This window comes from Xenopus laevis, chromosome 1L (assembly GCF_017654675.1).
Source record: "Xenopus laevis strain J_2021 chromosome 1L, Xenopus_laevis_v10.1, whole genome shotgun sequence".
Classification (NCBI taxonomy): Eukaryota; Metazoa; Chordata; class Amphibia; order Anura; family Pipidae; genus Xenopus; species Xenopus laevis.
In genome coordinates this window covers 120,352,923-120,475,119 of record NC_054371.1, presented here as the reverse complement: position 1 = coordinate 120,475,119, position 122,197 = coordinate 120,352,923, and the positions used below count along the sequence as shown (strand labels likewise).

The 122,197-nt window shown below is 39.2% G+C and overlaps 3 protein-coding genes across 7 annotated transcripts; 2 read left to right on the top strand and 1 right to left on the bottom strand.

The window, feature by feature from the left end:
* Positions 1 to 15,222: 15,222 nt before the first annotated feature.
* LOC108695294 (polycomb group RING finger protein 3) lies at positions 15,223 to 50,891 on the bottom strand. Of its 2 annotated transcripts, none has more exons than XM_041562780.1 (9): positions 50,486 to 50,891; positions 33,183 to 33,300; positions 28,390 to 28,486; positions 26,353 to 26,408; positions 24,832 to 24,942; positions 24,218 to 24,306; positions 20,653 to 20,790; positions 18,440 to 18,520; positions 15,223 to 17,108 (listed from the first exon to the last, which is right to left on the bottom strand). In XM_041562780.1, the coding sequence occupies exons 2-9, from the start codon at positions 33,289 to 33,291 to the stop codon at positions 17,061 to 17,063; spliced, it is 729 nt and encodes a 242-aa protein (XP_041418714.1). In that variant the 5' UTR covers positions 33,292 to 33,300; positions 50,486 to 50,891; the 3' UTR covers positions 15,223 to 17,060. The 2 variants fall into 2 exon arrangements, with proteins under 2 accessions (XP_041418714.1, XP_018079200.2); XM_018223711.2 differs by lacking the exon at positions 50,486 to 50,891 and adding an exon at positions 34,685 to 34,706.
* A 15,519-nt stretch (positions 50,892 to 66,410) lies between these two features.
* Positions 66,411 to 98,387, top strand: LOC108713395 (survival motor neuron protein). 4 transcript variants are annotated; one of them, XM_018256589.2, is made up of 11 exons: positions 66,411 to 66,583; positions 75,732 to 75,824; positions 86,363 to 86,434; positions 86,510 to 86,728; positions 88,143 to 88,337; positions 90,525 to 90,755; positions 91,352 to 91,531; positions 92,659 to 92,727; positions 92,854 to 93,000; positions 98,051 to 98,130; positions 98,223 to 98,387. In XM_018256589.2, exons 1-10 carry the CDS (start codon positions 66,533 to 66,535, stop codon positions 98,114 to 98,116), a joined length of 1,323 nt encoding a protein of 440 aa, XP_018112078.1. In that variant the 5' UTR covers positions 66,411 to 66,532; the 3' UTR covers positions 98,117 to 98,130; positions 98,223 to 98,387. The 4 variants fall into 4 exon arrangements, with proteins under 4 accessions (XP_018112078.1, XP_041418700.1, XP_018112089.1 ...); XM_041562766.1 differs by having other exon boundaries at positions 66,414 to 66,583; positions 90,525 to 90,719; XM_018256600.2 differs by lacking the exon at positions 90,525 to 90,755 and having other exon boundaries at positions 66,414 to 66,583.
* Positions 98,388 to 103,711: 5,324 nt separating this feature from the next.
* Positions 103,712 to 108,182, top strand: LOC108696803 (cocaine- and amphetamine-regulated transcript protein). The gene is made up of 3 exons (XM_018226454.2): positions 103,712 to 104,342; positions 105,005 to 105,088; positions 106,948 to 108,182. The coding sequence occupies exons 1-3, from the start codon at positions 104,214 to 104,216 to the stop codon at positions 107,053 to 107,055; spliced, it is 321 nt and encodes a 106-aa protein (XP_018081943.1). The 5' UTR covers positions 103,712 to 104,213; the 3' UTR covers positions 107,056 to 108,182.
* The last annotated feature ends 14,015 nt before the right edge of the window (positions 108,183 to 122,197 follow it).

Below are 122,197 nucleotides of genomic sequence, written 5' to 3'. Positions count from 1 at the left end.
ATATTGCCCCTGCATAACTAGACTAAAAGCTAATTGGTGCAAGATTACGGTTTGGAGGAGACATTGGAGTCTAACAATCATATAAGCTTATTACTGACTCTGAGAGTTTCTCAGACATTAGTGAGGGGATATTAGGCCTATTATAATGATGGGTTAGGCTGCAAGATAAGTGTGATAAACTGCATGGCTGGTAGTAGATTAAATAAATCTGCTGTGTTAGTTCAGGCAAAGCAGCCAGACAAGCACAGGAACTTCTGGTACATGTATTACAACATGGCAGGAAGAGGGAAACAGGAACAGGTGGGAATCATAAGACAATGGCAAAACAGCAGGAATGCCCTTAACCAAAATGGCCACACAAGCAGGTTCCTACAATAACCATATCCATATAGCCATATCACCTAAAATGATCATATTTATGTTTTGCATACTTTTCTTTCTCTACAATCATTATAAGTGCAGCATTATATTTCTCAGCCATTTGTAAGAACTTCCAATTATGAACTTGTAGTGTTTAACAGCAGCCCTTTTAGGAAATGTTTGTTCATGTTTATTACTATGCAGCACAGGGGACATTAGAGGGCGCCCTCTGTAGCAGGTCAGATAGTATCGTATGCATTAGGGATGATTCAGCCATGTGGAACAGAGCTGGCAACTTGTTCTCAAATCTAACTCATCTTGTTTGTTCTTATTAGTTCAGAGTGGATAGTTTATCTGTTTTGTGAAACTGAGCTTTCATTTTGGTTAAAAAAATCTTGCTTTCTGACACAAATATATTTTGTCATTAAAATCTATCTTGGCATACACTAGTTACTAGATACACCATTATATATTCTGCCTAAGTTTTTTTCATAACCTGACTACCCTTAAAGTAAATAGACCCCTCCTTACTAGAGGCTTGACATATGTCAACAAGCTGAATATGTGAAGTCCAAGGAATTAGGCACCACTGCAAACCAAATGTCAGAAACTGCCCAACTTACCTGAAGCCCAACCAATTTTTTTGAAGCATCGACCAATTTGCACCCTGTGAAATGTCTTGTTGAGACCATTGGGGGATATGCCAGAGATGATAAGTTTCTGATCTGGAATATGCCAAACTGAGAAACACACTTTTGGCACCATGCCCCCTTTCTCTGTCATCATAGGGGGACACAGGGACGATGGGGTTAAGCTCCACCCTCCAGGACACATACTATTAAATTTGTGGGCGTGCCTAACCGGCTTAACCCCCACACTCTAACTTATCCAATCAGTTTTTTAAGTGTCCTGCTACCCGGCCTCCAGTTCCAGCATGGGATTTAAACATTGTTCTCGAGGCTCTTCTTGACCCACCATTCGAACCGCTGGGATCTATTTCAGACACATGGCTCACCTGGAAGGTAGTGTTCCTATTGGCAATTACATCCACTAGAAGAGTGTCAGAACTAAGTGCACTATCGGCAGATCCTTCTTTTCTAGTATTTCACAAGGATAAGGCAGTCCTACGCACAGTTCCATCTTTCCTTCCTAAGGTGGTATCGTCATTTCACATCAACCAAGACATTGTTGTTCCTTCTCTCTGTCCAGAACCGAAGAATGATAAAGAACGTCGGCTACACAACATAGATGTAGTTAGAGCTTTACGATGGTATATTGAAAAATCAAAGTCTTTTCGACGATCTCAAGCTCTTTTCGTGTTGCCATCAGGGACCAGAAAAGGTCATCCTGCATCTAAAGCTACCATTTCTAGATGGATCAAGGAGACCATCAGACAAGCATACCTGTCTCCACTGGGGGGAATTCGAGCTCATTCCACAAGAGCAATTGGAGCTTCCTGGGCTTGGCGCAATTCGGCCTCATTGGACCAGATCTGCAGAGCGGCTACATGGTCTTCTGTACATACATTTACAAAATTCTATAGAGTTGATATTTTTTCTTCAGCTGAAGCATCCTTTGGGCGCAAGGCCCTTCATTCCGTGCTGAAGTAATGGTCAATTCTACTATCATTCCCTCCCTGCTGTTTTGGGGCTGCTTTGTTAAGTCCCCATCGTCCCTGTGTCCCCCTATGATGACAGAGAAAACAGGATTTTTTATACTTACCGTTAAATCTGTTTCTCTGTGATCAATAGGGGGACACAGGGCTTCCCGCCCTGATGTTATGTTGACCATTTGGTCACTACGGGATAATTCCCTGATTTACCTTCTACGTGGTTTTGTTGTTCTTGATTATTACTTTTTCATGTTGCAGCATTCTTTGTGACAAACTGATTGGATAAGTTAGAGTGTGGGGGTTAAGCCGGTTAGGCACGCCCACAAATTTAATAGTAAGTGTCCTGCCTCCTGGAGGGTGGAGCTTAACCCCATCGTCCCTGTGTCCCCCTATTGATCACAGAGAAACAGATTTAACGGTAAGTATAAAAAATCCTGTTTTTTTAAACTTGTTTTTTCCTTCCTTTCAGGTCCGGACTGGCAATCTGTGGGTTCTGGCAAATGCCAGAGGGGCTGCTATAAGGTCCCATAGAAAGTGACTATTTAGTGGGCTGGTGGTGGCTGTTTGGGCCTCTGTGTGGGCTGAGTGGGCCTCTGTGTACCTGAAATGCCAGGGCCTATTTTAATTCTCAGTCCGGACCTGCTTCCGTTTCTTTATTTTAGGACTCAAATGTAAATTACACACATAACCATTCCTTCCAACCAATAGATAAACACCTACTAACACTTGGAATTGCTGTACATTAACTTTAATAAAAATTCTGAAAACAAAATTACCCATTACATCTAAAGGTGGCCATACACGGGCCGATAAAAGCTGCAGACAGACCGAGTCGGCAGCTTATTGGCCCATGTATGGGGCCCCCCGACGGGCTTCACCGATCGAGATCTGGCCGAAAGTCGGCCAGATCTCTATCGGATGGGACAAAAAATCCCGTTGGATCGTGGCCGCATCTATTCGTTGATGCGGTCCGACCACCCGTTTAGGCATCGTTAGGATCGTTGGGCCCACGATCGGATAAGCCCGATATTGCCCACCTCAAGGTGGGCATATCGGAGGGAGATCCGCTCGTTTGGCGACATTGACAAACGAGCGGATCTCTCAGTGTATGGGCACCTTAAGTGGTTGTCTGACCAGTAACATAAAGTACACCTCAAATAAGTGATGCTGTGCCTAATCTTATAGGGCATTATGTATGTAACAGAAATAGCTAGAGTTTGATCCAGGTCCCTAAATAACTACTTTTGCTATTCCGTCTGCATATAGGTTCACCTGTCTTTGACAGAGCTAACTGGAGCACTATACTCAGTATCACTGGCTTTTCATGTGATTCACACAAAAGCAACTATGTTTAACATTGCTTACAATATAAACAGTATTGGAAGTTGTACAATAAATCAGATGAGTTTTTAGAGCATTCTTTCACATAAAGAGATACAGTAAAGGAGTACAATTACCAAGAATCCTTTAATGTACAGGATACACGTAGCTTGAGAATCTGTGTATGAAGGCAGGCAAAGTACTTCTACGTGTCTCCTTTTTTTCAAAAGCCTATACCAGGTGCATGTACACTTTTCTGGTTGTGCCTAATATAGCAAAAGGCAAAGTATTTAAAAAATCCTAAAAGTAAGGTAAACCCAATGAGGGGGACTAAAGGACAGAATGTAGGATTACTGCTAATGTGCAAATTAATCCACACAACATGTTTTGGGCATCATAGGCCCTTTTTCAAGTATACATATACAGGACATATTATATACTGACTTTGAGTGTATAACTACTGTGAGTAAGGTAAACCCACAATACCCACTGATACAAGTGACACTGAAACCTGGATTCATTTGTTTTAAAAGTCTCTTACACTAATTTAACCTCACAAAACTATATAATATAACAATTTAATATAACAATATTATCTTTTCTAAATAAAAGGAGAACTAAACCCTAAATATATGCCATGTTTTATATACTGAGCTATCCAGCATCTCTAGTAGTAATGATCCAGTCCTTCAAAGCTGTCACAGAAGTTTCTTATCTTGGATTTTCTCAGTGTTTGAGAAGCTTAGCTTAGGGGTTGTCACAAATCATCAAGCAGAAAATGAGGTTTGCCTGTCATATAAGTTGATAGTATTATTCAATTCTGATGCTAATTGTGCTGTTTTTTTGAGCTGTCATGTACCAATGGATTGAATAAGAATTAATCAACCTTATATTGTGACATTTATATAATATATATTCAGTATAATGTGTGTCGGCCCCTAAGCTCAAAAACTGACAGCAGCAAAGAGCATGTGCAGTGAATCAGCAGAAAAGAAGATGGTTAACTTCAGGGTCATCGTTGGAGACACAGATCTTTACTGCTAAAGGGCTGTATTTGTCTTGGGCTGATATAAAAGCCCCAGGCATAATGTACAACATTTCTGCAATACTTCATTAATGAAGTTTTAGTTCTCCTTTAAGTTTTTAAAGATTTCCAAAAAGCCACTTAAAAGTTGCATTTTGCGGCATGTTATCTCCCACATTTGCATACGTACTATTATAATATCTCAAAAATTACAAATGCCATGGATCTTGTGTGCCACATATGTGTATGATTACTTAATATGAAACAATATGGTAATATATAATATTGGAAAACTAAAATGAAATCCTAAGTGTTAACTCGGGCAAATGCCCCTAACGTTTTACTTACCCCTCGGTACGGATTCAGGCATCGGAGTTCACAGGCACCATCTTCTTCTTTTCGGAAATCTTCAGAATGATGCATGCACAGTTGGAGCAATTTTCTGTTTCGCGACAACTGCGCATGCACCGAAACTTACGAAAATTGCAGAAGCGTCAGTCTCATTTCGAAGATTACCGAAGTGGGTGAAGATGGCGCCCATGAACTCTGATACTTGAATCTGCACTGAGTGGTAAGTAAAACGTTAGGGGCATTTGCCCGGGGTAACACTTAGGCTGGGGGGAGGGGGGGTCTATGTAGGGTAGGGGGGAAGGGGTTTTTTAACGTTAGGGTTGAATTGTCCTTTAAGTGCAGTAAAAGGACAACGGTATTTGCATGACTGTTGGAACCGATCATTTCATCTTAGAAACCTCTATTCCGACAAATGACTTTTGTGAAAAGCTTTTGTCCTGCAGCCTGAGAGACATCACTTCATGGGTTTTGGACAGGGACTGAGAAATCTTTGTGGGAAGGAAGGATGTCTTATTGTTCAACTTTCCGGAAATTGACAAAATGCCTTTTTCACAATAAGTGGCATAGTCACAGCTCTTAGCTCTCACAGAGTCTGAGAATAAATGTTCTGTAAGGGAAGTCCACTGTGGCCACACAATTTAGATGAAGTTTGTAGCTTTTTTTCCTAATTTCTTTATAATGGTTTGTTTTTCTCATTTTCGAGTTGAAGTTTTAGATTGCATATTTTGATGAACAGGAATCCTTGAAAAGTGCCTCTCCAGAAACATTAATTTACCTCTTCATTAAACCCAACTTTCACATTGTGTCATGATTGAGTCGCCTTGATACACAGGGACTCATTCACTAACACAAATCAGTCAAAGTATTGCTTTCATTAATTCTACTTGCAGCAGTCTAACCAACATTCTATGTGGTACCTGAAGTTCAGAATATACAACAGGCACCTATAGAGAACTCCCATGATTCTCATCCCTAAACTGTCCCCATGTATTCATGAATCAGTTCCAGGGTTTTAACTTTTTTTAATGTCCCTTTTGTTTGTCCCCACTATGAATTGTGTGTGCTTCTGTGCCCATCTCAAGGAGTCTTGTCACAAATATATTCTCAATTAAATCACCATTGGCCTCTGCTAACAAGAAGAACAGGGGGTTCATTTAGAAGCCAAAACAAACACATTGTGCAGTGTGCAAAGTGTAAATTTGCCAAGTTTTTTTGCCACAATGCAGAGTTTCCCCCATAATTCCAGCATTATAGCATTCGCAAGGTGTTGTTGCAACTGGCACTATAACAACAATGCATAAAAATGCCTGCAACTGTGTGCGCACTTCAACAGGACAGTTCTTTCAATCGCATGGGGTGCCGTTTGTCCCAAATACATTCTGTATACAAAACTATCACAAGTACACAGAATGAATGTCTCTCATGGTATATAAGTATTTGCGACCATATACACAAATAAAAAAAAAAAAGGTAAAAAAGAATGAGAACAAAATCTGGGTAGCGCACAAAAGTATTAAATTACAAACTCCATTCTGAACATTTTAACAAGCAATCTGTCTCACAAATGTATAACATTCATGTAAAAGTCACACTTATGTGCAAAGTTACTTACAGAATGAATTATGTAAAAAAAAAACTTGGACATAATATATAATAGTGTAACTAACTAGTGCTTGTCAAGCTAGATTTGAATGACAAAATAGATATTTGTGACAGAAAGCAAGATTTTATAGTACAGGATTCATTCTTTCCACAAAATGAAAGCTCAGTTTCACAAAACAGATAAAATATGTCAGACTGTGGTGCCAGGGGCCCACCAGAAATCCTTAGGCTGAGGGCCCACTTTCCAAACTATTATTCCTCCTCTCCTCGCTCAACCTCTTTATTCTCCTAGTCTCTTTTCTCTACACACTATACTCTATTCTTCTAGTATTAAGCCTCTTTGTTCCCATAAAGAAATAGGGAATGACCATGAAATAGGACAAATGATTAGAAGCAGGAGGCCACTGACTCCTGGGCCCACCAGGAGTTTTCCTGGTATCCTGGTGGGCCAGTCCGACACTGATCCACTCTGTGAAGCAATACTGTCAGTCACATTACTGAACCAATAAGAACAAAGCTTACTGCCATATAACAAACAAGATAAAAATGTACTTTTGCTCCACATGGCTGAATCATCGATAATGCATAGGATACTATCTGGCCTGCTATAGAAGAAGAAGGCACCCTCTAATGGCCCCTCTGCTGCATAGTAATAAACATTAACAAACATCTCCTAAAATGGCTGCTGTTAAAGGGCATGTAAAGTCTTTTATAGAATAAGGCTACAAATGCTGTATTTTGTCTACTAAATATAAACATAAACTTACTGCACCACAAGCCTAATCAAACAAATAATTTATGCTTTCAAAGTTGGCTACAGGGGATCACCGTCTTGTAACTTTGTTAAACATCTTTGCAAGACTAAGACTGTGCACATGCTCAGTGTGGTCTGGGCTGCTTATGGATCGTCATAAACAAAGCTGCTTGAGTTCTGCATGGCTGGTAAGTAAGGTGGGGGCACCCCCTGCTGTTCATAAGTATAATTGTTTCCCTGCTCAGCAGTTAGGGACCATCTGACAATTCCTATCCACAGCAGTAAATGAAGGGAGAATTTCACTGCATACAGTCAGGTTTGTTATAAAACCGGTACACATTTTTTAATTAAAGATAGGTTTCTTTTTCATTACGAAAGTAAAAATGGGATTTTATTTTTTTGCCTTTACATGCCCAAACAAAGCTGCTTGAGTTCTGCATGGCTGGGAAGTAAGGCGGGGGCTCCCCCTGCTGTTCATAAGTATGATTGTTTCCCTGCTCAGCAGTTAAGGACCATCTGACAATTCCTATCCACAGCAGTAAATGAAGGGGGAATTTCACTGCATACAGTCAGGTTTCTTATAAAACCGGTACACATTTTTTAATTAAAGATAGGTTTCTTTTTCTTTAAAGAAAGTAAAAATGGGATTTTATTTTTTTGCCTTTACATGCCCTTTAAACACTACAGGTTCTTAATTGGAAGTTCTTACAAATAGCTGAGAAATATAATGGTGCACTTATAATGATTGTAGCGAAATAAAAGTATTCAAAACATAAATATGATAGTTTTAGGTGATATGGCAATATATATTTTATTGTAGAAATCTGCTTGTGTGGGCATTTTGGTTAAGGGTATTCCTGCTGTTTTGTCATTGTCATTAGGATTTATATTCCTGTTCCTGTTTTCCTCTTCCTGTCTAAGCTTGCTTGCCACCTGTTTGGTTTAGACCTGAACAGTTTGGTTTTTCTAAGGCCTGTTCGTGTCTCAACTTTCTGTTTAGTTTTCAGCCTTGTGAAACCCCGAACAATAATCTCACCAATCAGGTCTAGGATTCACAATAGACGATGGCATTCCAAGTACACAGAGGCCCAAGCAGACCCCCACCAGCCCACTGAATAATGACTGTCTTACAGCAGCCCCTCTTGCATTTGCCAGAACTAGTGATGGGTGAACTTGTGCAGTTAAAAAAATTCAAAAAATCAGGTCAATTTGAATTTTTTGGGTAAATGTGCAAATTTCTCAGCGAAAAATTTGCGAAACGCATTGAAGTCAATAGGCGTCAAAATGATTTTTACGTGCGACAATTTTGATGCAAACGTCAATTTTTTTTTATATGCGTGACTATTTTGTCCAAATGCAAAAAAAATAAACAAATTGGCTGTCAAAGTTGCCAGAGACCCCTCTGTCCTGACTGATCAGGATGTGCCATTACTGCATGAACAGAAGGGCTACTATAGGGGTTGTTCATCGTTGAGTTAACTTTTAGTATGATATAGAGAGCGATATTCTGAGACAAATTGTTTTTTTATTATCTGTGGTTTTTGAGTTACTTAGCTTTTTAATCATCAGCTCTCAAGTTTTTATTTTAAGCAATCTGGTTGCTAGGGTCCAAATTACCCTAGCAACCATGTATTGATTTGAATAAGAGACTGGAATATGAATAGGAGAGGCCTGAAAAGAAAGACGAGGAATAAAAAACAGCAATAACTATAAATTTGTAGCCTTACAGATCATTTGTTTTTGAGATGGTTTCAGCGACCCCAATTTGAAAGCTGGAATGGGTCAGACAAAGAAGAAGGCAAATAATTTAAAAAACTATAAATAAAAAAGACCAATTGAAAGGTTGCTTAGAATTGGCCTTTCTATAACATACTAAACATTAAATAAGGTTTGTTTATTTTGGATGTGATGGCTTAGCAAAAAGGATGTAGAAACCTCACAACTTATTAGCCAACTACACCTTTTCCAGTGATAACCAGTCATTGCATTAGACAATGTGGCGTTTGGAATCTCCATTATAAATGAATAAATGCTCAGAACAAAAATAAAAAATATTCCAAGGAAATACTTTTTTATTTCTTTCATAGAGCTGTTCCTAAAATCACAAGATAAATGAATTTGCATCAGTTCTGCATCTCCTATTAAACATGCAATGCTGTGTTTATCTAAATGGTAATATTCAAAAGAGAGGTACGTAGTAATAAATATTAATCAGCCAGGGTGCATATGTTTTCTGAAGCTGATGTTAGAACAGGATGCTGCCAGGGTGAGCATTTACAAATTAGTGTTTAATGAATATAAATCATTAAAAAAAAAGAATTTAATGAAGTCAGAATTATCAGGTGTACAGAAAAGCATTGGCCTTGCGCATCATTTTACATTGGAATAAAGACAACATAAGACACCTGGGGGCATATTTATCAAGGATCAAATTTCAAAGTAAAAAAACTTCGAAATTCGACCATCGTATTTGAGTACTTCGATAGTCGAAGTATTTTTTCCAGCTCCCCTCTTTTTCTATTTTTCTTTCTTCTTCTTTTCTTTTTGGCTAACTGCTGTTTTGGGGTTTACTGGTGTTTATATTTATTGTAAATGACTTTGGATAGCATTCTATTTGACAAAGTGCCTGAACTAATGTACAAAAGATGAGGACGTTTTTGATCTGAACTGTGTTCTGCTTGGGTTTCTAGCTAACTGTATATGAATGTACCAATTATCCTAAGTCAATAGAAATTGTTGAATGATAAAACATCCAGCCCTCTGTACCACAGAAGTTGGACAGCACTGATCTAGAATATCTTGGCTTTAAACATAACTGTATTAATTGTATCCATGAAATTGTAAACTTCAGAGGTTCACTGAATGGAAAGCTTTTTTCCCATTTTTACATGGTTTGGGTTTACTTAACTGGCCCAAGCAAACAATGGCCCTGTTTCATGTGCTATTATTATTATGCTGGGAGGCTAAACATACCACATTTTTACTTGACACAAAAAAAAAAATCACAATTGCTGCATCTTTACCCTTTTTTATGTCTAGTTCACCCAGGGCTACACCTTGCGATCATCAAGTCACTAATTATGTGATAATAAGATCACAAGCTCGGCACAGGTTACAGGTCTATTCAACCTATACAGAAGTAATAAATCTGACAGATGTCTACAGAATATGTACTGATAATAAACCACATTAATGACAAAGGACACAGGACTACACAATTTAAATAGAAACAAAAAAACAGAAGGCCTTACATAGTAACAATGTCCTAGATACATGGGGCTTTGCTGCTAAATCCCTATTTGTCTAGGCAGTTACGGCATGGTCACCAGACCTTCTATTTTTGTATGATTTACAAATCTACTTAGTTTCCTGTTAAAGGGCAGTATAGCCCTAAGCTTGTGCATACTTTTTGCCTATTGTTTTTTTTGCCACAAAAAAAATGAATGGATTTTGTTATTTCTTGAGCTACACAGGACAAACAAGGGCAGAGGAGTAGCATCAAAGAGAGGACCATCTTAACCCTAGTATTGGTCATTATTTGTAAATAATCTCAATGCTTTATGTATAAGATGTTGAACAGAATGCTCAGGACCTGGGGTTTTCTAGATAAGGGGTATTTCCATAATTTGGATCACCATACTTTTTAGTCAATAAAAAATAATTTATGCTTACAAAGATAAAGGAAAACCATTTATAAAAACTTGAACTATGTCATTAAAATGAAGTCCATGGGAGACGGCCTTCCCTAATTTGGATAATGGATCACATTCTCCTCTGCTCGGCGGAACAGGATGTGACAGGAAGTGCTAAAGTGGAACTGGTTTCATTTTTGTTTAGTGCAAGAAATGACTAAAATCTTGGATTTTTTTGTAAATTAAAACAATAGGCAAAACGTATGCTCAACACACGTATGTTTCATTGAACTCATGTGTACATATGGCAGAAATAAAACTCTTAGGATGCTACATTCATGTATATTGGGCATAGATGTTATTTGCACATACATTAGTTATGCCTTAGGTCTGATCCAGCATACAGTGGGGGTTCAAATCCTTGACCCAGAATTGCAGTGCTAATTCAATGAAAGCATCAATGCACCTTTCAGTGGAAAACCACTAAACAGAAGAATCACAAGATACAATTTACAGTTTGTTTTGTTGTATTACAAGCATATAATATTAATTGGCAAAACATAGAATACAAGCTTCACTGTATTAAAATCAAACAATTCAAACCATTAAGCAAGAGAACTTCACCCGAAGGCTTTTAGACAACTTTTTTTCACATGAACACAAATTGGAAAATTGTAAATGTTTAAGGGTAGGACTACATGGGGGTTTTCTGTGCGATTTGACGCGCTGCCCAAAAACACAGGCGTCAAATCGCATGCGACGGAAATAAGGTAAGTGAATGCATTGTCGGATGGCGTTGAAGCGTTAATCCGACGCAACAGAACTGTCGGATGCAGAGGCAGTCGCGTCGGATCAACGCTGCAACACCATCCAACAATGCATTCACTTACCTTATTTCGGTCGCATGTGATTTGACGCTTGCTTTTTTACGCAGCGCGTCGGATCGCAAGAAAACGCCTGTGTAGTCCTACCCTTAACTGTAAATGTTCCGATTTGGATTTCAGGGGAAGGGTCTGTATAATTTCTCATGCTGTATAGATCTTTCTGAAATAAATGGCTTTTTTATTATTATAGAGCTTTAATGCACTTACTGAATTGTCCTCTGTTCAACAAATGCTGTTCCGGATTTGACAACTTTGCTTAATTAAAGGTATTCCTTTCTTTACATTTTTGTTTTCTTTAAAATAAAAAAAGCTAAAAAATACAGAACAAAAGAAAAAAGAAAACAAAGCAAAATAATGCAGTGTGAGCAATGTTTTCATTTTGTATTATGTAATAAAAGCAAAAGTATTACTAATAACAAAGCCTTTTGTCACATTATGAATTTACTGCTAAATGTATCCATTGGCAAAAAAATACCTACAAAATTCAGCATTTCCCCAGCCATTGTATCACTAAGGGATTTACTGCTTAATAGAGGTCATGTCCATATTGGCATTTGTAGAAACCAACAATGAAACGACTACCTCCTCCTCCATGATAACTAAAGGGGTTGAATTAACTTTAATTATGATGTAGAAAGTAATATTCTGATATTTCGCTTTTTATTCATCAGCTCTCATGTTTTTATTTTAAGCAATCTGGTTGCTAGGGTCCAATTTACCTTAGCAAACATGCACTGATTTGAATGAGAGACTGGAATATGAATAGGAGAGGGCCTGAAAAGAAAGATGAGTAATAAAAAGTAGCAATAACAATAAATGTGTAGCCTTATAGAGTTGATGTTTTAAGATTGGGTCGGTGACCCCCATTTGAAAGCTGAAAAGATTTAAAAGAAGGCAAATCATTAGAAATGACCATTCTATAACATACTTAGGGGCCGATTCATCAAGGGTCGAATATCGAGGGTTAATTAACCCTCGATATTCGACTAGGAACTAAAATCCTTCGACTTTGAATATCGAAGTCGAAGGATTTAGCGCAAATGCTACGATCGAACGATCGAAGGATTATTCCTTCGATCGAACGATTAAATCCTTCGAATCGAACGATTCGAAGGATTTAAATCCAACGATCGAAGGAATATCCTTCGATCAAAAAAACTTAGGCAAGCCTATGGGGACCTTCCCCATAGGCTAACATTGACTTCGGTAGCTTTTAGCTGCCGAAGTAGGGGGTCGAAGTTTTTTTTAAAGAGGCAGTACTTCGACTATCGAATGGTCGAACGATTTTTAGTTTGAATCCTTCGATTCGAAGTCGTAGTCGAAGTAGCCCATTCGATGGTCGAAGTAGCCCAAAAAACAGTTCGAAATTCGAAGTTTTTTTACTTCGAATCCTTCACTCGAGCTTGATGAATCGGCCCCTTAAAGTTAACTCAAAGGTGAACAACCCCTTTAATGGTAACTATGGGGTGTTTTTCCCCACTGCAACTATGCAGCACAATATTTACACTTGTTTAAGGAGACAAAAGATGAAAAACCACCCAGAATGTGCTTCAACTTAAAGGCAACCATCATAGAATACAATTTTCAGAGTTTTAGCACCACTTGTTTGGGTTACTAAATATTGCAGTCAGCTCAATACCCAAATCACCTGGTTTGCCTGAATAACCTTTCAATTTTAGCAAAATATAGAATTGTAGTAATATAATTTTTTAAAGACACTTTTTTCTGCTTCCACCAAAATGCTTATTTCTAATCATCTGACGGATTATGTCATTTTAGATTTTATAACACATTGGGAAACTACACAGCAGTTTGTTTTTTCCAGACCACTGTAACATGGAAAGGGGTTAACATTTTTGTGTGCAAAGAAGTATTAAGTAAAAGATAAAATATTTAGCAATTTTTTTTGCAGGGGATTGAAGAGAAACTGGGCAACGAGAATGGTCTGTCGTGGAAACTCCAGGTTTGCAGTCACAAGCTGAACACCAAAATAGTTTAGAATAAACTTGATGGACTTAAGCTGGCCATAGATGTTGAGATTTTTAAAAGATCCAATCGTCACCGTGAGACCATGATTATCTCGGAACGATCGTACGAATTTACCATCAACTAAAAAGACCAATTTGCCAGGAAAACAAAGGGGAGCTGCCTGCTTGGCCCTGCAAACATAGATAGATTGCACTGGGACCGACAAAGATATTTTAACCTGGCCAATCAATTTCCTGACAGATTTCGGCCGAAAAATCGAAAGATGTACGATTGTTCGAATCCCACTAACCGCACGATAATTTCGAAGGATTGGTTGGACTTCGCTAAAATCGGTCATTCGGCAAGAGAAATCTTTGCATCTATGGGGAGCTTAAGACATACAGTATGATTGATTGACGGTGGTGTGTATGCAAGTGTGTATGCCCTTTGCATAAGAAGTTTCAGGTTAAGGGCTCAAGTAATAGCTTGACCACAGGGTTTAATCTACATCACATAGAGTGGCAACATTACATTGTCCCCCCCTCACAAACTTCAATGAGAACGGTCAAAGCTTTCTGTCCCCTTTCATTGCTGAAAATGCAAAGCTGCAAACCATTTGGGAAGCTGCCATCTTGGACAAGATCACTTGTGCTCCCTGTGATTGGAGCTTTGGAAGATGATGATGATGGTTGTGGGCCAGTTCATGGGCACCCAACTGCATGTATAGAACTAGATTTTTCTCAGCAATATAGGGACACAGTAATCTTCTGGCAGTGCCCAATTGTTAAAGTAGGGAAGCTTTAACTGAAGCTTAAATAGGAATATAACAAATACTGTATTTTATATTTTGAGCTTTCATATTATTGGACCAGCCCAGATGTTTAGCAGCCCTGTAACATTAATGATTCATGGTTTTAAAGTTGTCCATTGCAGCTCCCCATCTTCTGATCTAGTTAGGCCATCCTTTGTATGCCAGTAGCACTGCACATGCTCCTTGTGTTGAGAAGCTGAGCTTAAGGGTCATCAGGCAGACCAACTAGAATTTGGATTTGATTCAAGACAGGCCTGTTGTCTTAAACAGAATTCCAATTACCTGTACAGGTACAGGATCTATTATCCGGAATTCTTGAGACCTGGGGTATTCTGTATAAGGGATCTTGCCATAACTTGGATCACCATATCTTAAGACCGCTAAAAAAATGATTGAATGTTAAATAAACCCAATAGGATTTTTCTGCCACCAATATGTAGTCATGCAGCTTTGTTTTATTAATACAGAGAAAAAGGAAATCATTTGTATAAATTAGAATTCTTTGCCTAAAATGGACTCCGAGACATATAGATCCCGTAATTTGGATCTTTTTGGATAATGGGCTGCTGGATAAAGGGACCCATACCAGTACTAGCAGAAAAAAAATGAGCAGTTATTAGCCATTGCTACAAACAGTATTTTATCACATAGCACAGAGGTATTTTGACCAGTTCCAAATGCTTTCTAAATATTAAAAACATGAAGATAAAAATGAGAGAAAGAGAAAGAAGCTTGCTGAACATCTTACAATTTTATTTTATATGCCTGTAAATAAAGCTGGCCACGTCAACTTTTTATTTTAATGGTAAAATAATATAGACAGCTTAAAATAGAATAAATAATTTCATAAAGTTATTTTAAACCCCCCCGATCCTATTAAATTTATCATATATTCTGTCAGAAGTTTCTATTTTCCATAAGAACTATATTAACTGAAACTGCATACCTGGCTAACTGGTCTCCCTGCTGCGGGTTACAACAAAGACACAAAATATCATTTTCTGTAGAGACTTGACAGTGAATGCAGTTCTACAAACCTCACAACTGCAAACAGAAATCATCACCTCCAATATACATCTCAGACAAAATAGGGGGTTCGAACAGCACCAGAATATCAAATAAACTCTGACCAAAAGTGCATTCGTACCCATTTCCCCATTGTAACAATTCCTCTGAATTGATGGATGATTTTTTTTTTACTCTATGCCTCACAGAGGCTTCTTTACATCCAATTGTATCTCCTTCATATACTGAATCTGCAGAAAGTTGGTGCAGTGCAAAACACCATCTTAGATAGTGAAGATAAAGGAAATTCAGACATGGAATTCGGAGTTTTGTTTTACTGCTGAGGTTGTTGTGTTAATACACTGTAAAAAAAGAAAAAAAAGGCAGAAAAATACAGTTCTCCAATGAAGTTAAAGAGAACCAGCTGTTATTTGTGAATCCCAGCTTCTAATAGGAATGCTCATCTATGGCTGCGCAGATAAGCAGGGATATACAGTGAAACCTGTTTGAAGCCGCTTAGCCCGGATATAGATAGTAGGTCAGGTCCTCCTACAAGCAACAAAAAGGTCAATGTAGCACCATAGCAAGTTCAAGTAATCCTAAAGATAGTTGTGAAAAATTGTCTGAGGCCTGCAAGTATTCATTTGAATCATGTTCCTTTCTTTGCCTTGCACCCAACCGGTTTCAGAACACCACAATTCATTTCTGGACCCACAGTGAATAATAATTTGGCTCAGACATTAACTGTAATACAGAAGCGAATCTATCTTTGTAAATACAACCTGCCAGAGTCCAATTTTTTGTAAGATAACCTTAGCACCAAGAACAATTAATGTCTCAAACTCTTGCACAAGGAATTGGGTTCATTAATAAAGAGTATATCAGGGGGAAATTAATGTCAGAGCATTAAAACAAAAATCATTAAATGACTTGTGCTGACATGAAAGTAATCTTACTTTTGTAAAATATTATACAGTAACTGGTCCTCATCTGGTCTGCCTTAATAAACACACACAGTAATTCTAATTTTGCAGGTTAAGTTCAAAAGTGCACAGTGACAACATAAATACAACCACGGGGCGCTGAACTGACTTTGAAAAAAATGTAAAAAGTCATATTTTCTTCCATGTTTGAATGTTTGGGTAAGTTATATTCCTTCTCTTCACCTCATCCTCCCCTATGTATTGCTAAAACAAATATAACGGACTGTTATATCTTTAACAGATTGGCTCAAAAATATTAATTGGCTAAAACCCATAAACTGAATATTTAGATGATAGGTCCTTGGTAGATTTTTTTTAATGAAAAAAAAAAAAAAAGAATCTCAACGTAATTTGGTGTCAACCTATGACTTTCAATCTTTCAAATATATATATATATATTTTACACTCAATATATTTGAAACCCAAGTTGGAACTAAATTGCAGCAAAGACAAATTTATGAAAAGTGTTTTTGTATCTGTAAACGCCATGCTGGTAGTGTCTTGTGAAAAAATTAGCTCTTATTTTCTTTCTTTTTTTTGTACAAAAGTATAAATATTTTCCTGTCCTGAACTCTAGAATCCATGTTGTGTAAGAGAAATGTCTAGAAGCAGAGGTTCTTCTCTGAATGCGCTACAATCTTCTGGCCTTGAATCCGCTGGTTCAGGTCCCATGTCGTACGTGATGTGGTGCACTCAGCCCGTGCCCATGATAGTCTCTGCAAAACATCAGTCCTTACAGGACAATCAAGTTCTTTTACAGCAAGTCCATTTTTGGTCTGTAATGCAGGAGAAGCGGTGCTTTCTGTAATCAAATAAATGGTATATATATTAACAAGACGTGTGTTATCATTATACATATAAGAAGCACATGCCTGTTGCGCATTGGTGCCACATTTATTGCAGAAATTTGTTCCAAGATCATGATGGTTAAAGCAAATTCTTGAAATAGCTGATAAAACATGTTCAATACACAGATACCCAGCATGTACACACCACTGTTAATTGCAGTCTATTGTTCCTGACGTACATACATTCCGCATGTGCTCCACTGCACAGTAACACCCATAGAGTCTACATTAAACACCCCAGCTTCAGAGGGAACTATTATGTCATTGTTTTAGTAGAGACAGTTTTGGGAAGACCAAGACAAGCGAGTAAATTAAGAATGCCTTATACAGATTTGGGGATACAGGCCACATTTCAAAGTTATTTACCTTTTTATGAGACATGGTACAATGAAACATAGTGACACTCATCCTAACCAGACCACCTGTCGCATTTTGTACAAATCCATATTCACAGAAAGCTCAGATTGTACAGACTAGAACTGACCACTGACACTGTATGGACCATGAAGGAAGGTCATTCTAAACAGCTTTAGCAAACTTAGGTTGATTTACTAAACTGATAATTGGCCCATATGTGGGTTCCACTTACAAAGTTCTGATAAGGTGAAGAAAATGATTGACCTGTGTGTTGCCAGCTTAAAAGAACTTTTGATTTTTTACCATGTTCCTAAAAATACATATACCTCACTAATACATAATATCTGCAATTAAATATGCGATACGTCAATAATAAATTAGTGCCCGGCGATAAATCTCCTCTTCTTCTGGGCGACTGATCTTCCCAAACTGCCTTCCCGCCGGCTAGAATGAAAATAGCCGGCGGGATGGCACTTGAGTGCTTCATTTTCCAAAGTTGCCTCACGAGGCTTTTTCTGAATCTGCCCGTGTGTCTTTGCCCTAAAAGCAAAATAATGCTACCTAATGGAAATAGCCAAGACATATGCATTCTTTTAAATAAAAGAATAGGCAGAATGTATTTTCAGTAAAAGTTCTATATATTTTGCTCAAAAGTAGTTTAAGTGTATATGGTCCTTTTAATAAATTTGGAAAAGTATGAGGAAACCCTTGTATTGCCTTCTAATCCTATATATACTGTTGAACTCCACGCCCTTTGCATAAATAACTTCACAGCTTCTGAAACTTAAATATTTTGGAGCAGAGCTAATCTGGCAAGCATCGTCCGGTACAAAGCTTCTGTGCTTGTAAAAAGGAAGCCATTTGCAATCAAAAACAATATATATAGAACTATAGATCTATGTAGAAGTAACAATCCTAAAAAAATTACCTTAAATCTCCACCTCGTGACTACAACGAACTTGAGTGTGTGATCCTTGCCAAGTATTTCTTCATTGCATAATATATCCAACTAAAAAAAAAAAAAAAAGCACTTAGTACATGATTATATTGCACAACCTTTTTATATTGCATGTGTTAATCAGCCATTACCTTTTGACTAATCAATTTTAGGTCAGGCAGTTATAGCTGAAGGAAGCAATTAATTGTTCAATGTATTCTTAAATGGGATGTATACCCCCTCACTCAACATGAGTTCAATGAATAGGGCTTGTTCTAAACATTATTTTTGGCTATTGTTATAATTACCAAAAATCTATGGTTCTGGCTAATTAGGGCAAACTGGGAAAAGAAAGCGAATCATGTGTTGTTAGTGGAGTACCACAGGGCTCTGTACTAGGTCCCTTGCTTTTCAACTTGTTTATTAATGACCTGGAGGTGGGCATTGAAAGTACTGTTTCTATTTTTGCAGATGATACTAAATTGTGCAGAACTATAGGTTCCATGCAGGATGCTGCCACTTTGCAGAGTGATTTGTCTAAACTGGAAACTGGGCAGCAAACTGGAAAATGAGGTTCAATGTTGATAAATGCAAGGTTATGCACTTTGGCAAAAATAATATAAACGCAAGTTATACACTAAATGGCAGTGTGTTCGGAGTTTCCTTAAATGAGAAGGACCTAGGGGTCTTTGTAGATAACAAGTTGTCTAATTCTGGGCAGTGTCATTCTGTGGCTACTAAAGCAAAATTAGTTCTGTCTTGCATAAAAAAAGGGCATTAACTCAAGGGATGAAAACATAATTATGCCTCTTTATAGGTCCCTGGTAAGGCCTCATCTGGAGTATGCAGTGCAGTTTTGGACTCCAGTCCTTAAGAGGGATATAAATGAGCTGGAGAGAGTGTAGAGACTAATTGCAACTAAATTGGTTAGAGGGATGGAAGAATTAAATTATGAGGGTAGACTGTCATGGTTGGGGTTGTTTTCTCTGGAAAAAAGGGGCTTGGGAACATGATTACACTTTACAAGTATATTAGAGGACATTATAGACAAATATCAGGGGACCTTTTTACCCATAAAATGGATCACCGCACCAGAGGCCACCCCTTTAGACTAGAAGAAAAGAACTTTCATTTGAAGCAACGTAGGGGGTTCTTCATGGTCAGGACAGTGAAGTTGTGGAATGCACTGCCAGGTGATGTTGTGATGGCTGATTCAGTTAATGCCTTTAAGAATGACTTGGATGATTTCTTGGACAGACCTAATATCAAAGGCTATTGTGATATTAAACTCTATAATTAGTATAGATATGGGTATATAGAATTTGTGTGAAAGTAGGGAGGGGTGTGTGTATAGATGCTGGGTTTTCATTTGGAGAGGTTGAACTTGATGGACTTTGTCTTTTTTCAACCCGATTTAACTATGTAACTATGTTTATTTACCTGGTGAGGTAAATAATTAGATCCCTATTATGCAACCCCTCCCGTCACCCTTTTTTGTGATTGTTTTGTTAGCAGAGACACAAAAAGTATGTTTTGCACTAGCTCTTTTCATTGAGGTATAATGGCCATGTAAGGGAAATCTAGAAGATACATATCAGAAACACAATCAAAGCTCATCACTACTGACTTTTCAGACACCCACATAACAAGGGGAACACTGAGTGGATCATCGTCTTTCTTCCTCCTGTGTTTTGTATGCAGGTAGAGAAAAGCGGATATGATCTTTTGTGTAGCCCCACGTCGATTTGTGTAGCACTACTCTGAATGCACATCGACACAGAAATTTGAAAGTGTAGCAAAGGTATCCCCTTGCAATAATCACAAACAAACAAGGCAAGGCTAATTTACAGTCTCTTTAGTATTAAAAAGATGTTTATACTGTGTCCATGGGGCTACATTCACTTAGTGTACCCCTGCCCCTAAACTTAATACTAAAGAGACTGTAAATTAGCATTTCATCGTTTGTTTGTGATTATTATAAGGAGATACCTGCAGTTTTCATGTAACAGTTGCACTGACCCAGGATATCAGGTAAGCAATTATAAACACTGTGGGGTACTTAATATTTATTAGCCTTGAGGCATCTATTGTTAGGTTATCTAATACGATGAAAATATTGCCTCACTGCAACTGAGGAGTTTGATGCAAACGTAGACTACTTTTAGGACTACTAGACTGTTACTTGGTCTAAGTCAGAACCATACCTCGTTAAATGATGTTAAATTAAGTTTTTTGGCTATGAACTTCTTTAGATGTAGGACTGTTGCTTGTGCTGAACAACGTATCCATTTTCGCTTCAGTCCACGCAATTTGCTGCTGTTGCATTCTAAACATATGCTCACCTTAATGCGAGGAGAGAAAAAGAAAAAACTTGATTATTTGTCAGACCAAGTTTAATGCTGAGGCTCGATATTAAAACCCAGACCTGTCCGGCATAAGCACATTAAAGACACTTGCAAATTCTTAAGATCAGTTATATATTTTACCACCGGTTTTACAAACATTTCCACATTAAATGAACCAGAGTTTATTTATCACTGTAAAACAATTTTCATCTGTCGAGAGGAACTACTTTGTGGCATATTTATAGAAAATACTGATTCAAGCCTGTGTCTTGTGTCAAATCAATGTTTCCAATAAAATTTAACTTTACTTTCCTCAGAGCTCAAACAATATATATAGAGAAACATTGTTAAATAAGAGAATGAACAAATACATAGGTCACAAAATGTCAACCTGCATTGTATCTCCCTCCAGATCATTATATACACACCCTGGCCTTCCAGCTTCATAGCCATTATTAGGCTTACTCTGTCATTACTGAAAGCACACACAACAATGGCTTTTGGTCCAAGGATGAATAAAAGGGGTGAACATCGGGCTAATTTACAAAGACATTTGCTATTATATCTTAGCTTTCATACAAAAAGATAAATGTAGATACACAGCTGCCATGGATTTCATCCTGTTTTCCTCATTTTTGATACCACTAAAGACATTAAGGATAATCTATACGGTAAATCTTTGCAGTTCTGAAGTTAATTTTAATGTTATAAAATGGCCATTTCTATGCAACATTTAATTTGGTCTTCAATATTTATTTTTATAGGATTATTTTCCTTGCTTTCAAATGGGGGTCACTGACTCCACCTAAAAATAATTGCTCTGTAAGGCTACAAATTTATTGTTATTGCTACTTTTTATTACTCCTCTATCCAGTCCCTCTCTTATTCATATTCCAGTCTCATTCACATCAATGCATGGCTGCTAGTGGAATTTGGACCCTAGGAACCAAATTGCTAAAATTGCAAACTGGAGAGCTGCTGAATAAAAAGCTAAATAACTAAAAAAATACCAATAATTAAAAAATGAAAACCAAATTTCAGAATAGCTCTTGCTACATCAAAGTTAACTCAAAGGTGAACAACCTCTTTAAAAGGATTTCCCAATTCTGTTTTTAAACTGGGAGCCAGTAAGGGATGTGCATATCTGCTTTCTAGTAGCTCTGCCTTCCTCTCCCAAAATGCACAGAGACCCTTTTTAGAGGGATTTATCAGAAACAGCATGGTTATTCAAAATAGTGAAAATCTGCACTACCAAAACACACAAGGAGAATGGTAGCCGAGATAGTATGCAAATTCTTGTGTGCGTGGCATGTTGTAAGTACATAAGAGAGTACTATGTAAGTAATTTCTAGGGTGGCAATTTCACATTCTTTGTTCCAGCGACTACACACTCATTCATCATTTGCATACGAAGATAGGCACAATATTTGTGCGACAATACGCTGCACAAAATGCCTTTCTTAAAGCATTTCTTTGACACAGATAGGCTCATTGATCTTGTTTAAGAACGTCCAGTCCGTGTGGGCAGAGAAAGCACCATGGTGCACTGTGGGATGCAAATCGCTCAGAAGCTGAAGCTGCCTGAAATCTTTGCTTGCAAAAAGATGATTGCCTTGTCGCTGAAACTCACTTTTTAAAATTCGCAGGCCACAAATCTCACTACCCTTACAAGGATTTTTGTGCCTTTTACCTTTCATGATATGGCTCCACTTATAAAAGATATTTTTAGCATATTCAAAACAGATACATTTCAAAAAGAAAATATATTTAGTTCACACCTACACGTTTACCCATTTACCATGTAAAGTTTAATTCTGTTGATTGAGCATCTACAAATAAACTACTACTTGGCATCAAACGTACTATTTTATATACAACATTTTTCCATTGTTTAGTTCTGTAAAGAGCAGTGAAAGGCATTTGACCCCATTTACTTTCCATTGTAATAACTAATCCCATTGTATTGTACACAGTTTGTCTTATCTGCTGTGTAAACAAGTCCTATTCCATTTGAATGGCTGCCCCATGGCTAAGGGCAGGGGCACACGGGCAGATTCGTGGAGATTTAGTCGCCTGTCGACTAATCACCTCTTCTGTGGGGCGACAATCTCCCCGAACTGCCTTCCCCCTGCTATAATGAGAAAACGCCAGCGCAATGGCACTTGTGTCGCTTCGATTTCCGAAGTTGCCTCACAAGGAAACTTCGGGTGACTTTGGAAATTGAAACGCCACGAGTGTATTGGCGATTTTTCATTTTAGCAGGCGGAAGGCAGTTCGGAGAGATTGTCGCCCCACAGAAGAGGTGATTAGTCGACAGGCGACTCAATCTCCCCGAACCTGCCCGTGTGCCCCTGCCCTAAACAGAAGCTTATTTATATAAACTCTTGTAGTGTTTCTGCATACCTATGAAACACTTTCTTCTTTTGGTGTTACTTGTCCTTTAAGTGCCATTTATCAGTTTAAAACTACTACCTTTTAAAGGAACAGTAACACAAAAAATGTAAGTAATTAAAATATAATATAATATCATTAATTGTCTATCTACTTTCTATGGTATGTAGATTTTTCCTGATTGAGCAGCAGTGTTGACTATACTGAAGGGTTTCGCTAGAAGACTATTTCTGTCTGAATAAACTAGTAGTTCCGTTATATACCATTATACCTTCTATAGGATACTATAGGAAAAGTAATTATACTTAATGTATTAGTGACATTGATATAGTGTTTATGGTTTTTAATATTTTATTTGCATGGCTAATGAAATTGTAATAAAGATTGCGTTTTATAATCCTATGGTGTGGTTCAGTTTAGAGGAGAAGGCTAAGAGATGTAGTTCAGTAACATGACATCACAACTAAGTATACATAGCCATATTATTACAGGTATGGGACTGGTTATCTAGAATACTAGGACCTTGGGTTTTTCAGATAAGGGATCTTTCTGTAATTTGGATATCCATACCTTAAGTCTACTAATAAATTATTTAAACATTAGTTAAACCCAATTAGTTGGCATCAAGTACAAGGTACTGTTTTATTATTACGGAGAAAAAGGAAATCGTTTTTAAAAATCCAAATTATTTGATTAAAATGGAGTCTATGGAAGATGGCCTTTCCGTAATTAGGAGGGTTTCCGGACAACAGATTCCATGCTTGTATAGAAAAGTCCAATAGAGTCCACTAATGAAGTCCACATTGAAAAAGGTCTCACTGAAAATTGTAGTTATTGTATTAATTGCTTTACATTTAATATTGTAATTTATATGATTATGAGTTACTAATTCATATGATTCATAGTTTGGGATGCACATTGACCACAGAACCCCCTCAGTCACAGCGATAAGCAATGAAAGCCTAACTACGGTACTTCATTTTCTCTTGTGCATGAGACTGTTGTGCATTGCACCAAACTCATGTAAGTTTACCTGTTCATCACTTCTGTGATAGTCATGGTCTTCTTCCTGCTTTTCTTCTGTGGTTTCTTTATTTGTGTGTTCCTCTGCTTTTGTTTCACCTAGCAGCACAGAAAAAAACGATCAGCCTTCAAAACAACATTAAGATTGAATTTCTTCCCATGGCTGTAAGGATAAGCATCACAAGTCCCTGCCACATGACTGGGCCCTGAAAAGCTCCAGTGTTTCTCTGGGGGCAACATACTTGGGGCCAATTTTCATTCTAAGTTGTGAGCTCATCCTCACACACACACGTTGAGGCGCACACAAGTTAAAACATGTGCGCACAAAATGATAAGAGCGAACATTGCTTGGGGCCATGACTCTGCTTTGCATTGCAGACAATCACCAGGATTCTGATATCTCTAATTTAAAATGCTTCAATGTAACATATCCCTCTACAAACAGAACTCCAGTACTTATACTGTTAGTAAGATTATATTCTAGAACATCTTTTCTTTCTAAAATTCTAGAATCTTTTTTTCTAAAGTTCTAGAATCTTTTTTTCTAAAACAGTACTTACTACATTGTAAATTGTATTGTTTCTTCAATAAAAGCCATGTCTGAATTAAGTTTAAGAAACTAACCATTTCTGTGGACTTCTACGTGTTGCTTTGCAGTACAGATTTCTGCTTTGATGTCTCCTGGTACTTCCATACCAAGTTTGTGATAAAATTCCCTCTGTTTACGCATTTCCACTGTTAAAAGGTAAGATCATTATTGTTATAATCATTGCTAACTCTCCACAATGCAAAATAACTTAAAAGGACAACACATTAAAATATCTTTTTTTACATGGCTTGTGTACATGCAACACAGTGGGGCTCATTAATAAACACTGGGGAAATTTGAACCTAGGCAGTAACCCATGGCAACCTACGGCTGGCTGAAAAAGCTAATCACTGATTGGTCACTATGGGTTACAGCCCAGGTGCAAATTTGCCCAGGAGTATTTTAAACATAATACAGGGATACCTGAAGAAGGTATGTCTTAAAAAATAAGTTTAAATGGAAACTGTCTTGTTATGGAATTATCTGCATTTGATATTGTCACAATTGTTATTGTCAAAATGTTATATATTTCACAAGACTATTATTGTATAACCAAAGTGTGTGTTGGGTATAGTTGAGGTAAAGCACAAAAGAGATGTTAAAATGTATTTAAATTTTTTTAAATTGAGAATGAACATGTGATATCCTGATGCCTGCTCCAAAGTTAGGGTCAAGGACGCATTATATGTATCTTTCTCCAAATTCCCCACATCAATTCATTTAAACCCCCGGAGACCTTCCACTGTTTTACAGCTCATTTAATTTGAACTCCACAGGTGCAGAAAGCAACAATCTACAGCATGCATCTCTGAGAGCAAAACAGAATAAGAGAGATTTGCTTAAACCACAGGGTGTTATAGTGCGGAACAGCTGGTGGGCCACTAGTGTGATATTTCTGGCATAACCCTCTATAGAAATTTTTAAAAAATCAATCAATTTGGATGGTATAGAACAAAATACAAATTAGAGATTGCTACATGTTAGAGATCGCCAAGCCCAAGGTCTTCAAACATTTTGGGGTTAGAATGCCCCCCTGTTTGAGGTGCAGCATTTGTTCTGCTCATAACAGAAACATTGAAATATGAAACAGTTTGTAAGCATTCACCCCAAATCTCATTCTAACTATCCATTGGGATGGGGTCCTCATCCATGCTTTGAAAACCATTGCTTTAGGATAATATTCCATATTCCATGGATTATACAATACTTAGGGGCAGATGCATCAAGGGTCGAATATCGAGGGTTAATTAACCCTCAATGTTCGACTGAGGAATGAAAATCCTTCGACTTCGAATATTGAAGTCGAAGGATTTTGCGCAAAAAACGAATAATCGTTCGATCGAACGATTCGAAGGATTTTAATCTAGCGATCGAAGGACTATCCTAACATTGAGTTTGGTAGTTTTTAGGTGGCGAACTAGGGGGTCGAAGTTTTTTCTTAAACAGACAGTACTTCGACTATTTCATGGTCGAACGATTTTTAGTTCGAATCGTTAGTTCGAATCGTGATGATCATGTGGCTTGTGCTGCTCTTTTGCAAGAAAAATGTTAAATACCTTCTTGGAGACCAGGCACAAGTTTATATACGATATCTTGCATTGTTCGGTCATGACTGCAAAGATAAGAAATATACATATAAGAATGACTTCACAGCTATAGTATTGAAGTCTTTAATGAACAGACTAAGAAATAAATGCCCTAATAGTAAAGACATACTACTATCTACTGGACATTACAAGAAGAAAATCAACTTAAAAACAGGAAGAGAATAGTGCCCACTTGGAAAAACTTTCTTCTATTAGGCCATTGTGTTAATGTAAATAAAATGAATTTTCACTGCAGTGGCCAGATGCCAAAATGACAACCTCCTGAAGCAAAACATAATAATCATCTACCAAACAACATCCTTGTTATGGCACATATAGCATATGTATATATAATAATGTGACAACAGATCCCTGGTTCCAATTTATTTTTCAGACAATTAGAATAATAAACAAAAACATTGCACTGAAATTCCTAATAAACAATCAGTGGTGAGTTATAAGGTAAGAGTAGTAAAGCAGACCTGGAGGTCATCAATTCATTCACAGAAAGTGTTAATGTGCAATGGTTCATCTCACACAATTACATCGGCTGTAGGCAGTGTGATACCCCTACTATAGCATTATAGGAAACGGTGACAGGTGGGAAGTGCTACAAAACATCACTTTGCTCTAAATAAAAATGGACCATTTCTGGTGCCTTTTCTTGAACCTGGACTCCTGATGTTTGGCATATACCGGTAGATGTTCACTGTTCATATGCTATTCTGTGTTTTCTATTTCTAAAGAGATGCAAAGGATTTAGACTGGCCCACCAGTGAACCAGGTAATATTCACATGGGTCACAGTCCTGGTCGGCCAAGGGCTGGTCCATTCAGCCTGACTATTTGCGCTGCAGCCCCTGATAAGCCGCTGCACATGTACCGCCAGACTCAGCAAGAATTTTGGCAGGAGACAAGGCACAACAACATGAATGGACACCACAAATAAAGGTGCAGTTGAATAGCATGGGGGATCCTTCCTCTCTACCCTGATCATCCACTCTCCCTTATGAAACACTGCGGGTGAGCCTCTGTAAGGCAACTGATATGAAGGAGAGGTGTTCATTTTCTCTTCTGCTTTCATTCCCTTCCCACATCTCTGAGGATCCTGAGAGCTGCAGTACAACTTTAGTTAAAGATCTAGAGATGGGTAGATAATGCAGGGTTTCCGATGGTAGCTCAAGGCTCCAGCTACCTATTTAGCTCACTGGTCACATCCCTAGAGTTGAACTGGCCCGTCAGGGTACCAGAGGGTCTCCCAGCGGTCCCACGTCCTATTGGGCCCCAGAGTGGAATAATTCTCTTCAGCCCTTTCTTGTTTCCACCAGAAGCTTTTATAACCTGCAGACCTTTGTCTCTGTCAAATCTTTGCAAGTATGGGCCCTGTATGTCAGGTTCTCTGGTGGAACTGATGAGGTCCAGTCTGCAGCTGGTGATGCAGACCCCAGTACAGAAGGAGGAGGTTTCCTTTCTTATTTTATATTACACTGAACTCAATTATAATTAATTGCCATTATTATGAGTACTCAATTTAACTTTTTCAAAAAAATCCTACTTATGTGACATCACTGAAACAGTGTTTCCATGTTGTCCATGTAAGACAAGTCACTTATATTTCATTGAAATTTTCTGTTCAGTAGCTTGGTTTTAAGCTTTTGATATCATATACTGCCTTGAATGGCCTTAACTTCTGACCAAATGAAGCACAATAAAATGTACCCATTCACAGGCATATTGCTTGATTCTACTAGTAAACCAGACCTGGTAAACATTCTGGGCAGAATATGCAAAGACACATAAATCAAATATGCCATGTTTCATTAACCTCTAGGTGTCATTTATAGAATTTAGATTATCTACTAATGTCTCTTCAGGCGTACCTTAAAGAGAAAAATGCACCAACACGGTGCTCTCTCATAGCTTATTATTCAATCTACAGTGTGAACAAACATGTTGCAAGACAAGAATATACCAATGCCAAGAACAAGAAATCCTCCTTGGTACTTACCCTATATACTGTAGTGGATGGCTCTGATGAATGACAATTCTACATGTGGGGCAGGTATTATTTTCTTCCAGATATTTCACCAAACAACTTCTGCAAACTGAAAAGAAACACATTTAGACCTTTTAACAAACATGTTTAATTGTATTTTTTTAAAAATAAAAGACAATGCCAGTGCAGCCATTAAAGCCTGTGACTTATTAAAAACAATCCCAGGACATTCAGTCTTTTTCCTGTATTAATATTTAAAGCTAAAAATCTCATTAACAAATTGGTCTAATTAAAATTGCTTTTTTGGCTACCATCTATGTATTTTCCATGTACAATTCAGGGCCGCCTGTTGTGCATTTATAGGCCATTTGCAGTCAGACACTGCCATCAATCAGTCAGTTTGGTGGTATCGCAAAAAAGCTTTAGCTATATATACAGGAAAGCACAGAACATGTAGGGTTATAATCATAGACTTATACGATAAGAAAAGTCTATAGGGGTTTATGGAACAATTTTATTTTAGTAATATCTTATACCCCAAATGAAATGTAGATGGCCATTAAGCAGGGCTGTGGAGTCGCTACATAAATCCTCCGACGCCTCTGTTTTTAAAGGAACAGTAACAGCAAAAACCGAAAGTACATCAAAGTAATTAAAATATAATATACTGTTGCTCTGAAGCTGTAGAATAGCTGTTAAATACAATCCAATATTAACTAATAGAATTGCTTCTGCCATATCCTCCTTCAAAGAGACGCTTAAGTCTTGAGTCAGAACATTTTTGGTGACAATTTGGTTCACCACTTGGAGGATACATGTGGCAAAGATCTCGTTTATTGTGTCCTGGCCAAATAAACAGATCTTCATGTGAATGGTCTTACAGTGGTTTTATAAACTCACAACTGAGGAAATGTTGCTGTAGCAATCTCTACAAAACTACTGTAGGGCAAAGGGTGCTAAGAGGGGGTAGAACAGGGATATTGTCATTGTATGTAACAGTATATACCGTAAGCTCTTTAGGCAAAGTTGCCGACACTACTTGGCTCATCCAATTGTTTGGTCTGAGTATCCCAATGATGGGAATCCAGACCAGTGGAGCTAGGACCACATCAACGAGGTGATGCAGCCCTTGCCCCAACAGCATTTTTAAACCAACATTCACGTCCAATTTTCTGCCTACTTCTAAATTTTGAGACAATTTGCAATTGGTTTTAAATTTTTTATTACTTGTAGTTTTTGAGTTCATTAGCTTTTTATTCAGCAGCTCTCCTGGAATATGAATAGGAGATGCCTGAATAGAAAGAGGAGTAATAAAAAGTTGCAATAACAACACAGTTGTAGCCTTACAGAGCATTTGTTTTTTAGATGGGGGTCAGTGACCCCCATTTGAAAGCTGGAGAGAGTCGGAAGAAGAAGGCAAACAATTCAAAAACTAAAGCAAATAAACAATGAAGACCAATTGAAAAATTGCTTAGAATTGGCCATTCTATGACATACTAAAAGTGAACCACCCCTTTAAGCTGTGCAATATGCATCATTAACCAAAGGCATTTAGCAGAATGGAAGACAGAGGAAAGATAATCAAATTAAATCTGAAATAAAAATAAAGACCACAGGTATCTAAAAACTGCAAATAACCCTGCATTAAACAGTCAATCATAAACAAGTTAATAAAGTTGCAATCTAGTTTTGTATAGTTATTTTCACAACAAAATATAAAGGCATAAAAAGACGTAATGACAATAGCTAAAAAAAACAAGTCTCAGCTGGCTTTAGTGCATCATATTCCCTTTTTGGAATACTCCCTAATTGGCTTATTGCACAGTATTAAATATTCAACTTTGTTTGCAATATAACAAACAGCATCTTTCCGTTATTCTGCTTAATATGAAAAAAAAATAATTGTTCATTAGTAAGGGGATAGGATATGAACCAACCTAAATCTGTTTAATTACAGGTGTGAATTACATCCTTCTTTTCATTTTCCCCAGCTATAATTCCCATTTATAGAAGAAAGAAAAAATGTCACCAAGTGTTTGTGTGTGTTTATATAACTATATATATATATATATGCACGTATATGAATATAATAAAAGATTTAAAGAGACAAATACCAGCATACTTACCGTAGAGTGAAGTTAGAGAGCTGTGAAATATTCTACTGGCAAGTTCTGTTGTCACCCTTTAGTTCACCATAGTGTCAAAGGTAAGTATTTAGGAAATTTGTCTTTTAACACCTGCTTTAGACTGTACAATCTATGGTGTGGTCTGCTTTCCACTGATATATATATGCTGTTTCCAGTGTTGTTTGATAACACATGGCACCTCAAAATCAAGCAGGCTGGTACAGCTTAAGTTATAATCATACAAAAAGTACAAAAAGTATTGGCTACAGTCCCTTAGTGTTAAATATATAATATATTAAAACATGATTAAGACCTCTAGTGACCAAAATGAGATAAAGCATCAGATTTAAAAATATCTCTATAATCATGCTATTAATAAAAATTATTTAATATATCATATTAAAATACAACAAAAAAAACCCACATGTACCCAGAACTTAATCATAGGCAATCCCTTTACCTCTTAAGTGCTAATTACTGTAGAATATACATTCTGTAGATAAGGAGGCCAAGGTGCCATAGGATATAAAATCTGAAGCAGTTCCAGGACAGAAGAGCAGGCTACTTTTTAAAGTGGCTTCTTCCCTCCCTGCAAAAAGCACAGAGGGGTATGGGGGGCATGGAAACAAGTGGCCCATGGGGTGCAGTTGCTCTAGGTTCGCTGGACAACAGTTCAAGTCCCTAGATTTGCATTCTGCATTGTTCTGGATGACTAAAGGGTCGAATATCGAGGGTTATTTAACCCTCGATATTCAACTAGGAATTGAAATCCTTCGACTTTGAATATCGAAGTCGAAGGATTTAGCGCAGATAGTTCGATCGATTATTCCTTCGATCGAACGATTCGAAGGAATATCCTTTGATCAAAAAAAGTTAGCCAAGCCTATGGGGACCTTCCCCATAGGCTAACATTGACTTCGGAAGCTTTTAGATGGCGAACTAGGGGGACGAAGTATTTTTTAAAGAGACAGTACTTCGACTATCGAATGGTCGAATAGTCGAACGATTTTTAGTTCGAATCCTTCGATTCGAAGTCGTAGTCGAAGGTCGAAGTAGCCCATTCGATGTTCGAAGTAGCCCAAAAAAAACTTCGAAATTCGAAGTTTTTTACCTTTGAATCCTTCACTCGAAGTTAGTGAATCGGCCCCTTGTTGTAGCCTGTATACATTTTTCATTTGCAATATTGTCTTTTAGGGTCTCTATTTGCCACATTTTGTAATCTTGTGTATATTTGGCATTAAAGCGTTCATAAAAAAAGTGAGTACTTTCCAAAAAGATGGGTTTTCAGGGTCAGCTTACTCTTAGGGCATTAATGGGTTTGCAATGGAAAGCATTTTTCTCATTTGTGTAATGCTTTGAAAATGTGTTTGTGAATTGCAGTGGGTCATTGAGCTATATAAGATAGGAATCTCTATGAAACTATATGTTGGCATTGGCAAACACAGGGTCATAAATTAAATATATTTTCATATATTCCTCTATACTGTATAATGAAAAATTTGATTTAAAAATTTTAAATTCATGCAGATCTCTAAACTTAGTTTAAAAAAAAAAAACGATATATTTTTTCTAGGTAAACTGAAAGGCCCCTCCTAGGAAATGCCCTCTAAGGCTATGGGTACGTAGGCTGAAGGCTCAGGTGTTCTCAGCCTGTGTTTTTTTTCAGACGGAGACAAGTGGATCTGCTCCCTGCCCCTGCTCCATTGATCTGAATCGGATTAGCTTGTGTACACACACAGCCTTTTTGGCCTTACCTTCGCTGTGTCTTTGTGTGTTTTTGTGTGTGTGGTTTCTGTGTTTTTTGCTTTTTTTTTGCAGGCTGAGAGCAGCTGAGCCTTCAGCCTGTGTGCCCATAGCCTGAAGTTAATAAAGCAATAGTAAAGTATAGCAATTGATCCTAGTTATTAGACAAAATCACACCTGGGTGTAACACGCAATATGCAAGTGCAATATTTTGCAATACTCGTTATCTATATTTTCTTTCAAAATACCTTTCTACACAGTCTGACCACTAAGGGCAGAGACATATGGGCAGATTAGTCGCCTGACGAAAAATCTTCTCTTCTTTGGGGCGACTAATCTCCCTGATTTGAATTCTCGCTGGCTAGAATGAAAATCGACGGTGGGATGGCAGTCGACAGAAGTTGCCTCACTAAGAAACTTCGGGGTACATCAGAAAACGTAGCGCTCCAAGTGCCACTCTAGCTGGCGGAAAGGCAGTTCGGGGAGATTTGTTGCCCGGAAGAAGAGGAGATTTGTCACCGGACGACTAATCTCCCTGAATCTGCCTATGTGTCTCTGCCCAAAATCCACAAATATAGGAGGCATAGAGAGATATTCCAATAAAGGACTACTGCTTCATTTGTTGGAATCCTGTCTTAATTCTGGAAAAACAAACTTCTGTACACTTCTCTGTTAAGCATCTGAGATTTGAGTACATGGATAACATGGTGTTTTGTGAATTCATAACAGAGCTTGCCAAATTCTGGATAACAGGTAGATACAGCTCACAGAACATTATGTTTTGGCACAATCCATTTTAAACAAACGTGTAGATAAGCAAAACCCTTATGGACATGGTTCCTTTGGGAGACAGGTATTTCTGGTAAATTAGCTGTGTACCCTATAAAGAGAGCTGTACATTGTAAGATGATTACAATTTCTAGAGAACATACTTACAGGTATGTAAGCACTCTGTTACAGTAGTAGCATCGATAAGATATCCATTGCACAAGCGACATGTTATATGGGCGTTGATATCCCAAAGTTTTATCTTTCGAGTCAGCATCTTTGGTGTCTGCAAAAGAAAGATATTTTGATGTCAAGGAACAAAACCGATCTAAAGATCATACAAAAAAGGCTTAGACATCAATAACCCCTGGTTTTGAACCAAAAACCTGTTTGTAAATAGAAATGTGCTACAAGTAAAGCTCTCATTTTGTTTCTGTAGAGGGATACTGGCATAATTATTTTTTATACTTTAAAGTACGGTACTGTAGTGTTTTCTTTAACAAGAGACTGAACCAAAAATCAGTTTAAAAAAAAAAAAAAAAATTATTATTCAGACCCTTGGTCACGTCTCAATGTTACCAAATTAATCCTACCCAGAGATTTTCTTCACTATGATATTTTAATTCAAATCATGCCCATGTAGCAAATTATATAAAACAAACATTCCTTTAAAGTATCTACAAATCAAGAACAAGGAGAGAAAAAAAAACAATTCCATTTTAGTGTTGTGCTCACATGGTGGCAGCATTGGCAAAGTTATCTTACTGCTACAGTATACATCACTTTCACTCCTTTTCACAGAGCATTTTGATCTAGACTGCAAGAGTTTAGATATTATGGTGAACAGACTGTACTGGATCAGAATAGTATTCATTAGACCAATTAGCCAGTGGTATCATTAATAATATTTACTAAAAAAAAAACCTTTTAAAAAGGACCTTATAAAGAACAAAGAATGTCCTTTGACCTTGAAATATAAATATATATATAATATATTCTTATTATACAAAGTGCATGAGAAATGCAAAGTAATGCTCTACTGGTAAAGGAGGAAATTACCCGTTTGGCATTTCCCCTTAGGGTGGGGGAAGGGTGACTGGTCTGAAGTCCTATAGTGCTATTATTCCTCGTTTGGCCTCTTGTTTTGGTGTCTGCTCACTCATTTAGCTTTATATGTTCTCTGAGCATAGATTATACATTTACTCCTGCACACACTGCTCATGTTCATGCTCAAACTCATCTCCTGTTATTATTTAGGATGGACTTCTGCTCTAATAAACCACAAAAACTTTTTGGTTTTTGAGTTATTTAGCTTTTTATTCAGCAACTTTCCAGTTTGCAATTTCAGCAATCTGGTTGCTAGGGTCCAAATTACCCAAGCAATCATATACTGATTTGAATAAAGGACTGGAATATGAATAGGAGAGGGCCTGAATAGAAAGATGAGCAATAAAACTGGCAATAACAATACATCCTCAGCCTTATGGGGCATTTTCTTTTATATGGGGTCAGTGACCCACATTTAAAAGCTTGAAAGAAGAAGAAAGTCAGAAGAAAAAGGCAAATAATTAAAAAAAAACAACAACTGAATAATAATGAATATGCAAATTAGGATTCGGATTCAGTTCGGCCGGGCAGAATCCTGGATTCGGTGCATCCCTACTTCATACCTGTATGAACTGTCCTGGATACAGATTAAACTCCAATGTGATCAAGCCCTACAATTATACACACATTAAATGTTTGTTAAAAAGGAAGAAGAATGTATAGAAGCCATTAATGATCATTTAAATTCTGGGAAATTATCTAAATGATTATTGAAAAGTTGTACCAAGGCACCTTAAAAAACAAGTTTAATTGTTGAGAATTTAGCCTCTTTAAAGTACTTGGGGATTTATGCTGCGCAACAAAAAGAAATGTGCCAGTACAAGCATCACTTAGGCCATCATGCTTTTTTTTCTAGAATTTATAATCATAAGAAGCAGAAGAGTAGATATGTCCAGATCTTAAAAAAACAAAACAAAATCCCATTTGTTTAGGTCCCTCTGGCCTGGGTGGTGGGCTAAAGTGGGCAAATTATCAGGTTTTTACATGTAAGACTTTCCATTGTCATATTTGCCTTATGTAGGGTTTCCACTGTTTCAATTGGGTAAATCCAGGCAGGGAGTGGGGCAGATGAGGTTGGAGGCTGGCTGGTGATGTCATGGGCTGGGCTGATGACATGGCGATCAGTGATTGGTTGATTGCCATGTCATTAACTTTAATGTCCCGTCTGGATTTCCTAATTTGGAATCCGGACAGGCAGTTTTCACACAGACACTCCTTCCAAAAACCGGGCTGTCCGGGTGAAAACCAGACAGGTGGCAACCCTAGCCCCATGGATCATCTGAAATTACAACCCAGTACTGATCATGTAATTCATAAGCATGTGAGCACATAAGCAAGTGACAATTTTTTGTTTTTAGGAGAGGCACGTTGTTCAATTCCTATAGGTCATAATCATCATTTTTAATTTATACAGGGCCAGCAAATCACGTAGTGCTAATTCATTTATAACAAACATGCCTAACAATAATTTCATAAACCAGAATTCAAGATACTATAAGAGGGCCCTTCTCACAAGAGCTTATGGGTGAATACTACACAAATGGTTATAAACAGTAGACACCTCTCCTCTCCTACACAAAATATTTCAGCTAAAGTGGCTAAGCATAGACGTTACTTTTAAATACATGCAAATCACACTCATTTTCATTCATCGTCTCAGTAGGATGCTCGATTTCAGTGTAAATGAGCATTTTGCAGCAACAACTTTTCACAGTAACATTTAAGGCAGGAGTGGCAATACTTTACTAATGTGAGGTCTACTTTTAGTGATGATGTCCCATTATGATCTGCATCCATAAAAGTTAGCATTCTGTTTCATGGAAATTACTTAAATATTGATTTTTGAGAAAATGTATATTGCTATATTTATCAAACAACTATTTCTTATGTAACCTTAATGTAATAAATATCTGAATGAAAAGAATGAAACAGGAGGGTAACATAGTCAAGCTGTTTTTTGGCAATGTCTTCAGATCTACTGATCAGGAGCTAAAGGTCTACTGGTAGATCCCGATCTACCTTTTGGACACCCCTGATTTAAGGCAACCAATTTGAGGCACGGGCATAAAGTAAGCAATCACATCTAAAATCGAAGGCAAAATAAATGACGATCCATACTGCTGGACTCATCCTATTGATACTTTTATTTTAAAGAATCTAGGGCTGACAGCATCAGTTCCTTTACTCCCTGCAGCCAAATACATTGCACTGAAACCTGCTAATGTAACCTGTAAATCCCTATACATTAGAGCAGACATGTCAGATTTAGACACTTTTGAGGGCTGAATTTAAGGAAGAAGGAAAGCTACTGAGGCAGATTGCTGCCAATAGATAAACCATAACAGTGCAAGCTAGAATGCTATATTTATTCTGTAGAATGCTTTATCATACCTGAGTTAACAGCTCTAGAAGGTCTATTTGTTTGTTTAGGATAGCAGCTGCCATATTAGCTTGCTGTGAAATCACTTCCTGTCTCAGTATCTCACTGTTCACTTATAGCTCTGGGCTCAGATTACAGCAGGGAGGAAGGAAAAGGGAGGGAGAGAGGGGCAAACGGAGCATGCTCATGCCTGCCCTGGAGGTTTAAGCTGACAGAAGACGTGTGATACAGAAGCTCATGTGTACACAATGGAAAGTAAGAAATGTGGTGTTTCATTTGACAGAGGACTCAGAGCAGCATTACTTTGAGGGTTTACTAGTGTATTTATATAGACCTTTCTGATAAAGCTTACTTTTGTTTAACCTTTCCTTCTCCTTTAAGAGGGTAAACATCTGTGAGGGCTACAGCAAACCAAAACTGGGTCACATACTCAACAGAGACATAGGATTTTGTGTGATATGGGGGTGGGCTCATTTTTAAACTAAATATCAATGTGTATAAATGAGAAATGTACATACCCCCCCCCCCCCGTTCACATCCAAAATTAAATCAATTACCACTCGGGGTAATGAAGAGCATACTTCGGCTTTATGATCTATAATCTTCTTAAGTGCTAATGAGGAACAGCACTTGTCATGGCTACACTGATGCTTATCAGTTCAGGGGTTAACGTTTTATGTACTTTGCCATTACTGTTAAGTACAACATTAACACCCGCACATTGATAAATATTATTTACTTTATTAAGGAAAAAATGTATAGGTAAATATCATTGGTTGAGATTTTTTTGAATTTCTGGCCTGACCACTTTTAGTCTTTAAAATCATGAACATCTTAGGGCTGCTTGTAACATTGCAACCATAGTAACTATTCTATGCAGGCCCACCCTTGCTGGCTAAATTATATTTCCCATTATATGCTTATTACAATCAACAGAACATGTTGCCATGTGTACTTAACAATTTAGGTATCTGTCACATAACATGGCAGGGCTACAAGCACAGCAAAACGGATAACCAGAAGACTTAACATGCATGCAGAAAGATCAGGTCAATCCAAATACAGGTTTAGGATTGGTGATCCGGAAACCAGTTATCCAGAAAGCCCCAACTTACAGGAAGGCCGTCTCTCATAGACTCCACTTTATCCAAATTAAACCATTTTTAAAAATGGTGGAAATGGAAAGATCCATTATCAGGAAATCCCCAGGTCGCAAGCATTCTGGATAACAGATGACATACCTGTACTAAACACGTGGGGTACTCAACATTAGAAAAGACCCAAAGGTTCCGACAAGGTCATACCTGACATTTTAGAACATAGATAAACATCATGCACATAATCCATGAGCACAGACAAAGACAGAGTGTCTGGCTAAATATAATCCTCTGTTTTAATCAAAACACCTTTTAAAGCATTATATTTTTATATTTTATGGGTGGGGGGATAAGATTTTGGTCAATTCTGAACGTGCAAATGTATTTTCCAAAGATTTTGCTAAATCTTTCAAGGAAAATGTAGTAATCGGCTGAATAACCTGGGCTTTATTCTTACAGCATAGAAATATTCATTATGACTTATCTGTGAAATAGGACATTGTAACATATTGCATTTTTTTTTTCATTACAATTTTAAGGAGTCGGTACACATTTGCTGACCCTGACTCCAGGTACCCAAAATGACTTCAGAATCCAACTCCACAGCTCTGAATCTGTGGGACATACTACCTGGAGCAACATTTACCGTTCATACGAGTGAGGAAGGTCTAAGTGTCAATTTACAGTTATGCAGTAACTCCCAACTGCAATATAAAAGGGATTGAATGAATCAAGAATCATGCGCTTTTGTCAACAGAGGCAACTCTAAAGGCGGAGGTAATAACACTTATATTTGCATCTAAATGTGTTGTTTTGGGTACCTAAATTGGCAGAATGAACCACAGAAATGCTAAACAAATTGGAGCTGGATGGACAACTCAAGAAACCTACACGAATAAAAAGTGTGTTTAACTCAGTAGTTAGGAGGTAGACAACTGGGACCGGATGTAAATAAGGCAGAGAAGACTAATAAGATATTTATTGCAATATAAATATTAAAGGGAGGTTGTTCTTCTTTAATTTAATTTTAGTGTAATGTGAGAGTGATATTTGGAGAAAATTTCTAATGGTTTTCCTTTATTATTATTTATGGTTATTGAGTTATTTAGCTTTTTATTCAGCAGCTCTCCACTCCATTTTAGCAATCTGGTTGCTAGGTTTCACATTACCATAGCAACCACACACTGATTTGAATAAGATACTGGAATGTCAATAGGATAGAAAGCGGACTTTCCGTAATTTAGAGCTTTCCGAATGACAGGTTTATGGATAACAGATCCCATACCCGTACCTGTATTTTAGACTTGGTGGCTCACGTGTGATTTTAAATGTTGGAGACATTCATGTGGCCTTACAACAAAAACTCTGAATTGTTACATTTTCAAATTTTCAAGAACCCAAATTTGAAAAAGTATTGCCATGCCCTTTGCAGTTACCGAGCCCCTGTATCTGACAGACAAAATTTAGAGTTTGCCAGCATTCTTTGCTACTACATTTTCAGGAGTGACATGTACAAGATGGCAGAGCTTGTGGCTCAATACACTAAGGGGAAAACCCCACTAGATTCAGTTTGTAGAAGGGCAAATCTACAATTAAAGAAGCTGCACAGTTCTGCAATGAGGACTGCACATTCTCTATGCCCAGGGCAGGGGAAGAGAAACAGGAATAACTGGAGTGGCACACAGACTTCATTTGTAAAAAAAAAAAAAAAATACTTTCACATTTAATAAACTTAAAAAAAGTGTCTTTCCTTGTAGTACAGACTTTCACCATAAGAATCTATGGAATCTCAGCTTGCTACAAGTTGCTCGTGCAATATGGCCTTGACGTTCTGTAACCATGAGAAGTTTATTTAAAGCGTCAGCTACGTGGTTCTGTATGTTTCACTGCCCAGCACAGCACATGTTCATTGATCTCTTCTCTGTACCCACAGGGTAGTAGACTAATGCAAAACACAAAAGAGAAGGGGGTTGGTTTTGACCTATTTTCTCCCCCGACTCATGCATGCAGTCTCCAAGCAGTGCAGTCTGGCTAAAAGTATAAAGGAGTGCCCCTAACTTATCTGTTGATCTGATCAACTTAGTCCAACAAAACTCCCAAACATAGATGAAACTTTGCATCTACTGTAACTCAAAGGATCAGCGCATGTTTTTACTTGCATTCCTGTTTGTTTGGTTTATTTTGCAAAGTTTCACAGCACAGCAATGCAGGAGTACCTATCGGAGTGGCGGGTTCACCCGTAAGCTAACTTTTAGGGTTAGTTCACACGAGGGGATTCAGGGAGATTTTGTCGCCTGGCGACCAGGCCCGGACTGGCAATCTGTGGGTTCTGGCAAATGCCAGAGGGGCTGCTATAAGGTCCTATAGAAAATCAGTATTTAGTGGGCTGGTGGGGGCTGTTTGAGCCTCTATGTGGGCTGATTGGGCCTCTGTGTACCTGAAATGCCAGGGCCTATTTTAATTCTCAATCCGGACCTGCTGGCGACTAATAGACTCTTCTTCTGGGCGACAATCCCCCCCGAACTGCCTCGGCGTGTCTTCCCATACGCTATAATGAAAAGTCGCCTGCGCTAAAGAACATGCGGCGGTTAAAATAAAGATTAGTTATATCTTCGTTTGGATCTATTTAAAAAATGTGGATTATTCGGATAAAATGGAGTTTCTGGGAGACGGCCTATCTGTAATTCGGAGTTTTCTGGATAATGGGTTTCCAGGATAACAGATCCCATAACTGTACTCATGGCCACCATTAGAAAATACGGGGCCCCGTACAACAAAATTTTAGGGGCCCCCTGGGCACCGCCCAAAATAAAATAGTGGTCAGGGCCTCCCAACAAGTTAAAAAAAAAAAAAATTGGAGCAAGAGCTCCCCCCCATAAAAGTTTTTTTAAAAACCATTGGTTGTCAGGGCCCTCTATACATAAAAATTTTTTTTTAGACAGGCCCTTTCTGCCCAATCAGCTGTTTCTAGCGCTGCCAGGACAAGTTTTGGTGATTGTCCTGTTCCAGGACACGCAGCTTTTTCTTAGGCTGAGGCAGATGGTTTTTGAGTTACTTAGCTATTTATTAAGCAACTCTCCAGTTTGCAATTTCAGCAATTTGGTTGCTAGGGTCCAAATTACTCTATGACCCATGCATTGATTTGAATAAGATACTGGAATATGAATAGAAAAGGGCCTGAATAATAAGACGAGTAATAAAAAGTAGTAATAACAATACATTTGTACCCTCACAGAGTATTTGAAAAGAGTCAGTAGAAGGCAGCAAATAATTAAAAAAACTATAAAAAAAAATGGAGACCAATTGAAAAGTTGCTCAGAATTAGCCATTCTATAACATACAAAAATGTAACTTAAAGGAGAATTCAACCCATTTGTAAAAAACCGAGTACCCCCCACCCCAGGTAGACCTCCCTCCCCCAAGGCTAACTTCCCCCCCACCCCCCGGGAAATGCCTCATACTTTATACTTACCCCTCGGTGCAGATTCTGCCAGTGGAGTTCCACACATACATCTTTCTGGTCCTTGGTAAGCTGACTGGGAGATCGGTATTTCTGGGCATGCACATTTGGAGCAGTTTGCTGGTTTGTGACAACTGCGCATGCTCTGAATTACACAGAAATTGCTGATCTCCCAGTCAGCTTACCGAGCACCCGGAAGATGGATGCGTGGAACTCCGCTGTCAGAATCTGCGCTGAGGGGTAAGTATAAAGTATGGGGCATTTCCCCGTGGGGGCAGTTAGCCTGGGGGGGGAGGAGGGTGGGAGGTCTACCTGAGGTGGGGGGTACTCGGTTTTTTACAAATGGGTTGAATTCTCCTTTAAAGGTGAATCACACCTTAACATAACATGTAGAGAGAAACTTTTGAGAGAGGTAGGGTTTTCTTCTTTATGTTGGGTAGACAATACTTTACAATTGATCCCGACTAATACAACATTATTCCTTACTGGAGAAAAAAATAAATCTTATTGGGATTATTTAATGTTGAAATTATACTTTAGTAGAAAAGTATGGAGATCCAAAGTATGGAAAGATCCTTTATCCAGAATACCCCAGGCACTGAGCATTCTAGATAACAGGTCCCATAACCATATTAACAAAGACAGTAAGTCTAGGTAATCGACACTAACCAGATATATGTGGACAGGCATAAATTAATTGATTGATATTTAGGGTGGCTGCAAAACTCCTGGCCTCTGCTTTCTGCCTTTCCAACAACTAAAGTTAGTATGTTTGAACAAGCATATATATTCCTACCAAGACAAATTTATTAAAAAAATAACTTTCACTGTATACTGAATTACTGAGCAGACCATATCTCAGCCTATTTGTGCAGGCCAGGAAACAGCCCTCGCGCACATCTTCTCTCTCCTGTGTCTGCACCTGGCTGCCAATATTACAACTAAAAAAAAAATACACTTATATAATTGTAATTGGAATATAATTGTATATGGTATAGTGAATTATTTGCAGTGCAAACAGTGTAGTTTACAAATAAAAACTACATTATAAAAATCATGACAGAATCCCTTTAAAGGCTTTGTGCACTTGGGGTGCCAAATGTTAGGCACCCCCAAGTGATTGTATTTACTTACCTGAAACCCTGGGCAGTGCTCCTATCAGCAGAAAACTGCACCAGCCCCGAGTTATTCCAGCAAGAACCACTAAGTGATCCTCTTCTTGCTTCTTCTTTCTTTAAATTTCCCGAGGCAAACGTATGCACAGTTGAACGAAATAGCCAACTTTTTAGTTAAAGTTTGGCTTTTCGTTCTACTGTGCATGCGCAGCAGCGTGAAGAAAGAGGAAGACGGAAGAGGACTGCTCCATGGTGCTCAGTGGTAGAGATATATAGTGAATAAAGTACCCCCTTTTGTAAAATATAAGGATATTATAAGTTACCGAGGAGTTTCATGACCATATAAAAACACGAGGCCGAAGGCCGAGTGTTTTTATACAGGTCATGGAACTCCGAGGTAACTTCTAATATCCTCATATTTTACAACTGGGGGTACTTTATTTATTATAATACACAAATTTCAGTGAGTCATGTGACAGAAATGACATCAGAACTCACTGTTTATAACTGATGACATCAGAACTCACCGTTTATAACTGATGACATCAGAACTCACCGTTTATAAGGATATAATTTACAAGATATTCATAGCTTTTGTGTATTATATATATATATATATATATATATATATATATATATATATATATATATATATATATATATATATATATATATATATATATATATATATATATATATATATATATATATATATATACTGGGGTTTTAGTTAAGTAAATACAATCACCATTTGGCAACATTGGAACATTGTCCCCAACACACAAAGACCAACACACAAATCCAATAGATCTGAAGTCAACCAAATGACCATCTTACTAGGGGACCCAGCTGCACTAAGCAATCAGTGACCATAACCATCCTATTCCAAACAGATATTTCATTTGGCAAAGATTTCATTTGGGCCCACACATTAGCCCAGTGTAACCAGCATAAGGTACACATAGCATCTGTGATGTGTTTGCCTTGCACTTGTCATGAGATGTAGTTATATGAGGTCACTGCACAGCAACAAACAAGTGAATGGAGCACATTAGACAAAATAGGGCAGGACCCCCATGCACAATTTTCATGCATTCATCATAGATATGTGTTCGTTGCCATGGGTACAGCCCAGCTGTGTAAAATGTGATCAGTTCACTTACGTGTTAACGGTAGCGATACTACTTTATTAAACATTATTACAATATTATGAAAAACATAAGCCATTTTATACATTTAACAGGTTGTTTTATTACATTTCAGCTAAAACATTCACTACTTTTGAGTAACCCAGTCCTATTTAGGACATAACCGAATTATAATTCTTTCTCATGTTGGGTTTGTGTAGGAGTTTTGCCACTATTTGTAATTAAGTTTGCCCACATGCAATAAACCATAGCAACCAATAAAGTATCTCCTTTTAAACAGGGGACGAATAGCCGCTAGCTCCTTGGTTGATGCGGAGTTACAGAACATGGACAAACTTAGTGGCTTTTATTACATAACCACAGCTCCTTAGTTTGTTTTCATTATATAATTTACATTAACTAAAATCAATGCCTACAATACAGTATCAGAGTTTCTGTATCATTTGTTGGTAAATTTCAATGGCTTGATGCCTCCACCTACAGTATGTGCACTAACCACAATTATACTATTCAGCAGTGTGTTGCTTGATTAAAAACAAACAAAAAAAATGCAGCATTCTCATTGATTGATAAGATCTAAATTTGAATGTAGTTTATATATATATATATATATATATATATATATATATATATATATATATATATATATATATATATATATATATATATATATATATATATATAGTAAATTTTTAAAAACGATTTACTTTTTCACCTTGTACTTTATCCAAACTAAGATGTAATTAAGCCTCTTGGAAGCAAAACCAGCCTATTGGGTTTATTTAATGTTTACATGATTTTTAGTAGTAGACTTAAGGCATGAAGATCCAAATTAAGGAAAGATTAGTTATCTGGAAAACCTCAGGTCCTAAGCATTCTGGATAACAGGTCCCATACCTTTATATCTTTTAACAACCTTAACACAAAACAACTAGGGATGCACCAAATCCAAGATTCGGTTCGGGATTCTGCCTTTTTCAACAGGATTCAGATTGATCCTTGTGTCTGGACTAACCAAATTCGAATCTGCATATGTAAATTAGGGGCAGGAAATGGAAATCGCAACTTTTTGGGACAAAACACGGAAGTAAAAATTTCTTCCCACTTTTTCCTTGCAATATGCAAATTAGGATTCAGATTCGTTTGGTATTCGGCCAAATCTTTCACGAACGATTCATGGATGGATGCTTGTTCGGCTTCACCAAGTTCTGGTGAGGACCCCAGTCAGCCTGTCAGATCTTTGATAAATATATGACTATATTTGTCTGATTCAATCATCTAGACCCTACATCAACAATTGGGTGACATGGACTGACAATCTGCTTTAAGATGCCAGTCCCGATGTATTAGGCCCAATATGAATCTTAGTCTGGACCTGGATGTTGCAAAAAAATATATACCGTAAACAGAAGTGAAAGAAATAAACATTTGCCTTTCAATAATGAAAACCTATCTTTAGACATCCTACAACACAGGCGAGAATTCTTAATGTGAACTTCATGTTTTTTTAATATGTATATATCTTTAAGAGCAATTTTACTCATCAACAAACCAAGGTGGCTGAAAGTAGTTTGAGGTATTCCTCCCATGAAGGTGTTTTGATTTCAATGTTTCTTTTATACCATGTGGTTTATTCAAACCAGAATTACATCAAAAAAGTTGGTGGAGCCTGTCTACTGAGAACATGAGAACATAATACATCACACTTCCTTACCAAAACTCACAATATACTGTGCATGTGCTGTTTTAGGCAGACATGAAGAATGTATTTCCCTATGGGCAGGACAGAAGTACAAGACTAACATATCTATCAAAAATACACTATGGCATGTCCTTTAAAGGGGTTGTTCACCTTTGGGTAACTTTTAGTATTATGCAGAGAGTGATAGTGAGAGTGAGACAATTTGCAATTGGTTTTAATTTTTTGTTATTTGTGTTTTTTGCGATCTTTAGCTTTTTATTCTGCAGCTCTGCAGTTTGCTAAGGTCCAAATTGCTACGGTCCAAATTACCCTAGCAACCACTGATTTGAATAAGAGGCTGGAATATGAATAGGTGAGGGCCTGGATCGAAAGATGACTAATAAAAAGTAGCAATAACAATAAATGTGTAACCTTGCAGAGCATTTGTTCTTAGATCGGGTCAGTGACCCCCATTTGAAAGCTGGAAAGATCTGGAAGAAGAAGGCAGATAATTCAAAAACTATAAAAAATAAATAATGAAGACCAATTGAAAAATTGATTACAATGGGCCATTCTATAACCTACTAAAAGTTAACTTGAAGGTGAACCACCCCTTTAATACAGGGCATGATATTTATATCTGGCACATTCAGTTCTGCTTCATGGCAGGGAATGCATCAGCTGAAATGATTCAAATTGAAAGCTGTCAATTGTAAGACGCAGACCTGTAATAACATGTATTGAGTAAAAAAAGATATTTCTTTATGAAATCAAAAAGTTGTTAGATAGAACTTCAGCTGTGCATAGCCATTTGGTGCATTCAAACATATTCCGCAATCCAGCTGAATTTAAAGCAGAACTAAATGTGGAAAATGCAGAAATGCCATATATTATATTCAGAACTTATTAAACCCGTCTAACGGTTCAGCTTCTCTATAGTTGTAATGATTAGGCCTTCACAGGAGTTTCCCATCTTGGATTTTGTTAGGAGAGTCTGTGACACTCACATGCTCAGTTAGGGGTTGTCACAAATCATCAAGCAGAAAATTAGGGTTTGCCTGTAATATAATATAAATTGTATTCTATGTGTACTGTATATTTGGAGTAAGTCCATAAGCTCAGTAAGTGACAGCAGCACAGAGCATGTGCAGTGAATCAGCAGAAAAGAAGATGGGGACCTAATGGGGCATATTTGGAGGCACAGATCTTTACTGCTAAAGGGTTGTAGTTGCCTTGGGCTGGTATATTTATTTAGTTAAGCTTTAGTTCTCCTTTAACAAGCAGGTTGGCCTGCCTTAAATTTATTGCTAAACCATACAAAGTTATTGACAATCCCTTGCTCTAGAACACTATTAAAAAAATGCAATGGCATATAGTAAATATTAATAGGTTATAAATGATAAAAAGGGAAGAAAAAAGATGGATATTAAGAAAATTTTGCCATGTATACAGATGGCCAAACTGCATAGATCCTGAGACCTGTTCAGTAGCAGAGATTCAAAGTCCCCCTTCTTTCCATAAAATCTGTGTACAATCCATTATGAAAAGCAGACTTTTGGTCCCAGAATCATTACAATGTGAGCCTAAGGGATATTGGAAGAGACGTTGTCAGGATATCATGGTTTCCTTTTAGGGCCAGAGCGTGGGTTGCCACCTTTTCTGGGGAAAAAATACCAGCCTTCCTATATATTTATCTTTTTTCCCTATTAATAACATTGGGATCAGCTATCATTTTTACTGGCCATGCCAGTAAAACACTGGCCAGGTGGAAACCCTAGCCAGGGCACACGCTGCTATTTTGGGAGATTAGTCGCCCAGCAACAAAACGCTCCTTCATTAGGCAACTAATCTCTCCGAACTGCCAGCTATAATCTAGCTAGGAGATTAGTCGCCCGAAGAAGCGATTTGTCACTGGGCGACTAATCTCCCGAAATCGCAGTGTGTGCCCTTACCCTTATTCTGCAGAATCAGGTATGTCTGTGGGAAAAGATACATTACATTTTGGCAAATCAGATCGTGTTTATGCACATGCACATACAGGTATGGGATCCGTTATCTGGAAACCTGTTATCCTGATGCTCTGAATTATGGGAAGGTCACCTCCCATAGACTCTATTTTAATGATTTCCATTTTAAGGAAAAAGTACCTTATGCTTGATCCAAACTAAGATATAATTGACTGGAGGCAAAGTAATCCTATTTGGTGTATTTAACATTTCAATGGTTTTTTTTCATAGACTCGATTCTCTTCCCTGCCTTCCTTATAGGAGAAAGCCAGGGAGAAGAAGCAGAGCAGAGCATGATGGATCGTCGCCCTGACGCCTTTTCTGAAGAGGAATGAAAGTGGAGTTTCGGTAAGTTATTTCTAAATAAAGACTTTGCGATTTTAAAGTTTAATATGTGTTGGTAGTTTTTTTTTAGTATACAAATTTTTTTAAAAATTGCTTTTTGATGTTACTGGTCCTTTAACTGTGAGATACTTCTATTTTTATAATTTGAAGACTTTCTCACCATTAGGAAAGTGAAGAACTTGAGAGTTTTCAGGCATACCCAATATAACTCAAGGTAAGGTGACAGGTAAATTTAGAATATTTCTGCAACCTTGCAAATACATTCTGAATACCTGCCTGTATGCCATATTTGTTAAAAAGAACTCATTGCCATACATGAGGCCAATTTCCTTTCAACAACTTTTTCTCCATATCAATCACCAAAACAAATGGAGCTGAGGAGTTTTTTTTCCAATGCTGGGGTCAAATACATTGGGAACTAGGATATAAGTGGGTCAACAATCATGAGGTATAAAGGAGCATATGGGACAAATAGGTGACTATACATGCTCATATTTTGAACATATTGCCTACATATTTTCTGTAAAGAAAACTTGGCTAGGCTTGCCACATTGATAAAAATAAACCTATTTGTAGCCAACTGCATTTAGCTGCTACAAATCTCCACATAAAAAAAGGACAGACGTGAAATGGACAATGAGGGAGAGGTAGAGAAAAGCAACAACTGTGAAGAAATACAGAAGACATATTTAGGAACATGAATACAGAAGCAGTGGTTACAATAAACAGGCAAACAGAATAACAAAACACTATGTGCCAAGCTGTGGAAATACATGGTGTGGAGAAGGGTCTGGGAACTGAAACCGGGGAGAAAGCACTCTGAGAATTGACAGAGCAGAGAAAGAGAAAGCAGCCCAAAAGTCCTGCTGGGGAAAGGGAGAAAGTGTGCCAAGAACTGTCAAAGGGGACAGCGAGAAAGTGCCTCATAAAGTCACTCTGGAGACAGGGAAAAAGCAGCCTCAGAAGTCTTGATGAGAATAGGAAGAAAGCTCTCCAAGAACTGTCACAAGGGACAGGGATAATGCAACCCAAAGATCAAATCTTGGACAGGGAGAAAGCACCCAGAAAAGTGACTCAGGGGAAAGGGAAAAAGCATTTCAAGAACGGTCAAAGGGGACAGTGACTTGGGGGACAGGAAAATGACTTGGGGGACAGTGAGAAAGCATTTCAAGAATGAGCACAGGGGACAGAGGGAAAGCAGAAAAGTGACGGGGGGGGAGAACGAGAAGTGACTCTGGGAACAGTGTGAAAGAGAACAGATAAGTGACTTGGGGGGGGGAGAAAGCAGAGAAGTGACTTGGGGGAGAGAAAGAAAACAGAGAAGTGACTTGGGGGGGGAGAAAGCAAAAAGAGAATGACCCCAGGGGGAACAGGAAGAAGGCTTTCAAGAACTGTGACAGAGATAAAACAGTCTGAGACTTAGGGGATACAGAGAAAGCAGACACATAATGACTTGGGGGGGACAGAGAGAAAGTAGCCAGTGAAATGACACAGGAGACAGAGGAGACAGAAGTGTCTTGGATGGACAGGGAGAAAGCGAACAGAGAATGTGTCTTGGATGGACAGGGAGAGAGCAGCCCGAGAGGTGTCTTGGTGAACAGGGAGAAAGCAGCCTTGGACGCGGGGGGGGGGGGGAGCTCACAAGTGTCCGGGGACGCAGGGGTGGGGAGGGTAGCGCACAAGTGGCCAGGGACGCAGGGGGAGAGCGCACGAGTGGGACAAGTGGGATGTGCTCTCCCCCCGGGATGCTCGGGACACGGGGGGGGGGGGGGAGGAAAGAGAACAAGTGGCCCGGGACATGGGGGGAGATCAAACAAGTGGCCCGGGACCCCGGGGAGAGCGAACAAGTGGCTCGGGACATGGGGGAGAGCTAACAGTGCCTAAGCATAAAAAAAGAAATTGAAATTTGCCCAGAAAGGAAAACTGTCAAGGACATGGCACATTGTTGTAAGAAAGGAAGAGGTAATGTTACAGGGATAAGGCCCAGAAAATATTAAAGGGTAGGAAAAAAGCAGTTGGTGAAATTAAAAAAAGATGAAAAGGAGCCCAGAAAATAACACTGAGAGGAAAAGCAGCCCAGGAGCTGGCATAGGGGTGAGGAATACAGACCACCTGGAAATAGATACAAGGAAGAGAGCAATGGAACAGGAATTAATTAGGTCAGGAAAAAGGAGAAATGGCACAGGAACAAGAGAAGTGATAAGTTGTTCTGGTTGTAACACAAATAATGAGACAGAGCAACTTGGAAACTGGCACAAGCAAGTGAGAATGTAGCCATATAACTGGTACAGTAGAGAGAGAATACAGGACAAGAAAGTGGTTGAGGGGATGTCAAAAAGAAATAGAGAAATTGGCACTTAAACAAAAGGGAAGCTAAATGACCCAAGGCCTCACACAGAGTTCAAAGTAGTGATTCATTTTAACCAGAATGCAAGTAAAGGGGTGAAGTGGGGATCTGGATGGAGAGGTGATAAGCAAACTGAAGGAAAGGCAAGTTCTCCATATGGTTAGATATACAGACTATGGTTTATGTATTTATGGACAGGGATTTCTAATGTGGGTAAAATATGTGTTTGAAAAAAGGGGGAGAGGGGAAACAAAACAAGAGGTCTGTAGGGCCCATATGAATGCACAGAAGGAAGGTGACAGGATAGAACAGATATATTGGCTTAACTAGAAATAACATGATTATGTGACTGTCACTGAGGTGGAAGTGTAGATGGGGCAGTTTATTTCCAAAGCTGAGACAGACATTAGGAAGGGAGTAAACAAATATAAAAGGCAAGAAGAGCAGCAGAGCTGAATGGGTGGGGGTGGAGGGGACAGAGAAAACCCTGGAGGCCAGAAACCAGGGGGTCTTTCTCTCTGAAGCAGCAGAGGAATGAAGAGGAGGACATGGGGATGTACATGGAATTAGACAGCATGAATACACTGTATAGGAAACCAAGTGGCTGTAGCAATGTGAGAGATGGGAATGCTCCTCGTGTTAGAATGCAGTAAAATAAATAAATAAGACTATGGGGGGTGGGGAGACAAGTCCCTGTATAAAGCCTACAGCCCCTCTGCCAATGGATGTTCACCCCAGCTCCCCCTTCACTCTCACACTTCGCAGAGGGATAGAAAGCCACTGACCTGCTGCAATGTTTATGGTGTTGCCGTCGCTGCTGCTGTAGTTGTGTCCCCGGAGATAAAGGCGCTGCTGTTTGCTGTAGGGGGTTTACTCCACCGGGCACAGCACAGGCACACAAGGCAGGAGGAGAAGCCTTGCTGTGTGTGTGCAACTAGGAGACACGAACGGGTGGGAGGGGGGCAATCTGCGGGTACAACAACCCTTCAGACAGGAGGAAGGGAATAAGGGGGTCTCCGCAGCTCTCTGTGAGACCCCCCAATTCAGAAATAGGAGAAATATGAGGAATAAAAAAATTTCCGGCTGGAGTTTAAAACAAAGAGGCGGAAATAGCCGATGTTTGCCGAGGAGATCCGAGGGGGAGGGGGAGGACAGAAGGGCTGGGAGGAGGGGAGTACGGAAAGCATTTTAGGACATCCTCTGGAGTACTCACACTCCTGCTGTGCTCTCCTAAGGAAGAAGAATTTAGACTCGCCTTCTATTGTACTCACTTATCCAAAGAGGCTGCAGCCACATCTCAGTGCAGCCCACATATCATGTTCCAAGCTCCCCCCTCGTGTCTCATTTCTCGGTCCTCCTTCCTCAGCCCTCAGTGCTGAAGCTCTCTTTCCTCAGCCCACCCTCCTCTGCTCTCAACCTGACTTAGGTCTGAGCACTGAGGGCTGAGGAGGGAGATGTGACTGCAGCCTCTTTGGATAAGTGAGTACAGTACAAGGAGAGTGTGTTCTGAGGATGTCCTAAAATGCAACAGTACTGACACTCTTACTCACTGGCAGTCTCTTCCCTTTCACTCTCTCCACTGAGCGGGTCTCTTCCCTCTCACACACACATGCTCAGGCTGTCTCTGTTGTCCATGAGTGTCTCATAACATCTCCAAGTTTCCTCTCACTTTGACAGTCACTGACTCCCAGCCAGGCCCGGACTGGCCATTTGTGAATTCGGGCAAATGCCCGTTGGGCCGCTGTCTTTGATATGTAAATGGGCCGCACGGGCCTCTCTACACAGCCTGCTGTCACAATATTGTTTCCCGGCTGAGAAGGAGCATGCGGGAGCGCTGAAGGCATGCAGCACGGATGAGCTCCCCACCGAAGCGCTGAGCCAGAGGGAGATGAGTCGGGACGGAGATGAGCTCTCTGATACAGAAGGTGGCCTGGCAGCGGAGGGGTCGATCTGGGCCCGTTGGCGGAGAGCTTGGGACAGCTGCGGAAAATGAGCAGGGTGCGAGCAGAAGATGTGGGTCTGGGAGCAAACCAAGTTCCGCGGCTTTGAATTGCCTGCAAGCGGCAGGGGCAACAGGCAAGGAGCCCTTCTATACCTCTCACTTTCATCCCTCCGCTGCTCTCCTACCAGTGCGGCTCTGTGCGCCGGGCAGCGATGCGCTCCGTGGGAGAGTTTGGGGATAACAGCCCGCGCTGCCTGCTGGCTCGGCACAGGGAGAACCTAAATCAGATCAGCCCTTTGGATGGGCCCGCTGCCTTCCTGGACATCGTGGCACCCCCCTACGACTCGGCAAATGGCAGGTATTGTCATTGCAATCAGCTGCTGTTTCTACCACCGCCCCTCCCGGGGAAAGTGATGGGCCTGCCACCGCCGGCCAACTCTGCCAGGGGAGGCCGTTTGTCTTTGGCCAAACAGACCAACAGTTTTCCCTGAGGGGATCCCACCAATCTCCTATACAGATCTCCTATCCATAGGGTCTCACAGACCTCAGCTATGCAAATGGACATTACAGCCAGACCCCCAGTAGAGCCGCCATGAGTTTAATTTGTGTGGCCCCTACAAGGCATATACCGTGTCTCACTGCACAGACCCCTCTACTATAAACAGGCTAGGGTTTTGGCCCTCTCTGGCATTTATAGGGGTTCCGAAGCCTCATCAGAAGGGGCCTAGGTCATCCCACTGCACATAATTCATCTGCAGGCTCTGATTGCCCCTCTTCCACTTTAGGAGTATGGGTAAAGGGTTGGCCAATCACCAGTCCATACAGACTCCACATGTTCAACTGATGGTCAGTTTGTTTGCTACAGAAAACACAGCAGTTGGCCCTTACAGGACCTGAAATTATCAATCTTATGGGCGCATGTTCATTTGTAATTCAATAACTCATATGCCTGCACTGGGGTGATCTTCATACCTTAAGTCTACTAGAAAATCATATAAACATTAAATAAACCCAATAATCTGATTTTGCCCCCAATAAATACTAATTATATCTTAGTTTGGTTCATGTATAAGCTATTGTTTTATTATTACAGAGAAAAAGGAAATAAATTAACATATGGATTATTTGATTATAATGGAGTCTATGGGAGATGGCCTTTCCATAATTTGGAGCTTTCTGGATAATGGGTTTCCAGATAAACAATCCCATACCTGAAGTGGGCTGCTTTGATTTTATTTGCCAGGGCTGCTTTTTTCTCCCAGTCCGGCCCTGCTCCCAGCTCTGTCTCTGCCTGCTCTCATTCAAACACCACACCAACACTTTCTTCGTCCATTCACTGACTCTTCTCTTTCAGAACTGACACAAATGAGTGTGACTAATGTACAGACCCAGTAACCATCCAAGCTTTACCTCAGTCACTTATTTGCTGCTTTTCCCTCACATTATCTACTGTATTACTCCTGAAGGTGCTTCTACATAGGCAGATATTGGGCACCAATTTGGTCTTTCATCGCTGAATTAGCAGCCAGTTGCCAGGAATCAAAACAAACACATGTAATCAATACCTGAAACCAGGCTGCTTCAAAAGCAGATTATACCAGGCTGAAAGTCCTGTCCTGCAGTCCATGATCAGAAGCGTTTACTTGGGAATCCAGAAGATTCAGTGGTAGTCTTTAGACCTGAACATTTAAGTTAGCCTGATTTGGCACATGTCTTTAGCCATAGAAGAAAAGGATCCCATTCACTCACTGGCTCCTGGAATTACTCAGCTTTTTAAACTTACACACTGACTCTCCCTGACATACAGTTTGTCTCACTTTCTCACTATGTTATAAAATATTATGGCACTATTATTGTTTGGATGCACACATGCTGGACAAAACAGTCTCAAACATCCATAATGGGAGCAGTTCACCTGATGATCATACATGTGTATCAATATGACCATTATGCATATGGGTTTACGCAAAAGCATGATTTTGGTAAATGTTGTTTGTAATCAGCTGACGTTATATACCCCATTTATCTTTATGCTATACCCATGATTATCAAATCAACAGAGAAGTGCTGTTGATGTGCTGGGGCTGCCTGGTAAACACATCTGAATTCTGGTGCAAAAAAAGTCCCAGCTCTTTTCAACCTATTAGTAATAGATGGCATCTCTTTCATTATTCTGACAGAAACACTCAAGCTCTGTCTTCTAAACTTTTTCCAATAATATAGGTCTAAGAAATTCCAGAATTCATTGTATCCAACCTTATATGTCGGAGTTATAAGCACCTGGAAAATAGCAGTGCCTAAATTAATCACCTGAAAGGACCTGTCTTCATGTAATATCAAAATAACATTAAATCCAGATTCAACCTTTTGCCAAGCTCATTTGACATCCAGGTCAGAGGAAGGCAGACACTAGAGAAAAAACCTTGAATACAGTTTTTATAAACATTTTACATAAAACTGACATTTTGAGAGAGCCTTGAAATTAAAAGCTGCCTCAAGATGGTATCTGTGTAAGGATGACCTTGGAATGTTGCAACTGCACAGAAACAAACTTGCACCTATTCAACTACACATTAATGCTGTTTCCAGTGCTATACATAAGTTAGCACAAAGGTTTTCTAGTTGGTCCCATAACATAGGGCCACAGAACAACATGGAGTGGACCACCAGTTAGGTATCACAAATGTAAGAAATGAAAGAAATCCTTCCTACATCTTGTCGCAAAAATGAATTATGTCCAGCAGTCCCATCCTTTCAGCATGCATATATATATATATATATATATATATATCCTGGTTCACAGACTTTTTCTACAGTCATTCTCTTTCCCAGTCTTGAGCAGTGGGGTTATCTATCATTGAAAGTCTGTAAATATGTTACTCAGAGTGATATCACACAGCAGCCTGAATCAATGTGTTATTATTAGTGTTTGTGGTGGAATAGCTTCTTGTCGTGGTGCTAACTGACCACTCTAGGTTGCTATGTGACATCTCTAGGCTTATTTTCAAGTGTTGTGTTTGCAGAAGTTTCAACTGTTGTCCAGTTGATAAATGTCCCTCAGTTATCAATGCCCTCAGCTTCTAACTCTCTTTTACACTAAGTCTACATATTCCTCTAACACCCTACATATTGGTATGCTGTATTTCACTACAACCATCGCTCTGACAAGCCATCAATCTGTTGCTAAAGGGTCACCATCCTTTCATAATATCCCCTTTTAAAACATATTTCACTTCATTTTTATGGTTAAGTAGACCAGGCCCTAGTGGGCCCCACCAATATGTATCTGTGCTATGTGGTTACAAGGGTCCATTTAACATAGCAACCAGGTAAAGACAGATTGAAAGATGACTAGGAGGTGATTAATAAAAATATAGCTTCTGGATTAATATGATTTTGTTTGTCAGGTTCAGTAACAAAAATGCCTATAAACTCTTCAGCAAAAGATGCTATACAAGGGGGATGATTTATGAACTTTAATATCTTTTTTACATGCATTTAAAAAATGACAGGACTCTTCGACATTTAATACAAGAATAAAGCACGAAAAACTAATTTAAAACGACACCATCTTAAAGTTGGTGAGGTCATGTAGATTTCAGTGGGAGCTGTCATTTCCAGATTACAAAATATTTTTTTTTTGTGGTTTTAGAGGATTTGAAGATTTTTTTCTCTTGTAATTTCATGAAAAATCTTGAGTAAACAACCAATTTGCAGTATTCGTTCCACAATTTTTTACACTCCACCTGTGCCATCATGGGCAACAGTTCTCAGCTTCCTAGTGCTAGTAAATTTGTTGGAATTTTTCAACATCTGGACTGCTCTCCACACATTCCCCTATTCTCTTCGCCATTTAATTGTATAGCCAGGGCATGGGAATGGACATTCTGGTGCACAAACAAGATTCTGAGATGATGCAATGCTTGCCTTAATAACAGTGTCCACAAAATGGCTGCTGCTTGCTTGCTTTAATTATAAATTCCCAGACTGAAGGAAACAAGATTCAAATAATTTATATAGGTTCTCCTGCTATTGGTCTGGCCAGGGTTTTTGTAGTGATGCATGGTATCCTGCATCACATGTCCCTCACCTGTCTACTACATACTGTATTTCACCATGCAACATTAATTTCTTACTCCTTTTACGTGCATCCAGAACACCCTCTGACTGGACCCTGACGGGACTCCTGTCTGTCTCTCCCTGCTGATAGCTCAGGAGCTTGGACCCATACAGAGATATGTTTTGGCATTATCTCCTATATGGTTCAGAAGGCCAATAATGGTGAGATATGCAGTAATTATCTTGAGTTAGAATCAGAATGGGTCTTCTAAGGTTTACCTAAGGACATGACATCCAAAAACCAGTTTCATAATAAAAGAGCGCCAAACGCCTGTGGTGAAAATAAAGAGAATGGTTATAGAAATTGTTCTAGGCTGGAGCCAAGAGCCCAGTCCATCCTCTGGTATTTTATACATGATCCTGGGACATTTTAGTTCATATGTGATCTGCATCATAGATGCTCCGTTAATATCAGTCCTAAAAGCAGACATTTTGAGTAAACATGTGCCAGTTTGAAGCTCATGCTCATGTGTCAGGACTGTCCCAACAAGTTTGTGATAGTGTAGATTTATGATATTTATGGAACTATAAGGGATGACTAAAATACATACAGGAAATATTTTCCTATATTGTTTTCAATCCACAAATGATTGCCAGAACATATGCCTACATCAAGCTGGAACCCACCTTATTCAAGTTCCACTGGAACATATGCCCATTTTATGCTAGGAAAACTTAGGCTAGGAAAACCTATAGGCAGTGGGGATCAATGTGGGAGGTCATGATCGGGTCTGGATCAAAGGAGAGGCCAGAATCAGGTCTGGATCAAGGGAGGGAGGGCAGCGTGGCGTGATGGGGTGATCAGGATTAGGTCTGGTTTAAAGGAAGGGCAGCAGGGGAGCAATGGAAGAAGCCAGGATCGGATCTGGTTCCAGGGAGGGCAGCAGGGGAGTGAAGTGGGGGCCGGATTGGGTCTGGGGTTTTGGGGCCCACCAGGTTTTTTCCTGGTGTCCCACTGGTCCAGTCTGACCCTGCAGGTCTAAATCAATCACGAAATTAGAGTGCTCACCCCTCCAGTATCCGCTTTCGCAGTGCCAGGTGCTGAACTGTGAGACCCACTCCTGTCCTTGGGCCAAAATATCATTCAAGGAAAAAAACAGCAGCACACCGGATCCAATTGAAGTAATGTGCAAAATTCAAACTTTTATTAAGCCCATATGCAAAGCCTTTGCATATGGGCTTAATAAAAGTTTGAATTTTGCACATTACTTCAATTGGATCCGGTGTGCTGCTGTTTTTTTCCTTGAATGACCCTGCAGGTCTTTGATTTCTTTATAGTAGACTGTTCAAAATGAATGGCTGATCGATTACTATCAACAACTCTACTTTAGCATTTATGTTTGTAGAACAGCCCCATTGTGTGTAATGATTTTGGTCACATAGTGATTATTAAGTACCTGCCATGGGTATCCACATTTAGGGGTAAGGATATTCTTTTGCCATATTTATACATATATTGTTTTTTTTATATGAACACATTTCTTAAAATTAACATTAAGAACCTGTAGTAAGTTTATAAAAGGCTTACATTTTATGGTCAGCGCCCCTTCAAATAATGAACCATCCCAATGTTTATTCTACTGCTCAGAGCAGCAGTCCAGTTGAGCTCCAGCCCTTCCCTCTGTGTGAAGCTGCCTGCTCTTCAACTGTGTGAGGAATGAGAGAATCTCCTACAGCTTCTTTCCCAGGGCAGATGAGTGTGAAACTGTTCTGTTAAGCATAGTGTGAATGACAGTGTATATGTGTGTGTTTGTGTCAAATTAACTGTTTCTATTTAATGTGGGTTTGTAAAGGGCAACCCCCACACTCACCTCCCTGTCTCTAATAATCCACTGCCTCACTGCCTGAATAGACATAAATATCTATAATATTGTAATATATAGTGTTGCACCTTATCCCCCTCTCCTGTTTCTGTCCTGTATCCCCTTCATTGTTTCTTTTTGGATGACTCATATTTTAACCCTTCAGCCACTCTGCGAACAATGGAGCTTTCCCCTAGACTGAAATAGAATGTATAAACATAAATTCAATACTACTTTTGTTGTGCACAACCTCTTCCTGCTGTTGTTACTCTACTTTATGTACAGTAGAACCCCTATTTTAATTTTTCAGGGACCAGAAAAAATGGTGTAAAGTCAGGGAAATGTATTATGCATTATATATTGGTGGGACCAAAGAAACTAAACTTTATCTTGCTTTTTTCCTATGTGTTATGTCCACATTTTTCACCCAATTTTTTTTTCAGGCCGCCCAACAATATAATAATCACTGTGCTTGTGATTGCTCTACCTTTAAAAAATATACCAGTTTCTTCAACCTACACACTAGGTAGTTGTGTGGTTATGCATGTGCCAAAAGAATAATAATTATCTAATAGACAAGTGGATGCAAAGCAACAATATATTTATATCAAAGGATATATGTCCCAAGGCTTGAATGCAGTAAAAAAATATAAGTTTATTTGTACTCACATATTAAAAAACAAATACATACTGACCCCACTTGGTTCACCTGCGAGTGGATGCAAAGCACCATATTTTGAGGAGTATTTCTTGTTTCTGTGCTACTAGGATATTGTTAGGTGTAAAATTATTTAAAAAAATGAAAAGCTTTGCATTTACAGACATTTCATGCCTGGTTACACCCCAGACACACCCTGTGCCTCACATTTCCCAGGGGTATAAATATAGGTCACTGCCTTAAAAGTTGATAAAGAATTTGCAGGTTTATTACTAAGGGGGTTATTTATCAAAGGTTGAATTTTAGAGCTAGCTTTTTTAAACCTTGAATGAACTGGTGAATAGTGTCTAATTTAAGAAAAAACTTGAATGGAAAAAACTAGGTTCAGTGAATTTGAGGCGTACAACCCACAAACTTGAATTAGAGTTTTCCACGGGAAAAAATTGCTCAAATTAATTGAGTTTTCAAGTGAAACCCACCAAAAAAACTCAAATATCATGAAGGCTATTAGCATCTGCGCTGGCACGTACTTTCGCGCATGCGCGCTGGCGCGTACTTGAGCGCATACTCGCTGGCTCGTACTTGAGCACACACTTAGCCGGCGCCGTGGCCGGCCAGGTTGCCTAGGGCACTCTGGCCACTGACTTCTACATAACCTTGACAGGTTTTAGATGGTGTATTTTTGGATTCAAGCTATTTCCAGGGTCGGGTATAATAAATCTCGGACAAGATTTTTTTTGTTTTTTTAAACTGCATTCTAACGGGCAAATTCACTAAGTGCCGAAAATGTGCTAGCGACGGCTTCGCAGCACTTCACCACACTTCGCCAGACATAAATTTCGCCAGGGCTGCGCAAATTCACGTAGATCTGAAGTTGCGCACAGGTTACCGAACACTTGCGAAGTTGCGCTTGCGATAATACGATAAGCAGTTCAAAGTTACGCTAGCGATGCCTAATTAGCATATGGCGTGCAGTTAGAGTACACTGGAAGTGTATGCTGTAGCAACTACATTACACTACACAAGGCCAGGGAAACTTAATAAAATTAAATAGATGCCTTATATTGCCATACACATGTGCCCACTGTATAGTTTAGGTGCCAAATGTAAGGGGGAAGGAGGGTACCCCCAAACAAATTTTTTCGATCTTTTTCAGCCTATTACCCTGTAAAAAGTAAAAAAACGCCAGCGTTTTTTGGAAGTTAGAAAAATTTTCAACTATTTTTCAAGAAACTCCTATCTACTCTATTGCACTTCACCTGGTCTTAGCTGACGAAGTCAAGTCTGGCGCAAGAGTTAACGTTCACAAGTTAGTGAATTAGCGTAGTTATGTCCCTTCGCCAGAGCGCAACTTTGCCTGGCGTTAGGGTGCGAAGTAGCGCTAGAGCAGGGGTGTCCAAACTTTTTGCAATGAGGGCCAGATTTGGTGAGATGAAAATGTGTGGGGGCCGACCATTCAACCTGATATCCATTCCGAGGTCACTAGCTTGAGATCAGGATCATTCACTCCTGAAGATGGATGCATACACGGCGTTTAGGAAGTGGAGAAGTGGAGTCTGTTTGGACTTATTCTCCACGCCTCATTTAAACAAGAAATCACGTAGCCGTAGCAGTAATATTTGGGAACATGGTTAGTGAAATGATCTGCCACTTGGTCTATACTGCTGCCTGTGTGCTGAAGGTGTTAACAATAGACACATACTGGAACGTAGTGACGAACCGCTCTCGCATACGTCTTTAGTTTACTGTACTGGCACGTCAGTATGTCTATTGCACCTTCAGCCCTAAAGAAGTATGCGAGAGCGGCGCGTCACTACGTGCCAGTACGTGTTTATTGCTACGCGATTCCTGATTACACTGTGCTGGTGGGCCACAATATTATTAATTTCATGATGGAGGCTGAGGGCCGGTGTAAATTTGAAAATAGGCCTCAATTGGCCCCCAGGCCTGACTTTGGACATGCCTGCGCTAGAGTATGTCTACTTCGCTAGCGAATTTACGCCAGCACCCGTTAGTAAATCGGCGAAGTGGCAAAATGACGTTAGGCTGGCGAATTTTCTCTAGCGTTAGCCACTTCTCCCCTTTAGTAAATTTGCCCCTAAGTAAGTTAGTTAGGTTAGTAAGCAGGGCATACCTACAGAGGAAGCAGACCCTGTATTTGCAGGGGGTCTCAGGTGTGTAGAGAACCCAGTGAGACCCTGAGTAATGATCAATTTAAATATATTGTAGTAGAGACAGTCAACTTACCAATATTTTGGGACCCTAAATTGAATTTGCTGTGGGCAACACTAATATTTATTTACACAACTTTTAGTAAGTTAACCTGAAGCCAGTGCCGGGCCAAATCATGTACGTGCCCTAGGCAGAGTGTGCTTGTTTGCGCCGCTCCCCAGTGCTTGAGTGTGTGTCAGCTCCCGTGTTGACGCACAGTGTGGGGGGGGGGGAGGTTAGAAGGCTAGAAGAGCCTTAGGGTATTGCAAAGAGGCAGAAGGTCACACAGGAGCTGCAAACTAGGAGGTAGATGGCCAGAAGAGATACGTGCCTGGCATCCTGTACCATTGAACCCTAGGCACGTGCCTCTTTTGCCTACCCCTACATCCGGCCCTGCCTGAAGCACATTTGTCACCCCATAAGCACAGGAAACTGCCTGCCTTCTATCACAGATAACTAGTACAGCAGTTAGAACCTTTAGTTGATATAATGCTGCAAAAGTTTTTAAAAAAGTGCCCTCCACCGTACTTAAAATGTCATGGAAGTGTCCCTTCAGCTGTATATATCTGAATCACTGCAAAGTGCTATATGTAGGTAGGTACTATGTGTAGGTACTATATAAAATAAAAGATAATAAATATTCAAAGGTTGCCAACTTAAATGCATTGAGCCGTGAAAAAATGAGCCTGGCCAAGAGGTGCTGGCATCTGCACTTATGCCAACCTGTTCATCACCACCCACTTTAGCTTGGATCCCACACTTTGTCCTCCACCTGGCTCCCACCACTTGCCTTCCCTTTCTCTGTACTGCCCATCATATCTGGCTATAGCAGTTATAAAAGATAGCAGAGGCTTAATGGGTCCTAGCAACCCCCCATCCCAAGTTGTGTCCTGGACACATGCCTCTTCTGCCTACCACTAGTTTCAACCCTGCTGCAAAATAAACCATGTTTGTCAAATAAGCAAACAGAAGCAGCTTGAAGCAGTACACTAAATGGAAGGGACATCTTGTCATGGCTAGAGTCTGCCCTCTAGTGTACAACTAGCTCATATTTAATATATTACTGCATTTTAAAACTGTACAAGCTATACTTGTACCCAGTTAGTGGATTGGGAAATAAAGTCCAGAACCCCTACATTTTTGGGGCATGTTAAACAACAGTAGATGATTTGCCCTAGTGGAGCAATCCATGGAAACCAAAAAACATTTTTATTTTCAGTATTCTTCCTGTGGATGTCTGAACTAATCACTTATTGAACGGCACACACAGCGAGCATAGGGCAGGTTGCATAGGACCAGTTGGAGAGCATTGTTCTACAGCATTTAAACCCCAACAGGGTCCTGTGTGCCACAGCCCCAAGATCAACATAATAACCATAACCCAAATACCTTGGTGCAATGAAATTTAAGGTGTGAACATCTATAGTAATAAGTCAAATCAACTGGACTTGCTGTATTTTTTTTTCTCTTGAATTAAAGAGTGACACTTAAAGGAACAGTAACATAAAAAAATGTAATTGTTTTAAAGTAATAAAAATATAATGTAGTGTTGCCCTGCACTGGTAAAACTGCCTTGTTTGCTTCAGAAATACTACTATAGTTTATATAAATAAGCTGCTGTGTAGCAATGGGGGCAGACATTCAAAGGAGAAAAGGCTCAGGTTACACAGCAGATAAGCTCTGTAGAACATAATGGTGTTATCTGTTATTCATTATTTAACCCTTTTTTCAAATTCTGCCATTGCTACACAGCAGCTTGTTCATATAATCTATAATAGTGTTTCTAATGCAAACATCTGTTTTACCAGTGCAGTGCAATAGTGCAGTGCAGCGGGATGGCACTCGGGCGGTTTCCGCCCAAAGTTTCCTTGTAAAGTTTCCATTCTAGCTGGCGGGAGGCAGTTCGGGGAGATTAGTCACCCCGAAGAAGAGGAGATTTGTCGCCAGGCGACTAATCTCCCCGAATCTCAGCGTGTACCCTGACCCTAAAACATTGTAACAGGGGTCAGGTCTCTCTTCCTGTCTTTTAATCAGATAGCTTGCAACATTGTTAGAAGAGTCAGAGCCAGGAATGCAGAAAAAGTAAACAAATGATATTGCATTTAATGGCAATTCATTTTACAAATGACTCTTGTATATTAAAAAGTTGCTTAGAATGACATTTTCTCTTCTATTTGTTATGATTTTTTTTTAACAGTAAAATACTACCTAGAAATAATGGTTAATTTATTCGCCAGCCATGGATTCGCGGCGAAATTCCGAATTTCACCACGCGCAAATTTTTTTGCGATGGAAACATTTAAAGTGAAAACACGCCCATAAAAAAAAATGCCCATTTACTTTGATACATTTGGAGAAAAAAGTTGCTATAAGAAAAAAACGCCCATTGACTTTAATGCATTATGACAAAAAAGTCTCCATGAGAAAGAAAGCCCATTGACTTTAATGCGTTAGGATAAAAAAGTCGCCGTAAGAAAAAATGGCCATTGACTTTGATTCATTTGGAGCGTGAAAAATTTTCGGAAGCGTAAAAATTTCATGCATAAAAAAACGCCCATTGACTTTAATGTGTTTCACCAAATATAGCAGTTTTGCAAATTGTTTGTAGTTTTGCACATTTTTCACCGAATCGAAATGGGACAGATTTGCTCATCACTAATTATGGTAACTAAGCGGCATAAATCCATATTGGTGGCAAACCAAACGAAATATTTGTTAGTAGATAATATATGGTGATCCAAAATATGGAAATATTCCTTGTCTGGAAAACTCTCAGGTCCCAAGCATATTGTATAATAGATCCCACACATGCACTAGAAATATCATGATGTAGCTGAAAACCTTCATAGACATCCGGATTGAGCTCTTCTGCCTGCTCTCCCCGCTCCGACCTTACAATGCAGTCTTCCGAGTTAAATTTTTATAGATGCGCACCTGCCCCCGCCCCTTTTGTGATGTCATCTGTAGGGCGGGTCGGCGCGGGTCTATAAAAGGAACCAGGAAGTCGGGCGCGGACGGGTGCTGGTGGAGGGAGGGCAGTTGTAGGGCGGGTGTGAATAGAGAAAAACCCGACCCACACATCACTAATTCCTGGTACATTTCAGTAAACCTCCCTCTATCAGTGAAAGGCAGAGCTGGGCCTAATGAGAATGCAAGCCAGCTGTTCTTCCACCCTACCCCCCAGGTAGTGATGGGCGAATAAATTTGCCAGGCATGGATTTGCTGCAAATCTCGGCATTTTGCCGACAGCGAATAAATTTGCGAAACCGTGGTGAAAATTCGCCAGGGAAAAAGCAGTTGCTACCAAAAAAAAAAATTTATCACAAATTCGCTACCCCCAGGCAATGTTCCCTCTAATTGGGAACTAATAATGATTAGTTCTTCAGCTTCAAAATGCTGCTATAACCCTTTCTCCAAGCACAGTCGGACTTGTTGCGGATTCATCAGTGGCTGACTGTAAACTCTTGGGATCAGCAGCTGCATCAGCTAACCCCACTCAGTGCTGTCAGCATCCCCAGTCCTTAATGGCTGTGAGTGCGACACAAGTGCTTACAGTGATGATTTTATATCTGTCATTTAAAAATGCAGCAGGTCTGACAATCAAGAAGACATGTAGGTATATATGCAAAGGTTAACAAATGCACCACAATACTATGCACAACTGATCTCACACATGCATATTTCTAAAACCTTAGTGCATGTGCCCGAGCACAAAGCTTAGAAGGAACGAACATTGCCCCAAGGTGACAATCTGGGTGGAGGGGACATAACTCTTCAGAACTCTTTTAAACTCCATCAGATTAGAAGGGCTGGAACTAAGGGTTGACAGAATAGGTATATGCCTAGTAGTGCTGTGCTGGTTGACAAATTCTCAACCCGCACCTGAACCTAACCTGACTCTTCAGGACCTGCACCCGATCTGGCCCACGTTTCTACATTGACCTGTGCCCGACATCACTGATGCCATGGAGGGGCAGGGTGGGACAGTGAGCTTCTATAAAAAGATGCAAATGGATGCAGAAGTGGAGCACTGTTAGGTCGTGGACGAGAACGGCAGCAAGGGTAGCAGGAAGAGCTCAGGATTCAGCCTTGTGGGCTTCAGACAGCCCATGCAACACTAGTCCCTAGCTCCCCCCACATACCTCCCAACTGTTCCTTTTTCAGCAGGACAGTCCCAATTTTCTCTGCACTGAACAGCTAAAAAAATATACAAAGTTTCTAACTTTATTGGCTTTTGGCAGAGAGCCCAGAACAGCCACGTTCAGATATGATACTTTTGTAACAATTTTGAGATAAGTAAAGTAATTGTAACCTTCCTTCAGCAAAACTGTAATAACTGGAAAAAAAAAACAGAAATATGTTCAAACTTTCATAACCTGCCAAAATTTGTAAAATTAACATGGTAATTAGGGGGTGTGGCCACAAAATGGGCGTGGTCAAAATTTGTCACTCTACGCTTGGCAAATTTTTTGTCACTTTTTTTTTATTTACAAAATGTTGAGAGGTATGCCCCCACCATTTCACCCTGGACACGTGCTTCTGCTTCTCTACCCCTTATTCTGGCCCTGAGGCACCTAGTGGCATAATTACCATACCATGCCACCCATGAGGAGTGCCCAGCATACACAGTTCTCTTCTTCCTCCCTGCTGGCTCAATGTTTATTTGTGGTGGGTGGTGAAACATTAATCAGCAGAAAGGTATAGGGATAACTGATTGACAAGCATTAGACCCGGGGCCTCCCTGTCCCCTGTGATGAAAAGTTTGATTTTTTAAAATGGCCACTGATTTTCTAAGGTATATAAAAAGCACTAATAACTGACACAGAACTGTTGGATATGCCTTGATTATAGCAGAATTTTGAGTGCCTTCTCAATTATACAAGAGCCACGCCACAAAAACATAACTTAAGCTTTTTGAAAAGTAAACATAATTTCAAGCAACTTTGCAATATACATGAATTAAAAAATATGCAGACTCTACATGATTTTTAATGGTTTCTGACAGTTCCCTAAGCCTAGCCCCCTGCTCTTCTGCTGATATTTCTGTTCTATGTATAGAATTCATGTGATTTAGTTGTATAGTCACATTTACTTTACAGTGCTACGCAATATGTCGGCGCTTTATAAATACATGTTAATAATAATAATAACAATAAATACTTTGCTGAGCTGGCTGACTACTGTTACTTTGTAACACAATTCCCTGCACATGTGATTTCAATAAGGAACGGAGTGCAATGCATTGTGGGTTATGTAGTTCCTGCATGCTGTCTGTAAGCTGTGGAGAAGTTGTTACAATTTGTAACATCAGTGTTTAGTCCCTCCTTCCCTGTCAGGATTTCAAATGATGCAGAAAGAGAAGAACTGTTAAACAGCTGGATTTCAGCATAGAAAATGGCATTTATTCATACTTTTTGAAGAAACAGGTAACTGTGATGGGCAGTGTTGGACTGACCCACCTGGATACCAGGAAAACTCCCGGTGGGCCCAGGTGTCAGTGGGCCCTCTTGCTCCTAAACATTTGGCCTATTTCATGGTCATTTCATATTTCTTTATGGGGAAAAATATGTAATAATGGGAGTATATAGTAAGTAGATATAAAAGACTACGAGAATAAAGATGTTGAGTGAGAAGAGGAGGAACAATAGTTTGGAAAATGCGCCCATGGTCTAAGGTTTTCTGGTGGGTCTCTGGCATCCCAGTCCGACACTGGTGATGTGTATATTAGGGGTTTCTGTGTTGTGTGGGCCTCTTTATCAAATTTTGGTTTGGAAGCTGGAGTTCCCCTTTAGAGAAAAACAAATACTTCAGACATTGAATGGCCATGAAAGTCTGTAAATTCTTCTGGCGCATTATTGCTAGCTTTTCTATAGGTGGCGCTGTGGCTCGCTAAATAATATCTATCCGGTTAGCTGCTCACTGACTACTGTAACGCAGAGCAGTATGGGAGATGCAGTTCTCGGCTATCTTCTCTGTACAGCTCCACTGAGTGAAAATGACTACAATTCCCAGAGCGCCTGGCATACGGGTGCTACACACTGGTTGCTGTATGAGGATGGTGCACCGGTGGCTGGAATGGGATTAAGGATTTGACCGGAGGATGGCAGCGTGTGACAGGGAGATTTTGTATCACAACAAGGACAGCTCACAGGTGACAAATAGAATGGATACTAGCGTGCTGATGCATTCCTTGATATTCCTATTTGTACATATGTTTGCTTTTATAACCTCAATTTAAGGTGGATTTTGGAGGTGGGGGAGACAGGGGTCTCTGGATGTTTGTTCATTTTCACGTTTAAATATACTGATGTAGGATCAGTTGTGTATAGTATTGCGGTGCATCTGTTTCCCTCTGCATATATATCTACATGTCATCTTGAGGGTCAGACCATTTTTAAATGACAGCTGAAGTATAAGCACTTGTGTCACAGTCATTAAGGACTGGTGTAGCTTACAGCACTGAGTGGGGTTAGCCAATGCAGCTGCTGATCCCAAGAGCTTACAGTCAGCCCCTGATGTATCTGCCATCAGAAAAGAGCAGGGTAAAAAGCAGTGCAGTTGGATCTGCCTAGCAACAAGTCCTACTGTGCTTGAAGGAAGGGGTATATCAGCATTTTGAAGCTGTAGAACTAATCATTGATTCTACTATTTGTCGATGGTCCTGATGCCATGATGCCTACAAGTGCACAGCACGTTATTGGTCAGCAGGTTCGGACTGGGGGGCCCAGGGCCCCCTCCGACGCCTGCCCATACAGCAAAGCTCATTCTGGGGCCCTGGTGCGTGCACATGCCCTCCACCCTCCCACACTTGCTGGTACCTTTTCCGACCAATATGAGTAGGCTCAGGGCAGCTGTGACAGGGCACAAGCGAGTGAGTGCACACCCCCCGCTTGTACGTTTCAGGGCAGCCGTGATGGGAGTCTCCAACCCACCCCCCACGAGTTTACAGCAATGTCACATCGAATGGGTGTGTCCGCCTAATCATTCGCTCTCCCTTCAGTGAGGTGGGTGCCTGTGAGTTCTGTGTTAACCACGCACCGTGGTGGCTGGGGCAGGATAAGCAGTGGGGGCAGGGCCGCTTTAATAACAGGGCAAAAGGGGCATCTGCCCAGGGTTTTTGGGGGCCCACTGACAGCTTTTTGATTTTTTTTCCAACTTTTTTTTCCCCCCACACCGTGCCGTCATATATTAGGGCCTTCGCTGCAGATTTTTTTCACAGGTAGGGGGCGGAAGAGAGCACAAGAAGGAGGAAGCCTGAAACAGAAGTGCGGTGGCAGCAGATTACGGTAATAAACAATTCAATTGCTTGTGAGCAGCAATGACCCACAGCAACAAGAGTTCGAATCGGCAGTGCCTATGGGCAGTGACTATGGGCAGTGGGATGTGTCAGGTACAATAGAAGTACTTAGGTATATGTCAGCTATGCAAGCACGTATACAACGAATTCCCAGCTCCCCCCACTATAGGTCAGGCGTGCGTGAACTTTAACTGACCGGTATCTTACTGGTGCTCTTCAACCCCCCCCACACACCCCCTATTTCTTTCCCGACCCGCATCTACTCACTCTACTTGCAGCTATTGATTATATTTGTACATTGAGGCTATCTGTCTTTAATAAGTTCCAAACGCAATGCACAGTGGGAATTGTAGTTTTGAACGTTTCAGTAATACATATGTGCAGAATGCTTTGCAAGCATTACAACGTGATAGAGCGTGTGCGGGTGATAGGAGGCCTTTGGGTTTAACACAGGACTGGAGCAAGGGCTGGCACACTAAGGGGCACAAATTGCTCTCTTTAGCCTGCCTTTCACTTTGCAGTTCTACTTCTACTAGCTGCCATCAGAAAAGCCCAGTGCAATCTTACTGTGAATTCTGGGGGTATTTATACATGAAATTGCGCCTGTGCCATCCTACTAAGAATTCTGGGGGTATTTGTCACAAAACAAGGAAGTAAAAAATGTTTTCCCCTTCCCACCCCTAATTTGCATATGCAAATTAGGATTCAGATTCGGTTCGGTATTCGGCTGAATCTTTCACAAAGGATTCGGGGGTTCGGCCGAATCCAAAATAGTGGATTCGGTGCACCCCTACATCCTACTATGAATTATTGGGGTATTTATACATGGAATTGCCTCCTTTTTGCCTCTAGCCCCAGGTTTCACTTTCAAATCTTGTAACCTTAGTTTGACAGGAACTGAGGTGAATGCTGTTCCCCATGCTGCGAAGCAGTTATAAAGGTGGGGGCTCTAAAAGCATAGGAACCCATCTAGTCTTAATCTGACTTAATCTGATCATGGATGAGTTGAAGCGGGTCTCCCACAATTATGTGCAGAGGGGGCCCGGAAATTTTTTTTGACATCCGAAGTTATGCCACTGCTGTGAACTATGGGAGACACATGCACTTGATGAATCTTAAAGAAACCATCCTGCATGAAGCCATAGAGGACACAGACTTGGATGAGGACAGACATAAGAAAGAGGAGGCTTATGCTGAGTTTATTCAATTTTTGAATGATAAAAGTCTGTCTGATTTTTAAGGAGACTGAGAAAATACCGTGTCAGCCCAAACACTGATAATGTGATGCAGGTCAGCACCCCTGTTACAACAGTAAGGGAGAGGACGCAATATTAACCCTGTCTGCTACAACTGCGACCAAAAGGGCCACAAAGCTAACGCATGCACAAGCTAACTAAATAAAAGAAAGTCACAGTGGTATAATTATTGCAAGAGCCCGACACATAAAGAGGCATTTTGCAGCTGCAAGGGGCGGGACAATGTAAATCAAGCAGATGATGACACAAAGTAAGCACCAAAGGTGCAACATCATATATAATTACAAACATTAAAAAGTTTAAAAGATTTGATGAGATATTCAAGCCGGAGAACCACTATATGGAGTTGGCAGTCGGTAAAAAGACTTCTTTTGTAGTGCTGAGGAAAGGTGACACAGAAGGGTGCCTGACTGACAGCAAGGGGAACCGAGTAGAGATAAGGTTACTAAATGCACTGTATATCCACAGAACATTTTCTATGTTGAAGCAGCAACAAGCAACGGTGCATCTGTTAAATTTCAGCAAGATGGGAGTGAACTGATCAATAAGAATGGTACCAAATTCACCATCAAGAAATATAATCGACTTTATTATCTGAACACTTGTGATGAGACTGGTGACAGTTGTCATGGTTGTTATGATACTCAAACCTGCCACGAAATCCTTGGTCACTGTAATTATGATGATCATTTAAAACTACAAAGTGTAGTTGATGGAATGAAGATTAAAGATGGCCATAGATGTGCAGATTCACCTTCATATCGGATGAACGATTGTTCGGTGCCATCTCCCGACCTGCCACTAACCATTCAGATCAAATAAAGTAGTAAAAGAACAGATCAGACGATGTTCTGCCCCTGACAGCAATCGTACAAAAGTTATGTCCGACAAAAGCTGGTGACAGTCTCCCACTGAAATCGTCAGATTGTCAATACATGCAGAGATATTATCAGTAGCCGACAGAAATTTTCTAACCTGTCTGATCAACTGAACGACCAATTGCCATCTCACGAAAAATGTCGGGACACTCCGCACACGGCCTGAAAATCGTCTTTACTTGTATGGCCACAGTAAAGTTGATAAGTATAACCTAAATTATGAGAATATAATCTGGAAAATTTGTTCAGAACAGAAACGGATAGTCTGACACCCGTGCCAAACAATCACTTGAGGTATTACAAACTTATTTAACAGGCCCCATAGAGCCAATATCAAAAGATGGTTTTAGATATGCCATAGCATTTATTGATAATTACTCTTGTGCAGTATTTGTGTACTTTCTGAAAAATAAGAGTGATACAGTATTAGCCACAGAAAAGTTCATTGCTGATACTGCCCCCTATGGGACTATCAAATGTATAATGTCTGATAATGGCACAGAATTTATGGCAAAGAACGTTGTCACTGCTCAGTAAGAAGAGCATAAGACATGAGACCTCAACACCTTACTCTCCCCATCAAAATGGGACTGCTGAGAGAAATTGGAGAATACTTTTTGAGATGGCAAGGTGTATGTTACTTGAGAACAAATTGCCAAAAGAGTTATGGACATATGCAGTAATGAATGCTGATATGTTTCGCAACAGACGTTTTAAAAATCGTTTAAGGCAAACTCCATATTACATGCTAACTGGGAGAAAGCCTTATCTATCAAAGATGAATACTTTTGGGTCAGAATGCTTTACATACCAGTATGACTAGACTCAAAGTGTAAAAAGTAGATTTTTGTAGGATATGACAAAAATAGTCCCTCCTACCTGGTGTATTACCTAAGCACTCGAAAGTTATTTATACACAGGCTAGTAAAGTTCATTACCAAGAGTGCAGAGGGCAATGATAATGGCCAAATACAGGACAGCCATTGTACAAGATACCCTAAAAGGGTCAGAAAAGCCCCTCAGTACATAGAAAACTATGTACTAAAGTTAGATTGTAATGATCAAGATACTGACAAACATTGACTACTGTTATAGAGCATATCATGTACCCCAACTTTTGGAGAAGCTGTGGATTTACCCCAGTAACAGATGTGGCTTGATACAATAAAAGATGAGATGGATTCACTAAAAGAGAATGATACATTCACACTACCTGAAGGTGGAGATGCAGTGGATGGGTCTATGCAATAAAAAGCAATGCAGATTAATCTGGGACATACAAAGCTAGATATGTTGCTAAAGGATACAGTCAAGTAAATAGAATTTGTACATTACATATTTGGAGTATAATCCAGTGTACTATACATTTATACTAAATATATCTTTCTGTAATATGAGAAGTGGGGGTGTTAAGATACAGTATGTATTAATGGGTGTGCTCTCATACAGATCCCATACTGATCTTATACTGATACAGTGTTACGCGACATGATAATGCAGAAGTGTTCATAAAGTTAACAAAGGAAATAGTTGTTGACTTCAGGAGAACACATGGGGATCATTCTCCACTGTACATTGACGGATCTCTAGTGGAAATTGTCAAGAGCACCAAATTCCTTGGGGTACATCTGGCGGAGAACCTCTCCTGGTCCCTTAACACCAGCTCTATAGTGAAGAAAGCACAGCAGCGTCTCTACTTTCTACGAAAGCTGAAAAAAGCCCACCTTCCACCACCCATCCTCACTATCTTCTACAGAGGGTCTATTGAAAGCATTTTATGCAGCTGCATCACTACCTGGTATGGTAACTGCTCTGTATCAGATCGCAAGATCCTGCAGCGGGTGGTGAGGACAGCGGAAAAGATCATTGGGGTCTCGCTTCCTGCCATTATGGATATTTACCACACCAGCTGTCTCCATAAGGCTACCAGCATTGTCAGGGATAGCACCCACCCTGCACATGATCTCCTTACCCTCCTGCCATCCTGTAAAAGAAACCGCTGTATTCGAGCGCTGACTTCCAGAATGCGAAAGTCTATTTCCACAAGCCATCAGGTATCTCAACTCCCAAGGACTGAGCTGAATGTATTCATAAGGAACTGAAATGTCCACTTTGCCCAGTATGACCATGTACTAGAGTTGTTGTAAACACTGTGCCATACACATTTAGGATCACACATTTATAGGTATATTATTCTATGTTGTATTGTATTACCAATGTTAAATACCACTGTCCTGGCACAACAGGCTGTGGCGTTTCAAGTACACTGAGCAGATCTGGACTGGGATTCAAAATATGCCCTGACATTCCAATAACACGTAGCCTCAAACAGCCCCCACTAGCCCAATAAATAGTAACTGTCTATTATATCTTACAGCAGCCTCTCTAGTATTTGCCAGAATCCACACCACATTATCAGTTTGGGCCTGACACTGAGGTTCTGGCAGGGAGTGCAGGTCTGTAGCAGGTTCAGCAGCCCCCTTGGCATTTAGCAAAATATTCAGTTTGCCGCTCAGGGCCTGGTTTTTACCCTGCAAAGCTTGCACTCTGTATCTGAGGTACATCAAGAAGTGTAAAGTGCTACAATGCTGGATGTAGTGAAAGTACAGCCACCAGCATCCATATCAGCGAGGAGGTCAGTAGGGTTAACATCCCCGATTTAGATCTTTCTGCATTGTGATAAATACACTCTATATATTATTAGAGGTTTATATAGTGGATAATTACCCCCTGCTGTAATTTATAAAGATATTATAAGTCACAAGGAATTATGTGATTTGTAATATAATATAATAATCTACAGTTTCTGCATGCAGTTTCAAGATGTATCTGTCCTACTTTATGTACTAAAAAATGTGTCTGTTTTGCTTTTGTCCCCCTTGCTGTAGTCTGTGCCCCTTGCTGTAATCTGTCCCTGTAGCCTGTTCAATAGTACCTGCATTTGAATTCCTTTTACGTTTTTCTGGCCTTGCCTTCTTGCCTACCACAGGTGATGTCAGAGGGGGAAGACCAAGGAAGTAGGGAGACTTAAAGCAAGACTGGAGACTGAAGGGAGCGTGAGTTGAGAAAGGGAGCGTGAGTTGAGAGGAAGGTTATGTGAAAATTGGGACTCTGGGAGAGATGGTGAGGGAGAACGGAGAAAGACCATGTGAGGCGGAGGGAGACCAGAGAGGGGGCCTAGACTGAGCAGACAAGGAGAGACAGGGAGTGAAACATGAGACTGTTTGATAGAGATCAGATGAAGTAGAGACCATACCAAGCACAAAAGGAGACTGGTAAGGCAAGAAAGAATGAGAGAGCCAGACGGAGCAGACAGGGATAGGCAGTGGGAGCACATGAGACGGAAGCTATGAGGGGCCGTATTTGAGAGGGATTGAGAGAGGAGTAACGACCTGTACTGTGTAAGTAAAATCTGAGCCTGCGAGTCAGATGGGGGGGAAGTGTGTAGGAAGAGCTACAGGGAGAGAGCAGCGGCGGAAGTGATGTTCCATATAAACAGTGCGTACTGATGTAGAAATGCACTGTTTATAAGGATATCATTTACAGTCAGGGTCCATAGGAAAATACCCATACTATAGATTATAATACATTATTTCTATCTCCTGCTTCTAACGCCTTGTTCATAGTTAATACCTTCTGGGCCTGAATCATTTAATGCAATAAGTTGGATGAAATCAAATGACACCATATTTTTTTTTTTTTTACTACCTGTGTTTTCGGCCCAATTTTGTAGGAAAGAAACTTCCAAAATCATTAAAAAAATGTGAACCCACAGCAAATTTGTGATTAATTTCTATCATAGAGGAATTAAAGTTTATTTCATTGTATGTCCAGTTGCTTAGTTCAGAGCTAAACTGTGCTATGTCGAAGCAGCAGTCTCGTAAAACTTTGTAGTTGAGCAGTTTAAAAAGAGACGCAGCAGATATCTTTTTGAATATGAAGGCCACATTGGGTAGGTGTGATGGTGTATTTTCATTAGGAAGATGTGTCATTTTAAATTATTTATTGAAATATAATTGATGGACGATCTTTTTTCAATAAATAATCTTTCCACAAATCCTGTGAGTGATTGAATTCCTTTTTTGATTGCGTTCAACTAACTCAACACCCAGGTATTTTTGAACTTTTTATATACTGTATACCAGGGTTATCAAAGAGGTAGATCAGGATCTACCAGTAGACCTTTAGCTGGTGATCAGTAGATCTCAAGACACTTTCAACAGCTTGTCTAAATCACCCTCCTGTCTCATGCTTTTCATTCAGATATTTTTTATGTTAAGGTTACATAAGAAATAGATGTTTAAATATAGCAATATACATTTTCTCATGAATCAATATTTCAGTAATATTTTCAAAGGAACAGAATGCTAACAATGCTTTTATGGATATTGGTCATGATGGGACATCACTAAAGGTAGACCCCACATTAGTAAAGTGCGGTATATAAACAGGGAGTCCTCGAGTTACATACACCCGACTTACATACAAATCACACTTACAAACAGAGGCTATTACAGTAATGTACTGTAGATTGCTTGGCCTTTATTAGCTTTTAGCTTTAATAAATCACCTCTCCCTATCCCCTCTGGTGTGTGTTGTCTACTGCAGAGCACAGAAAGGTAAAAATAAATATGTACAGAAAGGTAAAAATAAATACTATGTTAAGACAGATCTCTGTCTTCTTGCATTTTATAAGTAAATGTATGTTTCAACTTACATACAAATTCAACTTAAGAACAAACCTACAGACCCTATCTCGTACGTAACCAGGGGACTGCCAGTCGCAGGTCTTATGAATGTTGTGAATTTTGATAGCAGGAGACGACATTTCCCTAGTCGTTTAGTACCCTAGCCTTTGTCAAAGGCTGTGGTGATTGACCCTTGACAGTCACAGAAATAATCCACTGCAAACAGCTTATTTATAAAGGGGTTTATTTATAAAGGGGTCTATAAAGTATTTATGCCATGAATTATCATGACTCTTGACATTGAAAAAATTCACGTTAATGTAATAAATTTAGGCAGAAAATAAATAATTTCTGACATGAAAAATGTCATAAAATGATGGGTAAAATCAGCAGAGATAAACACCATTTTTACCAATCAGTGACTTGAGGGGGGCCACACAGGTCATAACTGTTTGCTTTTGAATCTGAGCTGCATGCTAAGGATCAATTGCAAACTCACTAAACTGTTATTTTCCCACCTCTTGGTTAGGAGTTAAAGGGCCTTTAACCCTTTGCCTGCCAAGCAAGTACGTACATGCTAGCAGGCAAATGCTCAGGCTGCCAAGAACATACATGGTACGTTCTTTAGCAGCTGAGCTTTCTCTCTGCGTCGGCGGGTTTTGCCGCCTCCGCAGAGAGTGGGGAGGGAAGACAGCCCCCTAGGCAACGAGGCTGGGGGGCTGTCTAGTCGGATCTGCGACTCGATGGTCACAGATCTGACTTTAAAAATAATTCTTGCCGGCTCTAATCCCTCTAACTTCCCTTAGATTTCTTCTGAAGCACAACACTGTTTAAGCGCTCAAAAATCTATAGTGCCGAAACGAAACATTAAACTATAGCTCACCAAATAAGAGAGTTGACCTGGGTGTAAAAACCCCAGGTCCGACACTTAGAGTTGATCAGTTGAAATTTAAATGCATTAAAGTCCGCAACAATCACACTCACCAAGTCCGGCAAATGGCCCGGGTGCTGTGCCCCGAACCCGTAGCTTAGGTGAAGTATAGCGTCAAAAATTGTACACACACTCCTGCGGCCAACCGGTGAGGATAAAAACTAAGCTTTATTCCATTCTGTTAAAAATTAGTAGGAGACACATCGCATGGAGCATCTGCTACTACACTTACCTTCTTCCTCCCTTTAGAGCCGCCCACGCACTTCCTGCTGTTCAAGAACTCTGCAGACACGCTGCCAGGACTCCTCCAGCGATGACAGCGATCCTCCTGCTCCAAAAACGGTAAGTGCATGCTTTTTTACACACTTACCTGCACTTACACATACTTACAGTACATTTATACACACACACACATTTTAGTAAAGATTTGTATTTTTTGTTTTAGCACACTTGGTCCCTTTTATACAGTTATTTACACTTATTTACATGTCTTTGCACAGTCAGACAACTTTTATTAGTGCACAAACATTTATACACAAAAACTCACAAACAGGTGTTTTTTTTTTTCTGTATTCATTGTACTGTTATCTTTTGTTTTTTTTGCCTAAAAATGTGTTATTTTGCAGCGTGACTATTGGATAATCGATTTTGGCCACTAATTACGCTGTCGGAACAATTATTTTGTTATTGCATTGATTTATGCTATTTTTGTGGTTTTATTGCAATTTTATCCCTGCATTATTGTTCCTTATGTATCTTTAGTATAGTTTTGCTGTTTGGTGCTTTGGTATAGAAAGATAGATTTTACTTAGTTTGATCCTCCAGAATATGTGCTTTTCAAAAATATATGGTTTTCTGGGGGTCTTATTACAGTTTGGGGGTCTTACGGCACATAACGCACAGTTGGGGCTCTCTTTTCTGCAGCTTAGTTGGCTAGCATGAAAATTCATATGCACATTTTTCATTTGGGGTCCGTACCAGTGGCGGAACTACCAGGCGTGCAAAGGGTGAGGCTGCACCAGGATCCATGTCCCTGCACCCTTTATGGGGCCTGCTGAGTCCCAGGAAAGAAATGAAAAAAAAAAACCGTTTAAATCCGTGGCGGGCTGCGTGTGACGTCACTGGCAGAGCGCTATGTTCAGTGCTGTCCTTAAACCAGGCATGTCCAAAGTGTGGCCCAGGGGCCAATTGCGGCCCGTTTTCAAATTTACACCGGCCCTCAGCCTCCATCATGAAATTAATAATAATGAGGCCCGCTAGCACAGTGAGGAATCCCATAGTAGTAATATTAAGGCACATTAGTAAAATGATCTGCCACTTGGTCAATACTGCTGCCTGAGTGCTGAAGGTTTTAGCAATAGACACATACTGGCACGTAGTGACGCGTTGTTTTCGCATAGTTCTTTAGGGCTGAAGGTGTCAATAGACGTACGGACGTGCCAGTACAGTAAACTAAAGAAGTATGGCGTCACTACGTTCCAGTACGTGTCTATTGCTAACACCTTCAGCACACAGGCAGCAGTATAGTCCAAGTGGCAGATCATTTCACTGATGTGCCCAAATATTACTGCTACGATTACTTGATTCCTGTAATTGTAATGTTAATGGTTCAAAGAATGTCGGGCTGAATAGTCGGCCCCCACACATTTTCGCCTCACCAAATCTGGCCCTCGTTGCAAAAAGTTTGGGCACCCCTGCCTTAAACCCATCGTACCAATTATGTCCAATTGGGCCCAGCGCAATGGAAGGAACCAGGAAAAGCTTTGTGGTTCTTCCTCCACTAATGTCCCCTCACGCCTGCACAGCAGCAGGAGATATAGTAGCTCAGACTTTGAGATCGTATCTTCAGTTCCTGCTTGTGATCTCGGGGAGCGGGGGCTGTGCAGGTAGGTGAGCAGGTGCACGGGCTGCCGATCTCCCTAGGATCACCTTGCGTTGCACAAGCAGGAGGCGGGGGAGGGTGGAAGGCCAGCCGCCAGCTGGTTCCACACACACTCACACGCGGGGATCCCCCGGCTATTGTGCACCCCAGTATCAGCAGCAAAGGAGGGGCAGCTGGAAGTGTGAAAGAGGGGGGAAATCTTGTGTTTTTAAAGGGCACGGGTTGGGGAGAGATTTTTCAGTTGCAAACAGACCCACATGGTGCTGCTCCGGCCATGCTGCACATCTGCTCCCTCCCTGGCTGCTGCTATTGGGGATTTACCCCTGTGCTGGTGTCACTGCTGTACCATCTCTATGTGTGCGCACACCTCCTGCTCAGCTGATCTCCTAACATTTAAATGGCAATAGGGCTGGCGCGGGGCGCTGATTAGCCAGCTGTACTAATTGTATTGTTGGAGGGGGTTGAATTAATTACCTCTCCCCGGTGATCACATTGGGATTGTGTGTGTATATATATATATAGCAAGGTCACGTTGTACAGTATTTGTGTTGTAGGGAAAGGCACACATGGTCTATTCTGCTCGAGCTAGCGGCCACACGTATGATACCATATTCCTTAACTCCCAGGCTGTAGCGAAACTCGTAGAAGGGAGATTTTTTTTTATTCAGCTGCAACTTCCAACCAGTCGTAACAGGGGCTGCTGGGAGATACAGTGCCAATAGCAGGGGAGGTACTTGGTTATAAGGTGAATATAATGATTTACATAGGGAAGCCCCTGCAGGTTGTGTATCTGCTACACGCCCCCTCACTTGTCTGGTCGCACTGTCCCCCACCCCGTTTGTGACGTTTTTGCCCCTAGGGGTACTATAACCTTGCATTATGTATGCGGCTTAAAGCAATGCATTTGTGAGTTCATTATCCTTGAAACCCCTCTGGTGACCTTGCCACCTGTCCCTTTCTATAAGGAGGCGCATGTCTGGTAAAGAGAACCGTGCAGGTGGGCCTGGCAGTGACGGTGTAGAAAGCAAATGCTATGTAAGGCTACAAATTTATTGTTCCTAGTTTTAAATGACGTGAATCATTTGTGTATTTAAACCCTCTTCTATTCATGTTTCAAATCAGTGCAAGGTTGCTAGGGTAATTTGGACCCTAGCAACCAATGGCTGACATTGCAAACTGGAGAGCTTCTGAATAAAAAGCTAAAAAAATCAAAAACCACAAAAAATAAAAAATTAAAGCCAACTGTAAATTGTCTCATAATATCCCTCTCTACATCACACTTAAAGTTAACTCCTAGGTGAACAACCCCTTTAGGGGGGCCCAGTTGTAAATTTCTGTACCGGGGCCCCTAAGTGTCTAGTTACGCCACTGGTCCGTAGACACCACATACTTTGGTAAATCTATGCATATTGGGCATCAAACTATTCATTAGATATCTGACCTCTGTGATTTTTTTCTTTGTACGTAAAACATTGTGTGCGATAAATGCGGCAAACTGCAAAATTTTTAGGCGATTTTCAGAAATGTTGTAAAAACCTCTACTTGCGGCACATAATATGAAGTCAAGGGTCTATGTTCACAGAAGGCAATCGGCAGCGGTGAAAACTCATATGCACTATTTTCATTTCATGCCAGCTGCCTTGGTATATCTATGCATATTGGGCATCAAACTATTCAGTAGACCCTTGGCATCAATATTTATGGTGTTTTACAATTGTATGTAAGAAATTGGGTGAGATAAATGCGGCCAATTTCAATATTTTTAGGCGATTTTCAGAAATGTAAAACAGTTGTGACCCTTGTGACTTGGTACTTTGGAGTACAAAGACATGCATACTCAATTTGTATTCGCGGGAATTTGTACTTTCCGAAAAGATATAGTTTTATGGGGTGAACTTACTTTTTTCTACCTTTGCCCCCCCCCCCCAAAACTATGTATATGTGTTGATTTTGCAGTACCTGAAATGACAGACCATATGGGGGTCTTCTGTTTGGGGCACCTATATGCCACGTGCTTGGTTACACCTATACATTTTAGGCATCAAACTGTTCAGAGGACCCCAGGCTTTCATATTAGGGGTTATTTATCTTAATACTCAATAGTATGTGGGACATACAATGCTGCAGGGTGGAAATGTTGAGGTGATTTTTGGAAATGTCACCAAAATCACCAAATTTAGGAATGGTTTGCGGCTTGATACTTTGGAGTACAAAGACATGTATACTCAATTTGGATTCTGGGGAATGTGTACTTTCCGCAAATATATGGTTTTCTGGGGGTGAACGTACTTTTTTCTACCTTTGCCACCCCCCAAACGATGTAAATGTGTTGATTTTGCAGCACCTGAAATGACAGACCATATGGGGTCTTCATTTTGAGGCTCTTATATACTACGTGCTTGGGTACACCTATACATATTGGGGATCAAACTGTTCAGAGGACCCCAGGCTTTCATATTTGGGGTGATTTATCTTGATACTCAATAGTATGTGGGACATACAATGCTGCATGGTGGAAGTTTTGAGGTGATTTTTGGAAATGTCACCAAAATTGCCAAATTGCCAAATTTAGGAAAGGTTTGTGGCTTGGTGCTTTGGAGTAGAAAGACCTGCATACCCAATTTGGATTCTGGGGAATGTGTACTTTCCGAAAAAATATGGTTTTCTGGGGTGAACGTACTTTTTTCTAACTTTGCACCGCCCCCCCAAACTATGTAAATGTGTTGATTTTGCAGTATCTGGAATTACAGAACTGATTCCTCAAATGGGATGTCTACATTTTAGGGCCCCTATGTACCACATGTTTAGGTAAACCGATACATATTGGGCATCAAACTGTTCAGTGGACCCCAGGCTTTCATATTTGGGGTGTTTTACATTGATACCTAATGATGTGTGGGAGATATGATGCTATAGAGTGGAAGCTTTGAGGTCATTTTTCAAAAAATTCACCAATTTCTATAAAACATTATAATTTTAGGAAACAGTTGCAACTTGGTAGTTTGGAGTACAAATATATATTTACCCATTTTTTATTCACCAGAATCTGTTTTTTCTAATAATGGATAGTTTTCTAGGTTAAACCTATTGTGGATTGTTTGGCCTTGAAATCAGAAGTATGCCATTTGGGGAGCGGTGCTTTGGAAATTTGGTAGTGTACTGCTTAGAGATTTTGATCTATACAAGTGAGAAATCTCCATAAAACAATATATATTTGGTATTGCCGCATTCAGGAGACATAGACCTTTCCAAATTGGCTGTGTTCTTCTACATAAGTAGAATTACAACAAAATTTGCATATTTTGAAAGTCTAGGTTGTCTTGAAAAAACTATATATTGTTTTCCTGGGTAAACTAAAAGACCACCCCAGGAAAGGCCCTTAAATTGAAAGAACACAAAATGTCTAAAAACTGCTTGGCAGTAGATGTTCGCAAACGGCTGACAGGGAAAGGGTTAAGTTAGTTTCTAGTATGTCATAGAATCAAAATCAAATCTAAGCAACTTTTCAATTTATCTTCAATATTTATTTTTTATAGTTTTTTGAATCATTTGCTGTCTTCTTCTGACATTTTCCAGCTTTCAAATGGGGTTCAGTAACCCCATCTAAAAAGACAATTGCTCTGTAAGGCAATACATTTATTGTAATTGCTACGCTTTATTGCTCATCTTTTTATTCAGGCCCTCTCCTATTCATATCCCAGCCTCTTATTCAAATCAGTGCATGGTTGCTAGGGTAATTTGGACCCTATCAACTAGATTGTTGACATTGTAAATTGGAGAGCTGCTGAATAAAAAGCTAAATAACTCATAAACTGCAAAAAAAAAAAAATGAAAACCCATTGCAAATTTTCTTGGCATAGTAAGGGGGTTATTTAGCAAAGGTTGAGTTTGTGAGATTTTTTTATACCTCGAATAAACTCACAACTCTGTTTTCCAATTTATGAAAAAAATTATAATGTAAAAAAACTTGAATTAATGTAATCTCGAATACTCTAATTGATCGAGTTTTCGAATGAAAACCACTGAAAAAAAACAGAACACGAAGGCTACAAACATCTTCAAATGGTTCAAGGGACCTCTGCCATTGACTTCTACATGACCTTGACAGGTTTTAGCTGGAATATTTTCGGATTCTAGCTATTTCCAGCTTTGGAGCATAATACATCACAAAATATTTTTTTTTTTACCCACTGAAAACTACCCTTGAAAACTCAAATTTTCCCAGAAAAAAACAACTCAAACTTTGATAAATAACCCCCTAAGGTTGAACAACCCCTTTAATATGAATCTGTACAGCAAATATAACATCAGGTAGAGTAGTGAAGACAATCCTCTCCCAAAGAGCGATTAAAAGAATTAATTTACAATATCCATACTCCAAAGCTAATTTGACCCAATTAGAACCTAAAAGATATTCCTTTACATGGTTTTAAAGGTAGGTCAATTAATCTTTCCATTCAGCTAGAAATGAGCTAATGCACTGAGCACATTTTCAGCCAGCACAGAAAATGGGTTTCACTATTCAACTGGCAGTAAGTCTGCTTTATGACTGTCATTTGGATTAGAATGATATTGCATGTACACTAATGATGCAGGGGTGCCAGATACAGTTTCTCCTATTCTGTTCTTTAGTTGTATTTCCTTGTTGAGCAATGAGCTTACGTCATTGGCTTCCTTTTTGTATCTTTACCAATTATGGGAACAAGATCCAGCCAACCCACGCAAAGTCATCTGCTGCTGCAGCCTTGATTATTAGATTACTGACCGTGCATACAGTGTGATGTCAATCCAGAATGAAACCTTTTCAACACAGTGTTTTTATTGGGAAAAATCCGTACATCTGTTTACATAAGTGGAAACAAGTGTAGTGATAAGTATGTTGTCGATTAAATGGAAGGCGTGTGTTGTGTCTAACCCTATAATGTGGGTGATCATTAAAGGAGATAAAACTATTATTTTTTGTTTCAAACCTGCATAATTATCCAGTTCATTGTATAACGCCATGCATGCCATTTTCTCCACCACAAAGAACGTTTATTATTGCAGCTTTAAAGGAATAGTTCAGTGTGAAAATAAAAACTGGGTAAATGGATAGGCTGTGCAAAATAAAAAATGTTTCTAATATAGTTAGTTAGCCAAAAATGTAATATATAAAGGCTGGAGTGACTGGATGTCTAATAAAACAGCCAGAATCCAACTTCCTGCTTTTCAGCTCTATAACTCTGATTTAGTCAGCGACTTGAAGGGGGGCCACATGGTACATATCTGTTCAGTGAGTTTGTAATTGATCCTCAGCATTCAGCTCAGATTCAAAAGCAACAGATATGACCCATGTGGCCCCCCCTCAAGTCTCTGATTGGTTACTGCATGGTAGCCAGGGTAACCAGTCAGTGTAAACCAAGAGAGCTGAAAAGCAGGAAGTAGTGTTTTGACTGACTTATTATAAATCAAATCACTCCAGCCTTTATACATTACATTTTTGGCTAACTAACTATATAAGAAACATTTTTTATTTTGCACAGCCTATCTATTTACCCAGTTTTTATTTTTACACTGAACAATTCCTTTAACAGGTAAAAATGTTTCATCTCATTGCCAGACATGGTGTTCACTATGGACATTGAGGCACACTTCCTCCAGATCCATTGGCAAATTCCTAGAGGATATTTGTTGCACCCTCTGCTGCTTTTTTCCTCAGAATCAGTTCCCCCCCCCCTTAAACTTGTAGTGGTTGCTACCAGGCATACCCTAACATAGAGGAATGATTCCTGACTATAATATATGCATATTTTTTATTATATTTATATATAATTTATTGTACACACCACTGTATAGTAGCACAATACATAAACTGAGCAAACCAGAATCAATATAATAAAAATAAATACATAATACAGTTACATTCAAGCTTAACTGCTAAATGTTAGAGACAAGAGGTAGGAGGTCCCTGCCCAGTAGAACTTACAACAAGTGCCATATTGATACTTTTGAAACTTTCCCTGGATTCTCTTCCTTAAAAGAGTGCACATCTGAAGAGATACTGTAAGTTGATAACACATTCTATTTACATAGTAACATAGTAACATAGTAAGTAAGGTTGAAAAAAGACACATGTCCATCGAGTTCAACCTTTTTTTTTTTTTTTGTTTATTAACTACCTATCTGCCAGTTGATCCAGAGGAAGGCAAAAAACCCATCTGAAGCCTCTCCAATTTGCCTTAGAGGGGGAAAAATTCCTTCCTGACTCCAAAATGGCAATCGGACTAGTCCCTGGATCAACTTGGACTATGAGCTATTTCCCATAACCCTGTATTCCCTTACTTGCTAAAAAGCCATCCAACCCCTTCTTAAAGCTATCTAATGTATCAGCCTGTACAACTGATTCAGGGAGAGAATTCCACATCTTCACAGCTCTCACTGTAAAAAACCCCTTCCGAATATTTAGGCGGAACCTCTTTTCTTCTAATCGGAATGGGTGACCTCGTGTCAGCTGGAAAGACCTACTGGTAAATAAAGCATTAGAGAGATTGTTATATGATCCCCTTATATATTTATACATAGTCATCATATCACCCCTTAAGCGCCTCTTCTCCAGCGTGAACATCCCCAATTTGGCGAGTCTTTCCTCATAGCTAAGATTTTCAATACCTTCAATTACCAGCTTAGTTGCCCTTCTCTGTACCCTCTCTAATACAATAATGTCCTGTTTGAGTGATGGAGACCAAAACTGTACGGCATATTCTAGATGGGGCCTTACAAGTGCTCTATACAGTGGAAGAATGACCCCCTCCTCCCGTGACTCTATGCCCCTTTTAATACAGCTCAAGACCTTATTTGCCCTTGATGCTGCTGACTGGCATTGCTTGCTACAGCCAAGTTTATCATCTACAAGGACTCCAAGGTCCTTTTCCATAATGGATTTGCCTAGTGCAGTCCCATTAAGGGTATAAGTGGCTTGGATATTTTTACATCCCAGGTGCATGACTTTACATTTATCAACATTGAATCTCATTTGCCACTTAGCTGCCCAGATTGCCAGTTTGTCAAGATCCTGTTGCAAGGATGCCACATCCTGGATGGAATTAATTGGGCTGGATAATTTTGTGTCATCTGCAAACACTGATACATTACTTACAACACCCTCCCCTAAGTCATTAATGAACAAGTTAAATAAAAGTGGACCCAATACTGATTATATTCCAACATAATACAGGCAGTCATACACGGGCATTTCAGAATGTTCCGATAATATTGTTAACCTTTCGGATGGTTGATGGTGTACGAACAATCGTCGGACAAACGATCGTCTGACGAACGATCGTCTCAACATTGTCGTTCGCAAAATTGATCGGATGAGTTTAAAAATGTTAGTCGTCCAGGGATAAAATCCCTCTTTGCGCATGTCAGGATCGTAGTAGCACAAGCCAACGAACATATACAGAACAAAGAACAAATCCTGAATGTCAGGATTGTAGCACCCGAATGTTCTTTGCTGAAAGCTTCATATGTAACCATATGAACTATGTAAAGAAACAAATTGGTACTGACTGCAGGAATATCACCTCATATGTGAAAGAAGTTTATTATACCATAGCAAGACATAAATCCATATGTCTGCATGGAGCAGGGAAGGAGAAAGTAACTTGAGTATAAGCCGACCCGAGTATAAGCCGAGGTACCTAATTTTACCTACAAAAACTGGGAAAACGTATTGACTCGAGTATAAGCCTAGGGTGAAAAATGCAGCAGCTTGTCAGTACCTGGGCCAACTTCTGTGATGCTGCAGCAGGCCAGCCAGTAAAATCCTCAAGTTAGGTATGATGTGCCACCTGGGAGACTGGAGAGCTCAACTGTTCTGATGTGCTGTTGAACTGATGTGCTGATCACACAGCCACGGTACCATAATGCGCTTGGTCGCAGTTTAAAGTTGCACCTAATAGAATGCACAATTGACCCGAGTATAAGCCGAGGTAGACTTTTTTTAGCTTATTTTGGGTGCTGAAAAACTCCGCTTATACTCGAGTATATACAATGCTAGCACCACGTTTGTTGAACAACGTTCGTCCGTACATTAAGGAACTTTTGGCCGGCCACAAACCACCCACCTGTTTTACATTACTTCCTGTATGCTGTACACCCTCCTTCCGCCACAAGTTTATATCGCATTATGTGTTGATGTATAATCTTTTGTTTCTTTTGGCAAACAATATGATTATATCTGTTCATATAATCATTCTCCGTGGATGGCGTATCATATGGTAAAATAATCGTCAGATTGTTTAACGATATGATCATTCATCGCAGAACGATAAAAGTATGCCCTTGTATGGCCACCTTTAGACAGATGTCTGTCTTAACCTAGTATTTATTTTTACCTTTCTGTGCATATGTATTTCTATCTTTCTGTGCTCTGGTTTATTAAAGCTAAATACTAATAGAAGGCCAAGCAAACCATAGTATGTGACAGCCAATGTCTGTAAGTATGAGTCATATGTAAGTCGGGTGAGAATTCCTTCTAGACATCAATACATTAGAATTTGAAGTAAGCATCCAACACCTGGTGCAGTTTTATTTGTTGTCTAGGGTATATGCCTTACCCGAGGTACAGCAATGTTACATCCTTATGTCAAAATGTAAATACTCACAGAAGGGAAGAAATGAAAACCATGAGCACCAATCACTGATAGTGCAGTGTGTGTCCTCCATATCAGAACCACCAAAATTCGCTTCACATCCATTCCGTTAGTGCTGTAACATTTGCTGCATGTCGGCTGATGCTGTTCTGTAATTCCCCTCCAATTAAAAGCAGGGATACATTTCTGCACACCTAGAGATCCACACATTACTGATCCCTGCCATAGTACAGTGGCTGTGTAGTAAGAGGCAGTCAGAGTTCTATTTCTGTCATCTTTCTTTTATGAGCAGCAGGTGAAAGCTGTTTTATAGAGTTGCTCAGGGTACATTAAATTGCATCTCTTCTCTGCTTTCTTCCCTGCAGAGCGAAGATATTGATGGGTGGGATGATGCTGCCCTCATTAAATCATATGAAAAGGCAGTAAAATCCTTCCAGGTAAGACTCTCTCTGGTTACAATTACTTCCTTGATATCAAAGCGGCTGAGCACTAATTTCCCTGCTAATTAACAGGACATGTTAAGATGCAGTGACAAGAATAGGAGACAAGAGGGGGCCTCTGCTGCAGGGGACAAGCGGGAAACAAATCGGGAAACAGAATGGGACAGAGAGGGCCACAAGGACATGCAAAAAGAGGAGGCTGAAAAGTGGAACAAGAAAAAGAAGGCACAACCACCTCCTCCTTTCATCCATCCTTCGTCTCTCTCCTCCTCTCAGCCCCTTCATTCAAAAGTAAATGCCATCACTAGTTCTGTTCTCTTTGTATTGCCTGGCCATTCGTAAAGAGCAATAATCGGTTCTCTACATTGAGCACAAATATATTAGTCAGTAAGAACTATAAAAAGAGAATGCTTGGCTAATTTTAGAAGCAGAAATGCCAGTTTGCTGCTGGGATTCTGCAGCTTTTTACATTCTCAAAGAAAGCTAAATATAACTTTACATTCAGATGTATTTCGGCTTTATCCACTAATCTTCTGTTTATGGAAAAAATATATTAATTGTTTAAGGTTCCTACTGTGTCATTATCTTGTTATTAGATTGTCATGTGTTTCTTTCAAATGTAACTGTACCACAGCTAATCTCTGTCTTTAAGGTGGCCATACACGGGCAAATAAAAGCTGCAGACAGACTGAGTCGGCAGCTTATTGGCCTGTGTGTGGGGTCCTCCGACGGGCTTCCTTGATAGAGATCTGGCCGAAATGATGTAGATTGGGCAGAGGTAAAAATTGTGATCCAACCGCTTGTATGATCTGATCATTGGGCCCTAGGGCCCACACTCGGATCAGCCCAATATTGGCCACCTCAAGAGAGGCTCTCTATGTGTATAGCAACCTTAAAGGAGAAGGAAAGGCATCCTGCACTTGGAGGTTCCAAATGTTAGCACCCCGAAGTGATTGTATTGACTTACCTGAAACCCCGGGCCGGTGCTCCTATCAGCAGAAAACTGCACTGGCCCGGGGTTATACCAGTGAGCACCACGGAGTGATCCTCTTCCGTCCTCCTCTTTCGTTCTCACGGCAGCGCATTAGAACGAAAAGCCAAACTTTAACTAAAAAGTCAGCTATTTGTGCATGCGTTTGCCCCTGGGAAATTTGAATAAAGAAGACACCGCAAGAGGATTGCTCCGTGGAGCTCACTGGTATAACCCCGGGCCGGTGCAGTTTTCTGCTGATAGGAGCACCAGCCGGAGGTTTCAGGTAAGTCAATACAATCACTTGGGGTGCCTAACATTTGGCACTCCCAAATGCTAGATGCCTTTCCTTCTCCTTTAAAGGAGAATTCAACACCCCACGGTGAAAAGTTCCCACGGGCACCGTCTGCTGGCTCCCGTTCCTGCCTCCCCCCTGCTAAGTGTTACCCAAATATTGTATCCCCTTTTGGATTACTGATCAAACATGCAGATTGAGTTCAGCGGAGCTCAAGGACTACATCTTTCAGCGATTCGGTAATCACCGGGTCTTCTTCCCTTCGGCATTTTCCGGCACATGCGTGTCTGTGAGCTCTGCTGCACTCACGCTGCATGTGCGCTCAGTAATCATACAGGGTAAACAATTCTGAGGTAACACTTAGCAGGGGGGAGGCAGGGGGGGACTTTTCGCCATGGGGGGTTCATTTTCCTTTAACTCTCTCATTTCTTTCCTTGCAGTGGAAATTAGGGGATGCCTGCAGTGCTGTATGGTCAGAGGATGGATGTGTATATCCAGCAACAGTTTTATCCATTGAGAGAGAGACTGGGACATGTGTGGTACAATATAATGGATATGGAAATACAGAAAGACACCAGCTGGATGAAATAGTATCAGTGGGGAGTAGTGAGGATAGTACCCCCCCTGTTAGACAGGTGAGTGCTAATTCCTCACATGAGCCACTACATCAGCAACTATGGTAGACAGATTACATCTGCTGACAACATGATTTGCAAAGCTGTACAATAGAAGGGCTTATACATAAAAATGCAGATATGTAATTCTAACCTGTGCTGATACTTTTGTAAAGAACTTTTATATTAGAATTACAAGAATGAAACTCCCAAATAGCATGTTTTTTTTAAATCAATACAGTGTGTTAGAGTGAAAGACAATCAATATCAATTAATCCATTATTGCTGGAGCCTAGGGGGCAGTTGTGAGTTGTGATCCTGGATGTCAGAAGTTGTAAAATGTCAGAAGGTCTAACGTCTAATCTTATTTAATGTTTTCATAATATTCTAGTAGACTTAAGGTAAGAAAGACCAAGTAACAGAAAGATCCATTATCTGAAAACCCCAGATCTTGAGCATTCTGGATAACAGATCTCATACCTGTAGTATGGTATCTTGGAGGTTAATAATTAGATGGATCAGCGGTCACCAACTGGAGGGTTTAAACAAGTATTTGTTTAGTATAGAGGTGGTGGTCTTCTTGTTTAGTGGTAAGGGAACTGTCATATTGGGAAAGATGAGATGAAAAGTTGGATTAGAGCTATAAATATAGTTGGGAACAAAGGTTGGGAACCTAAATTAGAGTTCAAAGCTGCAAAAACAGGTCCATTTACAGTACAAGTTACTACTTAAGGGTGAAAATACACAGAGCTACTAGTAGCAGCTACTTATAACAGCTAAAGCAATGGACATTGACGGACTGGGACACCAGGGGCCCACCGAAAAAACCGTAGACCAGGGGCCCACTCTCAGTAATATTATTCTTGCTCTCCTCTTTTCTTTACATAATATAATCTATTATTCCATCTATGTAGCCTCTTTGTTCTCATAGAAATAGGGAATGGCAATGAAATAGCCCACATTTTTAGCAGCACAAGGGCTCACTAACACCTGGGCCCACCTGGTAACCCGGTGGGCCAGTCCGACACTGACAATAGACAATGCCGATAATATACCGATAACTGTCTCTATGTATGTTTTAGCAGAGGCAGTTTTTTTGCATTGCTTATGGTAGGGTATTGTCTGGCATGTTATAGCTGTGACAAGTAGCTGCTACTAGTAGCTCCATTAGTCCTCACCCAAAGGCTAGTGGCAGACGTGGAGATTAGTCACCCAGCGACAAATCTCCTATTCTGCTGGCGACTAATCTCTTCGTACTGCCTTCCCTCACGAGGCAACTTCGGGCGGCTTGGGAAATCGGAAGCAATCCCGCCGGCTTATCGTATTTTAGCTGGAGGGATTGCTTCAGATTTTCGAAGTCGCCCAAAGTTGCCTCGTGAGGGAAGAGTAATCGCTCTCAGAAGAGGAGATTTGTTGATTTGCAACTAATCTCCCCATCTGCCACTAGCCTAAGGGCAGAGACACATGTGGAGAATCGGGAGGGTTTAGTCGCCCCTTTTGTTTGGGTGACTAATCTCCCTAAACTGCCTTCCCGCCGGCTAGACTCTAAATCTCCGGGATGGCAGTCGGATCGCTTTATTTTCCAAAGTCGCCCGAAGTTTCCTCGTGCTTCCAAACTTTTTAAAATTTGAATGTATTCTGAAATCACATCACTCAGACAAGCCAAAAAGGAGGAGTCTAAAGTGAGCAGGCAGATTACAGTTATCAAAATTAAGAGAGGCAGTAAGGGAGCCAGTCAGAGAAACCAGGAAGAATTGTGATTCAGACCTTGACTTTCCTTATGGCAATGAATATGGGAACAGTTGTGTTCTCTATAAAATTCAGTCCACACAATGTGACATGCGACTGGGTTTTTTTATCACACAATTTTTTACACAAGCCATATTGACAGATAAAACTAATTACCTAGTGTAGAAATAATCCAATCACAATGAACCAAACAGTTCAAGTGCACGTCCTTTATTTCAAACATATGGTTAGACCCTGGGCAAGAGAAGTGTTTTAAGCCGTCATTGGCCTTCTATCAAGCTTCTTTATTATTTTGACATGCCAGAAACCTATGTAATTATAATATGGAGCACCACAATAGATATTTCAGGTTACATAAATCTACTGACTTGTTCAGATTGTTTATCATTTTTGTTTCAATGAATCTATGCATATCTTTTTATTGACAGGCACAGTCATCTGTGTTTTTCTTTTATACAGTGGAAAGTTGGTGATCGTTGTTCAGTGCAGTGGTCTGAGGATGGACAGATCTATTCTGCTATCATTCGCTCAGTGGATGAGGTGCTGGGCACCTGTGTGGTGGTGTATGAGGGGTATAAGAATGAGGAGGTGCAGAATTTGGCTGAGCTGATGCCCCCAACCAGTGCCCTTCCTCGCAGTCGCAGCAAGAAGCAGGCGAGTCCTGCACGTCTAGGACTGGACAGCTCAGGGGTACACAGCCTGACATGTCTTTGGCTGAATTGGGGGTGTTGTGCCTGTAATGTGTCAGGCTGACAAAAGGAGGAAATCAAATCTTTGTACTTTGATACTGGGGTGGAATGAGACTAGAAGTATTAATAATACCAGTTTCCTCTAGCACTGTTAAAGGGGAAGGAGACAGAATAGGATACTTCTTGGGTTGTTGTGGACAGATACTGATTTTTTGTTGATGGAGAAAATCTGATACAGTAACCAGGAGGAGGCAAGGCATGATGATAAAAGGGAAAGGTACCTCTGTGACTGGCAGTGGGGAAGACTGTAGACGGAGACAGCTCCTGGATCTATAGCAATATCCTAGGATACAGAGGTTTAGTGCATGAGTAGCAGACTGCAAAAACTACAGTAACTTCTAAAGATGATTTGGTTTTCAGACTGTTATATGTAACATTGTCACATACAGACAAAATGTCACATGGTGACACATGGTAGTGTGTTGTGCTGACATTTGCAGAACACAAAGTGTAAGGTGTCTGCCATTTCTCTTAACTGTAAATTGTATGGCACATGGAGCACTGGATAGCTGATTAATGTAATGTTTTATTTGGCAGGATGAGGAGGACACTGATTGGCAGTATACATGCAGAAGTTCCACCTCATCCCCTGATATTGCACGAAATTGGAGGAAACAAGGAAAAAAATCTGACTGGCTATATACCTTCCCTCCTCCCCCACCACCACATCCTCCACCCCCACCACCTCCTTCACTACCTCTTCCTCCACCCCCAAAGGTAAGCCTGTTCAACAATCTGGTAGCTAGGGTCAAAATTACCATAGAACAATGCATTGATTTGAATAAGAGACTGGATTGTTAATAGGAGAGGGCCCGAAATTGAAAGATGATAAAAATAATAATAAGTAGCAATAACAATAACATTTTAGACTTACAGAGCATTTGTTGTTTAGATCAGTGTTTAGGTCAGTGATCCCCATTCAAAAGCTGTAAAGAGAAGAATGCAGCAAATAATTCAAATCCCTAGCAACCAGATTGTTGAAATTGCAATCTGGAAAGCTGATGGAAACAAAAGCTAAATAGCTCAAAAACCACAAATAATATTTAATTAAAGCCAATTGCAAATTTTTTCAGGATAGCAATCTCTACCACGTATTAAACTTTAATTCAAAGGTGAACAATCCCTTTAGGAGGTTTATGTTTATTTCAAAGTGCTGTTTTAGTTCCAAGAAGATCTTTCTTTTTTGCATATTTAATTAAACATAATATTTCACAAAGAGTGGAGCATTCCTTTGTATGCAGTTTTAAACATACCCATATATCCAACACTTAGCAATGTTATGCCAGTGATTGGATATATGAAGGTAAAGTAAGCTCTTGCAACTGTTGTTTTTGAGAGGTATATTATTTAATATCCTAATTTTTAACCCCAACCAATAGTTTTGTCATTTTTAAAAAGCATTTTTGGAAGTGTTTTTATATTTGTTCTAAATAAATTCTCTCTTTAAAAAAAATATATTGAAACATGTTGTGTATGCTTTACTTAACCCATACCAAGTCTAATTAAAAAGTTGTCTAGGCTCCCTGTCTTTCACTGTGAGATATCAATGAGGATCAGGCAGTAACAAGTGATTTTAGATTACTTCTATTGCAGTGAAAGATCAGTGCCTATGGTTTTCCACTCCAGCGAGGGATATGACCAATAAGTACAGTATAATATAGTCAGCATACCTCTTCTCTTGTACTACTTATTAATAAGGGAGGCCAAAAGGCTGGTTTTACAGGCAACTGAACCAGATGAGGAAATCCTTTGTAGTAATGTTATTTAAATAATTAAAAAAGAAAAAAGGATTAGCTGATGAGTATATCAGTTTTGTTGGTTACCTGTTACTTTATTTTCTTTAGGGTTGTTTTTGGCCCCCACCTCCTCCTCCTGTGAGGGCCCATCTACCAGCATGGCACAAATGGTCTCTGGTAAGTGACATCTTTCATGTGACCGACCACCTGCCGTCCGTAACCACCATCATTCCCTGCCATCGCCTGTGAATACATTCAAAGCTCCTAGTTACTATTTTTCCTTTTCCCATCCTTTGCCTCCAGTCTGCACCATTACCCCCTCCTCCTCCGCCACCTCCTTTCTTTAGCACAGACTGGGATTATGATGAGGATGAGCAAGAAGATGAAGATGTTTTAGCCTGTATGCTAATGGCTTGGTATATGACTGGGTATCACACTGGCTTCTACAAGGTAACTCAGACATTCACACTATCTCTATAACTTTCCTTCCTTCCTGTTCTATATAGCTAGAGAACACCCACTAAGCATATGTATGTTCACCCTATAATGTGCAAAAATGCAGTTGCCACTAGCAGTCAGTCATACCTTTGCTTTCAACGTTAATAGATCAACTAACAGTTGATTTGTTGCTATTGGCAACTGCACTATTGAAAAGGGAAATCTATACCTCCAGAATGAATACTTAACCAACAGATTTTCCTTCAACGCCTATGGTTGTAAATCAGCCTTATGGTCATGATATCCAGTGCCTTTAATGAAAAATGTCTATCATCTGACCTTCCTACTACTTATATAACTGCAACATGTAGTTTAGGGTTACCACCTTTTCTGGAAAAAAATACCAGATTTCATATATATATATATATATATATATATAAGAAGAGGCCGCCCACGCAAAAATTAGAAGTACCAATATTTAACCTCTCTACACATTCTCTTACACCAGCGGAGACTACATTACTCGGTAAGGGCCTCTCTTTTGTTCCTATGTTTCGTCCTAAATTGCTGGACCTTGAAATAGATACATTTAAATTGTGCAGATCTTTATCACTTAAGGAACAATTTAATTCCATGGAACCTTTGTCTGAGGCATGTCCTCCCTTGAAGTTGAAAAGCATGTATGTGCCCCCCTTGACTAACCCGGCAATTAAGCTGTATAAAAATTCTATTGATGAAGAAATAAAGCATATCATAACTGGACACAAGTTTCGGGATAATTTGTTAAAAGAGGAACGCATTGCTATTAAAACATTAATAGAGGATTCTTCAATAGTGATTCGACCTGCAGATAAAGGGGGTGGAGTGGTGTTGTTGAACTATGCCGATTACCGCAATGAAATTGTGACTCAATTATCCGATTTGTCTGTTTATAAACATTTGTCTGGCAATCCTGTTATCCAATTTAAGAAGCAAGTGGATAATGTTATACAACAGGCCTTTGAATTGAATTTGATAACTATACAGGATAGAGATTATTTAACCATTGACCATCCGGTATGTCCAATTCTATATACCCTCCCAAAAATTCATAAAAGTTTAATCACCCCACCAGGACGTCCCATAGTCTCTGGTCGAGACTCATTATTGTTTCCATTGGGTAAATACATTGACAATACCCTCCAACCTGTTGTCCAAAATATTCCAACCTATTTAAAAGACACTCCCCACTTATTAAAATGCCTGGATTGTATAACATTACCGAGAGATTGCCCTGTACTGCTTGCCAGTATGGACGTAGTCAGTCTATACACTGTAATTCCACACAATGAAGGCATAGACTCGGTGAGACGTTCTTTGCATGAATTTAATGCCTATAATGGCCCTCCCATCCCATTTATCCTGGAATTATTACAACTTACATTAGAACTTAACTATTTTCGATTTGAATATGATTATTACTTGCAGATTTCCGGGACAGCGATGGGAGCGGCCATGGCTCCAGCATATGCTAATTTATATATGCACCAATTTGAGAAAAATTATATCATGCAAAATTTTGGTGAAAAATTATTGTTCTTTAAGCGTTTCATCGATGATATGCTGATAATTTGGAGTGGTACCCTTGAGGAATTCAACAATATGGTTGATTTTTTGAACGGGTTACCTAGCCCTGTAAAATTTACATTTACGATACACGAAAATTATGTGAATTTTCTCGATGTGCAGGTGTTTCGTAGAGGCACACGCTTGGGTTATACTTTGTTTCGTAAAAAAACTGATAAAAATGTTTTATTGCATTATAACAGCTATCACCCCCGGGCCACCAAACACTCCCTACCTATTTCTCAATTTTGCAGGGTTTTACGAAACAACACAGAGGAGGATGGCAGAACCACACAAATTGGGGAGACTTGGTCACGTTTTAGACAAAAAGGTTATCCTGTTAAAGTACTCAATCGAGCATTGACAATAGCGAAGGACAGGGTTGCCAATCCAACTCCCAGAGCGAGAGAATCGCCTAATATGATTTTTAGCACCACTTATAGTGATGCGTCTAAGGAAATTTGTGAGAGTATTAAACATAATTGGAACATAGTGAAATCAGACAGCAATCTATCTTTAAAAATACCAAAGCCGCCAATGGTTGGTTTTAAGAGAGGGGTCAACCTGAGGGACATGTTAGTTAAAAATGATCCCTTGTCATGTTATCAAAAGATAACCAAAAATTGGCTTACTAATGTTAAAACTGGTTGCTTTCGGTGTCCCAGCTGCACCTCTTGTAGATACATGAGTCCAGGCACTAGTTTCAGACACCCACACACAGGAGAAAGATTTACTATCAGACATCATATAACGTGTACGACAACACACGTGATATATTTAGTGACATGCCCTTGTGGTCTCTCCTATGTTGGCAAAACAGATCTAATGCTGAGATTGAGAATGGATGGACATAGATCCGCTATAAGTGTGGCATTCAGGGATGGTAAGACACAAAAACCTGTAGCGAAACACTATTTAGAAATGGGCCACAGACTTCCAACATTTAAATATATAGCGATTGACCACATACCCCCTCTTCGAAGAGGAGGTGACAGATCTAGGGCATTACTTCAACGAGAAGTTTTCTGGATAAGAAAACTCAACACGCTCTCACCAGGGGGATTAAATGAACACTGTTCTTTTTCTTGTTTCCTCAATCAGAGATAAGGATCTACATTGTAACATATGAAGCCTGTAACAGTTTCAACATAATATGTGGCCTTCTCTATTTTTCTGTTGCATACTCAGCTAGTTAAGCTATTTGAGAACAGTTACAAAAGAGTTAATTGTGTTTGACGATATGCTCCAGAATGAGGCTGTATAGTGATTGGTTAATCAACATGTTTTTATCTATTTAAAGTGATTTTAAACTTGAATCTGGGTCTTGATAAAGGTCCAAGCAGGGGACCGAAACGTTGACCTGTGTTCTTTTACCATTATGATTTAATAAAAATTGAAGATTTTACTTAAATCCCAGTGTGCATTCCTATACAAGAGGACTTATATATGAACGGCATGGAGTAGCACCTGGGTGGATACTACTGCGTGGGAGTGCTTAAACCGTTGGAGTTTGTATATATATATATATATATATATAGAACAAGAAGGATCAGCACTCACTGTATTGATGTGAAGAAAAGTTTTGCGTTTATTGATTTACAACATAATCCATTATGTTGTAAATCAATAAACGCAAAACTTTTCTTCACATCAATACAGTGAGTGCTGATCCTTCTTGTTCTATATATCCTGTATTTGATCGTGCACCACGAACCTGTTTAAAGATCGGAGTGCTGGTACTGTGGGACTACATATATATATATATATATATATATATATATATATATATATCTATATATATATATATATATATATATATCTATATATATATATATCTATATATATATATATCTATATATATATATATATATATATATATATATATATATATATATATATATATAGATATATATATAGATATATATATAGATATATATATATATATATATTTCCCTAATCATAACATTGGGATCAACCATCATTTTTACAGGTCTGTAAAATACCGGCCAGGTGGCAACCCTACTTGTAGTTAAAGACAGAGGGTAACGGGTACAGTTAGTCCTCAAGTTACATACTCCTGACTTACATAAAACTCATACTTATTACAGTAATGTACTGTGGTTTGCTTGGCCTTTATTAGCATTTAGCTTTAATAAACAACCTGCCCCAATCCCCTCTGGTGTGTGTTGTCTACTGCAGAGCACTAAAAGGTAAAAATACATACTCTTGCACTTAATAAGTAAATGTATATGTTTTAACTTACATACAAATTCAACTTAAAGGAGAAACAAACTCTTAATAAAAAAAAAAACCTTACCCCCTACCCTACATGGACCCCCCTCCCTCCTCCCCCCCCAGCCTAGCTGCTACCCCAGGCTAATGCCCCTAAGTCTTTACTTGTACCTCCATGCAGATTCTGTCGAGCGGAGTTCATGGGCTGCATCTTCAGCCGCTTCGGTAATCTTCGGAATGAGACCGGCGCTTCAGCAATTTTCATGAGTTTCGGCGCAGTTGTTGTTACACAGAAAATTGCTCCAACTGCACATGCACCGCTCCACTGGTCTCATTCCGAAGATTACCAAAGCGGCTGAAGATGGCTGCTGTGAACTCCGCTGGACAGAATCTGCACGGAGGGGTAAGTAAAGACTTAGGGGTATTTGCCCTGGGTAGCAGCTAGGCTGGGGGGGGGGTCTATGTAGGGCAGGGGGGAATTGGTTTGTTTCTCTTTTAAGAACAAACCTACAGACCCAATCTCATATATAACCCTACGTAACCCGGGCAGTGCCTGTATTTGACAGCAGCTTGGGGCTGCAGTCTGCAAGACCCTATTCAAAACAGACCTAATTAGGACCTTTATCAGTAAAGCAAATATGTTTGTGATTTGTACAGAATAAGTAGATTTACCTTTTTAAAAACATATCTGTCTCTCAGTTATTGCTTATTCATCTACCCTCTTTCAGTTAGTCCACCTAGTTCACCCCAAAGACATGGTACATAGAACTATTTTGTCTGTACAAATCTTAACAGGAAAAAAGTTCAATAGAAACCACAAAAATTTCAGAATAGTAACTTTGTATATGGCACACAGTAATTATAGTCATTCTTAAGGCTAGAGACAGTTCTTAGAGCTTTTTATCTTAGAACAATTACGTTTTACAATTAATTTAGAATTACTAAAAATAGATAAGCCCATAAATATATAAACAACTGTCCAAAAAATATTTATAAAACAGAAACAGATTTATTTTTGTATCTACTGCAGTGTAGGAAGAGTATAATAACAGTATGACATATTTTAACCAGCAAAAATATATGTTGCTTTAATAATTCTTTCTTTCAATGTTCTCCTATCTGATATTTGTTTTCATTTTAATATCTAAAACGTAAAAACACTTTTTTTCTTCAGATTGCCATTTTATCATTTCTTGGGCCTGTTTTGCAATTCCTTGTTTTTCAGGGTCTCAAACAAGGAAGGGCAGAAGCCTTGAGACCCAACCTAAAAAAAGGATCAAGGAGAAAATAGACCAGAAAGATGAGGCAAGTAATTAATTCACCGCTTTGAAATATCTATATGCACACAATGATGTAAAAACAACACAGTTGTTAATATCATGTTAATCTTTCTTTAGGACTGCAGATTTATCTCTCCCATGGAGAATGCCAGACAGACAGACTTCTCCAGGCTCCTCCCTACACACTGACAGCCTTTCCCTCCCAACTTCATGCTTGTGGATGCTATCGTACCCTAACAAAGAGATCTGCAAAGAGTGAAAATAAAATTCAGCTTGTTTTCATCCCTTTATGTGAATATTTCTCCTTATTAGTAGTGACTGTTCACTCCTAAATAAAGTGCTATATAGGTATGGGACCTGTTATCCAGAATGCTTGGGACCTGGGTTTTTCCTAATAACAGATCTTTTCATAAATTGGGGACTTCATACCTTAAAGCAATACCAAAATATTCCTATAAAAATCATAGGAACATGTCCATATCAAGGAGGTGCTGCACGCCTAATATTTTCCACTAAAAGCCCCCTCAGAGCTGCCCACAGCCCTGCGAACCTTTGTGAAGACAACCCTCTGACACTGCTAAAGGATCTTCTGCATTGTTTCAGTGATGCTGGGCTGGGGGCGGAGCAGTTTTCATTTGTAATTAGCCTATGAAAGGATCGCGCCACCCCCAGCTTTGGGGGGGACTTTTATAAGAAAACTATTTGGCGTGCAGCACCTCCTTGATATGGACACATTCCAATGATTTTAATAGGAAGGTGTCGGTATGGCTTTAAGTCTGCTAGAAAATCATGTAAACATTCATTAAACCCAATAGGCTGTTTTTGCTTTCACTGAGGATTAAAGGGGAACTAAAGTCTAAAATAGAATAATGCTACAAATGCTGTATTTTGTATACTAAACATAAACATGAACTTACCACACCAGAAGCCTAATTAAACAAATGATTTATGTTTTCAAAGTTGGCCGCAGGAAGCTGTCATCTTGTAACTTTGTTAAACATCTCTGCAAGACCCAGACCATGTACATGCTCAGTGAGGTCTGGGCTTCAGTTGCGAGATTAAGCTTAGGGATCATCATAAATGATCAAAACAGCACAAATCAAATAATATCTTCCATAGAAGCTGATACAACAAGACTGATTAATAATCAGACTATGCAGACTGCACTGGGTCTGCGGATAGAAATCTCTACACAGTCACCAGCTGCTCTACAGGGAAACAAACAAAGCTGCTCAAGGTCAGGGAAGTAAGGTTCGGGGCTCCCCCTGCCATTTAAAAGTATGATTGTTTCCCTGTAGAGCAGTTAGGGACCGTTTTAAAGGAGAATTCAACCCGTAATAAAAAAAAACAAACCCTACCCTGGGTAGACCCTCCTCCACGCAGCCTACCTGCCCCTCCGGGCAAATGCCCCTAATTTTCCACTCACCCTTCCGTACAGATTCTGGCCTCGGAGTTCATGGCAGCCAACTTCTTTCTTCATTTTTTTTCGGATGTTTCGTCGCATGCGCAGTTGGAGTAAATTTCCGGTCACGAACCACTGAGCATGCTCCAAAAGTCACAACAGAAATTTTCGTGACTTTTGCTGCATGTGCAGTTGTGCGGGGCTGGAAATTTACTCCAACTGCAGGTAGGCTGGGGGGGAGTGGTGGTCTTCCCAGGGGGAGAGTTTTTTTTTTTATTACGGGTTGAATTCCCTTTTAAGCTTCCTATCTGCAGCAGTCACAGCAAGTAAATGAAGGGAGAGTTTCACTGCAAATAGTCAGGTTTATTATAAAAACAGTACATTTTTTATTTAAAGTATATTGGAGATAGGTTTCTTTTTCATTAAAGAAAGTAAAAATGGGATTTTTTTTTTGCCTTTACATCCCCTTTCAGTTTGGATCAAGTACAAGGTACCGTTTTTTTATTATAGAGAAAAAGGAAATAATTTTTTCAAAATTTGGATAAAATGGAGTCTATGGGAGATGGTCTTTCCGTAATTCAGAGCTTTCTAGATAACTGGTTTCCATATAACGGATCCCATACTGGATACTCTTTTGTCTATTTAAGGTGGTACGGATACAGTAGTCAGCAAGTTGTATTGTTTTTTGATAACTGGCCAACCTTTAATGCTTGTATAGAGCTTTTGTTCAGTTTATTGCTTTGGATTTGAAATCCTGTTTCCTACAGCCACACCGACCAATAATAACTGGCAAAAGTGTAAAACATCGCTGTGCTTCCTATAAATTCTAGACGTTCAGTCTGAGCCTTCTGATTAGAACAGTGCAGTTTGGATATCTGTACATGTGACAAAATTGCATGTCAACTGAAGGATTAGATAGTACTCACATTGGCCTGTTTTGTCACGGGATATATCCTAGTACAGGTACGTGATATGTTATTCAGAAACCCGTTGTCCAGAGACAAAAAGGCCGTCTCCCACAGACTCCATTTTAATCAAATAATTCAGATTTCGAAAGTATTTTCCTTTTTCTCTGTAATAATAAAACACTACCTTGTACTTGACCCCAAATAAGATATAACAAATCCTTATTGAGGGCAGAAGAATCCTTATTAATGTTTAAATGATTTTTTAGTAGACTTAATCTATGGAGATTCAAATTATGGAAAGATCCATTATCCTAAAAAACGCAGGTCCTCCACTTTATGGATAGGTCCCATACCTGTAGAATATGTTGCTCAAAACATACTGTATATTTCATCCGTAGTAAGCATGACAGGCTTGCACAATATGTTGTGGAAAATGGATACCCCACTGAGTGTTTGTTAATGTGCTACTGGTGAATTGCGCAGCTTACAATGGAAAAAACAATAAGGAGCATGGAACCCTACACAAAATAAATTTTTTATACCAGGGCTTCTTGTTTTTTTTGCCACCCAGACATCACCCATATGAAGCATCAATAGCAGCAATACAATTATGGTTATATATTTTACACTGAAAAAATGATAGCCAGAATATATGATATGTGATGTTTTCTCCACAAATACATCAGGGCATGCTTTTCAGCATTTACTTTTCATAGGGATATGAAATACTAATCTCTGTCAAAGCTTCTTAACAACAGGCACTGTTTTGGCTAATGAAAAAAGCAATTCCTTAAAGTATCCATTGTATGAATGAGGGAAGGAATATTTTAACAAAAGCATAAGATTCAAAGCAAAATCCTTTTTGTTGGGGTTAATTGAGTTTTGAAATGAAGACAAGCATATGTGTACTAGTAGAAAACCTTTGGCATATCAATCAGATGGGGCAAGTGCTGACGCAACTGTAGTGACACCGTGGCTGATCTCACAGGAGAGGTTGTGTTCTACAAACATTCAGCACCTGAATTTGCTTTTTCAGCTTTCTGCTGTAACACCCCCTGTTAATAGGCAAAGGCAAGGTTTCCTTTTGGAATACTGCATAAAATGTTTAGTCTGAGGCAATTGCTGTCCACAAATATGAATCATGCTTATATTGAAGGTTGTAGTAATTTGATAATGGATAAACTATGAGTAACATACACAGTTTATTCTGTGGGTATTCAGAAATGATAAGCCACTATGATAAAGATATTTAGATTTGCTATACTTGTTTTCTCTAACCCTGTTTTCATCATGATTTTGTAAGCAGACGGATAGTACAGGGTAACTGTGTCACTTGGTCTCAAACCCCACTTGAGTAATCCACATACTGGAGGCACTAGAAACCCAAAGAAACCTGTGAAGTGGTCGTGGTGTAAAGTCAAATGCCATTTTGTCTATGCCTTCATTACAAGTGATGTCCTTGAGTCTACAATGTGTATATATTAAGGGAGAGAGAGAACAAAATAAGTGAAATCCTGATCTGCACTTATCTTAAGTAAATATAAAACTATTACTGACAGCATTATGTATATATGTTATGGGGCTGAAAAGGTACATTCCTTCTTAGTTCTTCCAGTTGCCAAAACACAAGAAATGAATCTAGCACTACCCACACTTACCAGTACCCTTTCCACATGTTCCAAATTGCTGCTTTGCTCTGGAGACTTCCATGGAAGTTCAGAAGACTGTGGGCTAGTGCAACTTTGCACTAAGAATATAAAATTGTTTCTAAAAAAATGACAGCCAGAAGCAGTCTATAATATGTAGCAGAATGACGGTAAACCATTTCTTTTTGTGTTTTGCTCATGTGACTTTAAAGGGGAACTTAGCATGTCTAGCTAAGAACTAAGGGCCAGATTTTTCAAAGTTGGAGCTCACCACGAAAAAAAAAAAACATTTTCTGTTTATTCCTATGGGATATTTAGAAGCACCTTATCAAATGGTGAACTCTTACTTTTACCCATTGATAAATAAAATGCTAAAAAGTCTGTGAGTTTTTTTTGTGGTCAGCTCTTATCTCATATTTTGATAAATTTGCCTCCTAGACTCTGACTTATGCTACATTAGTGAAAGGTATTCACCTTCACAGAGAAAGTTTGAAGTTGTCAAAGTGTTAAGGATCTTCCACGTGTTAGGTTTAGACATAAGCTGCCTTTATAATTTTGTGGAGATTTTAGCATGGTAACGGTTTTTCCCTCAATCTGTCTTAAAGGGATCCTGTCATCAGAAAACATGTTTTTTTCAAAACGCATCAGTTAATAGTGCTACTCCAGAAGAATTCTGCACTGAATCCATTTCTCAAAAGAGCAAACAGATTTTTTTATATTCAATTTTGAAATCTGACATGGGGCCAGACATTTTGTCAATTTCCAGCTGCCCCTGGTCATGTGACTTGTGCCTGCACTTTAGGAGAGAAATGCTTTCTGGCAGGCTGCTGTTTTTCCTTCTCAATGTAACTGAATGTGTCTCAGTGGGACATGGGTTTTTACTATTGAGTGTTGTTCTCAGATCTACCAGGCAGCTGTTATCTTGTGTTAGGGAGCTGTTATCTGGTTACCTTACCATTGTTCTTTTGTTTGGCTGCTGGGGGGGGGGCAAAGGGAGGGGTGATATCACTCCAACTTGCAGTACAGCAATAAAGAGCGATTGAAGTTTATCAGAGCACAAGTCACATGACTTGGGGCAGCTGGGAAAGTGACAATATGTCTAGCCCCATGTCAGATTTCAAAATTAAATATAAAAAAATGTTTGCTCTTTTGAGAAATGGATTCAGTGCAGAGTTCTGCTGGAGCAGCACTATTAACCTATTCATTTTGAAAAAAATGTTTTTTCCCATGACAGTATCCCTTTAACATAAATTGAAGATGTCCAATAAGTAACTAGAATAGTCTGGATCATAAACCATTGGTTTGTGATCCAGACTATTCTAGTTACTTAAAAATATTAATCAGTGACTGTAGAAAAGGACTAAAAGAAATAGTCTATAGGATGGCTGTAAACATAGAGAGCACAGAAAAGGTTTTATAGCCTCCAGGAAACCTAAGTGTTCCACAGGCTTCCTTGTACAGCATCATTTTAATTGTTTAATTATAGTTAGAGGGATTATAAGATGAACATATGTATTTATAGCTTTTTTACAGTGCCTTGTCCCACCCTTACTATAGGTTGCAACCTAAACTGTGCCTCTGGTCATGTGCTGCTAACAAGGAGTAATAACATTTCTTTTTTTTTTCATTATATATCTGATACTACTCTACTAATGGCATAGTTTGCATTGTATGGTCTCCAATAAATGGTGTTTGTAAACTCTTTAAGAGAAACTGAAAACCATGTTGTATTGTACATCAATATAACCACCAATAGTTTACAAATACGGAAATGATTAGCACTATTATCTCATAAATATTTAGAAAAGTGAGGTTAAACCTCCCAAGTAACAGGTATTGGATTTTAATTATACTTTGCGTACAAAACCTCCCACCTTTTAATCTGTTTTGTCCCCAGGGGATTTGCAGTGATGGTGTATATTAAATAGAAAATAAGATACATTTTAGATGCTGGACGTAAACGTCAATAGGTTAATAGGAAAAACTGATTGTCAGGAAGGGATGCAATATGTAAGCAAACAAGAAACATATTAATATAGTTAAGTGGGAGGAGGGATGGTACCATTTTAGGGGTACATTAGTCAACAGGGAGATAGTAGGAATTATCAGAACCACGGCCAGCACAATACAGAGACTATCTTTTATCAGCACAATGGTGAGCCACCGACTACCCCTGGTTTGTCTTTCCCTGTCTTTACTCCTGTTTCTGGTCTACAGTGAGGAGACAGTTGGGGTCAGGTCAGCAGAACCAGCAGACAGCAGTCAAGAGGAGAAAGAGCTGGTAAGGGCAAGGAATCTATAGTCCTTACATTATTCTCAAATGTTTTCTTGTGTGTATGTATGTATCATAATATGCATATCTTTAAAAAAAAGCTCTACTGTGTATTCAGTGGCTTATAAAATGACAAATGTATTTCAATTTGAGATTCTGTTTTTTGTGATATGATAAATTTGTGGCAAAAAGCCACAAGATTTACTGTATCATATATAAAATCTCTAACATTTGAATAAAGCTTTGGCAACTAGTGCATCTGAACATTCAAGCAACTTTATTTTTTTAAATTGAGTTTATTGAAACAGAGGGAATTTCATAGCTTCACTGTAAAGAAATGGAACAATGCAACTGTTTTTTTTTAGAAGAACTGCAATTCTGGTGATAAAAAGTTGCATTGATTCCCTTGGAAAAAATAATATATTTTGGTCCCTGACAACCCCCTCTTCAGAGCTTACATTTATTCTAAGTGTGTTGGCGGTGTTTGATTTGCCCAATGGGTGAGATATTAGTTAGTAATATTTTAATTCCCAGTGGATGGAATTTTAGTATTTGATTTTACTGAAGTGTGGACTGGATATGAATTTTGGAACAGTCAAAAAATGTTTTATGTCCAGGCAGCTATCTAGGGACAATCTGACTGTACTGCTTACTTTTTTGTTTTTGTGCAGATAGATGCTTTACAGGAGGTACTGGAGAAACTAAAGAGTAAACGGATCCTTCCTCTTGACAAGAAACTAGGATGGGTGCCATCGGTAAGATAACACAGGTTTCTGTAGATTCACATCACACACAGGTATCGGAACTGGGGGCAGACAAATACATTATAATGCAGTTATTTAAGCTGGATGAATTGCATCAATGTTATAAACTGCTACGCCTTTGGTTTTCTGCAACTGTTTACATGATTAAACGACTTGGGTCCTTGCTCTAAAATGGATTTCTAACCCCCATATGTAATAAAATATGTTAGCATTTACTATGTTCAGTAACACAGTACATGATCTCTGCTTATAGTTTTCTGTAGGATACTGCACCTTGGAGGCACATTTATCAAGGGTCCAATATTGATTACATATGAGTTTTTTAAAACTCCAATAAACTCCCATGAACTCGAAATTTGACAAATAGAAATTTATTTTAAAAATCTAATTTTTAAACCTGTGTGAATAGGATCAACCCGAAAACTTGAATCGGATTTAAAAAAGAAGGCTACAAACCAAATTGATCCCTGGACGTCTCCCATTGACTTAAACAGCAATTCGGCAGGTTATAGGTGGCAAATAATCGAATTTGAGTTCTTGGCAAAGAGTATGCTAAATCTCGAAAATCGAATTCGAATTTTTTTTTTTTTTTAAAAAACTCTAATTGAATTCGAATAACTCCCTCAATTTTGACAGTTTTGACCATAAAAAACTTGAAAATTTGAATTTCTAATTCGACAATAAATCGGCCCCTTTGTGTCTTTTATCACATAACACCAAATATGTCAAATTTTATTCCAGTGTAAATTTATTTGCCCACAACTTTTCATTAAACCATAATTGACTGCAGATAATCTGTAAGTAAGATACAAGGCAATGGCATGTAACCAGTGGATGGAATTTGAGCGCCTGCTACACTGCAAATTCCTCAGTATAATCTTTGCAACAGGCTTGACACAGTCAGAGAGATCCCCAGAACTGTCATACAGGACATTTGCTTTAACTATTTAAGTACTGGGGCTTTTTTGACTATTTTACATGCTCCATGAGATGCTCCTTTGTATCTAATACATTTGTTTTTAATGTGGGATTGATTTTCTAAGATACTTATATATTTATTGGGATTTTTAATATGGGTGAATTTATTTTGTGCAGATGTGCTGTCTATCCAGAGGGCTGCTATGAAGAAAGCTCATAAAAGTTGCAATGCCTGTTGATACAATGTCAATTTAAAAAATAATTACTACAACTAAATAAGCATAAATTCAGTGCCAAAACAAACCAAATTGTTTTTTTTTATTAACATTTAAAAGTGTTTTAGTGGTGATCCACATTCCAGGAAGATCCCTTATTCTAGAAGACCCCAGGGCCCAAGTATTCTGGACTATAGATGACCAAAACTGACAAATGTTTAGATATTGATTGTTTCTTTTAATGCCACAATCTCAAACTAACTATTCAAATTTAAACTGTAGGAATAAAGTAGGAAAACCAACAAATCAGATGATGTTCTGGCCATTTATAATGAAAGACGACATCAAAATTATGTTTGAAATAGTAGTGACGGTCACCCATGGATATCATTAGATCCGAGAGAAATTTTCTAACCTGTCCGATCGATTAAACGACCAGTCAAATTGTTAGGCCGATTATTTGGAGCCCACATGGTCTAAAAAAATCACATATCTTCGTGCTTATGGCCATCTTAAATGTCACATTATTTGTTCTTATCTGAATGGCTCTGCCAAATATTTCTTATTGTGTACCTCAGTGCCGACGTGCCGACTCCTCGTCCAACAGTGTTTTTTCCTCCTTGCGGCTGATATTATCCTGCCACTTTCACTTGTGAATGAATCCTAACAGCACCATGTATCTATACTAATCTGCCTTTTTGCTTTTGTTTTCCTCAGTGTGATGCTGGTGAGCAATGTGCTGTAAGGAAAGGGGCACGGATTGGCAAGCTCTGTAACTGCCCAAGAGGAACTGCCTGCAATTTTTACATTTTGAAATGCTTATGAGACAGAAGACAGCAACAAGAGTGCAGAAACAGAGACAAAGATTGCTCAAGTGCAGCATTCCAGTCCAGAGATCTGTTTCTTAACATGATGCCATTTATTCCATCTTTGGTGTCTGTTGTGTTTTTATTCATGTATTGAAATATTCGTTACATTTACATCCATTCAGTATCAAGTACCACAATTGTTGTGTCTCCCAAAGGGGAGAAATGGAAAGTTAGCAAAACCATTTTCTCAACCCCATTTTCAGGACAGCATCCTAGGCGAGTCAGTATATTATTTAGTAATTGCAAAAAATATTTAGCTGTGCTGCTGTAAGGATATCCCTAAAAACATAAACTATAAACAGGTATGAAAACCTGGAACTTGGTGGACCTGCAGTAAATACCATATCATGTATATCTTGTCCCATCTAGTGCTGTGCATTTGTTTGGATAGTTGGGGTATGGTAGTAACAAATCTGTGATATTTGACTGGTCTTGACTATGCAGGGTGAATAATGAAGTATTTTGTGCTCCCTGGACATTTGTTTGATTATTCTAATTTCGTTTTTCCAGGCAACACTGTAAAGTATTGTACAAACATATGAGGAACATGGTATTATGACTGTTTTTGCACTGTTTTTGTTGTTTAAAAGCAAAAGTCATCATATAGAACATGAGAAATAGAATATGGCAATCTTCAATTAAATCTTTTTTGAGCTCCCCATAGCTCCTCCATGGTCTTAGTTACAAATGAGCAGGGCATGTGTCCTAATAGCCATTCCCCAGAAACACAGTAGGATGAGGGTAGCAATTTGCAGCTCTGCCATTAAACAGGGAAATATATTCTACAGCTCCCTGTTAGGAAAATATTACTCTCATCATTTCACTGGTACCCATGCAAGGACTACTAATACGTTTAATTACAGTTACTGGAGAAGACCAAAGAAAGTCAGAAGGTCTTAACTATTCACTTAATATAATTGAATCTCCGCCTAATGAAATCTGACACTGACGTGGAAATGAATTAATATCATTATTCTGAAATGGAAAATAACCCTTGAATTAATTTCTTATTCAACATACATACAAATGTTTGTGTTATTTTGTGAGGTGTCTGTACTAAACAATAAATTAAATACAAGAATATGTCGATTGGGGAGAGGACTGCCTATCTTAGCTTGTGTTTGAACAAGAACACATCAACTTGACCTTTGTGATCCTGTTCCTTTTTTTCTGTCTGCAAATTTATTTGGTACTGAATGTTCGTGCCCTAGGAATCCCAGACTCCAGTACAACTGTGCCCTCTAATGGCTGCTTGTTTTTCATGCATTAAAGCACATTAAAAGCAAAATAAATTCCTCAATGCTATATATAGTCACAGTATCGGACTGGGACACCAGGGGCCCACCCAAAAAAACTTTAGACCAGTGTTATTTTCTTCCTCTCCTCACTCAACCTCTATTCTCCTATTCTCTTTCCTTTACATACTATAACCTATAATTCCATCTATTTAGCCTCTTTATACTCATATAAATAGGGAATGGTCATGAAATAGGCCAAATGTTTAGAAGCAGGAGGGCCCACTGACACCTAGGCCCACCGGGAGTTTTCCTGCTATCCCGGTGGGCCTGTCCGACACTGTATAGTCATATGTGTGGCCAGCCATTTCATCTAAGTCTAGTTTAAGGGCAAACCATGTAAACCATTCAAAGCATTGCTCCGCTCTTGCTCCTGGAAGAACTAAAACAAAAAGAAGATAGAGCATTGCAAAGTTGTGTTTGTCAAAGGAAACATGTAGTAGCACGCAACTTAATGGTTCACCAGTTTTCAAACAAGATATTTTACTAATGGCATTTAACTGTTTCACTGTTTGCATAAGGAAAGAACTAGGAGCAAGAAATGTTCATGAAATAAAAGTCACACGTTCAAGAACACAGCTCAACCTCAATGTCAATGCAATTGCTCGGCTGTCTTTATTTACATTGCACCAAGATATTCATCTTCATACATCATTCACATCGGTCCCTGCCCCAGTGGAGCTTGCAATCACACATACTATGGTAAATTTTATTAGAAATCAATTTAACTGCTTCTATGTTTTTAGAGTGTGGGAGGAAATCAGGGTACCTGGAGGAAACCCACTCAAGAACAAGAAAAACATATAAACTACTAAACTACTTGCAGGTAGGGCCCTGGCTGAAATGAAATCAGAGACACCAGTGCTGCAAGGCAGTAATGCAACCATTTCACCACCATGCTGCCCATACATGCTATCAGTGAAGCACTTGTATGATTTGATTATTTGCTTATGATATCTGGATACAAAGTAGTTATACTAAACCATCTCTGCTATAAATTGTTTTAATTACAAAAAGTCAATTCTTGTTAGTTAAACAAGGCAAACAGAGAGACTGAAGCAACATATTAGATCCCTGTGAGATAAATAATTAGATTACTAATATAACACTCCCGTACTAAACCCTCAGTTGTAACTGTTTTGTAAGCAGGAGTCTTTTATGCCGGGGGATTATCTGTTGCTAATAATTTTACCCCAAAACATTCATAAAAAAGCACATCAAATCTACCAGTAGGGGTTATAATTTATGTTTGGCACATGAGGGGAAGCAGATGGCTTACCCAAGTTCAATAGGAGATGACAAATGATTCAACAAATATCCATCAAAGTTCAAGTTCAACTAAGCATTCATTTTAATATGTTGTAGACTGACAAAATCTAAACACAACTGTGTATGGACTTTTGTTATTAAAATTCCACATCTTTCAGTTTGGATCATTTTCAATGTATCCTTCAGTCTGTGCTTCATGTCAATAACTGGCTAAAAACACCCATAGCCATAAAGTCCAAATTGTTGAGCTTACAACAGCTATGGATGCTTTAAAATAAAATAGATATAGGCTGGTGGGGGCACAAAAATTAATATTGAGCACAACTTTCTCTTGCCTGTAGTCAATCTGCCATACCAACTTGAAAAAACCCAGTCAAAGAACAATAAGAATAATAATACATGTCACACTGTACAAAAGGAGACTCAAAATGTTAGGAGAATCAATGAACCAGGACACAGTATGACAAGGGTCCTGTAAATGGCCATATATAATACCTCACAAGGGGAATGTAAATTGGTGAAGGGCAGAAAGAAGAATTACAGCTAAGCTGTCACAGAATGCTGCTCTCTAGGTGGGCGTGTCTCATCCACCCCCTACCAGTTCCTGACTGGCTGGAGCTTACTTCATTCCCATGATGTTTTGCGGGGTGATGTCACTTTAGGGTTGCCAGGATGGCGGTTTTCTAGCCAAATTGGGCTACAAATTTAAAACCCAGGTGGGTTTTGAAAATACAAACTAGCCAAGGTACGGATTTGAGCTACTTTTTGGGCCTTTGGCTGGTTTGTACTTTGGAAACCAGCTAAAGTTTTTTCTTGCCTTATGTTCCAAAACTGTATCTCCCAATGCATGTTGGGTAATGTAGTTTTTGTTTAACAATTTGCAGACTGCCAAGTTTAATGTAAGACTACAATACCCAGCATGCAATGGGACTGAGTTGTGTAGAAGTCGGGCGTAACCTAATTTTGGGCTCTGTAAAGGGACTGTATACACCTAAAACACCATTGTGTAAATTTAACACAATAAATAGGATTTTTTGTTGAAATTACATTCTTCCTATTTTAATTTACCAGAAAATCCATATGTTCCTATATTTTTCCACTATAAAGCTCTAATCTGAAAGTTGGGCTATTTTCAATGACCATAGGTATTAACTAAAACAATAGTCAAATAGTATGTTCAGATCAAGCCCTATTCATTGAGCTTATGTTGAAAAGGGGCATACTGCCACTTTAGCCACTCTACTTCTAGACAATTTCTTACAGGCTCTCACTCATCAGAAAGTCCTGTTTCAGAACTCTTACTTACCAAATGACACTGTATGTTAGGGGTATGTAGGTATTGTTGTTGGTTTTGCCTTTTTTTGTTGCTGTTACTGCTCATACAATTCATGCCTAATCTCAGTTGTCAGTAATTTGCATGGCCACCTGTGTGTAGGACAGGAGTAAAAACATATATATATATAAAGCATAGCGTATATATATATAATGTGGCATTGCCCAGCTCTTCTTTTAAGTAGTAATGCTATGGTTCCCTTTCATTGCAGGCCAGATCATATTAGAAGACAAGGAATGTGTCATAATTTGTTAAACAACCCCAATGATCCAAAATGTCAGCCTTCTTTCTTAAGCCTGTGGCTCTCTTATAAAAACTAAATAAATAAAATGCATGGGTACTTGCTACGTGCTACTTGGCTGCTTAGCACTGCTTCCTTTCCAGCTATTTCTTGCATGGGCTTAGCACACATGTAATACACTGACTGGGAAATTGATACAATGAGAAATGAAGAATGATGTCATCCAAATATCCTTTATCTGTGTGTGTGTCTCTCCCTCTCTCTTTTAAAAATTTGTGGTGAGTGCAACCTTCCCTTGTTTGTTATAATTTATACAGGAGCAGTAGCCAGCTCCATGTTGTAGCTCCCACCCTTTACAGCTAAATCAGGTGATCCCACTGGTGGCCATTAAAAGGGCAACCAAGTTTGGGAGTTTTACTTTAAAAAAAGCAAGTAAGCTGTGGGTAAAACTCCTTTTATAAAATGTATAATGAAGCAATTGAATTCTTAATGCATCAGATGCAAGCTGAGTGTAGGAACTGGCCACACTGGGGATGACTTTGACATAGTTGACCAGCTTAAACACAATGTAATATATGGACAAACAATCTCTGTTTTCTTTAAAGGGTACAGCATTTTTAGTAGCTTAAGGCACAAAATGTTTCAATGTCCTTAATATATTGATAATGGGTACTGGCCGACAGTGTCGTACTGGCCCACAGGGATACCAGGAAAACTCCCGGTGGGCCCAGGTGTCAGTGGGCCCTTTTGCTTCTAAACATTTGGCATATTTCATGGCCATTACCTATTTCTATGAGAACAAAGAGGCTAAATAGATTGAATAATAGATTATTGTATGTAAAGAAAAAAGACTAGCAGAATAGAGGTTGCGTGAGGAGAGGAATTATAATAGTACTGAGAGTGGGCCCCTGATCTAATGTCTTTTGGTGGGCCCCTGGTCTGAGAATTTTGGGTGGGCCCCTGGTGTCCCAGTCCGACACTACAGGTCTGTATACTGTTGAATATCAGCCCTGAAGCCAGTACATAATTATATGTGTATAATACCTTTTGTTTCTAGGCACCCAGCTTTAAGAAGTGCAGCTTTTAGATTCCAGCACTTACAGGACCATATAAAAGTGCAAATTTAATCACCTTAATGATGCAGCCCTGTAAGTGCTATATTCTTCTTGAATGCGTATATATATCTAAAAAAATACGATGCACACTTGCAATTTTCAAAAGTCATTAGGGTGTGCATGCTCCATATGTGGGGAGTCATTTTCCCTGTACTTATATATATATATATCTCTCAATTGAATCGTACTCCAAATGTCATAAAACATAGTGTTTAAACAAAATTTTATAAAACAGCTTAAATTTAAATGCCAGTGGCAGATCTGCAGTCATATTGTAAAAGACTTATCTGAATACAAAACTTCTTGTTGCCAGATGTTTCAGGAGCTGCCTTTGCCCATTCTCAAGCATCTCTAGTATATATATATATATATATATATATATATATATATATATATATATATATATATATATATATATATATATATATATATGTATAAAATGTGATTAAATCATCTTGCACAGGAAGTGCGGTGGAAGTGATGTCACTGTTACAGTAGAGATATGATGCAATTTCAGATTAAGAAGCAGATATCCCTACATTCCTTTGTGTGTATATTAGATTGCCCTCAGAATTAAGACAGACTTTGTAAAATGTAATGCCTTTTTACAGTTTAAGTAAGTACAGTTGTAAAGAACAATCTCATACTTTCACACCAAATATGACCAGTATTTACCACATGTACCCCTAGTACATTCACAAGTATACCTGTAAATCAAAATCCCTGTTACATCCATTAGGATTTAGTGAATGTAATACCAAGTTTACATTAGTTAAGCCCAAATTGATTATAAGAGTTACGCTAAAGAAGGCATAAATGCCTTTGTAGATTTCCAAGTGTGTTTAGGGTCATTGTCTTGTTGGAATATCCAACCCATGCGTAACTTCAACTTTGTGACTAATGCTTGAACATTATCCTGAAGGATTTGTTGATATTGGGTTGAATTCATCCGACCCTTGACTTTAACAAGGGCCCCAGTCTCTGAACTAGCCACACAGCCCCACAGCATGATGGAACCTCCATCAAATTTGACAGTAGGTAGCAGGTGTTTTTCTTGGAATGCAGTGTTTTTCTCTGCCAGACCTGGGTTTTAAAGCAACTGTGCCTGTGGCCTTCCATTTCCTGATTACATTCCTTAAAGTTCAATGTGACAGTTTAAACCTCTAAGATAATCTTTGTTTTCAGATCTTTTGATAGTTGCTTTGAGGATCCCATGCTGTCACTCTTCAGAGGAGAGTCAAACAGAAGCACAACTTGCAATTGGCCTTAAATACCTTTTCTCATGATTAGACACAACTGCCTATGAAGTTCAAGGCTTAACGAACTAATCCAACCAATGTGGTGTTACCAGTAATCAGTACTGAGCAGTTACATGCATTCAAATTAGCAAAATCTTTTTTGTTGAAAGTGGAGTAAATTATTATGCAGGCTGAGAGAGACAACACTCAAACTTTATGAAGCCAGAGGTGCACGATCAATTGTTGTAGTACAGTATATGCAGATAGAAGATCATATATAGCGTCTTATCTGACGTTTCAGTCCCACCTGGGGAACTTTTCAAGGATATTGTGCAATACTTGTGATACAACTTAAATGCCCGCCCCCACAGGTGAATTTAGGCGCCAACATGACATCATTAGTCCATATACAGTTTGTCAGTTCAAAAGTCTTTTTCTCATTTCCAACAAACAGTGTAATTTTTCTTCACACCACTTGGTGTCAGTGTTGCCTTCTTTGAAAGTTTAGATGTGATAATTAAAAGAAAAGAAACTGTCTTCACAAAGAAACAATAAAACAATTGTACAGTTATTCTATCTCCTTCAGATAGATACTATGTATATATTACTGTAAGGTACAATATATTCCTGTAAAGATACAAAACATATGAACTATTAAATATGAGATAAATATGTGTTGCTAAAATTTAGGAACTTCAAGTCAAGAAACAATTCAGTTGTAATTGCCCATTTAACCCTTTGGAATTACAAAGTCTAATTCATAGATCTAAAAGGCTTCATGTTTCAAGAACAGTTTCTCACCACCCCTGGGTGGTTTTGGGCATACATTTAAACGTTGGTGGATCATATCTTACTTCCCGCCAGTGCTTTGCTACTGGCTGCTGGGCAATATCTTGCTTGTCAGGATCCACTTTCCCATCTGTGTCCATTACTGCCCTAATGATGGCCCTGTGCATACTTATCCTCTTCTTCAATTCAATTTTGCCACAATAAATAAGGTCACGTGACCATTTAATGATGTACACAGCCGTTGTTGTGCACGTCTTTCTGTATCTTATTTTGTACCTTTTACCCATCCTTGGGTGTCTGAATTCAGTTCCTAATATCAATGTGTTGCATACTACACAACCAGTACATCTGAATACCCCTGGGCGAGGTGTTGGAAAATGCTGCATTTGAGGATGCCACTGTATCTGAGGGACTTAAATATTACTTAAATTTTCCTACAGTAACTGAATTTTGGTTTACATGGGAAAATTTGTTTTTCAAAATCCATCAGTGAATTCTGCTCTGAAATCCATTTCTCAAAAGAGCAAACAGAATTTTTTTATACTTAATTTTGAAATCTGACATGGGGCTAGACATATTGTAAATTTCTCAGCTGCCCCAAATCATGTGACTTGTGCTCTGATAAACTTCAGTCACTTTTTACTGCTGTACTGCAAGTTGATAATTAGCCACTATTTCTCAATAATTAAGCACAGCTTCTTTCATATTTTTACTGTGGGGATTTACTAACATAATTCATATCAAACTTGTTCTGATTACTTTAAATTTTCTTTAACAATTGTTCACGATCAATTACCAAATCAAAAGTTTCCTTAATCAATTTTTCCGGGGAACCGCTCTCCAAAAATCTTTTACCCATTTTCCATAAACAAAAGCCATGAATGTCCTTATAAACATTGACTTCATCAACTGTCATCAGTTATAAATAGTGAGAAGTGAAGTCATTTTTGTCACATGACTAACTAAAATTTGTTTATTATAATAAATAAAGTACCCCTTGATATCATAAGTAGCATTACAGTTTCAAGACCTGTATAAAAGCACTAGGCCTTCAGCCTCATGCTTATATGTGGTCATGGAACTCCTCGATGACTTATAATATCCTTATATTTTACAATTCACTTATTGTAAACTAATTTATTCACTATATATATATCTCTATATACATCAAGTGGAGCGCACTACCATAAGTGTAAACTAAAGCCTGGGTGCCAGTCCTTAGAAACAAAGATATCAGCCAAATTTGACAGCACACCAAGTAATGGTGGCCATACACGGGCAGATAAAGCTGCCGATATCGGTCGTTTGGACCGATTTGACAGCTTATCTGTATGGGGGCTTCCGACGGGTCTTCCCGATCGATATCTGGCCACGATATCGATTGGGAAGGTTGGATTTTTACCCGACCGACCCGTCGGAGCTGCTTGGCGCATCGTAATTCGAGCGTTCGGCCATACGGCCGAACTATCGAATTACCCCCGATATAGCCACGCAGTTTAGTGGCATATCGGGGAAAGATCCGCTCGTTTGGCGATGTCCCCAAATGAGCGGATCTTTGAGTCTATGGCCACCTTAAGTTCCAACATGCCAAATAGATGAAGCTGACTGGGAGATCGGTATGTCGGCACATACGGCGCGGTTAGAGCAATTTGCCAGTTTTCAACAACTACGCATGCACCGAAATTGATGGAGATTGCCAATCTCCCAGTTAGTTTACTTAGGACCCGGAAGATGGATGCTGTGAAGTCCACTGCCAGAATCTGAGACAAGGGGTAAGTATAAAGTATGGGGCATTTCCCTGGGGGGGCAGTTAGCCTGGGGGGGAGGGAGGGGGGTCTATGTGGGCTGGGGGTTTGAGTTTTTTTTTACAGGGTTTCCTTCTCCTTTAAAAGCACTTGTTCATGAATGTGTGCCTTGACCATAATTATAAAGAAAGTTTGGGACCAATGTTTACATATTTTGGTAATCTGGCAAATCTCTATCAGATTAAGTGTGTATTGTGTGTCTCTCTTTTTTGTTGTTGTAACATGCTCTATATCTGATTGCTGTAATCATGTAACTGGCTATCTAATCTATTGTTTTAAAATCAATAAAATCAAGGTCCAAATACAGAATATTTTTTTTGTAAAATGATCCCCTCTCTCTATCCCTTAGATGACAAGCTTTATGCAAATTGTATTTCATTCACTTGCTCTTTCCAAATGTGTTAAAATATCCATGATAAAATCCAGGTTTTAATAATCTTGAAATGAAATGTGGTTTGCCAATAGGTTTAGACTTTACAGTGTCTGCTAGTAGACCAATATTATGATCAGTAATGTATCTATCATGTCTAAACACTAAACTGCTTTGGAGGTAATGTAAAGTGAAGAACGTTCTACTTCCTGTTCATTGGTAGAAATGTGTAAAGATTGGGAGGTTATGTGTAACAGGCTTCCCAATGCATTTTAAAACAGTGCCCATAATATTGTATAGCTGTTTGTTCTGTGTCATGCTACATAAAACTGAGCCACCTGCCAGGGTTGCCCTCTGCGTGGTGAAATGTTTTCTTCATATAGAACAGACCTGTTTTTGTAATTATGTTACATGGGATCCTTACTGTGAATTCATGTGGATTTTTTACAACAAATTAAAAAAATATCTTGCCCAATCAAGTGCCCTGTGTGTGCTTGTGTTTCATAACTACAAATCTTGCAGACCTGGGTGCTGTGAAAAAATTATTAAAACATTATTAATTGGTGATTTTTGTTTAAAGCTACATGTTTTGTAGAACAAAAGTAGCTTATTTTAATATATAAATATGAAGCAATGAATTTTGTATTTAGATGGGACTAATGCATAGGGTGGTAACAGACCATGCAACTGCAGTCTCACTATAATATATATGTCTATCAAGCATTCCTTCCTTTTGCATTTATTGGTAGCAAAAAAGAAATACGTTGCAATTATATACTGAAGCACCAGTAGGTGGCAGCATATAGCACACATTTACGTAAAACAGAAGGATTTCTAGGAATCCAGTGAAAAGTGGATGTGGTGTGTGTGTGGGGGCTGCAATAGGGAACTAAAGGTGGCCATACATGGGCAGATTCTTTACTTCCAAACGAATGATTCCAGAATGTTCCGATAATATCAATATCATCGGATGGTTGATGGTGTACGAATGATCGTCGGACGAACGATCGTCTCAACATTATCGTTCGCAAAATTGATCGGATGAGTTAAAAATTTTAGTCGTTCAGGGATAAAATCCATCTTTGTGCATGTCAGGATAGTAGCACAAGCCAACGAACATATATAGAACAACGAACATATACGGAAGGACCCTAACGTCCTTTGCTGAAAGCTTCATTTGTAACTACTGTATATGAACTATGATCACAAACAAAAATATGTTCACTTACTTGTATTACCCAATTTCAGGCTGTGTAGAGGTATATAAACCAGAATAGGGATACTAAAAACAAGAGAAAGCAGTAAAACCCCACACTACCTTACTAAAATTAATTGAGATCTAATTATATAAGTGCTTAGTGCTATTATAAACATATGCTTAGTTCTCAATCAATTTAGCACCAACATACAATTAATGGTATTTCAATCGATTGTATTAATACAAATAATTATGATTAAAGTGCTTAAGTGCTATAAATTAGGTGCTGTGTCAGATGTGCCAACATCTTCATACAAGATGGATGATTAACTTGGGCCTGCACGGTGTGGGCCACCACATAGCCACAAAAGTTCCAGATCTTCTGCCCCAGATATAAGAAGAGTTCCACAGCGAGCATTGGCTGGTGTCCCCGCTGGCCACTGGACCACCAGGTACCCTTACATGTGCCTTAAATAATAAAGCTTCATGTGCTCTGCTTGGATAGCTTGAGAGCCCAGTTTGAGAATGTGGAGACTCTGTGGATGCCTGTACCAGCTCTGTGTGAACCCCAATGAGCCCTGCCTAAGGGAGGGTATTAAAAGGCTCCAGTGTGTGTCCCCTGTGTGAGGACAGGTGTTGTCCATGTGCCTGCTAAGTGAGGTATTTGGGCAGGTAGCACCACCTGGGGAAAGTTAAAAGCTATTGGGAGAAAGGGACTGTAACACTCTTTATCCACCTAGAGTGGAGTGTGGTACTGTGCCTGGGAAAGACTGTGCCAGGATTGGGACTTACCACACGGGTTCCCCAAGGCAGAAGTGTCTATTTTGTATTTGCATTTTATTTCCTCTGACAGTTAATATAAAGTTTATTTTTTGTACTGTAATGGTTTGGTTAAAATTGTTTCCTAGTTGGGCTGCCCAGAGGTGTATCCCTGGATTCAACTAGGTGGAGACACAGCCATTGAGATAAATTCCCAGTACCCTTTTATTTAGCAAAGGGGATTCAGGACCTGTGTATGGTAAGATATTTCATCCTATATTACAAAGGGTGGTAAAAATAGGGTTACACTTACTTCTACACTGTAGTTTCAAATAAATTATCTGTGCTTAGGCTGGGGCTTTGCTGTCCTTTGTCAATATATTTTTTAAAATAGATAAATACAGGCTGCAATGCTTTCCAACACCCTCTTTCTCCCCTCTTTTTCCTCATCATTCTATCTTCAGTATTGTATTCACTTTTGAATGTTGTAAAATACCACGTCACTCAGTAAGCTAATATATAAGAAACAAAGGTATTCACAGCAAGTTAAATCTTTGAAATTCTTTTAAATGGTAATTGGATGAGTCACTTTTTATTCTTTTGTTACACCTAATATAGTAGCATACAGTGTATGATAAAAAGACATTTTCCAGCCTCTTGCATCTGGTGCAGCCATGAAAGGAAACAGGCTTAGAAAAACAGAGGTAGAAAAATGAAGTTTCTATACCTATTGAAGCATGCCTCAGCCAAGCCTGAATCTATAAACTAAAATGTTTAAACCTGATATCCACCTTTAAATGGAACTCCTGCTGTTGACATTTCTTCATTTTTCATTCTCTTCTACAAAATATGCTTATTTTTTATGTCTGGTTTATGCAGGCTTTATTACTATCATCACAGTCAGTGCTTCATGGCATCAAAAGAACGAATAGCTTTACATATTTTCTTTGGAAGACAATGGTATGGGGGTTATTTATTATAGTCCAAATGGAAAAAACGTGAGAAAATCTTCAAAAAAAACGTGAAAATTCAGTTTTTTTCAGGATTTATTAAACTCTGATGCTACAAAAAGTTAAAATCTGAAAATCCAGCATCTCAGACCTGCCGAGATTGTATATTAGTCGATGGGAGAGGTCCCTATCCTATTTGGAAGTTTTTGTGGTCTGTATTGGAATTAGCCTGAAAATCCGACTATTTCGTACTTTTGGATATATATATATATATATATATATATATATATATATATATATATATATATATATATATATATATATACAGTCATATGAAAAAGTTTGGGAACCCCTCTCTGCCTGCATGATAATTTTTTTTAATATAAAATATAACAGTGATATGCCTTTCATTTCCCAGGAGTACTGGGTGTTTTCTGAACAAACATTTTTAGTGAAGCAGTATTCAGTTGTATGAAATTATATCAAATGTGAAAAACTGGCTGTGCAAAGATTTGGGTACCCTTGTAATTTTGCTAATTTGAATGCATGTAACTGATCAATACTGATTACTGGCAACACCAAATTGGTTGGATTAGCTTGTTAAGCATTGAACTACATAGGCAAGTGTGTCCAATAATGAGAAAAGGTATTCAAGGTGGCCAACTGCAAGTTGTGCTTCTGTTTGACTCTCCTCTGAAGACTAACAGCATGGGATCCTCAAAGCAACTCTCAAAAGATCTGAAAACAAAGATTGTTCAGTATCATGGTTTAGGGAAAGGCTACAAAAAAACTATCTCAGAGGTTTAAACTGTCAGTTTTAACTGTAAAGAATGTAATTAGAAAATGGAAGGCCACAGGCACAGTTGCTGTAGAAGCCAGGTCTGGCAGTCCAAGAAAAATACAGGAGCGGCATATGCAGAGGATTGTGACAATGGTTACAGACAACCCAAAGATCACCTCCAAAGACCTACACGAACATCTTGCTGCAGATGGTGTATCGGTACATTGTTCTGCAATTCAGCACAATTTGCGCAAAGAACATCGGTATGGCAGGGTGATGAGAAAGAAGAGTCGCTTGTTGTATGCAAAAGCTCATTTTGACAAGCCACAGTGATTTTGGAATAAAGTGCTTTGGACTGTTGAGACAAAAATTTAGTAATTTGGTCATAACATAAAAGAGTTTTGCATGGCCGAAGAAGAACACCACATTCCAAGAAAAACACCTGCTACCTACTGTCAAATTTGGTGGAGGTTCCATAATGCTGTGGGGCTGTGTGACTAGTTCAGAGACTGGGGCCCTTGTTAAAGTCGAGGGTCGGATGAATTCAGCCCAATATCAACAATTTCTTCAGGATAATATTCAAGCACCAGTCACAAAGTTGAAGTTACACAGGGGTTGGATATTTCAACAAGACAATGACCCTAAACACACTTCAAAATCTACAAAGGCATTTATGCAGAGGGAGAAGTACAATATTCTGGAATGGCTGTTACAGTTCCCCAACTTGAATATCATTGAAAATTCATGGGATGATTTGAAGCAGGCTGTCCATACTCAGCAGCCATCAAATTTAACTGAACTGGAGAGATTTTGTATGGACGAATGGTCAAAAATACCGCCATCTAGAGGCTGTTATATTTGCAAAAGGAGGCTCAACTAAGTATTGATGTAATATCTCTGTTGGGTGCCCAAATGCATGCACCTGTCTAATTTTGTTATGATGCATATTGCATATTTTCTGTTAATCCAATAAACTTTATGTCACTGCTGAAATACTACTGTTTCCATAAGGCAAGTTATATGTTAAAAGGAAGTTGCTACTTTGAAATCTCAGCCAATGATAAACAAAACTCCAAAGAATTAAGAAGGGTCCCCAAACTTTTTCATATGACTGTATATATATATATATATATATATATATATATATATATATATATAAGTCCAAGGGTTGCCAGCACTCTCGATAAAGTTACTTAAATTTGCCTGGGTGCAGTGCCAATAAATTATCCATAACTACTACAAGAAGATCCGCACTCTCAGGATTTATGAAAATCATAATATAGTCATGAATCATTTATAATAAATATTATGATTTTTATAAGTCCTGAGAGTGCGGACCTTCTTGTAGTAGTTATATATATATCAAGTCCAAGATGTATCTGTATCAAAGAAAACTGCCCTCACAGGTCTCTCCTTCAAAAGCGGCAAAGGCTGTGGTTTATTTCCTCAACGTTTCGGCTAGAGTTTTGTAGCCGAAATGTCGAGGAAACAAACCACAGCCTTTGTGGCTTTTGAAGGAGAGACCTGTGAGTGTGTTTTTTTTTTGATACAGTATATATATCTTAGATTCACATCTGTCTTTTTCACCACACATTCAAACACTTGCAAAATCTTGCCGTATTCAACTGCGCAACATTGCTCGAATACGACCATATCTCAGTTCAGAATCAACTAAAACACTGATTCAGTCTCTCATCATCTCCCGCCTTGATTACTGCAAATTACTCCTCACAGGTATTCCAACAAGTCACCTTTCACAACTCCAAACGCGGCCGCTAGACTCATTCATCTAGCTCACCGCTCAACATCAGCTGCTCCCATATGCATGTCCCTTCATTGGCTCCCAATCTCTTCTTGAATCGAATTCAAATTACTTACACTCACATTCAAGTCCCTTAATAATGAAATAATATAAAAAATATATTTCATCTCTAATCTCCAAATACACTCCTTCA

Bases quoted from the DNA above. Each gene is read 5' to 3' on its own strand.
- LOC108695294 (XM_041562780.1), bottom strand. From the start codon at position 33,291: ATGCTGACTCGAAAGATAAAACTTTGGGATATCAACGCCCATATAACA. The intron at 26,409-28,389 runs GTAAGTACCAAG...TTATCTTTGCAG, and splicing joins CATCCACTACAGTATATAGG to TCATGACCGAACAATGCAAG. The intron at 24,943-26,352 runs GTATTTAACATT...ACCTTTTAACAG, and splicing joins TGTGCCTGGTCTCCAAGAAG to TGGAAATGCGTAAACAGAGG.
- LOC108713395 (XM_018256589.2), top strand. From the start codon at position 66,533: ATGGCAGCGTGTGACAGGGAGATTTTGTATCACAACAAGGACAGCTCA. The intron at 66,584-75,731 runs GTGACAAATAGA...TCCTCCCTTTAG, and splicing joins ACAACAAGGACAGCTCACAG to AGCCGCCCACGCACTTCCTG. The intron at 75,825-86,362 runs GTAAGTGCATGC...TCTTCCCTGCAG, and splicing joins ATCCTCCTGCTCCAAAAACG to AGCGAAGATATTGATGGGTG.
- LOC108696803 (XM_018226454.2), top strand. From the start codon at position 104,214: ATGGTGAGCCACCGACTACCCCTGGTTTGTCTTTCCCTGTCTTTACTC. The intron at 104,343-105,004 runs GTAAGGGCAAGG...GTTTTTGTGCAG, and splicing joins GTCAAGAGGAGAAAGAGCTG to ATAGATGCTTTACAGGAGGT. The intron at 105,089-106,947 runs GTAAGATAACAC...TGTTTTCCTCAG, and splicing joins AACTAGGATGGGTGCCATCG to TGTGATGCTGGTGAGCAATG.